Source organism: Tachypleus tridentatus, chromosome 6 (assembly GCF_004210375.1).
Source record: "Tachypleus tridentatus isolate NWPU-2018 chromosome 6, ASM421037v1, whole genome shotgun sequence".
Lineage (NCBI taxonomy): Eukaryota > Metazoa > Arthropoda > Merostomata > Xiphosura > Limulidae > Tachypleus > Tachypleus tridentatus.
In genome coordinates, this window is record NC_134830.1 from 113,120,648 (window position 1) to 113,247,681 (window position 127,034).

Here is a 127,034-nt window from a genome sequence, read left to right on the forward strand (position 1 = left end):
TAAAATTTGTTGGTCTAAAAACTTGAGACTTATCAACTAATATTAGTATATCATAAGCCTCACCAGATGTAAGACCATCAATTAATAATACCATATGATAATGCTCAGCATATATGATGATATAAGGTGATATTGTCATAAGTTTCGGAAACTTAAATTTAATCAACTTATATTGCCATATCGTAAACCTCACCATATGTGAGATTATCAACTGATATTACTTTAGTAGGTCAAAACTTATGTAAAACTTTCAATTTATATTACTTTTTAAGCCTAAATAGGAATGGTCAAAATGGCATTATTACTAAGCCTAAACGGAAGTGAGACGATTGATATTTTACTCAACAAGACGTATGAGATTTTTGTTAACTTTTCTATAATCAACCCAACAAATTGTTCCACATGTAACCGTGTAGATACTTCACGTATAATTCAAGCTCAATTTTAATCAAAAATTATAATAACATTAAACTGCTCAGTTTGAAAGAACCATACTCCATGTTCCGATTTTCTTGTGTCTGCCCAAATGACGATAGCAACAGGTACAGGTTGATATTGCTATAAGTTCTTTATAATATTTTGTGAAGAAGATTCATCGATCATCTTTATAACCACTTATATATACGTGAGATATATCACGTAAATTAATATTCATAACATTTACAATATTACAAATATTAATTGTTTAAAAACAGTTTGTTTGGACCATGAAGGAAGGTGCTATTAACCTGTACTCTACATAATATTGGATGGTGGCTGTTAATAATACACATAACCAAATGAATCCTATGCCTATTTTATATTCGTTAATACAGTTACTTGTGTTTACCTATCTAGTCTCCTACTTTATTATTTCTTTAATTTGGCCTGTGATGAAGATTCGTATTTCTTTAAATTCGTGGTGATCATAGGATATCGATTTTCGCAGATGATTTGCATGAACATTTTCCTTATTAACGACATTAAAATACAACCCATTAGAGTTCCGAGTTAGAAGAAAAACTCAATAAAATGCATGGTTAATATATAATTGTATGCCATCTCAAAATCTAGAATAACTTATAGTGTTTTTCTAGTGCAATTTAAAATTAACTTCACTCTCTTTCACATTTGCTAAATATTGTACTTGCATAATTTTGTTTTATCTACGGTAACAATAGACAGTGTGCTTCTGTAGCTGTTGAGTTGAAATATTGATTGGATAGAAATTAATGTTCTTTTGTTTTTGTTTTCGTGACATAACAGCCACAAGAGTCACTTTACTAAGAAGCCACCTAAACAACAGCCAAATAGTATTGTGTACAGTGTATACAATATCTAAAATTTACGACCTAAACCTTTATGTTGTTTGTTTCATTCAAATTTGTAAATCAAAGATATACAAGAGATTCCCACACATAGCTGGTCTGGTCTTAATTTTCAACTGAAAAACTAGAAAAAAAGCAGCTACTCAACAGCACCCACCATCAACAGTAGAGGAAAAGCAGCTACACAACAGCACCCACCATCAACAGTAGAGGAAAAGCAGCTACACAACAGCACCCACCATCAACAGTAGAGGAAAAGCAGCTACACAGCAGCACCCACCATCAACAGTAGAGGAAAAGCAGCTACACAGCAGCACCCACCATCAACAGTAGAGGAAAAGCAGTTATACAGCATGTTGAGAGTATGAGCTAAATGATGGATATCATTCCATACAAAAGTGACGTTGTTCAATAATTCTAACCTGAACGAAATATATCTGATGCAGCCGTAAACCACTCTTAGACCTCTTGTAGACCAATTCACTACTCTAGTATGGCAATTAATATAGTTTAAAGAGTTTACGATGGCAGTAAAATTGTAGGTGCGTTTATTCTTTCGATTACCTCTGCTGAAAAATTGAGGTGACAGTTGTTTCAGAGTATTCGGCGAAAGAAACGGTTTTTGATAACTATGCTCTTACCGCACAGATACATAATATCAAGCCCTTTGGTCCTTGGTATTACAGTTTGTCTCAAATCCTGTAGGCCCAGCATGACCATGTGGTTAGGGTGCTTGACTCGTAACCTGAGGGACTCAATTTGAATTCCCGTCACATCAAACATGCTCGTCCTTTCAGCTGTGGAGACGTTATGGGGTAGTGTTCAATCCTACCATTCGTTGGTAAAAGAGTAGGTCAAGAGTTGGTGGTGGGTGGTGATGACTAGCTGCATTCCCTCTACTCTCACACTGCTAAACTTGGGACGGCTAGCGTAGATAGCTCTCGTGTGGCTTTGCGCAAATTTCAAAACAAACAAACAAACGAATAGTAATCGCGATATAACCAAGTCTGTGGTTTTATATGGTTCCAATAACCATATGACCTGCTCATCACTCTTCTTCGCCAATAAATGAAGTGTTTTATGAGTGTGGTCACGTGGAAAATCGAAGAGTCCTACTGAAGAGCTCACTCAGTGTAAAGCACTTTTGATGTATCATTTTAATTTATTAGTCTGATACAAAACTGCTGGTTCTGGGTAGCACATTAGTGATATTAAAAAGGTTTTTTCAGGATAAATCGGTACAGCTTTTTCAGAAACAATAACTAACTGAAGACCTGTGTCTTCAGCAACGACATTAACACGTCGACATCTCTGAGGTCCTCATTTCTTAATACTTATTTCTTAATGTTTATAAATACATTTGGGTTGAGGACATTATTACAAGAGACTTTACGTTCACTAAGAGTGATAATCATCTTTCTAATTTAGAGGATGGATGGTTTATTTTAGTCAACAACTTCTATGTTGTTGTTGTTTAAAATAGACAGCGAGAACAACTTACCTTGTAGGGAAATGTTTAGGATTGAAATACTTAGTTTATCGTGAAAAAAAGAATGGATCAGCATTCATAAAATCTAGTTTTGATTTATTAAGACATTCTACAGCCAGCGATTCTTTCGAGCATAAACGAACGTATCATGTATATATATATATATGTGTGTGTTGTTTGTGTGTGTTTGTTTATTTTGAGTTAAGCACAAAGCTACACCATGGGTTATCTATGCTCTGCCCACCACAGGTATCTTAACTCGGTTTCTAGTGGTATAAGTCTGCAGACATACTACTATGCCACTGTAAAGCGGATATTTATGTAAATATAACTGGAAAAAATATAGTTAATTCTAAACAGAATGAAATCACGATAACGTTTATTTTTCAGGATAACAAAGTTGTTTTCAATTTATGACGACCTAAAAATCTAAATTTATAGTAAAACCAATTTTGTGGATTATAAGTTTATGAAGGAGAGAGATGTATTACCACCTTGTGATTTATTATATATTTTGGTTGTTTTTAAATAAGAATAGCAGATTTTAAACCCTAAATAAAATCTTACCCTGTCTTAACACAATAATCATATGAGGTAGAATAGGAAATTAAACAGTGAATTAGTATGTCTTAAGGCTAAGATTTACATTGGAAATCTTATAGGAACTTATAGAAATAAGTGTGCATTAATAGAAGCAAATTTTAATGAGATTTATTTGATTTATGGTAATGATATGGTTATTAGTATTCTAGTCAGATATAAAGGTTATGTTCTGTTGTTAGGTTCACTTAGTGGTTTATGAACATTTATAGTTGTATTCAGGAAAGCTTTGTCATGCTGCACAACGTGCTGTAACGGCAGAAAATACTATTCAAAGAAAAGCCAATCAAACTGAAGGATTATAGAGAATCACTATATGTTTTATACTGTAGAACAGTTATGATATCTGACTGAATTTTAACCTAAGGCAGATAGAAAGATGAATGAGAGTAGCTTTGTTCAGCTCTTTCTCTTTGTCGTTAAGTGTTAACGTCTACTATCAATGATTGTCGAGTTTTAATACAATCTGTGCCAGTAAAGAAAACATGTTGTTTAATTCTTTCTTTATCTACAAGACCAACCAATGACATCGCAAGCCTCGTCTGATAATGTCTTTACGTACTTTTCAAACTTCTGCTTCAACGAACTTTTTTATTATCCAATGAGTCTTCTAGGTATCGCAAGAATATATAAAATTGCCGTTAGAAGCATGTCTTAAGGTTTAGAATTCCAGTTTGTAATAATTAATAATTGATTATTTCTTATTTTGTGATGCTGAGGTGGGGTTATAACTCAGTTCCTAGAAAAAAATAAAAATGAAAACATCCATTGTTCAAGATATGAATTTCAAACAAACCCTAAATCAGTCAACTAAAGAAAAACTTAAAACAAAAAATCCACTTAAGGGGGCGATGTGAAAAGTGAGGTTAAGGTAATTATAACATTTCCCTTATTTCATTTTTATTTTCATTTTTCAAATCATTTCATCTCTAGATCCTTTTTTTTTGTCGTTGTTTTAATCGAAAAATATAAAAGGAATGACAACATATGTTTTGTAGGGACGGCTCTAAATAAGCTTACGTTAGATTTTTAGATAGCAAAATGTTATAATGTACATTCACTTTGCAGTAAAGTTAACATGGAAACGTTTTATGTTTCAACGATCTATTTCAAACAAAACTCCGGGAAGTCTACACGACAAATATCTACCTTTAAAAAGAGTAACAATACGTAACACAACGGTTTACAAAAATCATTACTACCCTTAAATTTGTTCGTTTCAGGTATTCGCACAGAATTACACAAAGTGTGATTTTGAGCAAAGCAAACAGAATAGAAGGAGGGCAAGCACCGAACAGCACCTACCGCCAACTCTTTGGCAACTTCAGTGAATGGTCGGATAGGCCGTTTCTCTAATATTGGATGCACTGCCCCAAAGTGCAATATATGAAGAACAGTGTTACAAATTAGTGATGTGAAGAATTAAATGTTGAGAATGGAATAATACAACATCACGCAAGAGAAGCTAAGGAAATAATGCACACAAACTTAAAAGGAACACACGACTCCTAATCAAGAGAAGCTAAGGAAATAATGCACACAAACTTAAAGAGAACACACGACTCCTAATCATTCTTTTTGCTGTTTTCTTTTCACAACTAAGAAAATAACGGTTTAGTTCTTTAGAATTAACCGTAAAGCTACACCATGGGCTATCTATGCTCTGCTCACCACAAGTATGGAAACCCGGTTTCTAGCGTTATGAGTCTACAGACATACCGCTGTCCAACTGGGGTAGGCCCGGCATGGCCAAGCGTGTTAAAGCGTGCGACTCGTAATCAGAGTGTCGAGGGTTCGAATCCCCATCAGACCAAAAATGGTCGCTTTTTCAGCCGGGAGGGCGTTATAATGCTACAATCAATCCCACTATTCGTTGGTTAAAGAGTAGCCCAAGAGTTGGCGGTGGGTGGTGATGACTAGCTGCCTTCCCTCTAGTCTTATACTGCTAAATTAGGGACGGCTAGCACAGATAGCCCTCGAGTAGCTTTGTGCGAAATTAAAAAACAAACAAACCAGCTGTGGTGGGGTAGAAGCAGCGTAAAAACACAACCGTATTTATGAAATAACAGAACCATATTGAATCAGTACGGAACAAAACTTCTACTCTTTAAGTATGACATTCTAATAACAGAACCATATTGAATCAGTACGGAACAAAACTTCTACTCTTTAAGTATGACATTCTAATAACAGAACCATATTGAATCAGTACGGAACAAAACTTCTACTCTTTAAGTATGACATTCTAATAACAGAACCATATTGAATCAGTACGGAACAAAACTTCTACTCTTTAAGTATGACATTCTAATAACAGAACCATATTGAATCAGTACGGAACAAAACTTCTACTCTTTAAGTATGACATTCTAAGCATTACTGATAATCACACAATGGATTAATTAAAAAAAGTGTGAAAGGGATTTGTGATTTAATTTAATGATTGCTGTCGAAAGGTAAAACACTTCAGAATCATCAACCAAACTGTATGTCTTTAGAACGCATTATCTACCTCGAAAGAAACACGCAGGACTCAACTATCATGTGAGGATAAGTTTTAAAAATATACTGATTTAGCGTTTTCTCTACTTACGAAGGGTACGGGTGGCAGAGCTGAGAAAAGAAAACTCAAACTGAGCTATACTTTGCTAGTCATTGTTTAATTAATCTAAGAATATAGTAACGAATCAAGAACAATAAAACTACTCGAAACATTCTAACAAATACTGTAAATTAAAGTAACATTGAAGAAAGAGTTAACTACATGTGGCTAAGTAACTTAAAGCTAGTGATTTAAGTAAGATATATGCTAGTACTTGTCTCTTTTATCATTATTTTCTTGTCACCTCCCTACTGGCTCAGCAGCATGTTTGCGGACCCCTACCGCTAGAGACGAGGCTTCGATACCCGTGGTGGGCATAGAACAGATAACGCAGTGTGGAGCTTTGCGCTTAATTCTAAACAATCAAAACATTATTTTTTTAGTTGTGTTTTGCCCATTGAATGGCGCATACTTCACTTTTATATTTTGTTAATGTTAGAATGTTCAAAACTAAGGAAGAGTTGAGGTAAAAATATTCCAGTAAATTATGTGTTAGAAATTTTCAAACCCACCCCTTCCCAAAATCATTTGAAGCGTGTGTGGGGGAAGGGGATTTATTTCCAAAAATAAGTTTCTTTAAAGAAATGTGCAAAATACGGTAATTCATTTTCATTACATGCTTTCTTAATATTATTGGTATTATAAAGTTTACGAGTTTTTCTCGCGTTTTTAACTATTTTCGTTCTTTAAATTATTTTTCAACTTTAGCGGTCCTTTTTGTTTTTCAGAATTCTGCTCAAAAATATAAAAGGACAACCTGCGGATAACTGTCCTTAGTTTTTTACTGATAATCTATAGGAAAGATAAGTAGTTAGTAGCACTCACCGCTAACTCTTAGATTACTCTTGTCTGATTGAAGAATAAGATTTGTCTCTCACTCTCATATTGCATCCGCGGTCCGAGTGTGCGCAGCGCTATGAGTCAGGAACCATAGATCCTGGAATTTACAGTTAGGATACTTTATCAGCTAGGCCACGCCCAATTATAAGTGTTTCAGAATGATCTTTGATAAGTTAACAAGACCTGGTTTACTAGAGGTGGTTAATTATATTTAGTGCATAGAATACAACAATATTATTCTTTACTATTGGTACAGATAGTCGCATGCAATAGTTTTTTTCAACTCTTTTGACTTTGTTATTAATTCTCTGAAAGAATAATACTAAACTTTGTCTGTTCTGTTGTTAGGTACAAAGCTGCACAGCTAGTTATTCGCGTCGTGCCCATCGAGGTTATCGAAACTTGATTTTTGGTGTTTTAATCTTTCGGAGGTTAAGGGATCGCCGTAAAATTTACTTAAAGTCATGTGACCAATAATAAGACCGTCATGAATTTTCTTTTGTGGATGTTACAGTAAAAGCAATGTGGTAAAAGTTTCAAGCTAAAATACCTAAATTTTATAATCTTGTTTGATTATCGTGTTCTATGACAGTATTCATTTTTGGTAATAATCAATGTTTATTAAAGACTTGTTTTTTGTTATTTCCTCTTTTACAAGTGAGTATTGAAATAAAATGTACACTTTCTTTTTCATCTGACCATAAGAACTAAGTTTTGACGAGATTTTATACAAAAGCCATCTAGTAGTTACTGTATCTTATGTTAGTAAAAGCATTTGTTAACGTCACATCCGACATATCGTTATAATGTTAAAACTAAATAGATACGGTATCTCATTGAAAACAGTAAGACGACTATGACGTCATTCCCGACATGTCGTTGTACTATTACAACTAAATCAGTAGTTCTTAACCTGGGTTCAATCGAATACCAGGGGTTTGGTAGTCAGTCTCAGGTGTTCGGCGGAGGTCAAAACACACACACTGTGTGTGTGTCCGTTCCGTTTACCCCACTCGTATGATTCGTGACGTCATGCTCCACTTGGCCATCATTGGCTGCGGTTAATTACGTCACATCACTTGGCATTGGTATCTGTGCTGCAGGGAACTTTGTGCGCTCAGCAGTCGACTTGTGACTGTAGTAATTGTGCGTCATTTGTGACTTTTTTCTTAATCTTTCAATCACTTCATACTAACTATATCGAGCAAAAACAGAAAATAGTCGAACGAATACGTACAATATGGATTCACGTGTATAACGGAACATGATGGGAGTCAGCATTTTCAATGCATGATTTGCAATGCCAAGTTGAGCAATTCTAGTCTAGCACTGGCAAAACTAAGAGAACACTCCCTAAAGCTGCATGGAGATGGGAAATACAAGAACACAACGCTTGCTGAATTCAAGGTAAAGAGAGCCAGGTTCGATGAAAAGGCTACTTTGCCTGTTCTCGGCTTTGTACCCATCGACAAACCGATCCTCACAGCATCGTACGAAATTGCGTACTTGATCGCAAAGCAGGGAAAACCACACACCATTGGTGTAGCACTCGTAAAACCAGCTGCGTTGAAGATGGCGAATATCATGCTGGGAAAAGCTGCCGAAAATAAGTTATCCCAAATTCCTCTTTCAAATGACACCATCAGCAGCAGAATAGATGACATGAGCGATGACATCTTGGCTCAAACAGTTGCAGATCTGATTTCAAGCCCAGCAAAATTCAGCCTTCAACTCGACGAACCCACCGACGTTTCCAATCTAAGCCAGCTTGTTGTATTCGTGCGCTATGTGAAGAACGACGAGATAAAAGAAGATTTTTTATTTTCTAAGCCTCTTACATCAACAGCTAAGGCAGCCGACGTGAAGAAACTTGTGGATGACTTCTTCAGAGACAACGATCTTTCGTTGGATATGGTTTCTGCAGTTTGTTCGGACGGAGGTCCAGTCATGCTTGGACGAAACTCTGGTTTTGGTGCGTTGATGAAAGCCGATGCACCACACATCATTGTAACGCACTGTGTTCTGCACAGGCATGCATTGGCAACAAAAACCTTGCCTTCAAAACTAGCAGGAGTATTAAAAATTGTAGTGTAATGTGTGAACTGTGTGCGAAATAGTGCCCTGAAGCACCGCATCTTCAAAGAGCTGTGTAATGAAATGGGCTCTGAATTCGAGGTACTTCTGTACCATTCTAACGTTTGGTGGTTATCTCGGGGAAAGGTGCTGAATCGTGTTTTTTCCACGCGTGTGGAATTCGCCCTGATTTTGCGAGAGCACCAACATTGTCATGAAGATTGCTTTGAAAAATCTGAGTTCATTCTCATTTTGGCATACATGGCCGATATCTTCAATGCTCTCAATCAACAGATGCAGGCGGTGGAGTCAACATCATCAAAGCGGAAGAAAACCTGAAGGTTTTTCAAAAAAAGCTACCGTTATGTAAACGACGAACAGAGAATGGTAACTTCGCAAACTTTCCCCTGCTGGACGTCTGTGTAAGTAAGATCGAAGATGTTTCTGAACTCGGAGACATTTCTGTACCCGGGGAACTGTAGCAAGCAATTGCCATGCACTTAGATGAGATCGCAAAGTCTCTCGACGGATAATTCCCCACCAGAGAGTCATATCCAGCATGGGTGAGACAGCTGTTCACGTTTAGTGTTGCGACAGCAGATGTCAATGATGAATACCTCGACGAAATTATTGAACTTCAGCAGAGCCAGGTTTAACAGCAACTTTTCAGAACAACAACGCTCTCAACGTTTTGATGTCACCAAATCGTAGCGTACTCTCTTATTGCTAAGAAAGCCTTTGAAATACTCATACCTTTTCGAGGATGGTAGATATAAAAAACGAAGAAAAGGAACAGACTTTGTTGTGAAAATGATATGAGAGTGGAAGGCAACAGCAAAAGTCACATTGATTTGCAGTAAATATTCATTGAGTTATGTTTTTGTTTTTGTGTCAAATTCATGTTTTGTTGGTTTTGTTCTTTGAACACAGTGATATTGTGTGCAGCTAATGTATGGTTCATTTCGTGCACAAATAAAATATATAATTATGTTTTGAATTTGAAAAAATCATATTTTATTTTTCCAATTACGAAAGGTTCAGTGAATGCAAATACGAAACTTCTGGGGTTCAGTACCTCCAACAAGGTTAAGAACCACTGAACTAAATAAAGTATCTCACTGATGGCAGTAAGATAACTTTATGACGTCACATCCGTCTTGTCTTTTTATTATTATAACTAAATACTTACAGCATTTCATTGACTACAGTAAGACGTATTTATGATGTCACATCCGGCATGGTTGTTTTACTCTTACAAACAAATAGGTGGTATCTCACTGATGACAGTAATACGACTTTACGACGTCACATCAGATATGAGATTTCTAATATTGAAAATAATTATAACAAACACGTCATTTTCTACTCTGTTGGTCAAGTTTTTGATAGGGGTACTTCTGATAGGCTATTCTACTGAATTGATAGAGTTTTTGGTGAAGGCATTTCTGGTACGCTCTTTTTTTTTTACTGTGTTGGTCCCATTTTAGGTGGTAGCACTTCAGAAAGCCCATTTCTTACTCTTTTCATCTTATGACCATTGATTTCAAATTAATGAAATACAAATAAGAAATGAAAACTTAGTTCTCAGTTAACTATTTCTTTAATCCCAGTAATTATAATTACTAAATGTAAAACGCGACAATTATTTATTCGTAATATTTGCTTTCTTTGTCTTTCTAAATTACATTAATGAATATTTAATCATCAGTAATAACTACTAGTATATTCGCTAGATTTATTAAAGGGCTGGTATCTAACCTACAAAATGTAGCATTTGTTAATATTCATAATTAGTGCACAAGCGATTGCTAACTCATTGCAGGCCCCCCAGTGGCTCAGCGATATGTCTGCGGACTTACAACGCTAAAATCCGGGTTTCGATATCCGTGGTGAACAGTGCAGATAGCCCATTGTTTAGCTTTGTGCTTAATTCAAAACAACAACTCATTCCATTTTGTTGTAATATACTAGAGATATGACAAAATCGTGTTAACGTTCTATTTATTAATGATTACAGATATCATAAAATTTTATAAATAAATACCGATATATAAAGTATTTATTACGTCATGAAATGTTTTACTGTGTGATTAAAATCTGTTCTTTACTTGTTTATCTTTGAACAATTTTACTGAGAAAGTAAGAAAACTCGATTGAAATGTGCGAAGTCATACGAAAATTAAACATGAAAAGAGTTAACGAACAAATAGTCAAGAAGGAATACGATGTAGAAGTAACGACATTTAATCAGCCATTTATACAAACATTACAAAAAGTCAGGTCGAGGAAAAACAACAAGAAAGAAATACGAGACGTCGCCACTGAGATACCAAATATGTAAATATTTTTGTATAAACAGTATTTTCTGCATGCTGTCGAATAACTGAGGACAGAGTGATATGGGCGTTCGAAGAACGTTAATCTTGTTTTCTGTAGGTTAAACATGCCGATTATAGGCCTAACCTGAATCGTGGACGACGACCACTTTATAACCAAACAATATTAGTTATCATGCAATTTCGAAAGGCCATAAGAGTTTCCATAAAACGTGCAATAAATTTATTTCACTATTATCACGTTAATGTATAGAAAACTTTCTTTGGTCTTTCAAAGTGTTTGGATTTAATACTTGGTCACTCAGTTCCCTTAAACTTCAATTACAGAAATAAATAGTTTTTGCTATTATTTTCGTTTCGAATGTGATTTATATTCGTTATTGCGTAGTGTCAGCTTCGTCGTCGAAGTGTTTAATAATTCCAATTTTCCTCCCACAATTCCGTACCTTTCGTATCACTTCTTCTTGCATTAAGTTAAAGCACATAGCGATCAATGCCATGCCGATCAACAAGTAAAGTGAACAGATGACCAGTTTCTCCTGCGATCCTCGATCACTAACCACGGAGTCTCCAGGCACCAGGTCGCCAAACCCGATGGTGCTGAGCGTAACAAAACAAAAGTAGGAGCCATCTAGAAATCCCCACCCCTCCCACAGAGAGAAGACTATTGCCCCTCCTGAAATGTAGCTCACTAGAACCAGTAGACAGAGCGTGATGGGCACGGTCACCACTGGTTTCTGGATGTTCGAGTCATCATGTATTTCGTTATTAGGGATGGCTTCAATTCTGACTTCATCTCCAGGGCTGACGTGAACTTCGTCCTGGGCACCGTGTTCTAAAGCTTTCTGCCTTCCAGAAACGTTGTGTGCCACGATGTGCTTAACTCGATAATCTTCGACGTTTCTTCCTTTCGTATAGTGCTCACTGGACTTACAGGTGCACACCCGCCCGTATACGTACCTGAAAGATTTGGCGAGGATATTACCTATGTTGGTCAGATATAGCAACATCAATGGAATGCCAACAATGGCGTATACGATGGTCACAAGCTTTCCCCAGTCTGTTCTTGGAGCTATATTTCCATAACCTGCAAAGGAGAGAAGAAATGCTAAATTAAACTTTAGTAACAACTTTAAAAACGTGAAGGTTTAGGAAATTTCTTTTTGTTACCTGGTTTTTAAGACTTTGAAGAATATTCTTCACATTAACTTGCATTATGTGTAATTTTATATATTTACTTCCTTAAAACTTCTACACGTTTAATAGACTTAGTGTCAATAGTAGTTAAAGTAACATCGAACTAAAACTAGTGCTATCACAACAAGCGGTTATTTCAAGAGGATTTGTAGTTGGGCTTGGCATGGTTAGGTGATTAGAGCGGCGGTCTTGCAAGCTACGGGTTCGAATTCCTATCCCACCAAACATGCTCGTCCTTTTAGCCGTGGAGACGTTACAATATGACGGTCAATTCTGCTGTTCATTAGTGAATATGTAGCTCACAAGTTGGCGGTGGGTAGTCATGAATAGCTGCCTTCTCTCTAGTCTTTCACTGAAAAATTAGGAACGGCTAGCGCAGATAGCCCTTGTGTAGCTTTGCGCGAAATAAAAAAAAATGGAATCGATTTGTAGCCTTAAGTGTGTTATTAGGGTGTAAATATATATATACATATCTGTAAATACACTACTAGTAAGTAAGTGATTACAGAATTGTTAGTGAGCGTGTAAGGCTATCGCACTGACCTGACACCACTATGCTTATGTGTTAACAGTACGTTATACTTGTACATGAAAAGGGTCAGACGAATACTTTGTTAAAAAAAATAACTCTTGCCTCGTGTTAATACACCATTACCATTTACAGTAAGTAAAACAAACCAAAAGGGGGGGGGGAAAGAGTTAAAATGCAAACCTGACCCTGCCCTCCTCAAAAGGTTATGATCTCTTTATTTGTTTTTTTTTAATTTCGGGCAAGGCTACACGAGGGGTATTTACACTAGCCGTCTCTAATTTTGCAGTGAAAGACTAGAAGGAAGGCAGCTAGTTATCATAACCCACCGTAAACTCTTGAGCTATTCTTTTACCAACGAATAGTAGGATTTATCGCTACTTTATAACTACCTCGCCATGCCGGGTCCAGGTTACAACCTGATTACCGACATTAATTGATCGTTGTCTTCACTAGCTATCCAATGTTTTTCATCTAATGCAACCTTGTACAGTGCCAGTAAGTACATTACATGTACTTTAAACAACAGGATATTTAACAGAGGAGAAAGGAACGACGGTATCTCATAATTTTTTTTCTGCTTAGTAAGAGCTACTTATAGCTTCACATAAGCCCTTGTGTTCTACTGTTGGACATACATCATACATCGAACATATATATATATATATATATATACATAATTTCTTTTCTTACAGGATCATCACCTTAGTTCTCTGATCGCCAGAGGAATAATACCTTCTTCCAACAATAAGATAACAAGAAGTGAGAAACATTGATAATCTTAATGTTGCTGTCTAGTTGTTCTCCAAGGAAAAACATGTGTGCAGTCAGAAAAGTATAAAACGTAATTTACTTCATTACTTGGGAACGTAACATTTGTCGTTAAACACGGAACACATTCCCTGGTGGTTCAAATGTAAGACTTACTTTACAAGAAAGACACTTGACAACTCTTGTAACGATAATTAGTGACTTCTCTCTTTGCATTTAATGAAACAACATACACACACACACATAGTCCATAGACCACTTTTGTCTGATTGAACAGTAAGTAACGTGATTTTGAAGATGACCTAAGAAGGTCGAAACGTTATTCTCTATTTTAATAAAAGTTTTAATACCCATACCAGCCGTCTTGAGATACAGTTCTTCATATTACATAGCCGCACACAGGGTTTATCAGCTTCAATGAATTTCATGGGGTTAAAAACAACATGTTCAAGTACGCCTGATGCCATAACTAAATATGTTTATCACTAAAATATATATATTTTTAATTCTATGACGGTGTCAAATGTGCATAAATCAAATTAAAGATAATTAGGTTCAGTTGGGAAATGATTTGTACCGATTGCTGTCAATTCTTACAAATACCTGTAACTCTGCTTTTATAATGACTTATATTCTTCATCAATAGGTCATAACATACAGATAAGAACATCCAGAAACCATGAAGGCAACAGGAATTTTTCCAACACACAATCTTCATTCATATCGTTAATTATATTAACGATGTTTTCCCCACTGGGACAGCGGTAAGTCTTCAGATTTACAACACTAAAATCAGAAGTTTGATTCTTCTCTGTAGACACAGCAGATACCCTGATGCTGTTTTGCTATAAAAAACATACATACACATTTTGTAGATGCAGCAAACGTAAGGCTAGTGTATGAAAATCTACTTACTAACCGTAATTAAGAAATGTCTTTTAAATCACCTTTAGTTTGTTTGTTTGTTTTTTAATTTCGCGTAAAGCTACACAAGGGCTATCTGAACTAATCGTCCCTAATTTAGCAGTGTAAGACTAGAGGGAAGGCAGCTAGTCATCACCATCCACCGCCAACTCTCGGTCTACTCTTTTACCAACGAATGGTGGGATTGACCGTCACCTCATGACGCCTTCTGGGCTGAAAGTGCAAGAATGTTTGATGTGACGGGTATTCGAACTCGTGACTCTCAGATTACGAGTCAAGCGCCCTAACCACCTGGCTATGTCGGGTCAATTCCCTTCAGTGAGTCAACGTTAAGCTTAAAGACTTAAAATTCTAAAACTTGGAGTTCGATCCTCGCGACAGGCACAGCGCAGTTAACTCATTGTGTATCTTTGCGCTCGAAAAAAAACTTCTTTAAGTACTAAGTTTATCAGGTTATATCTTATAACAGCCAGTTTGGTCAAATGAAATAGTAATAATAAAATGAAGATGATGTAGATTAAGATGTAGTAAAGATGATGAGATTAAAGGTAAGTTAAATTTTATGAATGAAGACATCTACTTAAGTTTCTAAGGCTCGGGAGTCAACTTAATTTTTGAGTTGGTAAACTATTTTCAGTCTCCCAATGTCTGAGCACTCTTCTGAGCTGATAATGAATAAAGTTTTTAGATCTTATAAGTTAAAATAAACTGATATTTTTCTTTAAAAATGTTTCTTTGCAAGGACGAATAAAGAATTGTTGTTGTTTATAAAGTAGCACAATAGACTATCTGCGTTCTGTCGAACCTCGGATTTAAGCTCCGTAACTACCTGTCCTTAAACTTACTGCTGACAGAACAAAAGGCAGTTAATTCAGTTTTGGCAATCATAAGTATGAGTTAAAACTACAGAAATATTTAACAGTAAATCCTATCATATTATTGTCACTAACTCGTCCTCGTCATATCATATTGTTTGTTTTTTGAATTTCGCACAAAGCCACTCGAGGGCTATCTGTGCTAGCCGTTCCTAATTTAGCAGTGTAAGACTAGAGGGAAGGCAGCTAATCATCACCACCCACCGCCAACTCGTGGGCTACTCTTTTACCAACGAATAGTGGGATTGACCGTTACATTATAACGCCCCCACGGCTGAAAGGGCGAGCATGTTTAGCGCGACGGGGATGCGAACCCGCGACCCTCGGATTACGAGTCGCACGCCTTAACACGCTTGACCATGCCGGGCCCATCATATTGTTATCACTAATTTTTCACCGAGCTGGAAAAAAACCCAACAAACACGTTCTGGTTTTTCACTGCAACAGCTTGCAGATTCCCAAATAGAAGTCTTGTATAAACTATAATACAATTGTTATAAAAGTATAAATGCACAAATTCTGTGTTTTCTATCAATACAAAGGGGATGTTTTTTGTTTTATTTAAAAAAAAAAGACTATATACATTTATGTGTAAAAACGGCTGGTTTGATGAGAAAATTTTTATGCAAAGGAGCGAACAACGTTTCGACCTTTTTCGGTCATCGTCACGTTCACAAAGAAAGAAAGATGTAACGGACCGATAGCTGACCACATGTTTGAAGGGGGTTGTGTAACTGAGTGTAGAAATGTAGAGGGCGTGCTTAGATGTTTGATTATATTTATTAATATAGGTGTAAAGGTGTTCCTTTGTATTGGTTTATTTTGGGTTTAAGTTGTTGTATAAGTAAGGCTTCTTTAATTTTGCGTTTATTTATGTGTGTTTCTTTATTTAGTATTTGGGTGTTTTCTGTGGTTATGTTGTGTTAATTTGATATATATATATAAGTATGAATCGCTATGTATAATTTGATTTACAACTTGCCACTAAGGTATATAGATACTGAGAAATTGTAACTCTGATGAGTAAGCGAGAGCAAATTGAAAGAATAAGATTAGACTTTATAAGTATTCAAGTATGTTATATATGTGTGGTGTTTTGGGAAGACGTTTTCTCGCCATAGTGATTATATATTTATATTGGACTTCAAGCATTAATGATACATATTCTTGAAGTCTCAAGAAATCAAGTAATATGATTACTTTATAAAAAAAGTATTAAAATACCACATATGCAACTCTAAATTCTGTTTTATTAAAGACATTGCTGTGTTGTGATTTTCTTTCCAAACGTTTCACAAAGTATTTCCCGCAATTTGTCATTTGTTAGTCCTTTATGTAAAATCTGAGGACCGTGGGACATTATAATGTGACAGTCTATCCTATTGTTCGTTGATTAAAGAGTAGCTCAAAAGTTGGCTGTTGATGGTGATGACTGGCTGCTTTCCCTCTAGCCTTTCACTGTTAAATGAGGGAGGGCTATGTGTGAAATTAAAAACAAACCAAATTTATGTCGCTTCCGTCTGGTGATTCTCATCATACAACCCTTCTCAACCCAAGCTTCCACAACTACTGGCCATTTTAGTCACTCATTGTTATTGGACTACTTTATATGGTCCTCAGTCTTCACAGATGACATGCTCTTGCCTCCAATAATCATTAATGCTCCAATTTTCTTACATATCTTGATTGAAAGAGAGGGTATAACCCTCTGATGGGCTATCAGTCTCTATAGCTTAAATAAGATAACAAAAAAAGTAATGTCACGTTTTCATGACAAGTCCCGCTTGTTGGGAACTAGCAGATGGTGAAAACGTGGCACTATTTAGCTGATATAGTTATTAAAGTACTGCTTTTATGTAATGTTTGACTTACAATTTATTACATGCTTATTTGTTTCTGACGTTCTCGCAAAGTTACACAAGGGCTCATCGATGCTAGCCATCCGTAATATCAAACTGATAGAGGAAAAAAAAGTTCGTTAACAGCATTCATCGCCAACTTTCGGGCCTCTGTAACGTTTAGTGGGATTTGAAAGAGTCTCTTATAATGCACGTTCCCAAAATTATGGAGCGCCATTTTGTGACAAAAGAACAATGGACCCTCAGATTCACAAGACTGGTACTTTAACTGCTAGGCTTTGATCGTGTCTTTATGATGTATCAGTTAAACAGAATTGAGTAACTTATTTTGTTCCTAGAGTTAGCAGTGATGATAAATAAAAACAATGCATTGTAATACACACAAACAAGTTGATTGCTTGTTAAATTGAATAGTCATCAATAAAGTGAAAAGTTATTTATGTAAAGATAAACATGAAATAATTATGTAGTTTGTAAAAAAGATGGAAAACGAGATTTATTTCTAATTTATTCACACTTGCTATTGTTTCCAAGCACTGTGCCTAGTCTCATGAGTAGCGTATGGGCTGTGGATTAAAAGTGAATGTTTTTGTATTTCAAGTAAAGCACAAAGCTACGTAATGGGCGATCTGTGCTTTATCCACTATGGATATCGAAACCTGGTTTCTAGTGTTGTTGTGTTACTGGGGTGGGGGCTAAACAAGACAGAGTTCATGAAATATTGCTATTGAACATGCTCGACACTTTCAGCTGTTGATGCATTATAGAAGTGACAGTCAATCTCATTATTCGGTACAAAGGGTCGGACTAAACCGTGATAACTGCAAGTACTACAACCTGGTTGCACTTCACCTGCTCTGTAGATGAAAAATATGGAAGGGCTGTATCAGAATGCACAGAATACTTCAGCAGGGTACTTGTTACGTAAATTGTTACGAAATTTAACACAGATATTACTTCAGTTTTGTCAGCTCACAACAAATATGTTGCTTTTAATCAGAGCATGTGGCGTGGCCATTCAAACAACAAACTTAACTTTCACAGAACACAAATCGTGTTATTTGTAAAAAAAGAGGGTTTTTATCTAATGGGAATCTATACCTCAACAGTATAAGAGCGGTAACACACCATGATCGAACTTTAAACATAAGCCATTAATTAAATATGGTCCTTTTCTTCCATATATCTTCATTAAATTAATTTTTACTTTTAATTCATTGTCCTTTGAACATTTGTTACTTTTTTCTACTTTTACTATCTAAATGTTATTTTCATCCTTTGGCTGTCGGTACTGCTTCTGGTTGGTTGTAACCTACCAAGAATAAACCTCTTTATCTGCAAAAACGTCACTCTTTATTTCTTTATATAAACTATAGACTCGGTGAGTTTTACTCCTGTTTGATGAAGTTTTCACAAACTTAGTGATAATTGTTTATTTTAATACGAATATTCAGATAAAACATATTGATCAGTTGTATGGGTGAAAAAAACCAACAATAACAGAATCTCTAGTTTAGTTACAGCTCAAATCTCAGTGGAATTCCCGAGTACAACATTTAAAGTTTAATAGTTACACGTTGGAAGTGTCCTCTCTGACGTTTAGATGTTTAACAGCAGTGCTGCGCGACTATGATAAAAATTGACTGCCAAAAGTAAAACCACCATTTTTTTCTTTTACTTTTCGCGTCGTTTTCCAGGCATCAACTAGAAGGCATATTTCTTTTACACACACACACAAACTTGTTGTTAAACACGTGATGCAATTTTCTGACGAAAATTATATCGTTAAAATTTATTCTTATTTTTATTTTGTTTGTTTCAGAGTTTTCGCACAAAGCTAGACGAGGATTTTCTGCGCATAGCCGTCCCAAATTCTGAAGTGAAAGGCCGCCATAGGAGAGGCAACTTCTTAACGGCACCAACCTAAACTCCCTGGCTACTTTTACTGACTAATCTGACAGTCTATCTTATAGCGCAGCTACAGCTCCAAAGTACGAGGTACGTTTTTGAGTCAATGAGCCGCAAACCATGAATTCTCGGATATTCAGTCTAGGCACTCTTATGTCTGCTTATTAATGGAATGAAATTAGTTATCGAACACAATACTAACCAAACAAGCTTTAGTCAAGCTAAATTTGCTAAATATTTTTCAATTACTCTCCATTTAAACCTTTTAATTATGAAGAAAGCGTTTAAAGAAATTATTTTTCTAATTGACCCGACAAGGATTTTTTCTTTAAGCTTTAAGAAAGTTAAATGAAACTATCATTTAACACATCTGTTCTCACAATAAGACCCAGCATGGCCAAGTGGTTAAGGCACTGAATTCGTACTCTGAGGGTCGCGGGTTCGATTGTTTGTTTTGAATTTCGCACAAAGCTACTCGAGGGCTATCTGTGCTAGCCGTCCCTAATTTAGCAGTGTAAGACTAGACATTATAATGTAAGACATTATAACGCCCCAACGGCTGGGAGAGCGAGCATGTTTGGCGCGAAGGGGATGCGAACCCGTGACCCTCAGATTACGAGTCGCACGCCTTAACACGCTTGGCCATGCCGGGCCACGCGGGTTTGATTCCCCATCACACCAAACATGCTATTCCTTTGAGGACGTTATAACGTAACAGTTAATCCCACTATTCATTGGTAAAAGAGTAACCCAAGAGTTGGCGATGGGTGGTGATGACTAGTTACCTTCCCTCTTGTCTTACACTGCTAAATTAGGTACGTCTAACACGGATAGCTCTTGTGTAGCTTTGAACGAAATTCAAAACAAACATTATCACAATAAGTCGTACTATTCATATGCGAATGACAGTAATATTTTTATTTCTTTAAAACAAATAACTTTGCAAGATTTTCTGAAATGCTGTAAAAATCACTTCATTAATTAATTGAAGCTTTTAATAATTTAATGTGTGATTATCTGGAGAAAAAAGACTCCAATTTTATAATTATTTGTGCAATTTTCTGTCAAAGTTCTACATGCCAAATTTCTCTAACATTTACAAGTACAAGAAATTATATAAACAGTTAGTGAGTAAATAGTTTAAAATACCGTAGACTAATTGCAAAATTTTAAATCAAGAATTTATATTATACCGTATGCTTAATACAAAGTTGTAAGTTAACATTTAACAATAATTTATAGTGTAGACTAACTACCAAGTTATGCATTAACAGTTCACATTATACTAACTGCCAAGTTATAGATCCACAATTCAGAATATAGTAGTCAAGCTGCAAAGTTGTATGTTAACAATGAACAATAATTTAGAGTTCAGGGGAACTGTAGATTTCTGAACCAGTAATTCACGATACTGTGGCATCACTACAAAATAGTAATCCAACCTTGGGTTAGCTGGAAAGTTGTAAATGTGTGCTTCTAGAATACCTTACCTGATATTTGATAAGGATCAAAAGTGACACACCATATGATAAAATATTAAAACATTTTTGAAATGTAATTTCACTGAAATATAACTCATCTTGAACACGATATCTGACATAAACTACTTGAAAACAAAGTAATGTGGCACTAATGACTTTAAAATCGACTTCTTTTTACAACACATTTCCAACGCATGTAATATTCTAAAAAGTTCGATTCTGAAGCATAGGTTATTAATTATCCCAATCCTCAAAAGAGGCATACTCCAAATCTATAATTGCTTTCAAACCAGCATATCTATGATATATCGTCATTGTTAATGATGAGAGAAGGTTATAGAAGATAATGTTGAAACTGTCCAATTCTATTTCCCGAGCACTCAATTTTTGATACTTTTTTTTTTAAACTGTAAAATGTTACTACCTCTAAGACTAAAACTTAGAAGTACAACGACCTCTCGTGGTTAATTATAAATAAATGAATGATGCACAGACCTAGATGGTTAGTAGAATATGAAAGTATATAATGTACAGCTACACGTTTCTACAAGAATCAATATTGTGTCTACTATTTTTTACAAGTATAATAATATGTACTATAAGGTTAGGTTTTGAAACGACAGCTTAAATTTAATAACAAGCCAATACATATAATGAAAACCATTCAATATCAGTTTTCATTGGCCCATCTAGGTCGATGTTACCCAATGAAGCTCGTATATTTTTGTACTGCAATCTTTCCAATAGAGAAGTGAGAGACTTTAATACAAATGTTAGCTGCACATGTAATTACCTAGCTCAAACTTTTTCAGAAAAAAAAAGAGTGAAAATGTTTGTTTATATCTATAAATATATATATATATATATAAACTTCTCGAACGTTCAGAATCACTTCCAATGTCAAACAACAGGGATTACATCAACGGATGAAGTCTTAACCTCAGACAACAGTAGCTATGTTAACAGGTTGAGTCTTAACCTCAGACAACAGTTACTATATCAACATGTTTTAACCTCAGCTAACAGTGACTACATAAACGGGTGAAGCCTTAACCTCAGACAACCTCACTTCCCTATCTCGTTTTGTTCTTTTCAGTAGCACTCAATGAATACAGTACTATTGGACTTTAGGGTGAGGAGTAATGTCCAGAAATTGAAAAAGAAGTTTCTTGTGCCAATGAAGTAGATACTGTCATATCTAAATTAATTTGCTCTCTGTCATATTATATAATCAAGCGTATAGCGTTTTATCTCACTGAATATTTGGATATTATCATCTACAGGTCAGATTATAGATCGAAGGGTGCAGAATTCAAGACGTGAGGCCGCTAGAGTTGTTTAACACTTTCAACTATTGGTGCGTTATAAAAGTGACTGTAAGTCCCATAATTATGTTGAAAGAGCAGGACAAGTCTTTTACCATTGCGGATCTGTTTGGCTGGTTGCTTTCCCTTTAGTGAATAGCTCAAAAGTACAATCGATTATAGCTCAGAGCTGGAAGAAAGAGTGATCTCTGACTTGGTCGTTTAGTCAATGTAAGTACATGCACTCCAACTTGAAAATGCCAATTGCAATTTACCCGCGCTAAGTGTTGCTCCTTCCAACAGAACGTCACACATATACACTTTTTTAATTTTAAAATGGTGAACGTTTGTTTGGAATTTGTTTTGGAATTTCACGCAAAGCTGCACGAGGGCTATCTGTGTTTGTTTGTCTGGAATTTGTTTTGGAATTTCACGCAAAGCTACACGAAAACTATTTGTGTTAGCTGTCCCTAATTTAGCAGTGTAAGTTAAGGTTAGAGGGAAAGTAGCAAGTCATCACCACTCACCGCCAGTTCTTGGACTACTTTCTTACCAAAGAATAATGAGATTTACCATCACATTGCAACGCCTTCTCGAAGGGCTAGCATGTTTGTTGTAAAGGGGGATTCGAACCTGTGACCCTCGGATTATGAGTCGAGCGCCTTAACCACCTGGCCATGCCGGGCCACAAATGGTGAAAATAAATGTTTTAAAAACAACAAATCTAAGCTATAGCGACACCTGTGATGCGTCGTAAAATAGAAAAGAATAAATGTGATTCTTGCTGTTTCTGTTAAAACTCAAAATTCCATAAGCACGTTTTGTTTCTAGAAATGTAACTTTTTTCACTTTACATTAGTTTTTGACGTCCATTTTGACATCACATTACTTTTAGACTAGATTTTTCTAAAACTGTGGAAATATACAATAATAAAAACAAGCCAACTGGTAAATATCATAAGGAATGCCTTAAAAAAGAAACACAAAGACATAGCTGTAACAAATATTGACTTGACACTAAGAGTTTCAAGTAATTCCTCATTTCTTTCGACATCTTAAAATTCAAGAAGTTAAAAATTATTTTTACATACATGTATATGTGAACTTTTTAATACCATAATAGTCTACTTTAATCACTGAAGCAAAAACTTTTCATTTTCAGAAATACTTAATTTTGTTTTATAACTGTCAGTCTCATATATATTTATCAATTTACACTAGTTATTTCACAGACAAAATTTCGATTTTCTCTACTTAGAAAAATGAAACGTTGTATCTTAGGAGAAAAGAAAATATTTCAAGATTGCAATTCAATAACAACAAAATAAATAATTCGATTTTTAGTTTTGTGACAACTGTGTTTATCTTTATTAATATTTTGCTTATTTTTAAAAGTCAAATACAATTTTATTATTGATTTTTATAGAAAATAAACAAATCTCAGAAGTTGTGTGTGTGTGTGTTTTTCAAAGCAAAGTAGGTCCGGCATAACCAAGCGTGTTAAGGCGTGCGACTCGTATTCTGAGGGTCGCGGGTTCGCATTCCCGTCGCACCAAACATGCTCGCCCTCCCAGCCGTTGGGGCGTTATAATGTGACGGTCAATCCCACTGTTCGTTGGTAAAATAGTAGCCCGAGAGTTGGCGGTGGGTGGTGACGACTAGCTGCCTTCCCTCTAGTCTTACACTGCTAAATTGGGGACGGCTAGCACAGATAGCCCTCGAGTAGCTTTGTGCGAAATTCAAAAACAAACAAACAATCATAGCAAAGCCACATCAGGCTATCTGCTGAGCCCACTGAAAAGAATTCATCCCCTGATTTTAGCATTGTAAATCCGTAGACATACCGCTGTACTATGTACTAGCGGGGGGCATCTCAGGAGTTAAAGCACTACTCGCTTCTCAAAGAATGTGATGTGTAAAACGAGCAGGTTTATAGTTAATAGTGGAAATGTATCATTTTACGACCTTTTACTTTCGAAATGAAATTCTTACATTTCATATCTAACCGATTACTAAACTCAAATACATCCCAGTTTTACGTATTTTTATTTTGTGAAAAGGCACAGACCCCAGGCCATGTATAAAATGCATCACATTCCAGTCATTATACGCAAATTAATTAAACCACGTTTTCACACATTCCACATAATGAGAAGTGATAGCAAATATATCAGTATAAATAAGTGATAAAGAATATTTCGAAATTTTACTTACTCAATTTGTACTATTAGCGAAGTGTTTCTCAATCAAGGATGTCGCGGACTTCCTCTAGTGACGCCGCGAAATATTAGTAGAATGTTAAATAGAGAAAATAAAATGATAGTCACGCATTTGAAATTTTTTATGTGTGCTGCTTTTATTTATTTGTTCTTATTCTGTTCTACATCATTTAATCAGGGACCTACTGGGGAAGGGATATTATATGACCTGCCTAGTTATCTACGCAAGCTGTCTCTTATTTAGCAGAGAAGACAGCTAGTGAGATTCATTTTTACTTCAAGTGGGCTTTTCGTCATCGCGAATTACCCTAAATAATTTGTTGTCTAGATGAAAGTAAAATAGAAGAAAAACAAAAATTTTAAACAGCAAATTTGTTTCACAAAGTTAACAATATTAATGAGTAATAAGTGAAAAAAGGAAGGTATTACAGCGTAAAGAGATAGAGTTTTCCCATGGTTAATGTATTGGGTTGCGGATTGAAGGGTCTGAGGTTCATTACGTTGTGCCACTAAATGCGTAAGAACAAATAACTGTACATACTATTCTATACCATACAACTTTACTTTGTATAATACATCATATTACAGTATATTATTGTACAAGACATCATACTATACTGTCCAACACTATACTAAAGTATAGTGCTCTATACTATTCTGTACTTCCCTATATTATACTTATTCTATATTATATTACTCTATAATACACTATACTTTATTGAATTGTACTGTATTCTACACTATAGGATACGGTTCTACATTATACTTTGTTATACTATGCTAAACAAATATATAAATACTTTGCTAATTTGATTTTCGCTTGCTGTAAGAGAGAAAGTTTGGACATATTTTGTTTTATACTTGTTGATTTAGAAGTTTATTGAGAGGCAAATATTTCAGAAATGGAGAGACATCTATATTTGTGGTATGGAATCAAGTGTTGTTGCCCGAGCTACCTAAGCGTAACTGAACCTGTAGCACGCAGCCGCTAACGCACATTTCCTATCATCTAATGCCAAGGATGACGTTCATCTAAGAACCGTTATGCATACGATCTGTTAGCAGCCTAGGCATCCTAGTGACACTTTTTGTCCTTTGCAATCATGTTAAATTGATCTTCAACTAAATATTGTGCCATTGTTTGGATTATATGGAAGCAGTCGCTCCAAAACATGTTTATACTACCTTATTTGGGGAGTTTTTATTTTAATACTTTTAAACCTTTTGTATCCTTTCAAAGGTACAACACGTGCCTATAAAAGATTCAGATCTCACGTATTAAAAATGTCTCTGTGTAACAACCTTTGCTATATTTAGATATCGATCTTAAATAGTACATTTTCGTATATTCGAAAAACTCCATCTACACATATAACTCTTGTTTTTTGGGAGTGGTTATGACCATTTTAGTCTTAAAATCTTTTATTTGCTATTGTTTATTTCTTTGCCATAGAATGTTCGAGGCTACATATTAGTAGAATTTTCGAAAGATGTGGCCTTGAAAATGACCTTTAATGACCGCTGTGATATTGTCACAGGATTGGCTCGCAGTATCTCATTTCGTAACAATAACTACGATTTTTCTCTATGTTTCTGAATAATTTTCCTATCAATAGGCTTCTGAATCACCCCGTATCTGAATAAAGTAACGTCGTAAATGCTAAGGAATTATTGATTTTTCTTCTCTTCTTAGTAAAATCCCCGGTCTTTTTCGTTGATGTGATATTTCTATAAGGTATAAAACTGTGTATACACTTTATTTCAAAGAGTTTAAGATGACAACAGTAAGACACAGTAGAGGGAAATGAGATTTTAAAGCCATTAATATAAAGAGTAATGGAGAAACTATACTATGAAGTCATATAGAAGAACCGGACTCTAGGAAGTGTCAGATGAACCCAACAAACTGCTATCAGCTAGAAAGATTTACAGTTATTTATGACTCTCGTATGTAAAAACATTAGACTATGTTAAAGAAATTTAATCATTATGAAACTCACAAAAATGTGTTTTTGACGTTGCAGAAGCTTTATCTACGTACGTGTCCTGTTGTGTGACCTCACAAGATTAAAAACAGTGTTGAAATGTACAATCTTGTCAGTTATATGTATGTGTGTTTAACGTTGCTGAAATTTGGTTTGCATATGTATCCTGTTATCTTATGCAGTCTCTCAAAATTAAATGTGGGTGAAGAGTGTAATCCTGACAGTTATGCCTATGAGAGCCTTGTCTTGCCTAGGTACGTACACTGTAACATTCTAGAACCACCAAGATTAAAACGTGGATCAAAATTTAATCCTGACAGGTATGTCTGTGAATGTCTTGTCTTGCCTAGGTACGTACACTGTAACATTCTAGAACCACCAAGATTAAAACGTGGATCAAAATCTAATCCTGACAGGTATGTCTGTGAATGTCTTGTCTTGCCTAGGTACGTACACTGTAACATTCTAGAACCACCAAGATTAAAACGTGGATCAAAATCTAATCCTGACAGGTATGTCTGTGAATGTCTTGTCTTGCCTAGGTACGTACAATGTAACATTCTAGAACCACCAAGATTAAAACGTGGATCAAAATCTAATCCTGACAGGTATGTCTGTGAATGTCTTGTCTTGCCTAGGCATGTACATTGTAATCTTGTAGAACCACCTAGAGTAAAACTGGTATGTATACCGAGCCTAAAATTGCCAACAATTTGTTTACATTAGCTTTTTGTCTTACCAAATTTCCTAAAGATTCAGAAGTTCATTCGACAGATGTGTAAGAAATGGTCTTCTGGAGATCACATGATCCCTTAGAATGCTTATAAAATCGCTTGGTGAAACAACAGAAAATAAATCCCAGGTATTATGACTGAAAAATAAATTTATTTTGTTACCAGACCTAGCAACGAGTCTGCAGCCAGACATATACTGGTAAAAACTTTTTAATTCCTATGTCGACTTTTTTGTTTGTTTGAAATGATATTTACATTACGTATTCCTTTTTTTTTTGTCTTTCTATAACCATACATTATAATCGAAACTGCATATCGTAAGAATCTTCTTTAGTCGATGAATTCTTCACGGAAATCGTAACATGCTAAAAATGGTTATTATTATATAGCAGTTGATGTGGTCAAACCTGATTGTAACGAACATTTAACTACTGGTTACTTCGTTACTGACACAGTGTTACTAAGACAATTTGTAACAGGTGTCTTCTTGTTACATTAATTTTTGTAAAGCAGTTCGTGTGACTAATATTGATCCTGTGACACGTAGTTTTGTAATATAACATTAATTTGTGACAATAATAAAAAATAGAATAAATCTTAAGTTGTACAAACATTTGATAGCACTCAAAAATTACCTAATATTATGGAATGAAGGGTGTTTAAACTTGTGGTTACGATGTGTTACAAAAGGTAGGAGTGTCATGAACAGTGTTACATAAAACATAAATTACAGTGAAAATGATTTTGGTCAACAAAAGCAACATTTATTTTAGTGTGACATACTTTGATTTAAATTCAAACGTGTTTAATAACTTGAGCATTTGCAAACATGATATATGTGTATCATGGTGGTGAATCCAGAAACAAAATTCACCAGGCACAAGAACACTTGTAACAAAACCTATTGTAACGATGTGACGGTAACTTGGACACCAAAATAAAAGTTTTTTTTTGTTAAAACAAAAACTTGTGTGACAAACTGTTCGTAAAGAAATGTTCGAGACTCAGTTGAAGACTGAAAATATACAATCTACAGTTTTCCTGATGTATGCTACACAACCATTTATACTCTGGTGCATAAAGCTACACACTGCTTTGAGTGTCATTTAACAAATTCATTAAAGTATGTGAAAAATGTAATATAATGATGTTTATGAAACTTGTTGATCAAAGGGTCTGTTTCAGCTGCCCCCCAGTGGCTCAGCGGTATGTCTGCGGACTTACAACGCTAAAAACGGGGTTTCGATACCCGTGGTCGGTAGAGCACAGATAGCTCATTGTGTAGCTTTGTGCTTAATTCAAAACAACAACAACTGTTTTAACTCTTAAAACTTACCTGGGGTTGGTAAGTGAAGTCTGAAATCAACTAGTTTAAGCTACAAAAGTGTTGTGTAGATACAGGTATGAAATATAAATTTACATTATTAAGAGAGAAATATCAACTCCACGAGGTGAGTATCATAAACGATTGTTTTTTGTTACCTAAAAGTAATTGTAACAAATCTGAGGTAATAAATATACTTAAATACACATATATAAATGCGTGTGTAAACACAGGTTAATATTATGCATTGACAAATTCTAATAACTATCTTTGCATAATAACAATGTACAATTTTAATTTTCACCTAAAAGAGAGATTTTAGGCTACATAAAGGAGATTTTGAAACGATTGCAAGTTACTGCGAGGCCCAGGAAAATAATAATAAAAAAAAGTTCATATTTCTTCCCCAGTCGTCAGTACGCACTGGAACGAAATAATTAAACAAACACTGACAAGAAGTTCACACTGATCGCTTTTGAATGACTATCTTACACTTTTGAAGGATAAACTGTATAAAAAGCAGACTGCAATTTTATCTAGAGAATCGGTTAGGTAGAAGTATATAGTGGTCTCACTTGAGCTTCCAGATGTAAGGATTTATCAATACAACAAAACAAAATAAAAAAAAAACAGAGTTGTTATTACGTGTATGTTCAGGCCTAGTCGCACTGATCTTTGGCGTATAAACAAACTATCAATGGAGTAGGCGCCCCAAACTTATCATTCAAGAATTGTTATATTGGGTTGAGGAATAATTCGTGAGCGTTTTTTCAAGTTAAAAAAATATATTCATAAATGAAACACTTTCGCAAAATATTTCATTTCATTTGGGAGATAATTTTTTGCTCTAATAGATGGTGTGTTTGATTTTTATATTCTTTAATTTTTGCTTTCATTTTCAGCTCATTAAATGGAATGTCAAGTGGACAAAATCGAGCATTTTCGACACCATCTGCTTTTCGCATTTAATTTCTTGCAATTTCGTTTAAAACAATGCATACTATATACCTAGGTATTACATGAAATAAAGTATCATAATAAATGTTTTGGGTGTAATGTGTTCATGCATTGAAGTATTGTATAGTCTTGCATGTAATGCTTGAATGAAATTATTTAAAAACGCTCACGAATTATTCCTCAACCTAATATATCAGTTTAGGCTTAGTCACGGTGGTTTGTGGTATATACACTACCGACATTGGGGGCGGAGGTGACTCAGAGCTATGCCTTAAAATGCTGTCGTTTACCAGTGCTATGCCTAAAATCATGTCGCTTACCAGTTTAAGTTTAGTCAGTCTGGATTGTAGGTTTTCTGGTGTGGTAGTGGTAAGTTTGCAGACTTACAAAGCTAAGCTTCGGAGTTCAACTTCCCGTAATGGACACAGCAAATTTCCCAATGTGGCTTGTTCTGAAACAAATAAACTGGTTTCTGGTGTATGTATCATCATGCACTTGAATTACAATATTAAATGGTTAAGGAACATTTAAAATAGACCTATTTATAGGTTTTGGAATACAGGCGTACATCATTCGTCAAAATAAAGAGTAAATATTTTCAAATACAGCAAATGTTTCTACTATTATGCCCTCCCTAGTGGCACAGTGGAATATTTGCGAACTTACAATACTTTATAGCTTTGTGCTTAACTTCAACCAAACAATTACTACTTCTCTATGTAAATCGACACGTATTAATGTAACTTTCACTGATTATCTTTTAACATGTTCAAAATATTTAGTTCCTACGTATCGGTAGGTGTTGCCAATCAATGGCTATTTATAATATAATGTTTTATGTACAAAAATATATTTTTATTCCCATTATCTTCTAGATTATCTTGTTCCGAGAATAGATAATTTCCACATGTCTTGAAAATTATTTTCATACTGTGAATATGTTATTATTTTGAATATACAAATCAGTGATTTCTTCAAATAAATGTGCAGACGTTTCAAATTCCACGCGCACAGATGTGACCCCTCATTTCTCTTTATAGCAGTATAACGACTTCACTGTATTTAAACTGTATTAGAAGATTTCAAGCGCCTTCTGGTTGATGTGTAAGGGTGCTGATTTATGTGTATAGTTATATAATGTTAAAAATGTGGGACAAAGCCCTTGTGGCGACAGCTGCTACTGTTATACTGTCTTGGTTACAGTTTCATGGAAGATGACCTAAGAAGGTCGAAACGTTGTTCTGTACTTTATTTTATTTAAAGTTTTAATACCCATACCAGCCGTCTTGAGAATACAGTTTTACTTCAAGTGGGTTTATCATCATTACGATTTACAGTTTCATATAATAAACGGTTCGGCATGGCCAGGTGGTTAGGGCGCTTTAATCGCAATATGAGGGTTGTTGGTTCGAATCCCATTCCCACCAAACATGTTTGTCCTTTTAGTCGCGGGTGCGTTATAATGTGTTGGTTAATCCAAGTATTCGTTGATTAAACTCCAGTCCTGACTAACTGGTCCGCTATTTCTCATTTACTGACAAACCTAGGTGTTCAGAGCACTTGACTCGTAATCTGAAGGTTGCGGGTTCGAATCGCCGTCACACCAAATATACTCGCCCTTTCAGCTGTATGGGAACTATAATATAACATTCGTTGGTAAAAGAGTAGCCCAAGAGTTAGCAAGGGGTGGTAATGACTAGCTGCCTCCCACTAGTCTTTCATTGTTGAGTTACGGACAGCTAGCGCAGATAGCCCTCGTGTAGCAGTAAAATTATATGTTTTCTTATATCAAAATTTTATCGTGGTAAAAATCGTGAACACATATATGCAAAAAAGAGTAACAATGTGTTTGTTTGTTTATTTTGCGCAGAGCTACACAAGGGTTATCAACGCTAGCCGTCCGTGATTATGAACAAATAGAACAGAGGAGATCCAAGACAACACCCACTCTCAACTCTTCAGCTATTCTGGTCGATTAGTAGAACATGACCATGCTCTTATAACTTACCCAAATGTCAGAGCGCAGCTTTACGGGAAAGGAGCGTGAACCTTGCATCCTCAGGTCTGTAGTCCCGCATGCTAGTCAATTAAGTTTCCCTTAACTGTTAAACCAAACCTTGATTTACCTCAGACATTAAATGGTATAGTTTCAGAGTCATTCGTATAACTCACCTAAATGGGGTATATTAAGCTTTTGTTTTAACAGTGAAAAGAAACTTAAACTGTTACCTTTGGGTTAAATCTCTCTTCACCGTTAAATCAAGACCTTGATTTACATCAAACTTTAAAGTTTTGTGTACAAAGCGTTAAAGACGTATATTCCGATACTTAAAGTAAATAATTCTGACATATTTTGTTCTAGAAATCAATAAATTATATAACGACAAATTATATAGCTGATTAGAGTAGATTTTATCATTTTTTTTTCAGAAAGTGTTATTAAATGGTTCCTTTAGATTTGCGCTTTTGTTGACAGTGCTCTCATTTCCCTTGGGGTTTTCCCTTAACGTTTGTGTTACTGGTAATACGCTTACCAATGCTGAATTGGTTTGTTGCTTTATAAACACAGACATGATTGAATAATTTTAGCCCTCGTGGGAAATATGTTTTGTCAGGCAGAACAAATATTTTGTAAGTTAATTTCATGCAGGAACATAAAATAGTACTAGAATAAATTTTTCATGTTGATTCATATCTGTAAGAAAGGTTCCTGTTGTATAACTTTTAATTAATGTTAAGAATTACGTAATTTACAACCGAGAACACGTCATCGGTGTAAACCAATACAGAACCAGAGGGCCACTCAGTTGAACGTATACCTCCAACACCGCCCGTCATGGCCAGGTGAGTTAAAGCGTGCGACTCGTAATCTGAGGGTCGCGGGTTTGCATCTCTGTCACATCAAAAATGCTCGCCTTTTCAGCCGTGAGAGCGTTATAATGTGACGGTCAATCCCTTTATTCGTTGGTAAAAGAGCAACCCAAGAGTTGGCGGTGGGTGGTAATAACTTCCCTCTAGTCTTACACTACTAAATTAGGGACGGCTAGCGCAGATAACCCTCGAGTAGCTTTGCGTGAAATTAAAAAAAAAAACCTCCAACACTCAGCACTGATCATATTCGGTCCTCAAAGAAAACAAAGAAAAATGTTAGTACGTCTGTCGTTATCGACGTACCAATTTTTGTAGGATAATGAGAAATAATATTCTACATTAGTCCGCTAAGTTTCATCAAAATCTGATCATTTTTGGCTGAGTTATAGATCAAAAATGATGTAAAAACCGATACCAATATTAACAGATAGGTATTTTGTCCATTTTCGTGACCTTGATCTTAGACTTTGATACTCGAAAACTAATCGCTTCTGAACTAAGTCACAATTTAAATGTATACTTTCTTTTAAATCCATTTAGCCATTTTCGATAAATCGTGTTGACAGGGATGAACACATAACAACCACAATTGACGGAGGTAAAAATAGCGTTATATATAATGTATATAGTGTATGTGTTTTATACACCGAATGTACTTCCCCGTTAGTGTTCTCTTTCAAAAGTAAATAACAACAAAAATTAAGAGTAATACATATTTATTATTTTTTGTTTTTGAAGTTCATACGTCGTATTGTGTTGTAGTCTACGAAGTGGACAATTCTTCTCGTGATTGATGGCATGCTCACGCTTTAGTGACGTCACAGCAGTACAGATTGTAATATCCCTTGTGTGACGTCATTGTTGTGTCTACTGACTGGCTTAACATACTACTGTAGAGATGCAAGTGGTTAAAACAGGTGACCCCCTTTCTTCAGACGGCTTTTGTTCCCCTTTCGGGGAAATTATTTATTAGCCAGAATAATAAGAAAAAGACCAATTATATCATTTGAAGTCAATAGTTTGTTTTGCTGGTAACTTCGAATTAAGAATTTATTCTGCTCATTTCATTAAGTGTCAATATTTATTTACAGAGATCACGTCACAGTTTATATATATTATTTTTTAAATATCCATAAACAAGTGAAATAATTGAAAAATAAATTAATTCCATACTTTTATATACACTCATCTTTCATCCATTGAAAATGAAAGCATAAATAATGTGTCGTTAATAACATACACAAGACTGCCAATTATCAATATCTTCTAAACCACTTCAGTATACTTAAGTAAAAATAAAGTTTATCAAATATACTTAATATTAAATAAATATGTTATTATAATAGTGGCCCAACCCTTGCCAGGCGACGAAAATACTTTGTTATCAAGTATAATCGAAAAACATTTGCCGACTGTATTATACTATTTCAGTTTTTAGAATTACATGCAAATTTAGAATAGAAACAAGTTCTTTTCTATCTACTTGCAACAGAATTTCCATTCACCCCGTGGCTTAGCTGGAAGATTGAACACTTATAACATTAAAACTCACTGTTTAATCACTGTATTGGGTGAGTCCCTTGTGCAATTAAACAAGCAGTCGAATACACTCTTTGTCTAAACTTTTCATGCTCTACATACAGAGATAACAATACATCATCGGTGAGATACAATGTAAAAAGACAGAATTAAAACTACTGGGAAATATTTATTTTTACATTTTCTAAAAAAATAAAGGCATGACTAGGTGGTAAGGGCATTCGACTCCTAAGTTGAAGGTCGTAGGTTCGAATCCCCGTCACCAAACATGTTCGCTCTTTCAACCGTGGGGGCGTTATAATAGCGGTCAATCCTACTATCTGTTAGTAAAAGAGTAGCCCAAGAGTTGGCGGTGGGTGGTAATTAACAGCCTTCCCTCTAGTCTTACACTGTTAAATTAGGGAAGGCTAGTGCAGATAGCCCACGTATAGCTTTGCGCGAAATTTTAAAAAAAGCAAACAAACAAACCCGAAATATTTGGTATGTGAATAGAGACAAATAGGTTTTAAATGACGAAAGTGAGAAATTAATCAATAAACGTGAAAATAAAAATTTGATTGAGTTTTATTGCTTGTTTTTTTCTCATTAGTTTACACACGTTATAAAACTTTAAACGAAATATCTGGGAAGATCCGAAGTCTTAGTTTTGGGATCAGCTTTAGAGAAGGAATTCAATCAAAGACTTGGCTCATATGCTGAGAACGGTTCCTTATCATCGAGTTTTCTGGTTGTGTGCACAGTTTGCATGATGTTTACAGCCATCCCAATGACAGCTGCAAGCTGATGTTTACAGCCATCCCAATGACAATTTCAAAAGTAGAACAATCATTTTCCAAATTGGAACGGATAACAAAAAATATCCACGAGCCAAGGAGAAGACTGAGGGAGGGAGGGGTCACAATAATCGAACAGAAACAAACAGACTGGAAAAAATCTACTTGAAAAGCGCTTTTAATGTCTTCGTTAATAGAAGTCAGACAAGGGAAGTTACAAGTAATGAAAACTGTAATCATTTCTTAATTGTAATTAATTAGTTCTCATATCTGTTGTTTTGCTTCATATAAAAGATATTTGATGTCATAAGTACGAAGAGATCAGGAATAGAAAGGAAAATAAATTAACTTATTGTAGGTAATGCGATTACGGAAGAAAAGTTACTTGAGAAGTTGGACGTCTTCATAAAATCTTGCTCTAGGTTTTTCAGGCATTTGTTATCGCAATGCATAACGTATGTTTTATTTGTTGTTTTATCTCAATTAAGTTAGTATAAATATATATGTATGAGCATTACGCATGATAAGTTTCTACATTTTTCGCCAGTAACATTGCACTTGAAGTGTTTCCACCAGTTAGGCTGCATTTAAAATGGTAAATTCTGTCAGGATTATGTCAATAACATTATGTTGAAGTTTAAAACCTTAACAATCCACATTTGCTATCTTCGTTATTACAATTGCAAGGCAATTTATGAAATAAACAAGTTATTTTGATTACGGTTATGAATTTATTCAGTTTTGGATTGAACAGTATATATATATATATTAAGTGATTTAACGGCTTTGCACTTTTTGGAAGAATAATTCGTAAAACGCTTAGATTGGTATGATCTAAAAGTTAGCGTGCCGGGCTGCAGATCGTAATGTCTTGGATATTTCATCTGAAAATGCGAAGATCTGTATCACTGTATTGTTCTCAATATTGAGTATTTTCTAAGACATGTTTCCCTTATCCTTACACAGCGGTATGTCTGCAGCTTTTAAAACGCTAAAAACCGGATATCGATACCTGTGGTGAGCAGAGCATGAATATATCTCTTTGCACAGCTTCATACTTAACTACAAAGAAACACGCCCTCACTCTTAACTGTTGATAATGAAATTAAATAAATTTTAAATTCGGGATGAGCACTAAATAAATAACGAAAAAAAAAGCTGTTTTCTCCATAAAACGTAGCTCTAATACGTTAGTCAATTATTTTAAACAAAATAGTTCTTAAAACGAAAGTAATCCCTCGCCTTCCCATCAACTGGTTTGACATACTTCAAACCCTAAAAACAAAATGGATATGATCCAAATATAACCACTTAAAGAACCTTTTTCATCTTTGGAATTGGTACGAAAACTTAGTGTTGTTGATGAAAGAGGAAAGAAATACACTCACACACACATATATATATAAAACCAGCGGTCAACTAAGTAGACCCGCTGAAAAGCTCTTTATTTTTTCCCCAAACATGGTCGCCCTTATCTTTTTATCTATTTATTTGGTATCTCATCTTCTTTTATGCTTTCACGGCTGAACGTTTCTGATTAAGCTCTCGAGTAAACAATTAGAACGAGAACAAACGAGATTTTATAACAAATTCGACGTTTTCAGTGACACATAAAATAGTCGTATTGAAAAGAGCTAAATCTCTTAGATCCGTTTAGCCTTAAATACGTTAATTACTCAGCTATAATGTTTGATAACTGAGGGATGTGTTTTTAGAATAATGTTAATATCAAATAAACTCATAGGTGAAATGTAATTAGCCGACTATCGATGTCGTTAGTACAGGCGACGGCAGAACTGCATGAAAATACCCGGTCTAGATTTATTACACATTCTAATTACCCAGTTTGCCTTTATTATACATTGTAAGTATCCAGTCTACCTTTATGACACGTTATAAGTACCCAATCTACCTTTATTTACATATTTACACGGGGGCGCTACAATTTAAATTTATAATCACCCTATTTAGGCCACGTAGGCGCCAGGTTATGTTGAATAGTTTCCTGTTCTCTAGTCAGAATCTCTAAATTATAAATATAGACGGACACATGAGTATGTAACTTAAATATTTTTATCTGGCTACTACTTAGCCCATTGTCTAATGTACTGTTCGAAAATACCAGTACCACTACTGAACACTAGAGCCCTACCAAGAATTTTACTATTTAAGTAATTCATTTAACATTTCATCCCATAATTATTATTATAGTCTTTCTTCTCTGTGTGGAATTATCTTGGATATTCAAACTCTTGTTGATTTTTGTCCTGATTTATCACATTTCTGTGTAATACTTCTCTACAGGAAATTAATTTTAGTGTCTAATTCCTGCAAATACACCAAGTAACACTTTTCTGTAGGAAATTGATTCTAGTGTCTAAGTTCTGGTCTTTCTCGTTCTGATTTATCACATTCCTGCCAATACACCAAGTAACACTTTTCCGTATCAAATTGGTTTGGGTATCTGATGTAACATATACTCTTCAAAACAAGAAACCAACCATCATGGTGAACGTCAACGACGTTTTTCAACATGACAACGCCTGTCCTCACACAGCCCGACTCACCACTGTCTTCTTGAGACACCACAACATCAACGTTTTTCCCTGGCCCTCCAGATCACCAGATTTAAACCCCATCGAACATCTTTGGGACGAGTTGGACCGACGTCTGCGACGGCGACAACCTCAACCGCAGACTCTACCTCAGCTTGCAGCAGCTTTGCAGACTGAGTGGACAGCCATTCTACAGGATGTGATTTGTCATCTCATCGCTTTCATGGGCAGGAGATGCCAAAACGTTATTAATGTTCACGGGGGGCATACTTGTTATTGAAGTTGAGTGACGTTAAACTTCACCTAGTGAGCGTGGACTTCGCCTTTGCAGACTTTGGATGTTCAGCAGTGAATGTGCAAAGTTTCACACATGTCAAAAACTACCCGGAATAAACTTGTTAACAATTTGTCTCAAATTTTGCCTTTTGCGTTTCTTTTTTTGAAGAGTATATTTTGAAAGGTTCAGGATTAGTTTCTTTATCCTATGAAATATTGCGTTTTCACGCATTTAAGAGAAATAATGGTGACTGTGTTATTTATTTTCTCAACTTTTAAATCAGGGATCATTCAAAAAAAAAGTTTGATAATACGATTCATTGTAGCATGCTCCTTGGTTTACCAAGTGAATAGACAGTGATCCCATCTGTTTCCTCAAAACGTAGTGCCATTTCACGTGAACTGAAATGATTTTATTCTTAGACAGAAAGTAAAATACCATATATTTAAAGCAAATTGACTTATTTATCTCTTATTAAAGAACGTCCATATTTCTCTGGTTGAAATATGAGAAGTGAGAGGTGTTTGATTGATTGTTCGGAATTAAACACAAAGCTTCATAATAGATTATCTGTGTTCTGCCCACCACGGATATCGAAACCCGGTTTCTTGCGGCGTGAATTCAAAGAAATACCGCTGTACCATTGGAGGGCAAATAGAGACGTTCCACCAAAAAAAAATCCATGTCCCTAAATATAGCTTAATCAAGTTAAATGATAACTAAAATATCCTGTAGGATATACATCTCAAACAAAATACTTTTGTCGACGGTAATTATTTGTTATTTGTTGTCATATTGAGCACACAATTGGTTATTTTGCGAAAATTACTAAGGTTATCTGCCACTGTCTCTAATTCTGAACTCACCACTAAATGAATGGCCTGGTGGTTAGAGGGACGGCTAATGCTGATAGCCTTTAAGTAGCTTTGCTCGCAATTCCACAAACAAACTAGTCAGTCACATTCTAATAGAATAACTTCCACTCTTATAACAGACCTGCAGATCAAGCAGAGAATACTTAGTGATATCGGACGGATACGAACCCGGTTAACCAGCTATGAAATCCACAAGACAACCAGCACCTCTTTTCTTTGCGTCAAGATACTTCAAAATACAGAATTTGAAAGCATCAAATACCTAATAAAACAGCCATATGCATTTGTAACATTAACTAAATGATAATTTAATTTGATTCGGGTTAATTACCCTATTTATTATAAAGTGATTAGCTCTATTGGAAAATATTTCGCTGAAGAAAAAACTATTCATGATTGTCGTTTTATTAATATGACATTTTCTGTTGTATGTGGAGTGCAGCGTTCAAAAGATACTCAGCATAATTTGGACATGTAAGATGTATTTAATCTCACTAACTACACAGAATTACACAAAAACCGATGTACAGTGGGTATCTGATTTCCACATAATCGTCAGTAACATATTTTAGCTACTTAAGAATAATTTATAAGACGTAATTACCTCCTCTTCATTACGTTATTCGTTTCTTGCTTTAGGTTTCATTGAATTCGCTATATGAACATACAATGTAAGAGTCCAAATGGACTGAAGTATAGGAGTTTTAGTCAATTTGTCGAACATTTCAAATCTGACATCTTACGATTAACTTATGTCAACAAGCTATATATCGTAATAGAAAACATATTTTGTTGTCTGATATGTTTGTTTATTAGGAAATGGGATTAACATTAATCCGTATCAATCACATGATCTTGATAATCGTATCTTCTAAAATTTGATTGGTTAAGAAAACAAGTGAACAAATCTTACAACGTACATTCATTACACCTCGAAGCCAAAACTGAAAGCTATCTGGCTTTTTAAGAACCTGGATTGGCAAACGATTGTTAAAACTGATAGGCAAACCTTTTACTTTCAAAGTAAAAAAAAACAAACAAATAAGCAAAGCTAGCAACGAAGTGTCAAATTCTAAAAATAAAAAATAAAAGCGTGTGGAAAAATGTTTTTTTTTCTTAAAACATTTCTAAATGCTAGTAAAAAACATTTACGGTGCACTAAAATCTAAAAATGGTTAAAAAGGCTTAAGTAGTGGTCTTAAACACTCTTTGGTTACCGTTTTCGTAGTAATCATTTTAGAAAAGCATTTAATATCCTAACTTTCTATAGAAGATTAAATACGCACGCGCACACATATGTATATATTTATTTACAAGTCTGTCATTATATGTATATATGTGTGTGTGTTTGTGTAGCTTCTTTCATATATTAGTTCGTACTTGTTGGAAGAGGTAATAAATCAAAGGAAGTTCCAGAGCACCGTCACATTGTAGTGGTTATTCATTGCTAGTGTTACGTTTCTGTGATCTGACAGTCGGCTACATTGAACCGCAAAACTCGCCACTTGTATAGATGCTTATTTTCTTCAAGCATAATCACTTGCAATTAGAAAAACAGAAAATAAGGAATATAAAGTTTATTTTCGATATTTTCCTAAAGTAAAATTTTACAAATGACAAAAAATATAAAAATATTCTGGATTCTCCAAATGTAGAAGAAGAAAAACTGGTGATACTCTTCATGTATACCGACCGATTTCGTTTTCAGTTCATTCACTAATTTATCTTTGTCATTTGTAAATAAGTCTGTCAGAAAATATGTGTATATATGTATATATATACTCTACTCTCTAAATTATGGTGTTTATTGTCCACACCAAATATAAAGATCAAATACAGAGCTTCTTCTCGTGATTCCTACAGTAGCACAGTGGATTGTTTGCATACTTATACAGCTAGAAATTGGGTTTCGATATATGTGGTGGGTAGAGCACTGATAGCTTTGTGTAGCTTTGTGCTTAATAATAAACAACAACTTCTTGTGATATGAGGCCAGTTGTTAAAGTGCTCGACGAGTATGGTGAGAGTCGCGGGTTCGAATCTCCGCCACATTACATATAGCTAACATTTTTGATGTAATCGTACTTTCCAAATAAATCCATATTTTCTTTTGCTCTTCACTCTGCCATTTTTTTACATCTCACTAGTGTTTATTTTAATCGTTTATCGTTTCTAGCTCTCTGTTTCTCACTTTCTCAGAATTTCTTTAATACAACCGTTTTGCTTCACGTTCGTTTATTTTTCTAATATTTTTATCTTAGCATCGTTTCACGTAGTTTGTATATATATTTTATCAAACTTTACACGTTAGTCTATCAGATACTTTAGAACACACATAGATCGGTTGGAAAGACCACATATAATTTATTATATCTTGACACATCTATACTATTACTGAAGTCATGGTCAGGGGGATTAATGCGTTCAACTCGTAAAACGAGGGGCGCGGGTTCGAATCTTCGTTGCAATAAAAAGTGCTCGCCCTTTCAGTCGTGTAGGCATTATAATTTTACTGTCAATCCCACTATTCGTTGGTAAGACGGTAGACCAAGAGTTGGCGGTGGATGGTGATGACTAGCTCCCTTCCTTATATAGTCTGTCACTTTACAATTAGGATTACTAGACCAGATAGCTTGCTACTAGCTTTGCACGGAATTAAAAATCAAACAAATAAATTCATGATATGAAACTGCAGTTCATACAGATTAGCATCAGCAGTTTTTGTTTCATTTATTAAATATAATTCAAGCAGTAGAAACCTGTTCTGACAACGTATAATCGATAGAGCAGTATCAGTAACTACCGTATACAGTTTTGTGAAGTGCAGCAAGAAATATGTTTATAGATTAGTTTCGAATTTTAATTTGCTTCGGAAAAAAACAATTACGTTTTTTTTTTGTAGTTGAGCACAAAGCTATACGACGGGCCATCAATGCTCTTTTAACTATGTGTATCGAAGCCCTATTTTTAGCGTTATAAATCCCCAGACTTACAGCTGAATTGTCACAGGCAAATTATTAGATATACAAGAAGAAATTCTTATTATTCACTTCTGTAATAAGATTTCAAATCGGTGAAGAGATGGGGCTATGAGCTAAAAATTTGTACTTGACTAAAAACTCAGAGCTATTCTATGAGCCGTTATGCCGCGGCTAGAAAGAAACTTCAAACAGTGTACCGTCAACGACATGACACAACGTGCATGATCCATTAACTGCTAGTTATGTAAGATTAAATGATAGAAATACAAAGCGTGCAGTTGAAATGCTGTTATTTTATTCGCACTGGGAAATTGACAAGCTGTTTAACTATGTTATTTCCGAACCCAAAATTTTAGCGGAGGGGTATCATAGCAGAATAGTAATTATGCATTTCTGAAATATTAGGATAATTTTATTGTAATCAGATATCACGTAAACTACCGACCTGTTTTCATTCTTAAATATTGTTAATGCCCAAAGACAAAGGTGGACTTGTAAAAAACGTAATTTCTTCCGCGTGCTCTCAGAACGAGGTAACTAAACGTTTACTTTGTTAACGTATTTTATCACCCACCACCTTGTGGTACGTTTGCTTTCCGTGATTTTCGTTTCTTCAGTAGATTGTATATCCAAGGAAGACCGTGAATCCTTTAACAATATAGAAAAATGAAGATTTTACGAGTTCGCGTGAAGTGTGGAGATTGCTGAAATAGCATAACCTGCTACTAACTTCTTTAAGTCCGCACTTCAATGAACTTAGTAGAGATATAAGCTAGAGAACCAGATTTGTAACACGGTACTTGGCTTATCTTATGAAATTCTACTTTACGTTCGTTTGTTGTTTTTTTTGCGTAGACTTACTCGAAAGTTTTATACAGTCACGGGTCGATTACTGTTACAATGAATAGCGCACGCACGGTATCGACAAAAATAACTCAAATGGCTTAACAATAAGAAACAAGTCAGCCGTAATTGATTTTTACTTTTACTGCTACGCCCACAGCAGAAAAGGATCTAATAACATAGCTGTGCTGTAAAAACAAACGATCCACCAGTCGCATTGGTCTCTCAGCTAAAATGTAATATTCAGGATTATTGACCATGGAACATTTGAAGTTATACGTCAAATGTTTATCAGTGCTTTCTTGACGGCCTCAGAAGTTCATGACTTTACACTTTGGAATTTTCGGGCCATAAGCAGTAGTATTGTTAACCGGTAAAATGTACAACAACAACAACCCCGAAACCGTTATACTGATAACATTTTCAAACAATTATGTGTTTTCTTGACGGCCTCAGAAGCCTAAGTCTTTACATTAGTTTAGTTACTTGGTAGATGTAAATATATATATATATTTATAACATTTTTACTTAACTTTTACATCAGGTTTCGAAATCTGCCTGAAAGAAGATGACAAACATATTAAAATACATTTTCCAAGTAAATTACTCATTTGTCCTATCCAAAACCGTAAAGAAATAAAATAAAGAATAAATATATTTTTCGATACGAAAGAATGGCATGTTAATTTTAGGTGTCGCTGTAACTCAGCGGAGATTGGGTTCCCGATAAACCCTGAAACTAGTGTTCTATTTCACTCAATAGTTGTCAGCATATACAACTTTCGATTAACGTTAGCAAATACAATAAACAGCGAGATCCAAAAAGTGCTTTCAACTTCAATTCTTTGAATATCAGCTTCAAAATAAAATTAGAATTAGCGAACACTAACTGCTGAAAGTTTTGAAAAGAGGTGTAAATAAGGGAAGAATGTCAAAACCGTTGGTAATTTAATTACTTAAAAAAACATATTATTTCTAAGGTGACCAACCACATGTACCGAGTAATATCTTTCTAGTACGCGGTCAATCCCACTTTTCGTTGGTAAAAGAGTAGCCCAAGAGTTGGCGGTGGGTGGTGATGACTAGCTGCCTTCCCTCTAGTCTTACACTGCTAAATTAGGGACGGCTAGCACAGATAGCCCTCGAGTAGCTTTGTGCGAAATTCCAAAACAAACAAACTTTCTAGTACGATACATTTTAGTACATGAACTTCATTATTAGAACTCTGAAACAAGTGCAAACGATTAAATCCTTAAATCAGGTTTTATTTTCTGAAGCACGTTTGTGATTTTAAAAAGTCAAGTGTAACATTCTGTATAAACAAGTTACAGATATGTAAAAAACTTCAACATAATCTTAAGATGGAACATTTCTCACCGTACTTATAATTTCGAGAAGTTGGGCACTCACTGTTTTTTGTTTTTCTTTTAATTTCAAATTTAAAGATGCGACCAATAAAACTAAGCTATCTCTACTTATATCTAGTTATGAAATTACGTCGTGAGGGTTTAAGTGTTCAGTCATTGGGTAGTTTGATATTTTTGAAAACTTATATTCTTTATTATTGACCCAATTCATGTAACCATTAGCATGAAGAGGTAAGATCATTGTATAAAGTGTCTTGACTCTACCTAACCAATAGTTTTAAGATATAATTCATTCTTCCAGTTATATACATGATTGAATGTCCATAATGCTCCGTGCACTATCTGACAAATTATATAAAATGTTCTTCGCTATGAACATTACCTACGGAGACCGTACTAAATTAATGCAGTAAAAACAACTAGAATACTGAATTCATTGTAAAAAATAAAGTGAAAGAGGAGACTCAGCTCTATTCATATTAAACTTCTCAGAAAAAAATATGTTTATTTAAACGGACAACGGGTTAGATGCGTTGTGCTCACTGCAGGTATCAAATCCCAGCTTTTAATACAATAAGCTCTTAATCATACCGCTGAACCAACGGGAGAGCTCAAAGTTTAGATTTCAGAAAGTTGTTTTAAAGACAACCTACAACGCAGTTTCATGGCTTCAACATTCAACTTTAGTGTATTGAACGTTCCAGATAGTCAAACCGCACTATATCAAAGTTAACCTTTATGAACCTTTAATATTAAAATTGTTTCGATAAATCTGAGATGATAAAGCACTTTTTATTAAAAGTCTATAATAACGGAATTTCATTAATGCGCTAGATAACTTCACAATTACCAAGGAAGAACAGAAAGGTTTAGCATATAATAAATTCATAATTTGTTTTGTTATTTCTTTGTAATAAAATTATTTGATTACAAACATTTCTAGACGTAGCTTCCACCATTATAACAAACATCGTCTTCTTATTCCTTCGACTTGCTTTGTCCATTTGTTTTGGGAGTAGAAAAGAGCACTAATAGAACTAAGTAACTACGGAGTTACATGTTTACTTCACTAATATTAAAGATGCACCAAAATGTCTACTTTTTTGCACTTTGTGGGAGGGGGGGATTGGAATGGAGTTACTGATATGGAGTGGATTTCCCCAGTACTGGTATGACACAAATGGTAAATCGAATGATACATCAGGTTTTACGTTTAGTTTTTAGTATCCTAAACATAGAGTACTTCGCTAGTTAGGACATTTTAATACCCTTGGTTCTGGAATCAATATTTCGGAAATGTAAACAAAAAGATATTTGAAGCAACTCTATGGATTTAATTTTTATTGTGTAATCAATAACTTACAATCAAGAAGGATGAGTAACTATGAAAAAACTAAAACTATTCACACGATGTTAAATCAAACATGGAATAATTATTAAATACATAATTATATATAGCTTTATACTCGACGTAGACCAGTCATCAAAGTTCGCTCTATTTAAAATCACTGCAGTTAAAAAACGAAAAAACAAGAACTTAAACGTAAAATTGAAGTGTTTATCAGACAGTAATAGATATTTATATGACGAAATGAATGTAAACTATCTCTAGAAATGTTTAGACCATTTCAGAAATAAATATTATAAGTGGAGTCTATACAGACGCACATAATGTTATTGTTAGATTATAATTAAAGAGTGAGGGTTAGCTTAGAAATTTTCATCTAACAATACCAATTTAACATTGACTTTAGTTAAAACATACAGGTAACACTAAGTTTAGTGTTTCACAAATTGTTAGACTGTAAATGTGATAACACAGTTTACTATAGTGTTTGGTTTGTTTGCTTGTTGCTTTGTTTTTAATTTCGCGCAAATCTGCACGAAAGCTATCTTTGCTAGCCATCTTCAGTTTCGCAGCTAGTCATCAGCACCTACCGCCAATTCTTGGGCTATTCTTTTACCAATGAATAGTGGGATTGACCGTCACTTTATAACACCTTCACGGCTGTAAGGACTTACATATTTGGTGTGACGGAGATTCGAACCCGCGACCCTCAGATTACGAGTCATGCCAGACCCTTAATACTTTTATACTTCAGTACCTTGTATTGGTTTAACGTGTTAAAATAAAGTCTACCACGAACAAATCCAAACCATTCGCTTCAGAGTAAAGAATAGTACGCAAAACTTCTTTTTCATCAGATTTTGTTTTACCTTTCTCCGGTGGGACAACGGTAAGTTTACGGACTTATAACATTAAAAATCCGACCTTTGAGTCCTCGCTGTGGATGCAGTAGATAGCCCAATGTGACTTTCCTTTATCACAAACCGATTTTTATTTGTTTTATTACAAAACAAAGCAAAAAAAAACATTTAATCATTGTAAGAAAAAAAATTTAGTATGTCGTAACACTTACACGCCATTTTACTTATGGATTCAAAGCGTTGTAAAAGAAGTTAAACTACTTTGCAGAGACTCAAAACGTCATGTTGCTGAAAATTCCCTACCTTTCAGTTATGGGTGCATTATAGATGTGACAGTCAATCCCGTGTTATTCAAATTATATAATTCGACACAGCGTTACTGGCGGCAAGTGGGTTACTTGGGTTGGCCGATGGGCATCCCGGAAGGTGTGTCCAGTGGGTCACAAGTTCTCTCCGCCTTGACCCTTCCGATCAACAGGAGGTCGAGTGTACTTCTGCTAATGTTGCCGGTGATTAGCTGGTTCCTATGACATCTGTCCTGGCCTTTGTTATGACTGTCACGAAAGATGCCAAAAGGGGTTCTACGGCTGAAGTGCTTAAGAGACTTTCTGATGCACTGGCGTGCTGATTGCTGGCACAAAAGTGTTATATCTTTAGGAAAGAGTGACATCTGGTCAGTTGGTTCTTCTTCTGCTGCAAGGTGATCAACCTTCTCATTGTGCTTCACACCAACGTGGCCTGGGACATACACAAAGGTGGAAGATTTATCATGGAGATAGGTTGCAGCCTCTCTCCATCCATTATGTAGCCAGCCACTCTGGATTCTCTGCAACACTGCTATGGAGTTGGTGGCAAACACAACTGTGGTGACATTAGGAGATTCTTGGACAAGGCATCCAAGAGCTTGCTTGACAGCCTCTAATTCCATTCTGGTGCTAGTTGTGTAAAGGGTGCATGTCCAGACTTCTCAGTTGTGGGTGTGTCATCCAGAAATGCAGAAACTCCCCAACCTGCTCTCATGATCTCAGGTGTGAACGAGCCGTCTATCGCAACAAGGAGATTTCCCTTCTGGCCAAGTTCTAGGAACATCTCCTGGCATGCCACTTCTGCTGCACCTTGAGGCACTCTCTACAAGCTCTGTTGAACTTGACAATTACAGCAGGCTGGCAAGGCTATTCCTCTTCTGCAGACCAAAGCCATGAAGGATGGTTGAAAAGGGAAAATAAATTGCAGATCATCTTGCAAGCCAATGCAGCTACTTCAAGCCACGACTTCCTCTTTAGATGAGACCTAGGTGCTACTTCAAGTTTTGTGTGGCGTAGAGAACGCCTTTGTTGAGTGGATTATTCAGCAGTGAAAGAGTACTTCCTTGTAAGGATGCGAAGTCCATGCCTTGGATTTTTCCAAGCCTTGGCAAACAGTGTGGCTCTTTTTGATGTTCTCCTGTCCTTGATACTCGGGAATCCAGTGAGATGATGGAGTACTGGAGTTGATTTGGTGCAACCTGTGATGATTCTGAGACATGCGTTCTGCAGCCTTTACAGCCTTCCAAGTTGGTTGTCCCTGAGTTGTGCCAGGGGCAGTGCATAATCAACCACTGACGCACAAGGCTTTTGTACAGCATGTTCAAATGACATTCCTCAGCATGCCTGCCTGCTGCAGTACGAATAGCATTAATTCCTTTTGTAGCCCTGACAATAAGATCATTCACATGGTTGGAGAAGTTCAGTTGCCTGTCAAACACAATGCCCAGATAGCACAATGAGCCCTCCTGTGTAATATATGTGCCTCCGAAAGTTGGAATGGGAATATCTGATGTGTCAGCATAGTTGTTTAGAGTAAGGAACAATGCTTTGGGCTTCTCTGGATTAAACAGCATGCCATTATCTTTACACCAGTCTCTTATGTGATCAAGCCTGGGTTGAATCCTACTTGTGATAATTTCCGTAGATGTCCCACTAGTATGAACCAAGATGTCACCAACAATGGTTTTTAATTCTGATGTCTAATCTGTCCAACCTTGCTAGATCAAGGGTGTAAACGTTAAAAAGGACAGGTGACAGAGGCGAACCCTGTCGGAGGCCAGTGCTTATGGTTCACCAGTCTGATCTCCATTCACCAAGTTTCATGATGACACGGCGCTGGCTGAGGGTACACAAAGTTGGGAGTCCAAGTGCAACATCTTGTTAGCGAGGATAGTACGTCGCACCCTATTGTAGGCATCTTCAAGAACAAAGGCAACTGCAAGAGTGTTTTCCTTCCATTGAAAATCAGACCACGTTTCTGCTGTGAAGCTGGCGGCATTGATCTAAGTTTTACGATGAGGCCTGTATCCTCCAAGACCATCGGGAAGCAGATGCTCAACTTGTTTGGTAATGTAGGGAGCAACAACTCTTTCAGGGATCTTTTCAATAATGTTCTGTACCATAATAATACGATATCCCTTGAGGCTTTTGTGGTATTTTCCTGGCTTGACACAGCACTTATGAAAGCATCTGTTCAGACTTTAGGGCTGACCCCTGATTTCCAGCTCCGTTCATAAGCCTTTGCTAAGCTCTGGATCACCTCTGTTGGCAGATCTTTAACATTCTTGATAGTGATGCCATCTGGTCTGGATGCTCCTTCCTTGCTGGTCCTGATAGCATCTATGACACTTCCCAAGTTGAAGCACTGCATGGGCTCACTCACCTTAATCATCTCTTTAATCCGATTTCTGACCACTGTCCTGTGGTCCTGGTCATTGTGACTACTTTAGTTGATAAATCTAGCAAGAAAGGCTTTTCTTTGGTCCTCATTGGTGAATAGTATTTGTACAGCAACTCTATACAAGTACTTTCAGCTTGCTATGGAACTTCCAAATATCCCTGGTGTTGAGGCTGGACTAATCACATAACCTATCCCATTGTACTCTGATGGTTCTAGGTGCAGTTCTCTTAAACCCTGAGGTAGCATTATTACGTTTAATCTTTAGCTTGGTGAGGATTTCCAAGTTATCGGTGCCTCTGCACTGTTCAAACTCTCTTTCCTTTCTGTTCTAGGCTGCATCCATGTCAGGATTTCACCATTCTTGGGTGTGCTTATGGTCCTTGGAGGTTTCTCTTTGCTGATCCTGTCCTTGGTAGTAGCTCAAACTCCGGTTTTGTCCCTCTGACTGTACAAAACCTTCTTTCTTGAAGGAGTGACACGATGTAGCTGGTAAAAGAGGCGTACCTCACACAGGAAATGATCACTCACAACTCGGGTGGCGACTGACCAATGACTGACGATCCCTGGCGGGTATCCTTACACCGATATGACACCCTTAAAAACCGATGACTGCCATCTACCGTGTTGTGTCTGCTGGTAGCAGCATCGACAACTGAAGTGTCCTCTCCAGGACTCTAATTGAGCCGTTGGTCGTCTAGAAGATTTCTGATTTGCCTGGAGGGCAGTCACTCCTCTTCCTTTCTGACAGGGTCAATCTCCTTAACCTTTAGATAAAAACCCTAATTCGCAAGGCATCATAACTATTTAGCCCATAGCTGGGTCTTGAATTGTGGATGTCAGGGCGTGTCCACATACTGATGGGCCATGTACATCGCACCTCTGGAGCTCAAGATGCTCCGAGATCCCTTGCAGCTTAGCCTGGGGTCGTGAGGTGCTCAGTTACTATGTGTTGCCACGGAGAGGCACTGCGAGAGTCCTGGTGCAGGAGAGGCTCTGTACTGGCAGAGGGACACTAACACAGTCCGCTCCCGTTTCTACCTGTAGGTTAGCCAGCGGAGACAGCTGAATGCGAGAATTTAGTTGCACTACACTAAACTACACTACGCCCACTATACCACTATTCGCATCACTACGCCCTGCGGTAGCGCCACCAACAACAACACATCACTGGCGGCAAGTGCTGCTAACGGATTCGTTTCCTTTTGTCTTTAATTTAAAGTAGAGAGAGCTATGCTTAAATCCTATAGCTGTCACCTTAAACGTTTAGCCCACGTGTCATTAAATACCATTCAAGTAAAATATTTTAATGAAACGACATGTTTTGTTTCATCTTGAAAAGCGTAGGAGGAGTTATATATATCCTTCGAACATAGAACGAAAAAAGAGCTACACGAATATTTAAAATATTGTTTTCGTACACAAACACGAGTAGATGGAACTCATCAGAAGTTCCACTTACACATGTTTTAGATGGCGTTTCATTATCTAGAAAAATTAGTTTACAGAAGTGAAACAGGACACCCATAACAGTTAACAACGACCAAGAATTCACTTATTTGACGAATTTCAAAAAATGCACAATACAAGATAGATTTAGAAATAGAACAATTTCTGATACAAAACTGCTTTTCTTCGTTTACCACATCGTACAAACAGTTGAGTTTGTTTGTGCTTCTTTTTACATTTGGATTTCTATGTTCATTTCCGTTCCAAAAAGTATCTTTCAGATACTTCTTCTGTGTTCTTTTGGTAGTCTGTCGTAATCATTTAAGTACGGCGTTGTTTTTAATGAAAAAAAAAGGCTTGGGAAATTTCCATTTCAATATTTTTAATTTCTTCCCTCAGATTTAATTTTTTCCGTTGAAGTCATGCCATCAAATGTTACATTACGATTTTTTTTTTCGAAAGTTTTACGTTGAAAGAGTGATTAATTAATAAGCTATCTGCCTACAGGTGTCGCAAAAGATGAAAGTTCCTAAAGTTATAACTTGCGTAATATACGTTTTATAATGATAATATTTTTTACTTACTTAAAAGAGTACAATGTCACAATTCGTTTAGGAGATTAAAATTTTCATTAAAGTACAGATAATATGATTTACCCAGATGTGCTTATTCAACAGTTCGTGTCGTTAAATGGATTTGTTTTTCTTTATGCATACACACACACATACATATTTATGTACGCTGTGTTACCAGAGGTATTCGGAAAGAATTGATTCTCCAGATTCGCCACTGAATACCCCACATTAGTGGATATTAGGATCCACCTTTTGTGTTAAAAATAATCTGTATTCTGTTGCTAACAATTGCAATCAGCATTGGTGTATCTGATGGAATAGAGCCCCATTCTTCTTGAAACATAGCTTCAAGTGTATTGAAGAGTTAGGGACTATCCTTTCTTCTTAAGGCAGATTGTCATCGATATTTGTTTCAAAGTACTATTTCCCCATAGAATGTCAACAAGAGCAGTGTACGTTGGTGAGGATATCACAGTATGACAAGACATATGGCTTTATATTTCACCAGTGGTACGACTCTAAACCAGATAAAACAAGTTCACACCAAGCTACTACCCCATTACTCTTCACACCGTAACATATCGCGTTCATATTCAAATCATTCTTAATTTTGCTTTTCAGTTCTGACATCTCAGTTTGAAATGCACCGTATTAGTAGGATTCATCGCCCAACGCAACAGTTTTTCCCTTTTTTCATCTTAAGGCATCATGACAGCTGATGCTTTACATTCATGGCTGTGGTGAAAGAGTTATAAGTTGCGAAATTCAGCAACGTGAAGCTCTATACACACAATAGGAAGTTTGTTAATCCATAGTCTTGAACATCCATTAAAGTAATGCACGATGTATTTAATGGAAGATGTGCATTTTTGCTTCACAACACACACGTTTTCAATTTTAGTCTTTTCAGTTTTAGATGGCTAACTCGATATTTCACATGTAAAATGGCATTTCAGCTCCATGCTAATCTTTGTAAGCCCTTTGAAGAAGTATTTGGAATTCGCATGTAAATTCAGTAGGATGGTATCATTATTGAAATAAAGATCGAACCTGATAAATGACACCCCCTCCGAAGGTCTTTATTTCCCATATAACTCTTATCACAATTTATTTGATCTCTCTAACATTGTAGATTGTATCTTAGTTTTTATTTGTCTCTCCGTTTTCAAATACTGCGAGTTTTCTTTTGTAATATGGCTGTCTTTAAGTTTAATACAGCATTCAATATAAAGAGATAATATTTAGATTTTTATTTTATGTTAAAATTAGCATAACTTTGGGTGCGCGTTACATAAAGTTTAGTATTTACAATGTTGGTATATTAGGCTAATGTACAACAAACACCAGTCTCTTAATGAAGCCTCACTACCAAACACTCTACGTCTGTAACTTGAGATACTGGTATATATAATCGGTTTTATAAAACTCAAATCCAGGAGTATATCATTATCATTGAAATATCAACCATTGTCGGACCAACACTGAATCTATCAAATAATCTCGTTAACCTGAGCGTAAAGAGAAATATTTTTAACTACAAGCTCCATTAAGTGAACAACGTTTAGCAAAGTACCTTTTGGGAGGGCAGGTCTGTCACAAAACAAACGGTAAAGCTGGTACTCATCATGAACCACATTACTTCAGCATTAGTGAACATGACAGTCTAACCTTTTCAAGTGCTTGCTCTGAAATGTTGAGACCAGTTTGTACCATCATTAAGTTTTACTTCTATGGCATATTTTATAAATTCGAAGTCATGTTTCTTAACCTTACATTTCAGACAGAAGGCGATTAATCTAAAGAATGCGCATTTTCAAACGTTAAAAGTTTTTCCAGCTACTTAATCAGTTACACGCAGAAATATAAACCCTCTTCCTCCATAATCTACCCAGAAACGTGCTTTACAATTACATGTCCAGGTAATCTTTATAAGTTAACGGTTAAGGTTAAAATAGATACGAAGTGTCCCAGTGTTTTCCGTTAAAGAAAAAGTCAACTGAAACGTGATGAGCTTTCCTTTTTCACAAAAGTAGATACCGTCTTTTATTATTATACATTTTGTGTCTAGTTATAACAAAACACATGAAATTAAGTTAGCAACGCGATCGTTTATTCATTATCTGCAATAGTTTCCGTAATATGTTTTTATTTTATTTTTAATACTTTAAAATTGCATTCCTAAAGTTTATACTTCAGTATGTAAATTCAGCTAGCGATATAGAACTAAGAAGTAAAATCCTTAGAAAAATATCGCTCTATACAATAACACGCTCTATATTGTTTTCATACATCAGTAATTATTTATTTAAACATTCAAAACTTGAACTAATCATCGGTTCGCCTATTTTGTTCTGAACATTTAATTTCCAGTTATACTACAAACGTTCTTTAACGTATATTAGTAACATAATAACGTTCTTCATCGATTATTAGTAATAAACTAACGTTCGTCATAATTTATTAGTATAGCAATAAAATTTCTTCATCGTTTATTAGTTATACCACTACAAATCTTCATCCTTTATTAGTAATATAATAGCATTCTTCATCGTTTATTAGTAATAACAATTAAAGTCTTCATGGTTTATTAGTAATAACAATGATATTCTTCATCATTTACTAGTAACAACAATAAAATTATTCAACGTTTATTAGTAATATAATAACGTACTTTATCGTTCATTAGCAATAACAATAAATTTTTTCATCGTTTATTAGTAATAAGAATAATATTTTTCATCGTTTACTTGTAATAACAATAAAATTGTTCATCGTTTATTAGTGATAAAATAACATTTTCATCACTTTTAGTAATAACAATAAAATTCTTCATTGTTTATTGGTAATATAATAACGTTTCTAATCGTTTATCAGTAATATAATCACTTTCTTCATCGTTTATTTTTAAAATAACAATAAAATTATCATCGTTTATTAGTAATAACAATAAAAATTATTCATTATTTGTTAGTAATATAATAAATACCGTTATTCATCGTTTATTACTAATATCATAATGTTGTTCATCCCTTATTACTAACAAAAATAAAATTCTTCACTGATTGTTCCTAATAGCAGTAAAATTCTTCATCGTTTATTAGTAATATAATAACGTTCTTAATCGTTTGTAAGTAATAACACCAAAATTCTTCATTTTTATAATACTATAACCTTTGTCGTTTATTTGTTGTAACAATAACATTTTTCATAGTTTATTTGTAATATAATAACGTTCTTCATCAGTTATTAATAATAACAATAATTTTTTCGTCGTTTATTGGTAATAACAATAAAAATTATTCATTGTTTGTTAGTAATATAATAAATACCGTAATATTTGTAATATAATAATGTTCTTCATCATTTTAGTAATAACAATAAATTTCTTCATACTTTATTGGTAATATAATAACGTTACTAATCGTTCATTAGTGATATAATCATTCTCCTTATCGTTTATTATTAATAACGATGAAAATTCTTAATCAGTTATTAATAATAACAATAAAATTCTCCATCGTTTATTAGTAATACAATAACGTTATTCATCGTTTATTAGTAATAACAACAAAATTCTTCATTGTTTATTAGTGATATATAATAACCTTTTTCATCTTTTTTATTAATAACAATAAAATTCTTCATCGTTTATTAGTATTAAGAATAAAATTTTTCATTCTTTAGTAGTAACAGCAGGTCTGGCATGGCCTAGCACGTAAGGCGTCGCGCCAAACATACTCGCCCTACCAGCCGTGGGGGCGTATAATGTAATGGTCAATCCCACTATTCGTTGGTAAAAGAGAAGCCCAAGAGTTGGCGGTGGGTGGTGATGACTAGCTGCCTTCCCTCTAGTCTTACACTACTAAATTAGGGACGGCTCGGTGCAGTGGGCTAACAACCCACTTAAATACCTGTTGAAGAATCCGCAAGCGATTGCGGCCCTATGTGCCTTGATGGAATCTAATGGTGATAACTAACTAATTAGTAAGAGCAATAAATTTTTTTATCATGTATTAGTAATATAATAACGTTCTTCATGATATAATAACAATAATGTTCTAGATATTTTATTAGTCATATAATAATTTCCTTAATCGTTTACTAGTAATGGGAATAAAATTCTCCATGGTTTATTAGTAATATAATAACGTTTCAAACATTTGTTATTAATAACAATAAAATTCATCATCATTTATTTGTAATATCATAACGTTCTTTCTCGTTTATTTGTGAGAACATTAACATTCTTCATCGTTTATTAGTGATATAATTACGTTCTTCATCATCTATTACTAATAACAAAAATTATTCATGAATTATTTATAAAAAAAATTCTTCACCGTTTATAACTAAAAACTAACCTCCTTTTAATAGTAAAAACAATAAAATTCTTCATTGTTCATTAGTAATATAATAACATTCTTCATCGTTTATTTCTTATAAAAATAACCTTCTTTATCGTTTGTTGTAATATAATAATGTTCTTAATTGTTTATAAGTAATAGCAATAATATTCGTTTTCATTTACTAGTGATATCATAACGCTCTTCATTTATTTGTTATAACTGTAACATTCTTCATCGTTTATTAGTAATATAATAACGTTCGTCGTGGCTTATTTGTAAAATAATAATGGTATTCATCGCTTATTGGTAATAACAATAAAATTATTCACTCTCTGTTAGAAACAACAATAATATTCTTTATCATTTACGTTCTTTGTCGTTTATTTGTAATAAGAATAACATTTTTCATCGTTTATTAGTAATATAATAACGTTCTTAATCATTTATTACCAACAAAAATAAAATTCTTTATTGTTTATAAGTAATATGAAAATGTTCTTGATCGTTTATTAGTGACATAACAATGATTCTCATCGTTTATTAGTATTATAATAACGTTCTTCATCGTTCATTTCTAATAACAACAAAATTTTTCATCCTTATTTGTAATATAATAACGTTCTTAATCATTTATTAGCGATAACAATAAAATTCTTTATCTTTTTATCGTAATACTGTTAAGTTCTTTGTCGATTACATGTCAAAAGAATACAAATTTTCATTGTTTAACAGTTATATAATAACGTTCTTCATCATTTATTAGTAATAACAATAAAAGTTTTATCGTTTATTATCATTAACAAGAAAATTCTTAATCATTTATTAATAATAATAATAAAATTCTTCATCGTTTATTAGTAATTTGAATGTAATTCTTAATAATTCTCCATTGTTTATTACTAATAACAATAAAATCTTCATTCTTTATTGGTAATATTATAAAGTTATTCATCTATTATAACTAATAACACAATAATTTTTATTGTTTATTGGTAATCTTATAATGTTATTCATCTTTTGTTAGTAATAACAACAAAATTTTTCATCATGTATCAGTAATATCATTTATTAGGAAAAACAATAAAATTTGTCATCGTTCATTAGTAATATGATAACGTACTTCACCGCTGTTTAGTAATAGCAATGAAATACATCATCGTGTATTAGTAATATAATAACGTTTCTCATCATTTATAAGTGATAAGAATAAATTTCTTATTGGTTATTAGTACTATAGTAGCGTTTTTCATCGTTTATAACTAATAACAATAAAATTTATCATCCTTTATTAGTAGTATAAGAACGTTCTTTGTAATATAATAACATTCTTCATCGTTTATTTGTAAGAACTATAAATTTCTTCATCGTTCAAGATTCTTCATGATTTATAAGTAATAATAATAAATTTTGTTCATGATTTATTTGTAATAACAAGTAAATTATTCATCATTTATAAGATAAATCATAACGTTGTCCGCTGTTTATTAGTAATAACAATAACATTCTTCATCGTGTATAAATAATATAATAACGTTTTTCATCGTTTATTAATAGTATATTAACATTCTTCTTCGTTTATTAGTGATATCATAACGTTCTTCATCATTTATTAGAAATAACAATAAAATTCTTCATAATTTAATAATTACAACAATAAAATTCTTCATCGTTTATTGGTAATAACAATGACATTCTTCATTGTTTAATGTGATAACGTTTTTCATCGTTTATTAGTAATAACATTCCATATCTTAATCCTGTATCAGTAATGCAATAACGTTTTTCATTGTTTATTACAAATATAATAACGTTCTTCATTGTTTATTAGTGATATAATAACGTTTTCCATCTTTTATTAGTAATAACAATAAAATTGTTTATCATTTATTAGTAAATTGAATATAATCCTTAATGATTATCAGTAACACAATAACATTCTCTATCGTTTATTACTATTAACAATAAAATTCTTCATCCTTTTTAGTAATATAATAAAGTTCTTTATCGTTTATTTCTAATATAATAACATTCTTCATCGTTTATTTGTGATGCAAAAACGTTCTTCATCATTTATTAGTAAGAACAATGATATTCATCATCCTTTTTAATAACATAAATAAACTTATTCTTCATTTATTACTAATGTAATAATGTTCATTATCATTTATTAGTAATATAAAGTTTTCTCTTATTATTACAAATAATAAAATCCTTGATCATTTATTAGTAAGAAGAATAAAATTCTTCACGTTCAATACTAACATAATAACGATCTTCATCATTTTTCCAAATAAAAATATTGTTGTTATTGGATATTAGTAATTTAATAATGTTCTTCATCATTTACTTGTAATAATAAGAAAACTCCTCAACATTTATTAGTAAAAATTATAAAATTATTCATTTTTAATTATTAAACTAATAACATTCTTAATCAATTAGTAGCTATATAATAACGTTATTCATCGTTTATCAGAAATAACATTATAATTCTATATCCTTAAGTAGTAATAATGTAATGCCCTTCGTTTCTTAACAACTACAACAAAATGCTTCATCATTTATCAGTAATCACAATAAAATTCCTCATCGTTTATTAATAATATAATAATGTTACGTATCGTTTATTCTTCATTGTTTATTATTAATATTATAATGTTATTCATCATTAATCAGTAATAACAAGAAATTCTTCATCATTTGTGAATTAGAAAAATAAAATTTTTAATCATTTATTATTGAAAACAATAACATTCTTGATCATTTATCATTGGAAACAATAAAATTCTTCATCATTTGTTAGTAATAGAATAACGTTTTTATCGTTTATTACTAACATAGTAACGTTTTTATCGTTTATTACTAACATAGTAACGTTTTTCACCGTTTATTCGTAATAGAATAAAATTCTTCATAACGTATTAACAATATAATAACGTTCTTCTTCGTTTATTAGTGATATAATAACGTTAATCATCATTTATTAGTAAGAACAATAAATTTCTTCATCATTTATTCGTAAAAATAAAAATGTCTTCATCATTTATTAGTAACGACAATAAAATTCTTCACCACTTAATAGTTATGACAAATAATTCTTCGTCGTTTATTAGTTACAACAACATAGTTCTTCATATGTTATTAAAAATAACAATAAAATCCTTGATCGTTTATTTGTAGTATAATAAGATCCTTAATCCTTTATTTGTAAAAAGAATAAAATTCTTCACGTTCATTAGTGATGTAATAACATTCTTCATCATTTATTACGAATTAAAATAATATTGTTTATTGGTTATTAGTAATATAATAATATCCTTCATCATGTATTGGTAATAACAAGAAAATTTATTAGTAAAGAAAATGAAATTCTTCGTTTTGTATTTATAACCTAATACTTTTTAATCAATTAGTAGCTATACAATAACATTATTCTTCGTTTATTAGAAATAACATTATAATTCTATATCCTTTATTTGTAATATTGTAATGTTCTTCATCGTTTATTAGGAATTACAACAAAATTATTCGTCAATTATCAGTAACAACAACAATGTTCTTCATCGTTTATTAGTAATAACAATAAAATTCTTTATCGTTTATCAGTAATATAATAATGTTCTTCATCGCTTATTAACAATATAATAACGTTATTTATCGTTTATTCTTCATTGTTTATTAGTAATATTATAAAGTTCTTCATTGTTTATTCGTTATAACAACAAACTTCTTCATGATTTATCAGTAGTAACAATAAAATACTTTATTATTTATTAGTATTAACGATAAAATTCTTATTTGTTATTATTAATACAGTTACATTCTTTGTCCTTTATTAGTAAAAACAATAAAATTCTTCATCATTTATTATTAATTACAATAAAATTATGTATAAGTTTATTCGTTATATAATAACGTTATTCATCTTTTTACTAATAGCATTATAATTTTTCATTGTTTATTAGTAATATTATAATGTCCTTCATCGTTTATCACTAATAACAACAAAATTCTTCATCATTTATCAGTAATAACAAAAAATTCTTCATCATTTATCAGTAATAACAAAAAATTCTTCATCATTTATTAGTGACATGATAACATTCTTAACTGTTGATTAGTAATAGCAATAAAATATATCATCGTTTATTAGTAATATAATAACGTCTTTCATCGTTGATTACTTATAACTATATAATTCTTGATAATTTATTAGTAAAAACAATACAATTCTTCATCGTTTATTAGTAATAGGATAACGTGCTTCATCGTTTATTACTATTAACAACAACATTCTTCATCCTTTGTCATCAATAAGAATAAATTTCTTCATCATTTACCAGTAATAACAAGTAAATTCTTCATTTTATTGGCTAGTTAATAACAAAGTTCACCGTTTATTAGAAATAACTGTAAAGTTATTAATCATGTATTAGTAATATAATAACGCTTTCATCGTTTATTACTAATATAGTAAGTTCTTCACCGTTTATTGGTAACATAAGGTTCTTTATCACTTATTAATAATATAATAACGTTATTCTTTGTTTATCAGTGATATAATAACGTTCATCGTTATTTATTAGTAATATAATAACGTTTTTCTTCTTTTACTAGTAAGAAAAATAAAATTGTTCCTCGTTTATTATTAATGTAACAATGTTTGTTATCGTTTGGTTGTAATAAGAATAAACTTATTCGTTTTTATAAGTAAAATAATAACGTTTTTCGTGATTTTACTCATAACAATAAAATTCTTCATCATTAATTATTTATAACAATAAAATTTTTTGTAGTTTATTAGTAATATAATAACGTTTTTTAACATTCATTACAAATATAATAACGTTCTTCATCCTTTATTGGGAATAATATAAAACTTTTCATTATTTATTAATAATATAATAATGTTCTTCGTCGTTTATTAATGATATAAATACGTTCTTTTTCGTTTACTGGTTATAATATAAAACTTTTCATCACTTATTAATAATATAATAACGTTTTCTTCCTTTATTAGTGATATAAATATGTTTTTCATCTTTTATTACCAAGAATAAGAAAATTCTTCATTTTAGCAATAGAAACAAAATTCTATATCGTTCATCATCGTTTGTTATCAATATTATGACGTTCTTCATCTCTTATTATTAAAAACAATAAAATCCTTCATCATTTATTAGCAATATAATAACGTTCTTTATGGTTTGTTAGTAACAAGAATAAAATTCTTCTTCATTTATTAGTAAAAAGAATAAAATTCTTCCTCGTTTATTAGTAAAAAGGATAAAATTCTTCATCGTTAATTTGCAATATAATAATCTTCATCTTTTATTCGTAAGAAAATAAAATTCTTCATCATTTATCAGTATTAAGAATAAAAATTTTCATCAATTATTAGTTATAACAATAAAATTCCTGATTTTTTTATTTGTAATAACAATAAAATTCTTTATCGTTTATTAGCAATAAGAACAAAATTCTTCATCGTTTATCAGTAATAACAATTAAATTCCTCATGGTTTATTGTTAATAAAATAATGTTCTTCACTGTTTTTTAGTAACAACAATAAAATCCTTCATCTTGTATTAGTAACATAATAAATGTTTTCATCGTTTATTAGTAATATACTAACGTTCTTCATCGTTTATTAGTAAAAACAATAAAATTCTTTGTCGTTTATTAGTTATTAGAATAAAAGTATCCCTCGTTTATTAGAAATCTAATAACTTTCTCCATTCTTTAGATGTAGTAACATTAAAATTCTTTATTGTCTGTTACTAATATAATAACATTCTTCTTCCTCTTATTGTAATATAATAACGTTCTGCATCGTTCATTAGTTATAATATTAAAATTCTTTGTCGTGTTTATTAGTAATATCATAACAATAAAATTATTGATCGTTTATTTGTGATATAACGAAATTATTCATCATTTATTAGCAATAACTATAAAATTCTTCCTTTTTTATTAGTAATATAATAACGTACTTCGTCATTTATTGGTGATAAAATAACGTTCTTCATCTTTTCTCAACTATAATATTAAAATTATTCCTCATTTATTATTAATAACAACAAAATTGTTCCTCACATTTTAGTAATTACAATAAAATTCTTTATTATTTATTAGAAATAACATTCTTCATTATTTACTAGTAATAACAATAAAGTTGTTCTTCGTTTATTATTAACGTTCTTGATCATTTATTAGTAATAACAATACAATTCTTTATAATTTATTAGGAATACAATAAGAATAAAATTCTTCATCGTTTATTAGCAATATAGTTACATTATCTATTGTTTCTTAGTAATAACATTACAATTCTTTATCCTTTATGAGTAATATTGTAATGTCCTTCCTCATTTATTACAAATAACAAAATTCGTCATCGTTTATCACTAATAACAATAACATTCTTTATCATTTATAAGTAATAACAATAAAATTCTTCTTAATAATAACAATGATATTTTTCATTGTTTGATAGTTATATAATAACGTTCTTCATCTTTTATTAGTAACATAATAACGTTATTCACCGTATATTAGTTGTAACAATAAACTTCTTCATTTTGTCTTAGTAAAATAATAACGTTTTTTTATTGTTTATCACTAACATTGTAACGTTTATTAGTCATATAATAACGCTCTTTATCATTTATTAGTAAGAAAAGTAACTTTTTTCATCGTTTATTGGTAATAACCATAAATTTCTTCATCGTTTGTTAGTTATCAAAATAAAATTGTTCATCGTTTATTAGTAATAATATTAATATTCTTTATCGTTTATTAGTAATAACAATAAAATTCCTGATCTTTTATTAGTGATATAGTAACGTTTTTCATCGTTTATAAATAATATTATAATGTTCTTCACCTTTTATTAATTATTTAATATCATTTTTCATCGATTATTATTAATATAATAACGATCTTCATCATTTCTGGTAAAAATAATGAATTTTTTCATAGTTTATTAGTAATATAATAACGTTCTTCATCGTTTATTAGTGACATAATAACGTTCTTCATCATTTTTAGTAAAAACAATAATATTCTTTATAGATTATATAACAATAAGATTCTTTATAGATTATATAACAATAAGATTCTTCATCGTCTATTAGTAATATTGTTACATTCTTCATTCTTTCTTAGTAAGAGCATTATAATTCTTCTTTTTAATATTTTAATGTCCTTCCACCTTCATCAAGATTCTTTGTGGTTTATTAGAATATAAAGACATTCTTCCTACTTATTAGCCCAAACGAGCCGTTTTTGCATATAAATAGATACCTTCATCGTTTATTAGTAATAACAATAAAATTATTCATCTTTTTTAGTATCAACAATAAAGTTCTTCATTGTTTATTAATTATATAATAACGTTATTCATCATTTATTAGTAGTAACAATAAAATTCTTCATCGTTTATTGCTAATATATAACAGTATTCAACGTTTATTATTATAAGAATCAAATTCTTCATCGTCTATTTGTAATATAATGACGTTTTTTATCGCCTATTAGTAATAACAATAAAATCCTTCATCGTTTAGTAGTAATATGATAACGTTCTTCATTGTTTATTGTGATAGCAATAAAATTCTTTATCGTTTGTTAGTAATATTATAACGTTCTTTATCGTTTTTAGTAATAACAGTAAAATACTTGTGGTTTATTAGTGATAACGTTCTTCACTGTTTATTAGAATTAACAATAAAATTCTTCATAATTTATTAATAATAAAAATAACCTTCTTCGTGGTTTATTAGTAATAGAAATAATTCTGAATTATAATAGTAATTTCGTGAAATGTGATAAATTACTAATAAGACTCGACTATCTTAGTCTAAAATCCTACTGTAAATGGCATTTGACAATAAATTTTTGTTGCGTTATGGTAACGCAACATTTCAAAAAAAAAGGTTAAGGAATTATCTACGTGATACGTTCCACATGGTTGTTGACACAGCATGTCTACAGAAATACAACGTTAGAATCCGAATTTCGATACCGTGTTGGGCGGAGCACAAATAGCTCACTATGTAGCTTTGTGATTAATTACAAACAACAACAACGTTTTTTCATATTTTTTTATTTTATATGAATATTTTATACCTAGATTTTGGTAATTTAAAACATAATAAGCATGCTGTAGAGCGAACAGTTCCACAATATGTGGATTGTAAGTTACAACACTAAATAAAGACGAGTATAATCATGATTTACTTGTTCAATATAACGACTCACGTCAGAAACAGTATTATTTTCTCATTTCCTGTACGACCTTCATGTGTGAAACTAACCAACAATCGGGCTCTGCTACCTACACTCTCCAGTCATATTATTATAGCTTCTCCACGCTGTCTTATCATATCTTTTATTGAGGATAGACTTTGGAATGTTCAGAGGAAACTCTCATTAGCAGTTAAGTTGGCGAATAATTCGGTGAAGTTGCGAAGTACGTAATAAATAACCACATCCTCTGGTTAGTCGTATCCCTATAGGATAAAATTAATCTTAATGAAGTGGTCGCTTTCATTAATGAAAACTTAACAAGCATTAGAGTTTCGTATTTGTACTTATCTCTCTCTGTTCAGTATAGACTAGTTGGTAAATACAGTTTGGAGCACTTCACACTGGCTAGTATTTTATGTGAAAATACGGTTTGAAGTTCTTCAGAGTGACTGTTATTTTGTGTGTAAATACGGTTTGATGCTTCTTATTTTATATGTAAATACGGTTTGCAGCTGCTTAGAATTCTTAGTATTTTTTGTATAACTACGATTTGCATCTCTTTCAACTAACTAGTATTTTCTGTAAGAATACGGCTTGCAGCTCTTTAAACTAACTGGCATTTTCTGTAGAAGTACGGTTTTTAAACTGGTATTTTCTATATAGGTACAGTTTGTATCTATTTTAGACTGACTCGTTGGAATTTTTGCCTATTCTGTCTAGATTGAATACTATTTTTTATACGGTTTGCAGCTCTAAATGCTGACTTATATTTAAATACGGTTTGCATGGTGAAGTGTAACTGGTATTCCTGCATTACGAGGACCTAACTCTCAATTGAGATTGGTGTCGTTTGCAATTCTGATATAGTTTATTGTTTTGTAGTATTTCTTGTTTCTGTGCAGACATGGTTTGATATATTTATTTTAAGCATCTGAGATCTAAGTAATACAATCGTCACGCCCAGAAATATTCACGCATTAATTAATTTAAAAGAAAGAATAAATCTTCTAGTAATGCATCCTGCTGAGGGTCGTATTCTAATCAGTAGTAATCTAACTACACTATTAAGCCTGTTTTCTCACCAAGTCGAGAAGGAAACAACAAACAATAGTTGGGAGATATATTTGGTGTTTGTTGTTGTTTTGAACTTAAGCACAAAGCTACACAATGGGTTATCCGTGTCTACCACAGGTATCGAAACCAGGATTCTAGTGCTGTAAATACTTGGGAGATAGTGTGTATGAAATACTGGTATATCATTTCCTATTTTTAAAAAAGCATCTCATTGATGTAGTGGAAAATCCGCAATTTATAACGGTAGAAAACGGGTTTCGATACCAGTGGTGGACACAGTACAGATAGCGTATTGTGTGGTTTTGTGTTTAACTACAAACAACTTAATTATTTGAAACCCTAAAAGTTTAAATAAAGAACATAATGTTAAGGAATATAACACTATGTAACACAAATTGTGTTCCGGGATTGTATGTGTTATTTCTTAATTGCTTATGTTGTAAAAGTACAGAAAATAACCATTATTCCATTTAAACTTTGCTTTTGTGACATAGATAAATTTGCACGGGCATATATGCACATTCTCATTTACATAAGGTCTAAATAAAACAACATATGAATCAAGATTTAAATGTATTTATACTTTAAATGTATTTATATTTACATGTAAAATATAATACATTTGTATTACATGTATTTATAATGTAAATCACTTTCACGTACCAGCTCCCAAATATAGTCTCCCATCATGTTTTCGTTATACCCTTCTTGGTAGCGACGTTCAAAGTCTAGTATACCCAGGTGGAAGCGCTCGCCTTGCTCCTCTGAGTATGCTCCCATGTTCTTCGTGAAGATGAGCGTCAAGGATATGGACTTTCAGGGACATCCTGCAGCCCATTTTGTCGTAATTCTTCCCCAGAGCCTCAACCCCGTTCCACATAATTTTCGGCCTTGTGAATGATTGCCCAAGAAGTCCCGAACTACTGCGAAAAAGTTGCCCCAAGCTTTTTTATTTCCAACTGAGCTTCTTGGGGAATTCTTGCACTTAAGTATCTTTTTTATTTGTGGTCCAACTAAGACAGCTTAGGGAAGAAGTCTTGATGGTACTTGAAGGATACAGACTCCTTATCAAGAGCTGTGGCAAATTGTTTTATAAGACCCAATTTTATGTGCTGTGGTGGGAAAACACCTTCTGGAGGTTCACTAGTGGCTCACACTTGACATTGTGCCTCCCCACAGAGAACTCAATGCGTTGTGACTAGTGCTTCCTGTTGTAGTACGCTGCGGTGTCGCTCCTGTCCCAAAGGCAAAAATAACAGGGAAACTTGGTATAGCCTCATTGGAGACTCATTAGAAATGCCACCATTTTGAAGTCTCCGATAACCTCCCAGCCATACTCATCATACTTCAAGGCTTCTAGAAAGGTTTTGATGCTGTTGTATTCCTCTTTGAGGTGCACGAAAATATATTTAAATTGTAAAAGAACTAAAATATGAATAATATGAAATCTTACTAATCATGTAGCAAAAATTGTCCGTCTTACCTTCTAGAATTGTTTTGCAGTGCTCGCATGTAAGATGAGGTGCCCAGGGTTTGTCTTGATCCCCGACAGGCATGCCAAAATTTGCCTTGTAGGCTTCACACATTTTAGCAGATTCTGTCACAAAGTACTTTTTCACTCTTGTCTTGATAAATTGGCCACATACATAGCAGAATGCGTCTGGAAAATGCTTGCAGCTTCTTTATGCCATCTCTAAAAAAATCAGATAGGTCTATGTGTTCACTTAGGCAGCTAGAACTAAACTGAAGTGGTGAGTGGTGAGCCCTTGTATATATAATACTACGGAAAGTCCTAGAAAATTCTAAAAGTTTCTTGAAATTCTCGAAAGTTCTACAACATTCTAGAAAGTTCTTCAAAATTTTGTAAGTTCGAGGAAATTTCTCTATCAGCTACTCAGCACTGAATCTGCCCGAAATGTTCTGGAAAATGGGTAAATTTGAAAATTTCATTACCCAGGTCACAAAAGCAAAGTTTGAAGAGAAAAATAGGTCTTTTCCATTTACTTCAAGCAAAAGCAATTGGGAAATAACACTTTCTGCCCAGGAACAAGAAAAAGTAAAAATGTTGTGACATAGTGTATTAGGTTTCATACGAATAATGTTTTATGACAGGTGTAATTGAAATGTTCAGCTGCCCAGAAATCATAAACGTTAGCGCGTTTGCTGAAAACGAGCTGGAAAAATACATACCACGAAAAAGTTATTTATTTGGCATCCGGACCTGTCAAATTACATGATATTAAAAATTAGAAATGTTTACATTCAAATCTGTTTGTTTGTTGTTGTTTTTTTTTAATTTCGCGCAAAGCTACTCGAGGGCTATCTGTACTAGCCGTCCCTAATTTAGCAGTGTAAGACTAGATGGAAGGCACGTAGTCATCACCATTCACCGCCAACTCTTAGGCTACTCTTTTACCAACGAATAATAGGATGGACCGTCACATTATAACGCCCCCACGGCCGAAAGGGCAAGCATGTTTGGTGCGACCGAAATTCGAACCCGCGACCCTCGGATTACGAGTCGAACGCCTTAACACACTTGGCCATACCGGGCCCCATTCAAGTCTGATAAAACACCAATCACGAAAAAATTTGACCCTGATCTGCATGGTAAAAACGGATCATAAATTCTGACAAACCGGCACAGATGCTAAACAGTTTGCTAAATCATGGCGTAGTTATATCATTAATCAAATTTTACGATCAACATTCGCGTAAGTGCAAAGTCTAACAATGACATACCTATCAAGGAAACAAACGTTTCTTTTCAAGACGACTTAGGCCGTACTGTTTTATTTTACAAATTTCGAACCATGCGTTTATTTGTTTATTTGTTTTGAATTTCGCAAAGTTACTCGAAGATTATCTGCGTTATCCGTCCCTAATTTAGTAATATGAAACTAGAGGGAAAGCAGTTAGTCATCACCACCCACCGCCAACTGTTAGGTTACTCTTTTATCAAGGTATAGTGGGATTGACTGTTACATTATAAAACCCCCACGGCTGAAAGGGCGAGTATGTTCGGTATTACGGGGATCCGAACTCGTGACCCTCAGATTACGAGTTGAATGCCCTAACCACCTAGCCATGTCGGGCCTCATAAATTTCTAACTGTGCTTTTAGAAGTAACAGTTGTTTAATATGGTAACGTGAAGCGCAGTTGCTTTTATTACATAATTAATGACTGTTTTTGGTTTTCATTTTCAAATATTTTGGTTCTTTAATGTTCACAAACTAACTAACACGTTTTTATCATTTTCACTCGACGTTTCTAACTGTTTTTCTCGGTGTTACTCTCTAGAATATATAATTTATAACATAAGTTAATTGCATGATGATATTTTTCCCTCATGTTTATTGGTGCTTTTCTTCACATTTCTCTTAATTTGTACTTTGTTGTTGTTGTTTTCATTACAGAAGTGTAAAAATATGATTTTTGTGTTATTCATTTTCTTCACTCTTCAAGATGCCTTTCCTTCATTAATCAAGACTTATCAGCTAAAGAAATGCGAAAAGAGGAAAATTCACAAAATATTTTGTTACTTATATTTTAAAAAGCCTTAATATATAATTAATATTTGCTATACAACAGTAGATTTATGCTTGCTGTAGTGTTTAACGCTGCAGTCTTTATTCGGCCGCTTACAGTTTTTCCTATTAAAAAAAACTTTGCAATCCCATTTTAACCACATACAAGCCAATTACTACTGTCTTGTGGCTGATATAATTCATTAGTAGAAGATAAACTATTGTTTTACGTACGATGTTCAGCAAACAGAAAAAAGAGATAGAGGGGATTGAGTTCTCTATGTTCGGCATATGAAGCGTATGTTTTTTTTTCACATATGCAGCTTTAATAAATGAAATATTATACATATGAGAAAGGTATATGTTTTAAATAGAGAAATAGTTGAGGTTGTGTTATGTAATTGGATATGAAACAAAAACCTACTAAGTAAAATATGGAATTGTTGTACTTAGATTTAAATTAGCATAAAGAAATGAAATGGTTGCATACGAAATATTAACATTTCTTGTACAGTCACCTTGTCTTTCTGGGTAATCGCCATTTTTACTAAAATTTTGAGAATTTTTTCTTGATCGAACTGTTAATAAAGCGATGTTTTAAAATAACGAACATTTAACGTATGACATCCAAGAATCAAATCCTTTCTTTCGTTTGTCGTTATTTCACTTATATTTCTTTTTCCTGCCCTAATGGCATCATTCTTTTTTTCTCTCCCCTAAAGTATTAACAAAGTTTTGGGTCCACTGTCACCAATAGCAGGAAATTTTATATTTTATACAACCAGCCAGTAAAATCGTGCTTTGCGTATCAAGCACTTTTAGAGTGTAAGCGCAACTGTCGACCAAACATGCTCGCCTTCTCAACCGTGGGGGTGTTATAACGTGACGGTCAATCCCACTATTCGTTGGTAAAAGAGTAGCCCAAGAGTTGGCGGTGAATGGTGATGACTATCTAGTCTTACACTGCTAAATTAGCTAGCGCAGATAGCCTTCGAGTAGCTTTGCGTGAAATTCAAAAACAAACAAACAAACAAGCAACTGTCGATTTTTAGGCGCCTGTATTGAGATAGTTCAAAACGTATGATAGTTATAAAATAGTGAATTTTTAAAATTACTTTAACGAAAAATGTGAAAATCAAATGTTATGTGTATGTTTTTTTAATAAATGTCTTGGGTGTACATGTGTCTAACTCAAATTTGTATATCAGCTATAATTATTTTCTTCAGCTGTAGAACATCGAAATTTAAAGAAGTTGTGGCATTGACCATTATGACTAATTGTTGTAAATTATACAGCAGGTGAACACGTTTTGTGTAAGAAGTTTAATTGTCGGTTTTTAGGCGCCTGTTATAGTTTTCATTTACTTCTATACCACAGAAAGGTAAACAATCAAATTGATGTGTTTCCTTATGCTAATGAAGTAATTATGTTCAAAATTAATATTACAAACGTTATAGTTTTTCACTTGTATAGCAAAATGCACTTTAAATGTCGTTCACTTTTGCACTCGTATAAAAATTAAGTACTACTGTACAATTAGCCAATAGAAATATTGGGTTTCCATACCATCTATCTCGCCTGCACATGTAGATTGACTGATACACATTGTTCTTTTAAATTGTTTGTTTTTTTGTTTGTTTTTGAATTTCTCGTAAAGCTACTCGTCCCTAATTTATGAGTGTAAAACCACCCATCGCCAATTCTTGGGCTACTCTTTTACCAACGAATAGTGGGATTGACCGTTACATTATAACGTCCCCACGGCTGGAAAGGCGAGCATGTGTGATGCAACAAGGATTCGAACCCACTACCTTCAGATTACGAGTCGAGCGCCTTAACCACCTGGCCATTCTTTTAAATTAAACAGATCCATAGCTTTTTATTAATTGGAATTTCAGGTTCAAGTCTTTAACTTGGATTTCAATTTCAATATTATTTATTTAACTTAGATTTCGCCTGCAGATTTATTTCTTGAAATTAGGATTCATCTTAAGATTTAATTATTCGAATTAAGTTTCATTTTCAACCTTATTTGTTGGAATTGGGCTTCGTTTTCATCTTTATTTGTTGGAATTGGTTTCGTTCTGAGTTTCATTTCTTGAAATTAAATTTTTCTTTCAGTTTTAATCCTTAGAGTTTTACCTTTTGGTTTAATTCTTACAATTTGGTTTCGCCTTCAGATTTATTTCTTAGAATCAAGTTTCACTTGCAGTTTAATTTCATTCAGTAAACAAGCTGGTAAAAGCAGAAATTTGGAAAGTATTGATTTATCAATAAATATTGTTTGGATTTTCGTTTCTAAATAAAAAATACAGGGTTGTAGAAAGTTTAGGTCTCGAACAACGCAAACCGTTATGATTGACCCCCTTTCCAAACTGAGAGAAAATTGGAAACACCCCTGATTTAATATAGAACTGGTCTTTTTTTATTTTGTTAAGTATTATAATTTATTTCAGACGAGTCTTCAATTTATTACATTGCCTATCTTTACGTTTTACTAACTCAAATAACTCGAAATTTAATTTTGAGTTTAGTAGTTAATAAAATGTTAATATGTATTAAATTTATGTTATTTGCCGACAAGACTGATACACACAACGTCCTTTTTAAATACAAATATATTTTAATATACAAACATAAATACAATACAATTTATAATAACGGTTATTATTAATAGTTATCATAAATGATAGTTTATGTACAACAGTTTTATAAATTTACAGACAATACTGACTCTCATATCCGGTCGAGAACGGAATATTTTATTAATGATTCAAGTCCACGGCGAACAGATTAATTCTGAGTGGTTATGGTTGCATCTCACTTAAGCTAGCTAGTTTGGTTAGCCTCACACCAGTTAAATATAGCTCCTTCCAGCAAAGATATTTAATGTCCTCGTAGAGATAATAACGTCCGAAGTAATTCACTAAAGTTGAGCAGTTTCTAATGTTGAAAATATATATAATGTTCCTGGTCCAATTATGTAGTTTTCCGATGTACAGACGTTAATCACAATTATAGCTTCCTAAGCCTATAGCACACTGACTATAACTGTCCAATAATATTACTCTTCCTTCGGCTAGCTGCTTTTTATAGGAATCACATGAGTTATTCGAACTTTCGTACAAGTATTGTTGATTTTTACACTTTCAAGAATTCTCTAAAAGTTTCGAGAATAGGCGGGACTTGCATAATACACAGTCAAGAATATAAATCACATTCAACAAAGAAAATTATACAGAAACAAACGTAGGCACTAAAATATATTTACAACGGTAAATCCATTACAATTTATAAATAGAAGGGTTAAAATGAACCCCTAATAACTATGTGATTAAAAAAGTAATATATATATATTTTTGTGGATTTATAACATTCTGTTTCTTCCTGAAGATAGTATTCAAATAGCCTTGAAGTGGCAAAATGGTATGTCTGCAGACTTTCAATGCCAGGAACCGGGTTTCGATAACAGAGGTGGGCAAAGCACAGATAGCCCATTGTTGCTTAATTTCAAACACACTTTTCAAGTAGAAAAGGTTTTAGAGTAAAACTGTTGCCAGGCAGTGGGTTCTGTAAATAGAACTAGGTGTTGACGAAAGCACAGTATAAAATTTGACCAACCGTTGGTGTTAGTAGCAATATATATGATGCCGATACCAAACGTTTGATGTCACACGTATCACGAGTATTCTTGCAGTGGACGAACGGTTAAGCTTGATAGTATTGGTTAGGTCAGAAAGAAATAAGTCCTCCATAAAAATGATTACAATACATAAAAAATGAGTAAATTACATTTAAAAAAATCGTATCGACATGATATTCAAATTACGCTTTAGAATAAACATAAAATCTGAAAAGAATTTTCTGTCTTAACATTAAAGAAGTATTCGATAAACAATGCTTTTTACCTGTTTTTATTAGCATCTCCTTAATGCTTTAGAAACATAGGGACTGTTTTGTTCTGTTCGTAATGTCAGGATCGCAACAAAATAATAATTATATTCTCACACTTTTTCGAACACATACATACAATTTTAGGAGACTTTCACACTATGCTATGATTGTAATAAACTGTTTTGGGTGTTTTTTTTATTAATATCGTAATAATTCTCTTGTAGATCCAATTTTTCAATGTTATTTTTATGGTAGATATAAAATTATATATTATTCATATGGCATACCTAGTGAGGTTTTTCGAATCTTTATATTCATATATGCATAAAGGACTCTATCATAATCTACGTATGTTATCAGTATATACTTCTGAGAAGAACTCAGGAGGGGTAAAAGCACAGTACATTACTTTAATGCCAGGACCGCTTGCATTTTTCTTATTACGTTCCAAAGAAAAGAATTACAGCTTATACATATGAAACATATTGGAAAAAATTGTGATTTTCTAGGAGTGGGATAATACTGAAACCATTTCTGCAAGTTCCATTCATCTTATATATATATATATATGTATACACTTGTATTTTCTTCAAAGTCGTCTCTTTTGAAAATGGCTAGGAACGAAACGAAAATTCATATCGTACAGAATATTCAAGGGTAATATACAAAGCAAAGGATACGCAAGATTATCTACTTCCTATGTTATGACACTCTTAGAAATGGGAAAGAATGATATACAAACACACAAATAACTTTATTAGATCTGACTCGAAAATCATAATCACTGAGGCGTTCTCCTGTGGGATAGAGAAAGTCTTATCTAAAAAAATGACTTAACTGATAATATAACTGTGATGCAGGATACATTATGATAAAGGCAAAAAGTAGCCTGTAACGGCAAGTATCTGCAAATACGGCTTATTCACAGAGGTGGGGAAGCACGAAATATACATATATTAGATTTAACCTCTACTAGTATGCCTTGTTTGGTTGTTTTAAAAAGCAACACTGGTCTGAAGTTAGTTTCTGTAAAGAACCAATGGTCTGAATTTAAATGATCGCGAGTGTAAACAGAAGAAATCCTATAACAATTGATACGTGTTTGTAAATAGAGGCAAATAGTTTCTGAAGCTTTACTTTGTGAAAACTTCCGAACATTGGTTCAATCGAAACTGAAACTGAAAGTTCGATGGAAAAATCCAACTTATAAATAAAAACTAATAAACGGAACAAACAAGATTTATTATTCCTGTGTGGATGGGGAAGTATAATATATGAAAAGTGTCACACAGTTTATGAAGATGAATAAAAATAGTTCTCTATAAAAGTCATTAAACACTAACTAGTAAGTACAGATAGGTGCCAACATTTGTATAGAATGTACTATTGGAAAGTATAAGGATTTATATAGCTATACAAATATTATCTACGCTAACCATCCCTAATTTTGAGCTGATAGTTCTAGGTATACAAAGCAGCTAGTTAACCGCACCCACAGCTAACTGTTCGAGTATTCAAATCGACTAGTAGTATTTCCGTATATTCTTATAACGCGCCTAATTCCTAAACTGCAAAACATGGTTTTACAGCAACGGGACGTGAGCCGTGAACCCTTGGATTTACAGTCTGTTAACGCTAACCACAGGCTACTCATTGCCCAGCATTGAGGTTTACGTCATAATAGTACACTTCGAAATCAGCTTGTTAGGATCGAGGCATTTTGTTGCGTTTTTTATTTTACATGTTTCTTATAATTTAAAAAGTTAGAATATGCTCAATACAAACTTTCTGCTTATTTTCAGAAAAAGAGAGATTAGACATATCAAGTGAGTTAAATCCATCTATGTGACTGGTCTGTGTTGTAGGTGTTAGTTCAATTAGCGTTTCTGACACTGGCACATTTTCTGTGGTCTATAGACATCTCTATTTTGAAAATAAAAAGTATTATTTAACTGGCACGTTTACTTCTATTGCAACAAATTTCTCAAAAGCAAATAAAAAGTTCGAAGTTATGTTGATCTCCAAATTTATCATATGCAAGAGCACTCAAACACTCTGAAGTACTGTTTCGTTGAAGAAACACTTTCTGTGGATTAATGTTACAAAACAACAACAGTGAAAACCTTTATCTCGGTCACAGGGGAGAAAAAATATTTCCATATTTCACAATGAATTACTTATTCCTCTTTACTAGCTTATATGCTACGCCAATAGTGCAACACCTCTGAAATCGATGAATGGTTTACTGTCATAAAATGTATTCATCAGTTTAACAGCTGACTTTCTTAAAGTGCTTATTTAAACACCGCGTGTTCGACTTCTTGTCGCTACAGAAAAGCTTTTTTTTTTCACTTACATTCTCAGGCTCTTCAGTGTACAGTATTGACATTCCTGGACAGTTGGGGAGAATGAAGCTCTGGGTATTCCGCTTTGCGTTATTACAAGGACGATTTATAAGAGTCAATTCACGGATTTTTACTAAGTGTGTATGTATTTAAGTTTTAGCCCCTTTATTTACCATTGTTACAAGAACAGAGGTGTAAATTTATATAACATTTTTATTGTTATTTATGATAATACCAGGTGTTTAAAGTTCAACGCCATTCGTAATGCCTATCGTTACTTCAAAAACAGGTGTGACTCAGTTTTACTTGTCGCCTTCTTGTGACAAGAACAACTGAGTTACTGTCTGTAAGTATTTTGTCATTACTGTATAAACGGTATATCACTTTCAGCCATCGTTTTTGTACCTATCGTCATGATAAAAACAGAGTGTAAATTTCATGACCAAGCTGGAGAAACTTAGCGTTGATCAGAAAAATCGATTTTCTTCACTTACAGAGATCCAACTGAGAGTTGTATAACAAAAAAATTCGACTTTAAAGCGATTTTCGATCATACGGCTTCACGCTACTGACGTGCAGAAAAACAGTAACATAAAACTTCATGGTAAGATACTTAATACACATTGTATGACTAGGGCTAATTGTGACTGATAAAGGAATACATTATTATGGTTAGTTATGACTGATAAGTGAACATGTGACTAGAGTTAGCAGTGATTGATAAATGAACATATGACTAAGGTCAGCTGTGACTTCGAAATTCAAATATTCTATTCCTAATACTAAAGTAGTGACTATGTTAAAACTTTGTTGATACATAAATTTTTTTAAGTCTTACTTTTAAAAGTTTTCATCCAGCGTCCCAGTGATAAGTTATAGGGCTTATAACGACCTAAAAACCTAGAATTCGATCCATGCAGTTAAATGAAATAAACAAATAAAAGTTGACGGATTATTACTATATTACACAAATTATCGCAAAGTATGTGTTTGAAGCTATTTAGATGTTTTAGTAAACAACATAGGTTTTCAGGCCAATTTCTTACACTGTAACTCCAATGCAAAAGATAGTTTTTTTAGACTAGTTTCTAACATTAGCTCCAATACACAACATAGGTCTTTAGGTCAGTTTCTAACATTAGCTCCAATACACAACATAGGTCTTTAGGTCAGTTTCTAACACTGTAGCTGAAATGCACGTTTGTTGCAGAAATATTTAGAAGTCAAGACAGCTGAAGGTTACGTTGTTTATTGAAGCTATTTAGATGTTATAATGACTTCACAACATGCGACGAAGTGAGTCATACTATTAGAAGTTTACTTACATACATAATTTTTATTTGTATAGTACTCTCGTGAGACAACATTTATTACTTGATATTTTAAAATTTTTAAGAAAAAAGATAATCATTGAATAACAGTCAGACACTACAATTTCTCGTTAATCAACACATCTGACTATCCATGATAAGTAACAATCAGACATTACAATTTTACATTAATGGACATATCTAGCTATCTATGATAAATAACTGTCAAACACTACAATTTCACTTTAATCGACATATCTGAGTATCTATGATAAATAACAGTCAGACAATACAATGTCACGTTAATTGACATATCTGACTACTTATGATAAATAATAGTCAGGTAATACAGTTTCACATTAATCGACATATCTCACTACTTATGATAAGATACACACTTCCAGGGCGTCCACGCAAGAGGTCGTGTCGTGCATATTGAAGTTAGTTTCTCTATCACGCTTAATGCGGTTCCTGATGCAGCAAACCAAAACACTTCTGATCCAGAACTGACAAAATGATCCATACTGGGATTAATTTCCGTCTTCCCTTACGACAAAAGTACATAGTTTGATTGTCAACTTTCTTGATGTGACCGGACTATGAGACTGAAGTGAAAGTAATATTATTGTTACAAGGATTTTTACCTTCGAGTTCCAATATCTTACCTGAAATATTTTTTCTAATCACGTTTTCAGGCGTAAAAATGTATTTTTCATGCATCCAAGAAGAACCGTATACATCAAAAAACAAGTTTAAGCTAATTTTTAATATATATATATTAGTGGAAATTAAATAATTATAACCAAATGAAGCCAGGTAAGTAAACAAAATCATGAGGAAAGGACTACGTTAAAAATAACATATCCCAACTCTGATTAATTATATTATAATCATAAATTTTTAAGTCATAAACAAAACACATTAAAATTAAAATTTATGCAGATGTACACCTTGAGCCGCATATAAAAGCATGACAGTCACAGTAAACTATCACTTCACTGATGTCGTGTTAATTAATGTCTCCACCATATTGGAGGCAGGAATGCTAATTTCAAGAGGTACGTTTCATCTTACTTTCCTCCAAATGGTAGTAACTTACATTCCTTATTTTTTACATTATTTTTGTTTTTCATCTTTTTATGTTTATCTTTATCTTAAGACCTTTTTTAAAAACATATGCAGCGTATTTTGTTTATGGCTTAAAAATTTATAGTTATAATATATACGTATATATATTGCCACTGTTAATGTGATCTTCAGCGATGTTATATGTATTTACTGAAGATTTTTCCTGAAGATGGAGCGACAAAATTACGCAAAGTCCGAAAAAGCATATGATTTGTCATTTCTTTAGCTTGACTGTTCCTTATTTAGTGTAACATTTGTTGTAACATAATTATCGTCAGAAGCTTATGTAAATTCAGAGAAATAAAACTGACATTAACTTTGAAATATTTAAAGTTCTTTAAACTTGTTGTTTCCCTGCTGATGGCATAGCGGCATGTCTGCGGACTTTAAAAGCTAAAAATCGAGCTTGATTGAGTGCCTTTGTGCTTAATTTCAAACATACACACTTAACACTTGTTATTAAGCAGAATGATAACAAATATAGAATAAAACTATACACTAATGAACATGATTTAGAAACACAGAGAACAATAGAGAAGCCTATTTGGAGAAATTATACATCAAGCATATCATGTTAGTCCATGACATTAAAGTACGGGAATCAATTTTTTCCTTCATTATAACTGGAAACAAATCTTAGCAAGTATAAAGGGTCAGGCCATGTTTCAATGTGTACATCTTTCTAAAATTATACTATGCACAATTGTAAGCACTTTTTTTCTTGATATAAACCTAGAAACTCAGGTTTCTCCTTCGGTTTAAACAAGTTTCTTTATTCTGGAGATTTGCGAAATCTCAGAACTAAACTATTCTGATTAGTCTAGAAAGAAAAACCTAAACTGCAATATAAATAAAACCATTTTTTTTCAACTCTGTTTGTTTGAACAATTTATCTTCTAGTATTTTTGCTTTGGTTTATTTGCAAGTCCCCTCTCCCCCAATTCTCCACCTAGGTGCATTGGAACAAATATTTTAACCAAGAACAATATATATCCTACATGTTGCATTTCAGTTCATTGGGTTCATAACTGTAACAAGTAGATGGTCACTGTGATCAGAAGAGTGGGAGAAAATGACCACAAAATAAATTAGTTAACAGCATGTAGCGACATACGTTACAGCGTAGAATCATTAATGTCACATTGTGCCAAAGCTGGGTGGTTATTGATGTCCTTTTTTCTGGGTATTAAATTGAATAACGTTGACATATTAATACCTAGTCTGTAATGAATTTCCAGGGGTATGAAACTGATAATATTGAGTTTCTATGTAATTATTTAATGCCGGACTGCACTCTCGCCACAATGTTTAATAAAATTTACTTTCGTATCGTAAATGTTCTATTTCATTAAACTAGTTGATGATTATCCCCTTTTTTTAACCAGTAAAATAAACCTCTAGGAAACTCAGAATCCTCGAATGAGCCGTACGTAATTCAAGACACATATACGTGCATATAGTAATAGAATAACTTTTAACACATAGACACTAAAATGAAATTAGAATTTTAATGGGAAGTAATGACCATTCATTATTTGTAGAACTGTTGTAAGAAGCATCTGAAATAAAGTAAACTACGTGATAAAAAGTACAGAAACAAGTAAAGTGATGGAAGTTGCTTAGATTTTAAAATAGTTTTCAGTCCTTACTTTGGTTAGCAAATTGTGATCCGTCTAGCGAAATGAAGCCGTCTATAGAGATTCCACAAACGATCCCTATATTTAATAATATTTTTCCGTATTCCTTTGTTCAGTTTTATATGCCAACGCATTGGACACAACATCTATAAACGTTCAGTATGTCCAGTATATATTTGGTATAATGATACGGGTTTGTTGTTATTGTTTTCATAGTGCGAAGCCAGACAATGAGATATGCCTGCATCTATATGAGGCGGGGAATCGAACCCTGAGTGTTTTAGCATTGTTAGTCCGTACAGTATCGCTAATTCATCGGAGGACAGATGTAGAATAAATGACATGGAATGTATATGATGACAAGTTACTTCTCAGTTCATTCATTAATGGTTCTAATTTAATTCACAATCTAGGAAGTCTAGCATATTGTTTGGTAACAGTGATGATGCAGTGGAATCCATCAGCCAATAATCTTCACTTGATCACAAACCAATATTAATCATCATGATGTCAAATAGAATATGGTTATGGTTACAATATAAAATTTAATTGATTCTAATTTACGACGAAAAGGTTGGTTATTACACTGAACTTTCAGCATAAAAGTAATTTATAGTACAAGATGTACTGGGGCGGAATTTTTTTTTAAATGTTGTTATTAGACTACTAATTGAGTATAAGAGTAATTTATAGTACAAAAGTTAATGGAATGTAAGTTCGGAAACGTTGCTTATAAGACTATAAAAAATAATTTAATCTTCCTGTATAAATTAATCAAGTGCGACTTTTGTACTAAGTTCAAGATAGTAAAAATTTACCAAGGACTTCCATTTCTCCGTAACCAGATATAATCGTCATTTTAGTTATAGCATAAGATAATAAAACAGGTACAATACGATGCTGATGACATTTTTCAGCTTTGATAGGGTTATTTTAGTATATATGTTAACTTGGTTATTTGTTTTGAATTTCGCGCAAAGCTACACAAGGGCTAACTGCACCAGCCGTTCCTAATTTAGCAGTGAAAGACTAGAGGAACCTATGAATTACTTTTTTCCCAACGAATAGTGGGATTGACAGTGACGTTATAACGCCCCTACGCCAGAAAGGGCAGGCATGTTTTGTGGGACGAGGATTCGAACCGCAACTCTCAGACTGCGAGAGAGCGCTCTAACGACCTAGCCATGCCAGGCTGTTTTAACTCGACTCAAATATTACCAGTTATATGTGGACAATGGGCAACAGATTAAATTTATCACAGTTGGCATAATAATTCCAACTTTGACAAAATAACCAGTTATTGTACTATTTCTTTGTGACCATTTTGCGTACACACTTCTGTTTGAACATTTAAATAAATTAAATAATGAAATAATTTTCTTGACACAAAAGAGAAGAAACAATAGACTGACAAATGTAATATAACAAACTTTATATTAACAATAACTTCAAAATGTTTTTTATAACAGTGGAAACATAGCTTCCCGCTGTTAGGACTCATCGGCCCTGTTTTAGGCTGTTTTAGTTTTCAAAACGTAATTGAGTAGTCTGTAGACATGTTGTTATGATATGCAATCTAAGATTGACTGCGCTGTCCTTGCAGAACTTTAGAAATTACGCTGTCGAGATCAGTACGTATTCATAATCATCAGGCTGATAACGTTTAACAATGGGAGAACCGCAATCTTGATCTTCAAACTGAGCATAGTCCACAATGTGGAAAGTGATTTCAAGGGCAGTGTAAAATCTGGAACATTCTTCGTATAAAAGTGTGATTTGATGGAATTCTCTATCGCTCGTGAGTAGTGGCAAATCAATTCAGTAAGAGTTATCTATGCAATTATTATACATTGTTATAATGAATTAAGATTTAATCGTCTGATTTTTTAGGCTTACCTTACCAAAGAACCAAAGAAATAAATCATTTAAGATCACACTTAAGCTTTTCACTAAAGGATATATATGTGTGTGTATGTTTTTTCTTATAGCAAAGCCACATCGAACTATCTGCTGTGTCCACCGAAAGGAAATCACACTAAAAGAATATATCCAGAGAAAATCATTAAGTTCTAGATTATTTCTTAAATAAAAACAGAGAAAATACGTTTGAAAATATGGAGTTTCTGGTGTTTTCTTACCATTACCTACGCTACACTTAACACGTAAAACAAAATCCACATAAAAGTATAGATTTCAATAAATAAATAAATAATTTAAAGTTTCAATTAAACGAATAGAAATGCTTTCTGTATTAGATTGATTTAGTCAGCGACGTTTCAGCTTTAGTCTCACGTCAGATCACAGTCACGTGTTCTTTAGTCTCACGTCAGATCACAGTCACGTGTTTAGTTCTATTCTGATAAACTGATAATTTCCAATATAGATATTTTGAGCTATTTGATTTGTGTCAATCACATACTTCGCCGCCCGTTACCTCCCATGAATAAAAACGTTGATACACGCTTTGGAAATATGAATTTGTTTTATGGCTGATGGTCAAATCCCACCTATTCTGTGAGACAAGAGTAGCCCAAGAGTTGGTGGTGGATACTGTTGACAAGTTACTTTTCCTGAAGAATCTATCAGTTGAAAATTAGAGATAGCTTTGTACGAATACCAAAACAAATAATTAAGAACTTTAAAAAGTAAAGTGCAATAAATGATATCTTAAAGTAAAACAAGTTTTATACTAAAAAAAAGATAAATATAGGCTACTTATAAGTACATTCTGGGTATGAATATTCGTATAATATTTTACTAATGACAAGTTTCGAATTAAAGTAGGCTAGCAATAGGAGAAAAAAAAGCTACCACAAGTACAAAATAATAAAAGAATGGATAAGTTAATATCAATGGTGTAAAATTTCTTACTGTACGAAGGCCTCAAGTCATACAGTTTTAAGCGAAATGGCGTAACGAAGAACGAAAGTCACGCTTCAGACAGAGAAATATTTGGAAATGTCGATCGGTTGGCAGAAATAATCACCCGGTTCGTCTTTAAGCATGACTGCGTTAGGCTCATGCTTTTCCTATCCACCATTCAGTATTGTTAACACTAGAAGCTCATTTTTTAGACCATGTGGTTTGGACGTGCAACTTTTGTGAATTACTCAAACATATCAAAGACACTAATATAATTACGTTCTAAAGTAATAAAATAAGGATCGGGTAGGAATTCTTATTCACATTTTGAATTGCATTTTATTTAGTTAGGTTTTAATAACCCTAAATGTTTTAGGAAACAAGCGCAATATTTTCCTTCTTTTGTATAAGCTTTCAACTTCACAAGAGTTCTTGAAGTACAAAGAGAAGTAGAACTGTGTTCAGCTTGAATTTTAAAACATTCTCTATGCCACTCGCTGGTACAACGGAATGTCTACAGATTTACAACCCTAACGAGGGGTTATATTCCCCTCGGTGGGCTTAACAGATATCCAGATGTGGCTTTTCTATAAGAAAACACACACATTCACTATTTAAATATATATATTCATAAGAGAATCAGCATAGTTGTGTAAAATATTATAGCTGACAATGCAATTAGGCTTTTGCTAGGCCTAAGAAAAGTGATTAAAATTCACGCTTGAAAGCATTTTTCTTCAGATTTCAATTAATTAGTTAGGTCTTTATGGACTTTCCATGTGATAAGTGTATGCAAAAAAAGCATTTCACGCTATTGTTGATTACTTTGCAAATTTAGGCATCTTACACGATTGTAATTTTTTTGCTTTTTTGTGCACTTAATCAGACTGAATTTCAAATATACTTTTAGTATCGTAGGTCCAGCTCAACTGAGTTATAGCACTAAATGAAAAAAATTATCTTGGCTAAACACCTACACAAGGCAAATAATTACTCACAGAACAAGCAAGAAACTGTTCTCTGTTGACTGTGACTCTCCGCGACTGTAAGATGCCTGCTCAGAGACTAGCAGCGAATAAGAAACATATTTTATAAGGCTAGCATGTGAATCAGACCTTCTGTGTGGTAATGTTTCTAAGAGCAAACACATAAACAGGTTGTTTGTGGTGGTATCAAGAACATTTCTTGTAGCTCAAGGATATGTGGAACAAAATTATATTAAAGGCGTGCCCTGCTTCTCTCTACATCTTGATAACAGTGAAGTTCAACCATATTTCCTTAAAGAAACATGAAGCGTTTGGCATTACGGAACTATGGTATCAGCAGGAAATAAGCAATAGTGTATGTATAGAATTCTACAATATGCAGACTGACATTATCAACGACACACTTTAGAGGAATATCCAGCAACTCTTTCTACTACTAGATATACTGGTGTGTAGCAAGAAAAATGTATCAGTGCATTTACCTATCGAAAATAAAACATAAACTAGGTGAACCTTCCTTCTTTCTGAAAACTGTTATTGAAGACGACCAAGTACTTTCTGGAGGTTGTATGATCCATTACTGTACTGATCATGACTCTAATGCTAAGGGAAGTCAGCATTCTGCTTACTTGACTGTACATGTTTTCCCTGTATTTAACAATGTGGTGATGAGTTGCCGATGCTTGTCTCAATTAGGTGTCTGGTATCATAGGATAGTCAAACAACAAGTCACTGAACTGCTGTCACAGCATATGGTCCACATTGATTGCACAGTCCTCAAACCATGATCTGAGATATTGGCATCCACGTATTTGCTCTTCAAGTTGGTGCAATGACACAATTCCAGGATTACCAGTATTCTTGATTTATTTTACATTACTTACGATGTTAATGATCATTCGAACAAGAAGCTAGATAAGTGGTTACCCATACTTGAAGAAAGACACTGCAACTTCATCACTTTGTGAACTTATAACCACCCAAACTCATACTGTTTACTTTCTGAACAGGAAGTGGTACCAACGCCATAGACTAGCAAATATACTTTTAGTATCGTATTAAAGCACACAAACAAAAGTTGTGTACATGTAGATACTGTGGCTTCCATACACTTACATACACTTGCACAGTTCACTGTTTCTTGGCTGTGTGTGGCTGATATCAGATAACAGTCTGATAGAACTTGCAAAACTAACTGCTAATGTCTGCTGTACATCCATCATGATGTACCAGCACCAGCACTAAGATATGAGATGACTATTTTCTTTCTGTGAGCAACATTTCCTAGACAGAGAACGAAATTTCTCACCACACTCACTTTAGTCTGTTATAATTCACCAGAATGAAAATGGTGTCTGTTGGTCGGAGTGGTTGTTTATCTCAGATTGTCAGGGAGATATACTACAGTTCTGTCCACTCCTGTATCAACAGAAACTTTATCTCTTTCACACTTGTACCTTATAGGAGCATGTAACAAACTTCAATCAGACTCAAGAGTAGTGAGCTAACCACCAAACCTTTCAATGAAAACTATGTATCTTGCTGCCTTAAATCGGTGATTAAGTACAACATTGGCTTTGTTAGTTTTCAAGAGTCATAGTTGCAACATTTACCACTTTTTCTTTGGTTCTTTAGGACTTGCTGAGCCATTGATAAAAACTAATAGCCTTGACTATCTTGATGCTAGGCAAGTATGAGCATTGTTGGTTCTACTGTACCTGTTGAGCTTTCAGCCAAAATTGATAGCTTTGTCACTTGTCAAAGCATGGGCAGTTCACTCAAAAGTGATCCGTCATTCCACACTAAAGACAGGATTTGTTCCTCTCTTCTAGAGAAACGTCGAGACAAAAGCATCATTAGCACAGGCTGTGACATAAGAACCAAGATAGTTATGTACTCACACTGTAAACCAGTATGGCTGCATCACAGTGCCAGAATTTGAAGGTAACTGATTAGCCCTAAGATGGTATGAACTAGGCATGATCTGGATACCTTGGTAATATAGCCTGTTCAAGATATTATTTCAACAACTATACTACAAGTCTCTTCTTTTACCTTGTTACAACAGAAACTGCTTCCTTATGGGCTAACATATCTCATATGCCCAAATGATACATAGTTGTTTTGACTGGATGCCTCTCAACAGACTTATTTATGAAGATATCTGTAGAAGTCATCACAGGATACACTTTACCATACAAGTGGCCAGACCCTCCATGTTACTCGTTTTGATTTTTCATTACGTCAAACTGTCAGCATAAAATAGCAATGACCAAATCTCAGTCCCACATTTTTGCCTTACTCAAGTGCTTGATGGAGCCTAGGCCTAGACTTCCCAAATCTCATGACTAGGCAAAGAGCTGGCTGATCTGGATAGAAGTCATTCTAAGTAGTTACCTTCCTGAAAAGCTTCATGAGATATTTTGTCACTAAACCTTTGAACAGTATGGTTGTAACAAAAGTCCCTCTCTATCTCTTTCTCTTTCAAAGTATCTCAGACAGTACCTGGCTCAGACAAAATCAACAATGTGGAGAGTGTGTAATAGACATACTTAGGCACTCTGACCCTCAGATAGGTAGTCAGACCACGGTCCAAGGCAACAAGCAACGATTTGATTTTAGCGGGTTAGTGACCTAACGTTTCTTTGTGGTTCATAGTCGCCTTAGCAGCACATCCCTGCCTTGGAGGAGCTTTTGATTGCCTCATAGTATTCACAAGTTAATTTTTGCTGTCTAATCTGCCAGAAAAAATGTCTCCGACTGGTCGAAATTTATCTAACAACAGCATTATCAGTCTTTCTCCACTGCTCTTAAATGGCCTCAACCAGAGCTGGGGTTGTGTTACTTTAATTGCCGATGGTCTGAGCGCCCTTTATAGACCACCTTATGACTCGCCAAATGCTATTTCACTTCTGTTAATAGCATTTATCCATGTTTCTCTTCAGCAACTAAGCATCCATCTTAGTCATGAGTACTTCTACTTGTAGAAAATGCCTTTCTTTAAACAAGAATCACTTCATGGAGTTTGACAACACAAATGTTTAAGTCAGAAAACTCACCAACGGTGTATTGTTGCTGCACCACCTAATTTGTCTTTCCTATAATCACTCTGTGGTACACTTGGGTAAAACTGATTTCTTTAAAGGAAGTAGATCTGCTATATAACAGGAGATTCAACAAGATATGAAATTATGAGTTGTCCTAAAATATAACCGAGCCTGGCTAAGAGAGAGACTGGAAAAAATGAAACCATTTCTATTCAACATAAAAGAAGGTAAAATCTACTTTAACTTCAGTTAGCAGACAACTGCCTTTGCTGGTAGGATAGATTAATTAAACTGATGCTACTTCCATGCTGACAGAAACACTCGAAATCTTGTTTGGTCTGTTCAAAATATTATATTTGTTCGTCCATGTTAGCGTGAGACTTGAATGTACACATTCGTTAACAGTGAAGTTTACAAGTGTATTTACTATAAAGTTACATTATGTTATTTGTCACCGACATCTGCTCCTCAGTTAGGGTAAATGTTGTTGTATTGTGGTGGATTAATTTTAATATACATTAGTTCTTTAATACGACCAACATCTGTTCCTCAATTAGGGTAAATATCGTTGTGTCGTGGTGGACTCATTTTGGTATATTCTAATTCTTTAATACGAAAAGTATCTTTCAGTGATACAGTCGGAGGCTTTTATATTTCTTGACTGAGAAAAGTTCCCAAATATAACGTCATATTTTCATCGATACGATAACTGCAATCCTAATCTTCACATACAAACATTATTCCAGAAACATCTGTTATCTCAACACAGAGAAATACGAGCAAAAACCTATCGATCAGTACGGTAAGTTTGTCTTTAGTTTGGATGTTTGAGTTGGAATAAAAATATATCAATAAGTAAAGAAATTCGCGTGGTAAACAGGAGGCAAGGTTTGTATCCATATTGTATCCAATATGGATATATTACATATCTTCCCGACCATACCATCTCCTGAAGTTTTCTTTACAATTGCATATTTAATTAAATACATATCTCATGTTACCACTTCACCATATCTACACAGTAATCACAAAACGTACAGTAATAGCAACAGTCAATATTTTGAACTTAAACAAGAGTAATATTTCCATAACAAATTAACGATGAATGTACAAACGTGGCAAATTTCTTCGTTCAAATCTTGAAAAATACCATAACTGGTGTTATACAATATCTGAGAGTTGGATGTGGCCTAGTGGTTAGGATGCTCGGACTATCAGCTCAAAGAGTGGTGGCTTACAGCTCGAAGCCATAAAAAAATGAGAAAAGTGTTTTCTACTTTAGATTGGTGAATGCTATAAAAATGACAGTCAAATATCAATATTCGATTATACAATAGAAGCTCAAGAGTTGCGGAAAGTGCTCTTCACTATCCGCCTTTTTGTGCTATTAGTTCATAATTAACGGTGGCTATGCACAGGTAGCCCTTTTTGTAGCTTTTCACAAAAATTTTTACACCAGAAAAAAGGAATATCTGGTTTACTCCCTCAATTCTAAAGCAGACTAAGAATGTGACTATGACAATGATGGTCTTTCAGACTGTATGTGTGAATCACTTCATAATGAGTCTTACTTCATGTAAAAAATCTGTCTGGTGTATGTTCAAATGACAGTGTCACATCAAACGATTCCAGAGAAAGGTATATAAAGATTATCTTAACAAAGAAATTTACTTGTAACTACAAACTCTGATTTTCGATTCCAATTTCATATAGTTCGTTTTTTAACAAATATTGTTTTCAACCTTTTTTCTATTGTTTGTATTTTCTTAGTTATTGATATATGCAATTTGACCTCGTGTATCACCAATGAATTCTAAGTTCGTACAGTCAGTAATCAGTTGTTTATACATGTGACCCAACTAACACTGTGTATCAATGAATTCTAAGTTCATGCAGTCAGTAATCAGTTGTTTATACATGTGACCTAATACTGTGTATCAATGAATTCTAAGTTCATGCAGTCAGTAATCAGTTGTTTATACGTGTGACCTAACACTGTGTATCAATGAATTCTAAGTTCATACAGTTAATGTCATTCTATCTGTTTGAGGTATACTACCTAAATAGTACTATACGTGAGTATTTTCGTTTTGATATGTGCCTCAAATTATGGTAAGAAAGTGAACGACATATGTTGAATAATTGTGCAATATGATACAACCCTAACCCAACCCTGGTATCTTAAAACCTTTTTCTTCGTCTTAACATAGCGACCGCTTACTTGAATAAAACAGATAGAAGGTGTAACAGAAATGTTCAGCTAAATTCCAGTATAACACTTAAGAAAGTTGCTGTCTTGCAAGGTTATAGAATGAACACACTTTATAAGAGCAGTTTGTAATTTTTTTTTAACGCAAACTACACAACGAGTTATCTGCTGTTTCCACAGCAGGGAACTTAAGTCTACATTTTAACGTTTTAGCTACGTAAACTTATCGCTGACTCACCAAAGAACTTGCAAATGCTAATGCCCGATTTTGTTCGCTGAAAAAAATTCAGGAGAAGCTACACGAGGACTGGTATCTGCGATAACATTCTCCAATTTTAAATTGATGGAACCGACGACTCTTGGGCTAATCTTTTCTAATCCAGCAGTGGAATTTGAATGCCATTAGTATAGCACGTTTACGGCCCCAAACAACGAACCACAGACTTTGTATTCACGACTTCTATATTGGAGAAACAAGTAGAAAATGGAAACCAAATTCGCAGAACACAAAATGTTACTTTCACACGTTTTCCAACACTGCAAAACAAATAAACACAACATAACCATAGAAAACACTCAAATACTAAATAAAGAAACAACCATAAATAAATGCAAAATTAAAGAAGCCTTACTTATACAACAACTCAAGCCCAAAACAAACCAACACAAAGGAACACCTTTATACCTATATTAATAAATCAATCAAACATCTAAGCACGCCCTCTACATTCCTACACTCAATTACACAACCGCCTTTAAACATGTGGTCAGCTATCGGTCAGTTACCTATTTCTTTCTTTGTGAACGTGACGATGACCGAAAAAGGTCGAAACGTTGTTCGCTCCTCTACATAGTGCTTTCTCTATCCATACCAACCATTTCTACACATATAATTATCAATCTTTGATGTCTTGTTTGTCATTTTTGTTGTTGTTGCTAAGTGCAAGGGTACACACTGGATTATCTATATTGTATCCACCCCAGGTATCGAAACCCACTTTGTAAGGACGAAACAAAACTCCTGACATTGTTGTCTAATGTCATTTAGATAAACATTTCTGTGAAGTTGATTATTTTTAAGTCCTGTCGTCAAAGTTTGTCGAAAATATACTTAGTAATGATAAAGCACCATGCAAATGGTTTGTTTGTTTCTCTGACACCAGTCAGATAGGCCAGGCATGGCTAATTGGTTAAGACATTCGGCTCGTAATCCGAGAGGTCGCGGGTAAGAATCCCCGTCACACCAAATATGTTCGCCCTTTCAGCCGTGGGGGCATTATAATGTACAGTTAATCCCACTATTTGTTGGTAAAAGAGATGGCGGTGAGTAGTAATAACAAGCTGCCTGCCTTCTAGTCTTACACTGCTAAATTAGGGACGGCTAGCGAAGATAGCCCTCGCATAGCTTTGCGCGAAATTCAAAACAAACCAAATCAGTCAGATAGCGTACACAAATAATTGATACAAAAATTCACCACTACTGTTACGGTAAAAATTACCGATCGTTAAATCAACGAACAAGACAAAGCCATTTTACAATAATAATTTTTCACAGGTTTATTAAATTACAATAAGAACAATTTTATAACGGCAATATTTATACATTTTTATTAATCTACAAATATTTACACATTTATAAAGCAATATTGACACAGTCACAAAAAGTATACAGTATACTTGAAGTTGAATTTCACCGTCAAATACAATACCAGTTTGTTTCTTTGTTTTTATCAACCGTCATACAATTTCAGTTTTACCAAAAGCTCGAGTGTGATGACGTTCGACATTGGTTAGGTCTCTGAAGAAAGTACAAAATTCCCACCATCCTTATCAACATTTATACATTATCATAGAAGTCTAGAAACTTCTAGACTGTAAAAACTTCTACACGTGAATGTCATCACTTTGGTAAAATTCGATTTTAGTAAATTCTGCATTTTAGAAAGTTTTGGCACCTTACAGATTTCTAGGCTTAAGTCATGAGCGTTCCAGAGTATTCAAAAAATTTTTCTGTCGTTTGGGAATATATCATGAGAATCAATCATATTATTTATGCTAAATATTTTGACTAGGTTTACGTGGCTTTTAAATTCTGCCTAGGTATTAAATTCAATATTAAAAACAGTAAGATTTACAGCTAACCATCACATTATTATTTACTTATTTAATATTAACACTACCTTAAATACTATCTCAAAAATAAACAGATTTGAACGGCCCGGCATGGCCAGGTGTTTAAGGCACTCGAGTCATAATCCGAGAGTCGTGAGTTCGAATCTCCGTCACACCAAACATGCTCGCCCTTTCAGTCGTGAGGGCGTTATAATGATCTGGTCAATCCCACTATTCGTTGGTAAAAGAGTAGCTCAAGAGATGGCGGTGGGTGGTGATGACTAGTTGCCTTCCCTCTAATCTTACACTGCTAAATTAGGGACGGCTAGCGCAGATAACCCTTGTGTAGCTTTGCACGAAACTCAAAACAAAGCAAACAGCTTTAAACATCATATTGTTGTAAAGATAACTACATCCACTAAACTATATAATATCTCGCACCTCTTAACGTTTTCTCCATTCCCCTTAAAAAGAAAAGTTTTGCGTTCGTGATGTATGATTTGTATAAAAAAATAGTGAGTAATTTCTGGTCTGAGATAGAACCTTTAAACCCGAGAATTTCGGGATGATCGCAGTTGAAAGACTATACGTGAAACAGAAAAAAATTCTATGATTCCACTTTTTGGTAGAATTAGTGCACTATTAAAAAACACTTAAGACTGGAAAATGAATAAAACTAAAACTTCAGTTAATGGAAAAGAAATATACTTGCAATGGGTGATTTTGTTTCGAACTCTAAAACAAATTTCCCGTATAACAAATTAAATAACGGCTTCGCAAAACGTCCCTAAATACTATTTGTCCTGTTCAAAAGGTGTATGATTGATTTGGGTTTGTTATGGAATAACTGCCACATTATAAAACCCCCACGGCTGAAAGGGCGAACATGTTTGGTGCGACCGGGATTCGAACTCGCGACCCTCGGATTACGAGTCGAACGCCTTAACTCACCTGGCCATGCCCCCTCCCTTTGGCTATACCTCTGGAAATATCATAATTAATAATTAAAGTAGATCATCGGTCTCAATTACTTCTATTGCCATTTTAGTTTCCATACAGATTAATCTGGTTGTATTTGTTACACTTATTTCTCGATGAATGTCTGGAACTGAAAAATTGAATTTCTCTTTGGTTTACTATCAGGTTTTTAGCGCAGAAAGAGTATGTAATTTAATTAAGTCTTTATTTTATTCTCTTAAAGGAAGCCAAGAAAGTAAGTGACTATTTTCAATTACCATTGGTACCTGCATCATAAGCCTCTGTAGATATTAGTCACAAACCAGTTTGTGATAAAAACGACCGTTCTCGTTCAATATCACATTCTAAATCCCGGGTCGTTCCAGGGAAACTCAACATATAATACACATGAATTTGTGTCAGATATCCTAAAAGACATCGAAAACGGAAATAAGATGGACGTATAATCTCAGACTTTTATGGCTCTAATAGCTTTAATGAAATTTGATTCATATGACGTGAGTTTCATATAACGTGAGTTACAAATAACGCAAGTAACATGTACTCGAATAAAACGGTTGTGGTAAGTTTTTCGACCTCGTGTACAAAGAATGGTTATTTTATTCAGATTTAAATGTATAAACCAGTGGTTCACAAAATATTCTAATCTGAGGCTCCCTTAGTGTGAATAAAAACGTTTGAAGCCTTTCGACCAATAAAAATCACTTAAAACGTAGTTTATCAATTTCAAAAAATAATTACTAGTGCGCTTTAATGATAAATATGACATACTTTTTTATATTAAAATGTATATTGGTAATTTATTATGCTTGGGTTAAAGCAATTAAATACACACTTAAGTAAGGTTTCTTGTTTTCGTTTTAAAATGTGATGCAATCGTCTAATTTAATCAGATAAACGTGATTTTTATTGAGTTATTGTTTATTTGGAATTCAAATTAGTTCATCATCTTCATTTCGGGCCATTTTTGGCGCTTCTCCCCAGAATAAAAAAGCATCAGGACCACCACTTTGGGAATCACTGTACGAGACGACCAACTATTTTTCCAGAACAACATCTATAGAACTTGTACGTTTCAGAATTTTGTGCAAAGCTACACAGGGGCTAACCTCAGCATAACCGTCCCTAATTTTGAAATGAAATACAAGAGGGATGATGGATGATCGTCAACACTACCGCCATCTTTTGCTGAATGGTAAGATTTGACCGTCACTCTTATAAGAGTACCCACGATACAAAGTGAATAGTGCATCCTTGCAGCAAGAGACTGCGAACCATGAGTCCTCAGATTCATGGTCAGAGCCACTAGGACACGTCAGGTCCACATTTATCGAGCATTTTACATCATTTCCATTACCAAGCTATTTTCCCATTATCACACTTATTAGCCACTGAATTATCGCAGCACAATAACATGTTGTGTTATTGTGTTATTGGTCAATAACTTGACCAATTAGGGCATGACCAACTGTTTGGTGTATCCAGCATTGGATCGGAAGATCCAAAGCCCGAGTCGTGATGTGTTATTCAACATACTTGTTAAGCTTTTGGAAGTCAACCCCGCTATTTCATTAAGAGGAGGCACATAGGCGGGAGTTGCTGCTAACTGGTTTCATTCTTCTCGTAAACAGTTTTATATTTAAAATAATCTTGAATCATAGTCGAAGATAGAGGGGACGGTAGGCGCTTGTACACACTTCCCTAAATTTCAGCGTATAGAAATTTTCTTTCCCTACGTTCTCTTGCTTTGAAAATAGTTGCCTCTTCACAGTGGCTCAATGGCTTATACTGCAAAAGACAGATTTCGATACCCGTGGAAGGCACAGTACAGATAACCAGCCCATTGTGTAGCTGTGCTCTTAGCAACAAAACAAACATGTTTTTAAAAAAAAATCTCTGAACTAACCCATGTGTCGTACAGGTTTAAAATATCAGAGATAGTTAATATAATAACTATAATTTTATTGTACACTAGAACTGTCATTCTTGAATATAATACTTCAGAAAGTAAAACATTAATAATTTTATTTACATCTTAGTAATTAATCCCCAATTTATTTTACTGTAAGCTTAGGCCTAATTATAGCTTATCAAGTTTATACGTACTGCTAAAGCTAAACCCAGGCTTATTTTGTTATAAATTCGATGAAATTAATGCATGCAGAGAATTAACTCGAGCTTAGATATGTTTGTAAACAATATGTATGTAATGAATATATTCGCTTCTACTTAAAGCCTTTTACATTTATTTATTTATTTCTATACAGCTTTAAATGCTGGTCAGAATTACGATTTCTATATATTTTCACTTGATTTATTATCGATAAGCTGTTTGTTTTACATAAATAACAGTTATTTAATCTTATTTAACTTCGTTGTTATAAAATCTTGTACAAGAGAAGCTAGCTATTCAGTTTTGAATAGTAAATGTGGAATCAGAATTGTGTGTCGGGGCGTGCACAACACCTCAAAGCTCGGTAATAAATTAGATGTTCCTATTGTGTTGTTCATGCAACATTACGTAACATGTAACGCTCATAAAACATGACAATTAAACAGTTACTATACTATGTTTTTAACTGTCTGTTTATTTACAAACTAATAGAATACGGAAATACTGACAGTATAAGTTAATATGAAACGTATTTACTGATAAAAACTCGTTTTTATTCGTTCAGCCATTAGTTTTTCCTTAAACCCTTCTTTCAGCTCGGTTAGAAGAGTTTTTATTTTCTTGTAAATCTCTTTTTCAGTTCAGTTAGCAGTTTTTTTTTGTTTGAAAACTCCTTCCAGCTCAGCCAATAGTTTTTCTCTGAACCAAGATCTTTAAATATTAAGCACCTCTATGAATATTATATAAAAAACTCCACAGTTTGTCTCTTCGATAACGTCTGTAAAAAAGAATCAGACCAGTCATAGTCATCAAACTAAGGATTAAACTGGTATTCTTGGAGGTAATTAGAGTTTTTTCAAAGATAGTTATCGGAATTATTCAATATAAGCACAATATTGAATAGTGGTTACTTTGAATAAGTGTATAGTCCATTAATCATGAAGGACAACAGAGTATAGCCATATGCTGGTAATTTACGCTGTAAGTACAGAAGTATGGGACGTTATATTATAACAATTTTAAAGCCTTACTACATCGTTACTCTCCATGCCACCACGTCCAGTCATGTTCTGTAAGACGACCAAATTTCTTGACAATGGGCCTGCACTGCAATTTCCATTGCAAAATGCTCCTTCGTAATGCTGTTATATTCAAAGCACACTAATGCTCCTGCATACTTCCATAAGCCATCAAGTACACAAAGATGAAGGCTTCCCATACTGTGTTCCAACAACCCAATCACAGACTGGCATATCTTCATATGTAATAGCATAAATATTCATTTCATTATTCATTTGCTTGAGGCATGCCACAATTAAACAAATATGTTGTTGAAGCAACTTATCTAAACTTGATTTATGAAACGTTTCTAGATAGAGATCTTTTTTTTATTATGTTGGATATTGTTGCTTGGAATAGTTGAATGGCTTTTACCATTGATCTTTGTGCCAATTTATTCTTAGTTGTTACAAAACGCAACACTGTGTTCACAAATTCTGGAATATGACATGTTGCAGGTCTCTTTATTAATGATCCTGGATGCCCCAAATTGATCCATATTCCTTCCGTTTTACAATGTCATTAAATACAAATCAAGATTTAGAAATTAGAAATTATTACTTGAAACATCTTTATTATCTGAGTAGACGCATATTTACTATCAGAAAGGGCTGTTACATATCCTTCCCAGAAGCGACCAGTTTTCTGTGGTGTTACATTATCTACGAAATTCCAAATATAGTTCTCACACACTTCCTTAAGCTGTGACTTAATACTGACTGCGGTTTTTATGTTACTTTATCACTGCATATTCAAAATCATTGTAAAATAGCAAATTATGCAGTTTTTATATGCTCTATCAGAAACTGCGGCATACTTTTGGTCTAACTGTCCAAACGACCATGAAAATCCGTCGTATTTGCAGATTACATTACTTATCTAAAACTTACGGGGAATAAAAATATGTTTTAAAAATTACATCCTAACGATGGAGCATTTTGCAAAGAAACATAAAATGTAGGGCTATTGTCAAAATGCACTTCGCCAGGTAAAATACAAGCAGTCATATTATATTCAGTAGTAACAGTGTGAATACATTGACTAAAAGAGGGTATTTATTGCGAAAAATATCAACAAAATTCTATGTTTCAGTAGAAGCTATGTGCAACTGTTAACAATTGAAATATTCAAGGTAGGAAATCGAAACTCCAAAAGTAGTATTAAGTATTTCAGAGTACAAAGGTCAAGCACATAACTTTTTAACGAGTTTGATATAAATACGAGTGTGTGAAAAACCTCTTGAAAACTACTGCTGAGAAAAAGTAACCAAACCAAAAGGTTGAAATGGGCGTTGTGACCGCAAACAATGAAATGAGCAAAACTTGAGGCGTCTGCTTTTTACATGTGAATCCAGGTTCGAATTGTTCAGCAACAATCAATAACAGTTTGTATGACAACGTTATCATAGTCAGTATAGAACATTTGTACTGAGATCTAATGAGCATGGTTGAATTAAGGCAGAGATTGTAGCCCTAAGACCAGATTAAAAAAGGGCCTATTATAAGATTTATTGTCTCTTCCTGGGCTTTATTGGCGATTATAATAGGCCGGAAAAACAAATTGGTCCCAGGTCCGTTTAACCCTTAATCCGCACCTGACATTGGAGATCAGCACCAGTTCGGAGTTGTATCTTCGTCTACAGTGTCAATAATGAACACAGAATTTATGGCAACCTGACTGCTGACAGGTATAGGTAAAGATTCTGATACATCATGCCACTTTTTCAAGAAAATAAGTCATCAGTCGAGGATTTACTTTCTGGCAAAACAATTAGCTCAAAGATATAGAAAATATGATGAAACGATTTTTCGATGGTTAAAATTATGATGTAATTCTAAAAGTCATGGCTCAGTCTAAACAAATTCCCAATATGAACTTTCTTCATTTTGTATGGAATTAGGTAGAAAATGAAAAGTTTGAAAAGATCTTAAACAACGAGACTGCTAAATAGTGGATAGTGCTAATTAATTACTTCTTGGGTAATATCTGACACGTTAATATAAATTTGCAATTCAGTTAGTTGTTATTAGTCGTTGTTTTTACTGTTGCGCGTGTGTTTCCATACTTACTTGTATTAGTGCATGTGTGTGTATACGTCAACGAAATAATGTTCTGTAACTTAAGAAATGAAACACATTAATTAATAACCATAGGTTACAGTTTTCGAAATTAGCAGATTTTGTTTTTGTTTGTTTTCAATTTCGCACAGAGCTACTTGAGGGCTATCTGTGCTAGCCGTCCCTAATTTAGCAGTGTAAGACTAGAGGGAAGGCAGCTAGTCATCACCACCCACCGCCAACTCTTGGGCTACTGTTTTACTAACGAATAGTGGGATTGACCGTCACATAATAACGCCCCCACGGCTGGAAGAGCGACAGGGAGGCGAACCCGCGACCCTCAGATTACGAGTCGCACGCCTTAACACGCTTGGCCATGCCGGGCCGTTAACAGATTTAAAAACGAAAAATGAAACTGCAGAATAACTGAATTATACCTTAATGACGAAGCGAACAAGGTGTAAAGTTTTGTTATTATGCAACGTAGATCGGACATACTATTATTACAAGATTCTCTTTCAACAAACATACTTACCCAAAAACATAAACCAGCGAAATGTGAAAACTAGAAATGAAACAAGTTATTTGTATATCACGCGAATTTTAAAAACGAGAATTTCTATTTAATGGTTTGGTTGTTTTGAATTTCGCGCAAAGCTACTCGAAGGCTATCTGCGCTAGCCGTCCCTAATTTAGTAGTGTAAGACTAGAAGAAAGGCAGCTAGTCATCACCACCCACCACCATATCTTTTACCAACGAATAGTGGGATTGACAGTCACAATATAATGCCTCCACGGCTGAAAGGGCGAGCATGTTTGGTGCGACCTGGATTCGAACCCGCGACCCTCGGATTGGGAGTCGAACGCCTTAACGCGCTTGGCCATGCCGGGCCTCCTCCTTATTGAATGTCTACAAACGTTCTCACTTTTACATGTAATGAAAAGAATATTCATCGAGTTAAAAGATTATTAGCTATTCAAATGAGCTAATGAACTAGATTATAAACTATTCAAATTGGTAGTAATTAACTGTATCTTGATGAACATCTGGATTTTAGCAAACACAACTTCAGGGAACTTTCTATTGAAATAATGACGTAGAATTATTTGGATTGAATGGACATCGTTTTATTGAACATTAAAAGCTTTCACTAGTCAGTTAATTTAGTAGATTAGGTGAAATTATTTGACTGGTTCACCAAATGAAATTACCAAAGAGCACTAAGTTGTATTTTAGTATTCAATGAAACCTCAAAGGTAGAGAGAAAATCAAAATTGGCTAAATTATTTTTTCAGTTTAACAATAGTAACAACATGTTAACTAGTTCCTTGATCCCTAGCGTGTTTTTCAGACAAACACTTTTATTAATTCCTTGATCGTTAGTGAATCTCTTATCTGGTGTTGAGCTTCTAGATTCAACTATAACCACTGCATGATGAAACTTTGTAGAATGGACGGCAGCTGCCTGTTGTGAAGACACAAGTGTAGAGGACGACGTTTCAAAAGTCTTCCGCCTTTCGTCTTCAAGTCAGTGTGTGTGCAAACGCAAACTAACGTGGCAGGGGTTTAGGTTAGAGAGAGAGAAATCAGAAGAGTTCTCTCTCCAACTGGGGTGTTCAGGAACGTCGTGGTTCCTCTTCGTCCCCTTACATGAGAAATTTTTAAAATATCCGTGGAATTTTTACTTTGTTTTTTTAATATTTCAAAAATGGAGTGGGGTATTTGTGAGTGAGAGGAAGGACTGGAGAACTGGACGAGAGCAGCGAAAGTGAAGTGAGCCAGACCTTGGCTCGAGGACGGAGTACACTGGCGGCTGGCGAATTGATTTTTAAAATTTACTATGATTAATTAGATACCCTGTGACTGGGTAAACGGCCCTTTTCAGAATGAGGCTGGGACCTAAAGGTCCGATGCCAGAGATTTTGCTGTGGGGGGAAACGGGAGTACCCCAAGAAAACCCACTTTCACGGCCTTGGCGCCAAATAATCTACCCAGACCGTGCCCGGAAGTAGCTGGGAAGAAAAAAACAACAAAAAAACTGATGAACTATGTTGGCGGTATACGTGGAAACTGTTAGCTGCAGTCTTGTAGATCTGGTGGTAACTTCGTCATGAACTTGTTTCCACACTTGAAGCCCGTGGTCTCGGTGGTGGAATTACTGGCTGTTCTTCGGTGAGTTGTTCTTCGCTGGTCTGTGATGCTTTGTTTCTTCTCGAGATTTTGGTTTGAGTTTTCTGCGTGGAGGTAGGTTGTTTTTCAGTTTGTACTGTCGCGTCGATGGTTATCTTGGTAATGGTTTGAGTCTGGCTGGTTGTTGAATTCTGTGGAACTGGGATTGAAGTCTGGCATGAACTGTCCTTTTTCTTTCTTGAACTACTGAAACTTGGCGTGTTGCTAACAATGGGAGTTGTCGTCTTCTGAGTCGGGTTGTCTGAATCTGTCTTCATGTTTCTTCTAATAAGGTCTGGACTCGGCAGTATTTTGGTAGTTTCATGTTGGAAGATTTCCGTTGGTTGTTTGCGATATCTGGGTGCTTTGTTTGAACCATTATCGAGTGGTCGTCGATGTGGGCGTTCGGCTCTAAAATGAAATATATGATAATAACAGCCGCAAACTAACGTGGCAGGGGTTTAGTTTAGAGAGAGAGAAATCAGAAGAGTTCTCTCTCCAACCCAACGTGTACGCTCTCACTCCGCCCCGCCGACGTCGCGGCATGGACGTTGGTCAGTGTATGTAACTAAACTAACGTGGCAGGGGTTCAGTTTAGAGAGAGAGAAATCAGAAGAGTTCTCTCACCAACTGGGGTGTTCAGGAACTTTATAGTTCCTCTTCGTCCCCTTACGTGAGAAATGTTTTAAAATATCCATGGAGTTTTTACTTTATTTTTAACATTTCAAAAATATTTGTGAGTGAGAGGAAGGACGGGAGAACTGGACGAAAGCAGCGAAAGTGAAGTGAGCCAGACTTTAGCTCGAGGATGGAGAACCCTGGAGGCTGGCGAATTGGTTTTTTAAAATTTACTGTAATTGATTAGATACCCTTGACTGGGTAAACGGCCCTTTTCAGAATGAGGCTGGGACCTACAGGTCCGATGCCAGAGATTTTGCTGTGGGGGGAAACGGGAGTACCCCGAGAAAACCCACTTTCACGGCCTGGGCGCCGAATAGTCTACCCAGACCGTGCCCGGAAGTAGCTGGGAAAGAAAAAAAAAACAAAAAAAACACAAAATTAATAAAAAAAAACCAAAAAAAACTGATGAACTACGTTGATGGTGTACGTGAAAACTGTTAGCTGCAGTCTTGTAGATCGGGTGGCAACTTCATCATGAACTTGTTTCCACACTTGAAGCCCATTGGTGCAACTGAGAAACGTGGCCTTGGTGGTGGAACTACTGGCTGTTCTTCGGTGAGTTGTTCTTCGCTGGTCTGTGATGCTTTGTTTCTTCTCGAGATTTTGGTTTGAGTTTTCTGCGTGGAGGTAGTCAGTGTATGTGTAGGTGTTGTCGGTCTTTTATAGTATCTTGGTGGATTACGGAGAGCGTGTTATGATTGGTTGGATTATCACTGTTACTGATTGAAGAAGAGGTTTCCTGTTGATTCAACCAATAGCAGCCACAGATTACTCATCTCTAATCCGGAATCTCTGTTTAGTGAAGGTTTGATAGTGTTAATATAAAATGATTCTTTGATTTTTCTTGTCTTCCAGAATTTGTCTGTGTCGATGATTTTAGTTTTCTCCCACTTTATTTTGTGTCCAGTTGACGTGGCATGTTGTACAATGGCTTAATTTTGTGTTTTCATGAGTCTTGTACTATCTTTATGTTCTTTTATTCTTGTCACGAGTTTTCTTCCGTTTCTTCAATGTATGTATCATTGCAGGAACAGGAATTTCATAGATGACGTTTTTGAGATTCTCTTTGGTAGGTCGCTGTTTGTTTTTACTAGAATGGACCTTAAGGTATTATAGAATTTCCACCGGACTTCTCTGTTGAATTTGTTGGCTATGCATTTGAGTTTTTCACTGAAATGTTGCAGGTATGGTAGGTAAATGGTGGTAGTGGAGGTAACTTTCTGATCTTTTATTTCTGTCATGGTCTTCTTCAAGGAGTTTTTGGTGAAGGAGGAGAGGTAACCATTCTGTTTAAAACTCTCTATGATCTTTTGGTGTTCTGCTTTGATGGATGTCTTATCGCAAATATTTTCTGCTCTCTTGTTCAAGCATTGGATTATACCACGTTTTATCGAGGTTGGATGATAGGACTGGAAGTGTAGGTATCTGTCCGTGCGGGTGGGTTTTCTGTATACAGTTATGGTTATTTGTCTTGTTTGTTTGCTGATGAGTATGTCAAGAAACGATAGACTGTTTTTTTCCTCTATTTGCCTAAACAATCTACCTGCAATTATGACTGTAACTATTTCCACAATGCTTTGTGAACTTTTAGATCAATGTAACAAACAATCTGGTCAAACATTGTAACGAACATATACCATTTCGTTGAACCCTAGTGATTTCCTTAGTTCATGCACTGCAAAAACCAACACTGTGATTAGTTTCTCTTTAGAGGTTATACGTCAAACCACCGAAACGGGCTTATAATCAGTTTTAGTGTTTCATGCGAGTTATAATGTTTTTTTCTTCTACCTCATCTATTACAAATGCTAGTATCTTCACTTCCGGCAGCCATATTCGTGCATAAATAATGCAGAGTTTTTTAAAGATTTGGGTGTTCTGAAGAAATCGAAAATAGGAAGTGAAAAATAAATTATATGCTTAATTTTAAAAGTATTTCTGTTGATGTGAATTTGAAGGTGCATTTATTTCTAAAGATACTCAAATATAATTTATTTCAATAGCTTAGAACCTCTTAAAATTTCATAAAGAATAAAATTGACACATGGAGGTGTAATAACGAGAAGTAAAACTAATATTTTGACTTGTAACAGTGAGTAATAAAATTTAAATTTTATCGTATATTAGCGAATATCAGAGGTCATATTTTGGCTTGTACTAATGAGTAATAAAGTTGACATTTTGGCTTATTATGGCAAGTAACATTTTCTTAAATATTGGTTTAAATTGACGAATAATGGATTTGAACTCAGGCTTACATTATAGGGTAACATATTTCATATTTTAGATGCCAGTTAACAGCAAGTAACGTAAATGAAATATTGTTTTATAATAACAGACAGATATTACAGTTCAGTTATGATTTTTAAAAGCTCACAATGCTGGTATGACGTATGTGATTTTTGTTTATTTCAAACGCTTTCCAATTCAGTGTTATAAAAGTTTTGTTTATTTTGCACACGAAATCGCCTATTATTTTTTCCATTTTTAATATTTGAGCCAATACCTAACAGTAATGGAAGACACGGAAATCTGGTTATTACAATTAGGCAAAAGGGATTAACAAACTATCTGGTATTCGTCCCAAAAACCTGACATGTATTTATATTTATAGCTGCCAACAAACACATCTTCGAAAAATAAATAAATAAAATTATTTTGAAATTGAAATACTTAAGCAGATTTTGATGACAAACTGTAACATGAAACTAAGCATTTAATATGCTAGTAAACCTTCGAGCAAAAAGAACGACGTTTAAAAACATGAAACAGATAATCCTCCTATTATACTTTATCTTCGCCAATCATGGTCGCGGGTTCGATTCCCCACCACTCCAAACATGCTCGTCCTTTCAGCAGTGGAGGCGTTATAAGTGACGGTCAATCCCACTATTCGTTGGCAAAAGAGTAGCCTAAGAGTTGGCGGTGGGTGATGATGACTATCTGCTTTCTCTCTAGTCTTACACTGCTAAATTAGGGACTGCTAGCCCAGATAGCCTTCGTGTAGCTTTGCGCGAAATTCAAAACAAACCAAACTTTATCTTAAATGTTTATTGAACTTTGACTTGAACAATGCATTTTTACTTTTGTGGTGCTTGAAATTGCAAATCATTTCAATACAAGTTTCCAATAAAATAATTATTACTATTGTTCTAAATATATTATTAAAAGAAACACATTTTTACTAGCCAGGTGCTCAATTTATTTATTTTTTTCATTCAAGGTTAAGTGTATTAATAATTGAGACGAAAACAAAAATGGTGCAGATGTGTCCTTAATAATTAGTGTGCCTGGATCGTAAATCCGAAGATTCAAGATTCGTGCCTGTCGCTGCAAAATCTCGCTCCGCAAATGGTCCACATAACCTCGTTGCTTTGCGCCGTAAAACGCCAAACCAACCAATCAACCAACCGCAATTTGAAGCCGCCATGAATGATTTATTATATATGTTCAAATCCTTGTCAGCCAGACAAGAATTGACTGTAGGTATTGTTGACTAGTTGCGTTTGCCTTAGTTAATAACCAGTTCAAAATTAAAGACGCCTGAGGTCAAACAGTCCTTTGATAGCTTTTCGCAAAAATAAAAAAAAAAAACAAAGAAAACTGTAGACTTTGTCTCGTTCTAAAAAACAGTGTCCACATGTGTATATGTGCGTGTGCTTGCACGACTGAAACCAGTGCCGTTAATCGTAGAAATAACATTAAACAATTACAGTCAATAAGATAATATTCATGTGGAACCCAGTGCTAACCATTAATTACCTTACAATTGTTGTTGTGCTTTTATTGGAGATGTACAGGCAACTATTTTACAAGCATAATATTGAATATTAATTAATATGGAAAACATATGATGCTGTAATACATTATAATTTTCCACATTCTTCTTTATGAAGTGGTATGTGAAAAGTTAAACACAGTTTCTACAGAGTATATGTAGTGGAAATAAATAACTACAAAGAATATCTAGTGAGTTATTTGGGAATAGATATATTGCAAAAACTACTAATATTCCTACTGTCATAAGTCTAGGAGAAATAAAACATATTAATATACGTAATAATTAAAAAAACGTGTCAATCTTTGCGTGTATGCGTACTCGCTCACATTGAAACCCAATATTAATTACCATTAGGTAAATGTACAATGATACTTATATATATATATATATATATATATTAGTGCAAAAGTGAACAATGTTCAAAGTGTTTTTTATATACAAGTCCAAAATTACGACGTTTATAATATTGAAGAGAATTACCTCCGTAATATTTAAAAACACGCAAGGGAATACCTTAAGCTAATTATTTACTGTTTCCTGGCTTATAAATAACAAATACCATTGCATCTCTTTAAAAACTCCAACAGGCGATTATAAATAGACAATTAAGCCTAAAGTTTAAATACTTTTTGTACACGAAACACGAGCTTACTCATTATATAATCTCATTTGTGTTAGAAATTAATTACTGGTTTCACGTGATATGGAAATGCGAATTAGACACATGTACACACACACACAATGGTGTTGACACTTGATTTTTACAATTCTTGATACCATACTTTTAAAAAATTAATTATTTTATAATAATTATAAGTTTTGATTATCATAATATAGGCAACGAAAAATCGAAAATTAGCCCTAAAGTTATTTGTGATAATGAGCTTGACACTTTACTAATACTTTAGGGGAGAGTAAATACAAGTTGATATCATTATGGAAGAAAAAAGAAAGGTAAGTAAAGTACACTAGTTTAAATTTAAATACAACACCATGTTCAGCTTAGTATGTATTTTCGTTTCAAACCTTGAAAATTGCACACCCTATTCGAGCTATTCATTTTTATATCGCATAGCATACTCTTACTGGTTTTCAGAAAGTAGCGAAGTATTAACAATGAACGATAAAAGATGAACTTAGGAAATCCCACAAAATAAAAAGGAGAATCTCTAGCTTGACACAGCTACGGATATTGTAAGTTAAACAGTTCGTTGTGCCATAACAGCTATGAATAATGTAAATTAACGAGTTCATTGTGTCATTATATTTATGGGTACTGAAAATTAAACAGTTTATTGTGCCATTAAAGTTCCAGTTTGCAAAGCTGCAGTCAGCAGCTTATGGTATTCGATGTGAAAACTCCATGTGTAATACTTGAAAACCCTGATGGTAAGAACTACGTTGTTAAGGATCTACACCAACGTTAAAAAACTACGTTTGGCTTATATTTGTACTAATGTTTATCTATTCTCAACAGTTAGCACATTGTTTCGTTCCAAGCAAGTTGATATAGCATCGAGTCAGTAAACATTTACTTTCCTGTATAACTTTCCTTAATGTGAACGTAAGTTATATAAGCGTAAGGGTTAAGAATATTTGAAACACGCAGCTACAGCTGTGTGCAACTAGAAGTTCGGACGTGTGGAACGCCTGTACACAACCAACACTTTCAAACGTAATTAGTTGAAATTCGAACGAGAAAGCCTGAAAATATGAGCTGCTATTGTCAAATTATAAACTTATACTTTGAAAATTTTAAGAGGACCACGTATTTTTAAAAGTTCTTTCCTTTATCATATTTAACAATTTGAACAAGTGTTACTTCGTTCGTGCAAAAGCTTTTATAGAGAAGACCTGGTGCACTTACACTGAATAGTATTGTACAGTCATTATGTTGCTGCACTTAGCGTTACATTAACTTTTCTTCTCCTTATCGCGGTATTGCAAACATGCAGTTGAATAGCCTACCTGTATTTTTCCCGATTTGAACTTTTTCTTCCATTTAAGTGCATTTAGTATTAGAAACCCCACATCTAGTGTTAGAGGAAGGTCTGTTTCTATCGATAAAATCTAAAATAAGGTTAGCTTACCTTGAAACCCTTGGAGTTTCTCTAACAACCACGTTTATACGTCTGTCCTTTTGTCCAGAAACTTCTCCCACAGTGTCCCAATCAAATATATATTGACAGACTTTATGTATATGTCTTTATTAAAACCAACGTGCATGGCCTTATTCTTACTAAGATTGAAAGTTAGTTTACATTCATTTTAAACACTTCAAAATCCTCTTCTTACCTAATTTAAACACTATTTGAAATGTTCATTAACAGAATACCTTCCATAGTTACAGGCAGGTTAGTAACTATGTCATTTGTTAAACTACAAGTAAGACAGTGGTAGACTTAGTGATTGTTACATCAATCAATGTGACTTCGTTTCACTGATAATGTATTGTTTCCTCCTTTCACCCAATTATAATTGTTTTCTGTTTGTTTGTTTTCATTTTTATACATCGCATGTTCTTTATTCTTCCATAACAATAAATTAACTTAAAGTTTAAATTAACGTAATGATATTTTTCAAATATTTATCTCCATTTTCTGTTTATGCAGCGCCACATGATATATAAAATGAGTAAGTTACCTTTGTAACAACTTAAATGTATATGTTCACGTTCAACAGTACTTAATAAACATTGTAACACGATTTGCTAAAGGAAATTGTAAGTGAATCGAAATACTCAGGCGTATTTATACGACTTTCTACTTTCAACATTCGGGTCTCAATTGAGAATCGTTCTGTCCATACTTTTGTCAGTTCATTTATTCCAAATTCATTTTGAACATTGGCTTCGTAGAAAAGTTAAATGTTTCGCTGATTATGACTGTTATTGACACGACTATCTTTATATATATATATATATATTCATTTTTAAAAGGAGGTGGGCGAGCATGGAAACAATTTCATTGATACCCAAAGAACCTTTATTATAAGGATATTTTAGATCATGGACCAGCGTTGAAATTTTCAGCCTTAAAATTGACTGACAGTATTATGTGATATTTCTTAAGCAGTAAACACATGAAATTTTAATGTTCCTTTTCGCCCAATGACATTAAAGCTCCGAAAATGTGTGAGTTGGGACAAGCGGAGTGAACCGACTTGTGACACATAAATACCGATTATAAGTAATCACGTGAGGTGATCTGACAGTGATCTCGTGTTTATCAACTCGTACGTACTACTAAATCTGACATACAAGCATGTGTTCTCTGCAGTTTGTTTTCACGTTTCTCACAGGTTTTCTTTTTTATCACAGAATAATACAAGTTTAAGACACGACCCGAAATCTTTTACGTCATCGTCGTCTGCCTCTACACAACTAAGGGATGTGGAACAGTGGAATTGTCTCTCCATATCCCACCACGTTTTTCGTAATTATAATAGAAATTCGGATGATGCGACTAAACAGATACATCGAGTCTAAGCTGGCGAGTATTTCATACATGAGGCCTAATGGGATTCTTTACAACAGTTCTAGCATGACAATAGCAAAATCATATTTACGATATTATTTTATATCTTTCTGGTAGAATGTGAGCGTATAGCCAAGATGAAAACCATAATCGTGACGACTTAGCTTATATCGCTCGAACGTATGTATCACTACAACAGCTAAAAAGACATGGTTGGGATATGGCCAGTCTGGCATCTTTAGACCTTAAAATTGAGATAAGAACACATGAGTAATATATGACCAGTCTGGCATATTAAGATCCTAATATGGAGTTAAGAAGACATGGGTGGGAAATGGCCGGTCTGTCATCTTAAGACCCTTATATGGAGCTAAGAAGATGTAGGTAGAATATGGCCAGTCTGTTGTCTTAAGACTAATAGTGTTTAGAAGACTTGAAAAAGTATTAAATGTAAGTAAATGTACGACGTCGTGCGCTTATTATAAAGTTTTTCATTATCATGTCAACCCATCTCAAAACTTTTATTTTCTTAAAAGTGGGTTCCTTATTATTAAATCTTAAGTCTCGGTTATGGAGCTAAGAAGGCATGGGTTTGATATCTTAAGACTCTTCTATGTAATGTCTTCCACATACCTACGATACATTAATGTATTTAAATAATCAGGATAATGATATATTTTCGTCAAAAATAACAATAATTTAGTTACATTATTCACGGTAACTTCATCAGCCTAGACACTTTTTTCAACACTAAGCAAAAAAAAAAGAAAAAGAAAGTATTTGATTAAAAACTGCAATAGTTTAGTAACATCTGAAGTGTATCATTATCTTGAAAACCAAATTATAGTATTAATAACTTATGGATTACATTGATATTCATTCAGTATCGAAACCGGCACAGAGTACGGACTGTCCAAGTTTCAGAACATTAATACAACTGGAAAACTGTCGCAGAAACCTCGTTCTATAAATACGTATTCAAAAATACAACAGTAAACAACAGTCAGATAAATTATGATAAAAATACTTATGGTAGAAGCTGTGTATCTTACAGATTTATAAACTAGTCATGCTATCTAATTCTACACCACAGCAACATATGAAGATGGTGAATGAAGTCAACAATTAAAGCAGTCAGTTCAAAAACCAGTTCACTATAATACACATATGTCCAAGCCACATTCTGAAAAGGGCCGTTTACTCAGTCATAGGGTATCTACCCATAGTAAATAGTAAGTTTTAAAATCAATTCGTCAGTGTACTCCGTTCTCGGGCCAAGGTCTGGCTCACTTCACTTATGCTGCTTTCGTCCAGTTCTCTCGTCCTTCCTCTTACTCACAAATACCCCACTCCACCTTAGAAATATTAAAAAGAAGTAAAGAAAAAAACACGAATATTTTAACAATTTCTCACGTAAGGGGACAAAAAGGAACCACGACGTTCCTGAACACCCCAGTTGGAGAGAGAATTCTTACGATTTCTCACTCTCTAAACTAAACCCCTGCCACGTTAGTTTCCGTTTGCGTAATTCTACACTGCCTCCAGGCCCGTAATGGTTAAATAGTTAGGGCGCTTGACTCGACATTTGAGAGTTGCGAGTTCGAATCCCCATCACACCAAACATGCTCGCTTTTTCAGCCGTTGGGTGTTATTATGTAACGATCAATCCCACTATTCGTTGATGAAAGGTGTTTACGATGGGTGGTGCTGCCTAACTGCCTTCCCTCTGGTCTTTCACTGCTAAATTAGGGACGGCTAGTGCATATAGCCCTCGTGTAGCTTTGTACGAAATTCAAAACAAAGACAAGAAAATACACAACTTCTCAGAAAAAACCTTCTCGTGTTTCTATATTTTCCTTTACTCTGTGCAGCGAAATCGGAGTTTGAATCTTTAAATTGATCTAAAAATTGAGTGTACTTTATGATCTTTGTTAAATACAATTATTCCATTTCCTTTGTTGGTTTGTGTTAAGTAAACCCTATGTTTGAGTGAACTTCAATCTGAATTACAGAATTTTAGAAAAACACAACAATTGTACATTTCATAAATTTGCCCCCCTTCCCAGTGGCACAACGTATGTCTACGAATGTACAACGTTAGAAATTGGGTTTCGATTATACCCATGTTGAGAAGAGCACAAATAGTCCGCTGTATAGTTTTGTGCTTAATTTCAAACAAACAAATGCATTCACAAATACATCGTTTATTCACGACCGTAGTTTCGCCAATAAAGGCATCATCAAGTACTGACGAAACCATGGTCGTAATAAGTGATGTTTTGATGAAACAACTGTTTTGTTTCCTCAATTCTTTAATTTTGGAGTTTCACCAAGTACCTACGGTTTTAAGTATCAATTGTGTATGTCTGAAAATTGTTTTGTTGAAACTTTACGGAATTATAGTAAAGAACACTGCACAGAAAAAGTAAGTAATAACAATATAACAAAACGCTTCTGTTGGCACAGCGATATGTTTGAGGATTTTTACATTAAAATTCAGGATTCTATTCCAGTGGTGCATAAAGATCATTGTAAAGTTTTGCACTTTCAAAAATACAATATAATCAATGGAGAAATTAGCATTAGTTGAGATTGGTGGGGGTTTTAGTTGTTGTAAGGACTTTTGTAAAATTAGCGGTAAATATATGACCCCCACCACTGTGGCTCTATGGCAAGACTGAGGACCTATAACGACATAAACGGTTTTCGATACCTGCAATGGTGAGAGCACAGATAGCTGTTTCTGTAACTTTACGCTTAATAATAGGAAAAAGAAAATATAATTGAAGTGTCATTCTTTATATGTGTATCGCAACTAAGGACAGTGAAGACCATTATATATGTAAAAACGGTTGGTATGGGTAGAGAAAGCACTATGTAGAGGAGCGAACAACGTTTCGACCTTCTTCGGTTATCGTCAGGTGAAGACCATCAACAATATACTACCATAATATTAGTTTGTAATATTAATCCGTATTGTTTCCAGATACATTAATTGAATAAAATCACAATGAAAATGAAAAAAAAAATGCATAATATCCTTACCAGTATTATCATCAAACAATTTATTATAGAAATTATATTACAGTTTTCCTTGTTTATTTTAGATTTAATTTTGACTTTCAAAAATGAGGAGCTTGGTTTGTTTGTGATTAAGCTACACATTGGGCTAACTGTGCTTTACCCACCAGGGGTATTAAAACGCGATTGTAGGGGGTTAAGTACGCAGACATAGTGCTGAGCCACTGGTAGGCGTCTACTTTCGGTTTTAAATAGTATTTGAATCTTTTAAACTAGATTAACTAATTAACTAGCTTTTGCGGTAAATTAAATTTGATTTTACAGTAGAATATTTAACTGGTAATAATATATACGTAAACATATATACTCTGAAAAATTATCGGTTTGTTTGTTTTGAAATTTCGCGCAAAGCTACAAAGGCGGCTATCTGCGCTAGCCGTCCTTAATTTAGCAGTGTAAGACTAGAGAGAAAGCAGCTAGTTATCACTACCCACCGCCAACTCTTGGGCTACTCTTTTACCAACGAATAGTTGGATTGACTGTCACATTATAACACCTCCACGGTTAAAAAGGGCGAGCATGTTTGGTGCCACGGGGATCCAAACCCGCGATCCTCAGATTACGAGTCGAGTGCCTTAACCCATCTGGCCCTGCCGGGCCAACTACTCTGAAAGAAACAGTTAAGAATATATTGTTTTTTTACATTCTTAAACTTATTTATAAACATATTTATCCAGTTTCAAATATTTAAAAAACAATAAATAAGCCTGAAAGGTTTAATGTCAAATCTTTCCCACTTTACAGTATGTACGGGATTTCCGTCAAAGACAGAAAAGTACTCTTAAAAAATAAACTTCGGAGAAGATGTAATATTATTTGTTATGTTTAACCAATTACGACGGTATCATAATAAAATTTATATCTGAAAAGTTAAGAAAATCGAGAATCGATGTAATGTTGCTGCTGGGTTTAAAACTTTAAGCTATAAACGAGGACGTGGGCCGCCCCCCTTCCAATATTTTGAGACGTAGAACGTAAACCATAGCGCAGGTACTGGTGCTATGCGTATCATCTGCGTCACCTTTCGTTCGACATCGGTTTCACTTACTTTGCTATGAAACATCTCAGTTGAGAAGCCATTCGCAGTGTTAAGGCTGATAAGTTGAAATAGTTGCCAAGTTCGAAACCCTTATCCTTGCTTTTACCATTAAATCTTACAAATTTCATTGAACATGGTTTAGCTGGTTTCTTCACGAGAGATTTGTGACAACAAACAGACTAACAACTATGCTTGATACATATTGTCCAAATGAAGGATATTAAAACCACACATATAAACAAAAACTACGCAATTACCCATAATTTTAGATAAAGTATATTAATCTACACACTGCAATTTATAAATAGTTTTATAAACGTTTGGCAAAATCCTGCACAACTAATAACAATATTAAAAGACAATAATAATTAAGATTCCTTCCAGTAAAGCCTCTCAGAAGCACAGAGGTGTGTGTTAAGGCGTGCGATTCGTAATCTGAGGGTCGCGGGTTCGCATTCCCGTCGCGCCAAACATACTCGCCCTTTCAGCCGTGGGGGCGTTATATTGTGACAGTCAATCCCACTATTCGTTGGTAAAAGAGTAGCCCAAGAGTTGGTGGTTGGTGGTGGGTGGTGATGACTAGCTGCCTTCCCTCTAGTCTTACACTGTTAAATTAGGGACGGCTAGCACAGATAGCCCTCGAGTAGCTTTGTGCGAAATTCAAAAACAAACATACTTCAAGGCTTCTAGAAATGTTTTGACGCTGTTGTATTCCTCTTTGAGGTGCACCAAAAGATATTTAAATTTTAAAAAGTCTAAAATTTGTATAATATAATATCTTACTACTCAAGTAAGCAAAAATTGTGGGTCTTAAAGTGCTCGCATATAAAATGAGGTGCCCAGGGTTTACCTTGATCTCCGATAAGCATGCCGAAATATGCCTTGTAGGCTTCACATATTTTAGCAGATGCTGTCACAGAGTACTTTTACGCTCTTTTCTTGATATATTGGCCACATACGTAACAGAATGCATCTGGAGAATGCTTGCAGCTTTTGATGCCATCTCTAATAAAATCAGATAGGTCTATATGTTCACTTAAGCAACTAGAACTAAACTGAAATGGTGAGTGGTGAGCCCCTGTATATATATATTACTATGGAAAGTGCTAGAAGATTCTAAAAGATTCTTGAAAATTCTCGTAAGTTCTACAACATTCTAGTAAGTTCTTCAAAATTCTTGTAAGTTCAAGAAAATTCTCTATCAGCACTGAATCTACCTGGAATGTTCTGAAAAATGGGTAAATTTGAAAATTTCATTACCCAGATCACAAAAGCAAGGATTGAAGAGAAAAAGATACATCGGATATTTAATGTGTCTACCTAAAGAAATCGAATCGTTGGATGAGCGTTGTAAATCCCAACACTTACCGCTGCCCCAGCGGAATAATTACTTTTCTTTTAACGTTTAAATGTTTATGTGTGTGTTCTATGATGTAGGTAGGTCTCATGACCTTACTGTAGTATTTTGTCACAATTTTTGTTATACTTTTGTGTGTTTTCTTATAGCAGAGCCACATAAGGCTATCTGCTAAGCTCATTGAGGGGAATCGAATCCCTGATTTTAGCGTTGTAAGTCAGTATACTTACCGTTGTACTAGCGGGAGCATTTTTATTCTTGTATTTCCAGTGAAATATCAAGAAAATAGATTACAAATAAATGAATTTAGAAGTTTAATGCCAAAAAATGTTTTTTTTACTGAAATGCACGAACGTGATTTATTTGTTCACCTTTTAAAAACACTAGAATAAAAGATAAATACGCTACAATTAGATAAATATTTTCCCTTTCAAAATTAAAAATAAAGAAAAAATCAGTAAATATTTTCTTATAATTTTTATAATTCTTTCATCTTTATCTCTCTCTTCTCAACAATAAAATCAAATATAATTTGCTCTGTTTAGCATTCAGAAAATATAAAACACGATGTAATACAATTTTTGTTCCCAGATAGTATGTGCTATTTCTTATTTGCTTATGTTGTAAAAGTACAGAAAATGGCCATTATTCCCTTCAAACTTTGTTTTTGTGATCTGGATAATGAATGATAAAGAAATTAATCTGTTTTCTATGTAAAAACGGGCAAATTGTGCACTTTTTCATTTACATAAGGTCTGAATAAAACAACATATGAATCAAGATTTACATGTATTTTTATTAAAGTTATACAAAAATGTTTAGAAGTGAGTAGTTTTTCGAGATTTGCGACTGTAATGCAAATCACTTTCACATGTCAGCCCCCAAATATAGTCTCCCATCATGTTTTCGTTATACGCTCCCAGGTCACAAAAGCAAAGTTTGAGGAGAAAAATAGGTCTTTTCCATTTACTTTAAGCATAAGCAATTGGAAAATAACACTTTCTGCCCAGGAACAAGAAAAGGTAAAAATGTTGTTACATGGTGTTATTTGAAGATCATTTGCAATATTCTCTCAGTAAAATATCACCTCGTCGAGATGTTCACAATAGTATACTGAATAATTCTCTCCTCGCCGAACTATGTTTACAGATATCTTCTACAAAAAATTTAGAAAGAAAATTCAACTTTGTAACCCTGATTCTAAAACAAATAAATTTCAGAATAATAGGTCATACAATAAGATAATAATTTTATTCTGAAAATGAGGAGATTATTCTTGGTAGGTTTTGTCACATTATCCTCTAATAATTTGTATGTTTGAAGTTAAGCACAATGAACAGTCTGCGCTCTGCCCACCACGAGTATCGAAATCCTGTTTCTAGTGTTGTAAGTACGCAGACATACTGTTGTGCCACAGAGCATCTCTACTAATATAGTCCAACTTAATACGAAAGTTTGCTGGTATATGGATCCAAGAGTCCATGGTTTGCACCCTGTGGCCATAAGAAAAAGCATCACGTTCCACACTTTAGAGCCTTGGTGTACTGTAAGAGTGAAAGTTAAAATAAACTGTTCGATTAGTATAGTCCAAGAGTTGGCGGTGGGCGCTGATTACTAACGGCACAAGTAGATCTAGTACGTCAAGTGCAGGTTTGGAAGTATTTTAAAATAGTAAATGCGAATGCATGCAGCTGTATCAGGTTGAGAGCGTATAATAACCATTTACACGATTAAATTTAGTCATTATAAAATGTTTGTGCGCATGTACACACAGGTTGAGACTCTAGTATTTATGCGCATATGAATAGTTACATTTTAGTTCAGGTGCGTTAATAACTAGGGTACACCCGATGCCTAGTTTACAGACTATACTGGATATGTGTTTTTTCTTATTTATACTGGGCGTGTGCAAAACGTTCTCACAAGTCCTTCAAAACTCTAATATGGTTGATGTATATCATCAGATTAAGTTCTCTATATGCAGCTATTCTGTTCTTTGAATAGTCATTACGACCGTTTATATTCACCCCTCCTTATTATTCAAGAGACTGGCTTCAGTTAGTTTTATTGCCGTTGTTAAGACGTGTCAAATACTTTTGTTTTTCACGATGAAATCGATAAATCAACAAACAGCAAAAGGAGAAGTAAAGATTTTGATATTTAAGAAGAAACCTTGAAATCACTTATTTACTAAACTGAACAACTAAGTAAACAGGGAAAACTAACAACATATGGTACTGCTTTAAACCTGGCAGTTGGGTAAACTAATTAATAACATATGATACTGCATCCATCCCGGAAACAGGAAAACTAAGTAATGATATATGTCTTTAACCCTGGAAAGAGGGAAAACAAAGTAATACCATACGGTAGTGTTTTAACCATAGAATTATGGAAAACAAATTAATAATGTATGGTACCGCTTTAATCCTGGAAACAGGGAAAACTAAGTAATAACACACGGTACTTTTAACCCTGGAAACGGAAACATTGTTATGTAATTTCAAATTTGGGGGATTCTATAGTGTACTGTATTTACCAGATAACCTATAGATCATTATGTTATCTGATAAATACCATATAGGGTAAAAATAAGAATCAGTTTAGTTTCTTGTTGTCTACCATAACACAAATATTCTTTAAAAATTGTGTGCGGTATGGCAGTAAGTTCTTAATGAAATCAAAAGAGCTGGCTGAACGCGATCTACTGGTTAACGTCCCACGTTAACTGCAGATCGCAAGATTTGCGTTTTGAGTCACAGTGTCACCAAACACCCTTCGCACTCTTAGATGTGAGTGCGCTATAGGTTTGTTTACTTGTTTTAAAGAAAACCCACATGGAACTGTTTGCTGTGTCCACCGCAGGTATCGAATCCCAGATTTTAGCGCATTAAATCTGTACACTAGTTGCTGCCTCATCAAGAGGATGGTTTGGTTTGGTTTGAATTTCGTGCAAAGCTACACGAGGCCTATCTGCGCTAGCCATCCCTAATTTAGCAGTGAAAGACCAGAGGGAATGACTGCCACATTATAAAAGCCCCACGGTTGAAATGGCGAGAATATTTGGTGTGACGAGGATTCGAACCTGCGACCCTCAGATTACGAGTCGAGTTCTTTAACCACCTGAGCATGCCGGGCCTTAAGAGGGTGGAGATCCAACAATAGTATTACAACCGCGTTATGTTTGCCATATCAATTGCCTACGATGCACTTGTTTAATCCGGAGCTTCTCAGACTGTCTGGGATACGGCGCGTTATACGTGTGACAATCAATCCCAAACCCGGACAAAATACTTGTGGCGTTGAATACTATAAATCGACTCCTTTCCTTCTGGTCAATAGTTCAAAACTAGAGTCAGCTGTACCCGAGCCTTTGAGCGTTGAGTGTCACTCACTATGGAATTTCCTCGACCAGTGAAGAATGAATTTACGTAAAACTGTTCCATCGATTGTAACTAACAAGACATATTTGGCTATTCTGGAACCATATTTGGCGCTAGGTGAAGTATAAACGCTATCATGGTTAATTGTATCACATATGCATGTTTTGATACCATACGAACAATGGTGTGAAGCATTTGAGACACATGACCAACATGTTTTCGTGGAAGAGAGACTGAGTAAACAGTGGTGTTTTTGTTGAGTCACAAATCTTGATCAACAACAAGGCAAACAGTGCATCTCAGTGGCCAATGTGCCGAACTGTAGATCTGGGGTTTCTATGTTTCCGTCCCTTTACCACATAAAAAAGAATATAAAGAAAACTGCGCTCCACATTTTGTGGCAACAGGTGTGTTACCATGGTGAAGGTGAAATCTTACTATTCTTCCTTACAAGAATTCGCCCCTGTGGCTCAGCGGTATGCCTGCGGACTTACAACGTTAGAAACGGGGTTTCAATACACGTGGTGGGCAGAGCACAGGTAGCCCATTGTGTAGCTTTGTGTTTAATTCAAAACAACAACAACCTTACAAGAATAGCCCAATGGCGTTGACTTATACCCTTCTCTCATGTAGCTTCGCGCAAAATTCAACAAGAAACAAACACAAACAAAACTGTGCTTTCAGTGTGAAATACGTTTTCCAGTCAGTCTCAATAACTTAAGAACAGCTAAACAGTGTATCTATAGCTATAATTATCTAAGCAAAAATAATCACCACTTTATATATGCTAATCCAAACAAAATGAATATTCGTACTGCACTTTGTAGCCCCTGTTCTAATGAAAACAAAAATACAAAGTTCCAATGTATAACAATATACAGGTTTCGTTCGTTTGTAATTAAGCATAAAGCTACACAATGGGCTATCTATGCTCTGCCCAAAACGGGTATCAAAAGTTGGATTCTAGCATTGTAACTTCTCAGACATACCGCTGTGCTACTAAAGGGCTTATATAACTTTCAACATCTTAAAATAGACGACGATGTGATCGTATAAATGAACAACATCAAATCAATCTATTCCAGGTATAAAGGAAGGTAAGCGTATATTTAATGAAAACTGGATTTCATAAGATAAAAGAATTTAAATGTCGTTGTTACAGCGCAAAGCTACACAACGGGTTACCTGAGCTTTACCCACCGCAGGAAACGAATCCCGGATTGTAACGTTACTAGTTCGTAAACTCACCACTGACCGTCCAGAGTGCAAAAATTAAATATTGTCTGTTACGTCATAATTTCCCAATCGTAGGTAGAGTTGATTTAACTAGCGTGACCGAAGATAAAAATACACGAAATAAACGTTTTATCACTTTCTTCTATTTAGCCAGGATATAATGGCGTTTTGATAGTAAAATAATGGCAAACATGCTATCCCTTACAGTCATGGAAACCTTACTACGTGACGGTCAATCTCACTATTCGTTGATAAAAGAAAGAGTAGTCCAAGAGTTGACGGTGGGTAGTGATGACTAGTTTCCTTTCATCTAGTCTTGCACTACTAATTTGGGGACGGCTAACACAGATAGTCCTCGTCTAGCTTAGGGCGAAATAAAAAAACGAACAAACAAATTGTAGCAAAATGTAAGTTTTTTATTTTTAAATAAAGTCAGTTTTATTACTGTACGTTTAAGTTTTATTTTCACCCACGAAACATGTGTAAGTTATTACATCCGAAATGTCAACTTGTGGGCTTATAATATAAAGACTGCAAGTTATTTCATTTTATTTCTAAGTAATGAAAACGATTTTACAATTCATGTAATTTTTTTTTAAATTTTGCCAGTAAAATCATGATGGTTGCCAATTTAAAACTTTGTTATGCTTTTAATGTAGCCATTCTAATGGTCCTGCTTGAGGACGAAATGAAGCTATGCAAAATGCGTTTAAGGTATTTAAACAAACACGGCTTAAATCGTAAAATCAAGTTAAACTAAATTCGAAAATAAAACAGTACATTATAATATGTATGTAGCGTTAATAGTTTATTTACTAAGGGCCGCAGTACTGGTACAAGATGCGCCATACAACAGTATTTACACGTACAAGTATTAAGCACGAGAATATATATGGTACGTGTACCAACAACTTGTTCCTATCCTAACGAAAAGAAACCTCATAAATGAATGTTGCGTTGTTACTTGCTTCTGTAATGGTGGGTATCCATATAAGAGTAAGGGAATATCATAGGAGAGTGTTATCGTTCCCTCGAAGGCAGAATACGAGAAATATATAAAAATCAGTAAATACGAAAAAACATATTTAAATAGAAAATTTTAAATAAACCTATTCGGAACATATTTTATTATGTTCAGTACGATTAACCATTATGAAACATAAACAACGTGTATGTAGATTTAAACTAGTCAAAAAAGGTGCATTATTTACATTAGGAAGAGAAGTAATGTAACAGATTTCATAACGAAGTTCGTAAGAAGACGATTATGTCAAGATCTTGTAGACTCGTGTATGAAGCTATTAACATGTTAAGTCAGTCATGACAAATCTCTTATCGTAATCACCTGCGTGTTTAACTGGACAGTCCTTTATTGTAACCATCTCCGTGTGTAACTGATTGGTCATTACGAATCCTTTGTAGCCACCTGTATGTCTGTCTAACTGGCTGGCCATTACGAATGTTTTGTAGCCACCTCTATGTCTAAGTGGCTGGCCATTAGGGGTCTTTTTGTTACCGGTTAATCGTTACAAATTTTTTGTTGTGATCACCCAAATGCTTAACTAAGTTAGGTCGGTAATTAGGAGCATTTTGTACAAGTATTTACATTGTCTAACCGGCGGCCATTAGAAATCCATTTTTGTGATCACCAACATGCCTAAGAAATCAGCCATTTGGAATCTTTTATTCTGGTCACTTCCATTATTATTAGGAGAAATTTAACCATCTTCGTAAGATGTAAATGGAAAAGTATATAATCATAATATTAATACAAAACAATAAACTTCTATAATTTTAGCATTAAAACCTTACTTGACAAGGAAAGTTTTTGTTTAATTACAAGGAAGCAAGCTTTCAACTTTAATCATTTATAACCACTATGATATCCACGTGTCACTGAAGCGATCTGCGGACAGCCAAACTTTAGTAAAATATTCTTTTGATTTCAACAGCACACTTGTTAATAACAAGAATATAAAATAACCCAACAAGAGGAGAAATATTTTCCTTCTCTTTTAAATTTTACTGAATTTATCTGCGAAAGATTCTGATTATTCATCTAGTGTTTCTCTAACGTTAGTAGCAGATTAATATAAAAAAGTCTACTATTGTTTTATTTTATTCTTTTCGTTTGCACCATTGTTGCTTTATTTTACTTTGTCTATTTAAAATAATCTTATTTTGTTTTATTTTGCCTGTTTACATATTGTTATTTTGTTTATTCTATTATTTTACACTATTGTTGTGTTGTTTTATTCTGTTATTTTACGCAGTTTGACAAGTGGGTTGGATTTTGTTATGGAATTCACAACCTAATGGAAGTCACAAGACTAAAACACTAGAAATATTTATTCAGATATCTTACCTTTTAATGAATAAAAGTTTATGTATGTAACACTGTATACTGTATAGTACCCATAGCATCGTATAATGCCTTGTGTTTATCTTGTTACATGAAGTTTCTATTACAGCTAAGTTCATCAGACAGTAGGTATCGAGTAATATAACTTACCTATTGTGGTAATGACGGTGAGAGAGTACAGAAACGCTCCAGGAAAAGACCACTGTTGGACTGCTCCCAATTCTTTGCCGTCGTATCCGTCTTTAATGGCTTCTATTAACTCTGCCTGAAACCGTTTAATTTCTGCCGTTACAAGACGAGTCCAGTTGTCCTTATAGAGCACGTTTAAGTCGTATGTGATGTCCCACAGACGCTTCACTGTCTTCTGCCTCATATCTATGACCTTTCCAGTATTCTCCTCCTCGTAGGGAGCCTCGAGAGCCCGGAAAGCAAAAGCGCCCATGAAGCTGTATCCGACCACAAGTCCGCACAAACCGACGTGGGAGAACGTGAAAGCCGTGAACTTGCCACAGAACGCCTTGCATTTGTTCGCAAGAGTCTTTTCGGCAAAGCGGGAACCACTGCGTCTAGAAGGACGTTTCCGCTCTAGAGCCATAGTCCTCTGCAACCGAATGGCCAATGGCCGAGCCAGGCAAACCTTCGCAGGTAGCCAGGCTCGGCTTGATAGCCACTATTTCTAGAGGCTCAGGTTAAGCTGGGCTAATGTTGACAGCATCTAGGTTAGAGATTATTTTCTGTTGCTGGAGTGATACTTCATCGAGCGTTACCAGTAGATATCAAGAAAACGTATGAGCTAGCAACTAACATCGAACCTTTTCTCCATTTTCAACATTATGCGTTAAGACTTTTATAAAAACTAAATCATTGGTATCTGAAAGGGATTCTACAGAAAAAAAATGTAATAACAATAATAAAGAAAAAAAGGACTAAAAACGAAACAGAAAATACGATGGTTGTGTTTTCTTTACTACAGGATGATTTCTCTAATTATTTGAATTGATGAAATTACCACTTTGGACAGAGTACTTATTTTGGGAAAAACAACCCTTATCTTTGAACACGAACTAAATCCATCTTTTTTACTTTCAAATACACTTACAAATTCATTTGAAGAACGAACGAGCCATTAGCTTATTAACTGTTTCTGTACTCTCAAGCTACGACCACATATGTTGGACAAAAGACATCGAACGCTAGTTGTTGTTCATTTTCCGTATAACTATCAAAAGAACTTTCACAAGAAGTCTCTAGCCTCGCGCTGCTTATCCCGTGAACTCAGTTGCCTTGCTGAGCTTTCGAAAACAAGAAATATTCTCATTTACGACAGCGCTACCTTTTGAAGAATTCTGAAACTATCAACTCTAAGAAATGGAGTTGAATTGCATGAGGAATTATTGATTAAAGAACTACTAAAATATTTAATTATTTATTTAGAAAATAGAAAATGTATCACTAAGTGAAAAAAACAACTAATAGATTATTGCCGTATAAGTTTTAAAAGAAATACATCTGTTCTCGTACCAAAGCACACTTACACCAGAATATTTATTTATTATAAAATAGGACATTATTTATAAGAAAAGAATATAATAATATTCAGTTCTACTGATTCTCTTTAAATAATATACATTGCACTACACTTCCTCCTTTGTCAGCGGTAAGTTTGTGAACTTACAACGCTAAAATCCAATTTAACATTCGATTCCCCGCGGTGAACAATGCAAATAGCCAGTCGTGTAGTTTTGCACTAAGAAAACTTTTCCTTTAACTTTTCTATACCATTTTAGATCATTTATTTATCAGATTCTGTAATTTTTAACATTTGCAGAAAATAAACTTTACATATAGGAATCTGAAAATTTTAGCCGCGGCAGAATGATTCCTAAAATTTGTAGTTTTTGTTTTGTCTTTCTTGTTTGTTTATCTTATTATAGCAAAGCCACATCAGGCTATCTGCTGAGTCCACTGAGCAGAATCGAACCCCCCTGAGTTTAGCGTTGCAAATCCGTACACTTACCGCTGTACTGGCGGGGGACTTGTTTCTCTTACTGCAAACATTTAGCTTAGAGCGCCGTCATTTCTTGACCAACTTGATACCTGATTACAGTTTTAGACTCAGGAGATCAAACCTTTTCAGTTTGTGTGTTTGATCACGCCCAAGGTCTCATAGGTTAACTTACTCAAAACCTGCCCAGAATAATTTCAGTTTGAGGGTATGCTAGTAAAAATTCCGATGAGTAGTAAAATCGAATCGGATATATGTGAGCCACACGCTTGGTGTTGCTGGCGCATAAAAATATAACCAATAAAAAGAGAGAAACATTTACTCTAATCCCGTCATAAAGAATTTCAAGTGTCGTGGCTATTAAGAATCACCCTCTTGTTACTTTTTGTTTGTTCTAATGGTCTAAAAAAATTTATTACACACTCTCGTCTTAACTTTCTTTATTCTCGCCCTCCCAGCCGTGGGGGCGTTATAATGTGACGGTCAATCCCACTTTTCGTTGGTAAAAGAGTAGCCCAAGAGTTGGCGGTGGGTGGTGATGACTAGCTGCCTTCCCTCTAGTCTTACACTGCTAAAATAGGGACGGCTAGCACAGATAGCCCTCGAGTAGCTTTGTGCGAAATTCCAAAACAAACAAACAAACAAGGCTTGTGGCGACTCAGAGGTAACCTTGAGACTTACAAAACAAAAACTTGGAGTTTTATTCCCTGAATACAACATGACGCAGATGTCTTCTCGTGTTGATTTGCGCTTTATAGCAAAATACAGTAAAACCTGTCTATGCCGGTAATTGCAACAGAACGGAAACCTGTACAAGCCGGAAATATCAAAATTTTGCAGTATTATCTTAAGATTTTTCTTACAAAAGGCCCTTTATATGGCGGAACCTGCGAAACGCGGACTGTCAACAAGTAGGATTAGAACCTGAGTAAGGCGGAAGAAATATTTTTGATTAAATATTAATTTCTTATTCAATTAATAATTTATTTAAATATCAATAAATTCTTCCTTAATTGATAATTTGTTTAAATATCAATAAATTCCCGTACTTTTGTCACAGTAAGTATTGGTTAAATATATTCTGTTCTTTTTTCTGCCGTCATTATTTTTGCAGTTAAATTAGATTCATTATTTGTAGAAATATATTTGTCTGTTAAGTGCAAAATTCTACTCTTTAAATAATTCTCACAAAAAGTAAATTCCTATCTTTCCTAATTTTAAAATTTAGGGAAAATTTACTGAATACTCTCATTTTATTTAAAAGTTGTTTGTTATGACGATTCTAGTGAAATCCAAACTCTGATTGAGAAGATCGATGCAGATGATTCTGCACACGTGGAAAATTTTGTGAACGTTGACAAGAATGTTTTAACAGAAACTGAGGAAATTGATTTAAAATCTATAATAGAATTACCAGATGGTATCAGTGTGAGAGATTCAGAAGATGAACAAAATGGAAAGGATAGTGAGGACAGAGAAATTCCTACTTCATCGCAACTGTTAAGTTATATTAACGATATCAAATTGTATGCTAAAATGAAGGGGGGAAATGAACTTCATGAAAAGGCTGTAGAATTGACGTTCTGTTTTAACCACATGAAAAAGCCCATTAAGAAAAACGAAACAGCTGACATTGGACATTTTCTTCAAATAAATTGGATTATGATTCTGTGTACTTATGTATATTTTGAATGTCTATTTTTGTTTTTATTCTACTAAATATAGCATAAACAGTATAATAACTTTATTTACAAACGTCCTACTTTCCTTGAGTCAAGCAAGTATAATGTTCTGCTCAAAAATTATATATAATTAAGGAAATGCATGTTCACTGTATAAGCCGAAAAACCTGCTTAAGTCGGAAATTTTATTCGGTCCCGTGCGATTCCGCCTTAGATAGGTTTTTACTGTGATTAGTCCATTTACTGTAGAGTTAGATTATATGTTTTGTGCGTATGTTTTTTTAACCGAGCAGTACGCAGCATTTGACATTTATAGCCACGATTTTTGTTGTTGTTATTTCATTTGTCGTTAAGATACACAATGAACTCTCTGTTTTGTTTCCACCACAGGTATCGAAACCCAGTTTTCAACTGAGCTACTGGAAGGATATAGTCATGGAAGTGAAACGTTACAACGCACTTAGCACTTTGGGGGTCTTGGATCAAATCCCACTATTTGTTAAAATAAAAGTGGCCCATAAGTCAGCGAAGAGTACTGAATTCTCTTTATTATGTAACTTTACAATTAGAAACAACAAGTTCAAGTAGCGTATGAGCAGAGTAGCACGAAAAGTTTGAAACAAATAACTGTATTTTATGGTTGTGTTACATTTACATGTACATGTTTTGGTGGTTACTGTTCAGTGTATTGGCGTGTTTTGCCGCAGTTTGTCAGAGTCTTCATAGATCCACAAATATACAACATTATACTTTGATTTCTGACTTTGTTTTACAAGCGTATGTGTTTTTTATAGCAAAGCCATATTGATAAATATGCTGAGGTCACCGATGAAGGAAGCGAGCCCCTCATTTTACCACTGTAAATCTGTATAATCGCCGCTGTATCAGGAGAGGATATTAATTTTATTCTATCAGACTAATTTGTTGCAAGAATGATTTATAATTTACTTTCAACTTCTTGTTAAACACAAAGCTACATAATGACCTATCTATATTTTGCTCGCCGTAGGTATCGAAACCCGATTTTTAGCGTTATAAACTTTCCAACTTACCTGTGAGTCAACTGGAGGAAACAGTTGTTTACGATGTGTAATAAATGTAATTACTTGAATAATAGCATGTTGACTCATTTGAAGCGCTTATGCAATTTGTTTACTAACATAACAATAAACGTAAATATAAGTCGTTTTGTATTATAATAGCTGGTCAGGCAGAATCAGATGGCTAGGGCCGCGGGTTCGAATCCCTATCTCTTCCTCCACCCCCAAACATGCTCATCTTTTAGCCGTGAGGTCGCTATAATGTGACGGTCAATTCCTCTAATAGTTGGTAAATGAGTAGCCTAAGAACTGGTTGCGATGTCGAGCTACCTTTCCTTTAGTATTTTACTGTTAAGTTAGGGACGGCTAGTGCAGATAATTATCATGTGGCTTTGTGAGAAATCAAAAGAATTATAACAGCCACGGTCCGCAAAGACAATATATACAAATTCATGGTTGTCGTATGGTTATATTTCACCTTATTATTTTATAGTCATGTGTAACAAGAAAGCGCTCGTGTTTATACGTCTTATCTATATTCACTTTATAATGGCCCATGGTACAACCTTCTTAAAATGTCTTTCTTCAGTACCAAAACGTTTCAGAGTCACACCATCAGTGTCATACCTGAGACAGCTGAGGCACGGCTGCCATGCGTTATTAACAACACTAGCACCATATGACGATATTTATATATTCATTTCTCTTTTCATATCTGAAGCAATGTGTGACGTCACTGTCATGCGCATTCCAACACTTTGTTTGAGAAACTGCTTTTCATGTTTTCTGCGCGTGACACGATGATGTTGTTTGTTTGTTTATCAACTATAACTGTTTGAAGAGCACCCTTTAAAAAAATTATATATCTGTATATAATATATTACGTTTTTCATTCCCCCTAAGATCAAGGGTGTTTTTGTTGTTGTTGTTCATGACAGGTATTGTGTTTAATTCCTAAAGAAATTCTTTTAAATTCACAGCTAGTGTGTGACTTGGAAAATGTTTAAGCCAAAACTTACATTATAAAAAAAAACAAAAAAACGGATACTTTACAAACTGTTTGTTATCGATTTTGCGTCAGCCCTAAAGATTATTGTCTTAAACAAAATAAATGCACCAGGTATACTTGAGTTACGTTAATCCAAAACTAGATATTTGGCGATTTTCACAAGAACAAACTAATTTACAAGAGTTTCGAAAAGAAAAAAACTAATAAAACCATCAATACTCGTGTGGCTTAAACTGATAACAGTAATTTAGCTTTACAAATACAACAATAACTAGAAAGTCGAAAGTAGGTTTGTTGTTCCATAAAAGATAATACAGCTTTATGCTGCACTAGTTAAGTCCATAACAAAAACGTACTTAATTACACTCAGTTCACATTGTTAGACGGATTCTTGACGAAGAAAAACTATACAAAAACAGTCATTCTAATTTTCTGCATCATCAAGACCAAGAAATAGTGTTAAGAGTTTTCCATAGTAATACATACAAACCTAATCAAGTAAACGATAAAAAATTATTTTAATAATCAAAGCCAAACAAAAAGTAAATAAAATAAAAGCTGCAGCACTAATTATGAAATGAATAATAATTAGATTTGTTTTGTGAAGTTTATTTTCTGGAAACTTCAACTGTTTAAAAAAATAATAATATATATACACATTTTGTTATTAAATATCCGCAAGTGTTTCACAGTATCGCCCTTACACGGAACCTTTGAAAAATAAGCAAATGCTACAAGTATTTGCCGTAATATAAATGTATATAACTTGTGATACAGTGAGGCCCTAACAATTGACCTAATTTCGAAATTATTTATATACGCCCCGTTTACTTATGTTATTAAATTGGATAAAATACCACTCTGTGAAGTCGTGTGTTGTTGTGACATACAACTGATTCAAGTAATCAAATGTTCAGTTGGATGCCGAATTACAATATGAGAAGATTCTGTCAAAAATATACTTGGACAACTTTCCTTAAGATACTACACGGAATGAATGCAACGTGCAGAGAAATTGGGATTAATATAGTATTCCTTCAATAACTGGCTCACAAAGGACTGTCTCATTACTGGCTTTGTAACTACAAATCTATGAATCATGAGAACGAAAGTAGTGTTTTATAAGACTTGGGTTTCAATATGCATAGCTATAAAACCATTATTCACGGCGTTTACAAAATGGATTTTTAAACCTTAACGAATCCTTAACTGCACTCAGGTTAATCAAGCAACTTATAGACTCTTATGGTTCAAGCATACTTGTCGCTAATTTTATACTATTGACCAAATCGTAAACAGCTAGTCACCATCTCCCACGCCCCCCAGTGGCTCAGCGGTATGTCTGCGAACTTACAGTGCTAAAATCCGGGTTTCGATACCCGTGATGGGCAGAGCACAGATAGTCCATTGCGTAGCTTTGTGCTTAACTCAAAACAACAAACAACCATCATCCACCACCATGAGTGTTTTGTATGACTCTTTTCAAATGAATAATTGCTGCTTTCATAACATGTCCACGGTTGAAAATGCATCCAGGGGGTATTCAGAAACAACGAACATATCTCCAACACTGGGCCCTTCAATTTTCAGCCTCCCCCTCTACGTTGCATCCGATCTTACTCTTTACTACCGTGAAAGATGAAATATTTCATGAAAATATCAGTTTCTACTAGAGCGGCTTATCGCGTTTATCTGATAAATATTCAACAAGCAGAAGAGAAATTTAAAAATTGAACGTAGCTACAAAGCAGTATTATTATGTCGGTTTGAAAGAACTATATTCTACAAAAAAAAATTCTTTCGTGCAATTAATTTTTTCCAACTTTTTGTCTTCTCGGAGAATGGTTTATTTTTCTACACTATTAACTTAATTTACTTAAGTTCTTCACTAGCATATAATCTATATTTCAATGACCGTCGCAGGAGCCAAGTAGAAGTAACATGCTGCTAAACGGATCCAGATAATTAGAAATTTCAATATTTGAGTTGAAACAAAAAGGTGCCGAAATCATTACTCTGTCCAAATGAGGGATAATAAAGCTCCATAGGTAAAATGAATAATTTACCCAACTTTAGAGATTATTACAAGTTTATGACTTTGCGACACGCGATCAAGGTATATTTGATTTACTAAATGCAGAAATAACTCGGAACTTCAGAAACATTATCTGAACACTACTAGAATAAAGTGAAAGAAAGGTCGACTTTTTTTAAAACAATTCGGTTTGTTCATAAAGGCAGGAGGAAAATGTCGTCGTTTCAACTATACCGGAGGGAGACATCAATTCAAGGTTCGACAGACTAAAAGAAATAGAAACTTCAAACGCACACTTCCTCTAATCTTCAATAAGGTTAGACTTACAGACAAGTAGGTTTGTGGGCAGCTGAGTCTCCGATTTGTTACATTATGTACGTTACGTATTACTATCTCAGATAACCGGAAATTTGAATTTGAGCTTAGTAGTTAATTAAATGTTAATATGCATTAAATTTATGTTATTTGCCAACAAGATTGATACACAAAATTTCTTTTGTTAACACAAATACATTTTAATATACAAACATTAAAACATTATAATTTGTAATAACGGTTATTACTAACAGTCATGCTTTTATACAAATTACGAGAGTCTCTAGAACCTTCATTAAAGTTCGCTTGCAACAATACTGTCAATCACTAATATTATATACACACCTAGTATATTGTTGATCCTTACGCACAAGAACGTTCCACAAATTTAGGGAACAGAAGGGACTTGCGCACATACAGTCAAAAATATACGTCGCATACAGGGGAACAAAAAGAAACCTACACAAACTTGCTTACGATGGTTTAGATTATTTATGCACATATGAAGATGAAGCTCCCTGCTCGACATTGGTATTCAACGACACATACTGAGTAAATTAATCTAATGTAACTGTTGTATTCTCAAATAAACTTGAAATTAATAATAATAGTTATATATTTTACTTTAGTATAGGAATTTAGCACTAATTTAAGTTTCCTAAGCTGGCTGAACCTCAAGAGACATTGATGGTTTGTTTATTTGTTTTAGATTTTGAAATTTCACTTGTCAACTAACCAACTTTGTTAGGAACAACTGTCATTAAAGGTTTTCTTAAGTGTTTTCCTTTTTTTTTTGTCAACTTCAAAATGTATCATCAACATCAGGCTCTTTTGATGTTTTCATTGTTTTGTTACCAACTTCATTATCAACAATTGTCACCAGGTCCTCTTCAACGTTTTCCTTTTCTTCTTACCAACATCATAAGACTGACACCAGGTTCTCTATCCATTCCCTGTTTTCTTACTAATTTAATTACGAATACATGTCACCAGGTCTCTCTCATCGTGTTATTTGTTTTCTTACTAAAGTCGTTAGTCAAAATTGACACCAGATCCTCTTCATTCCTTGTTTTCTTATCATTTTAATGAGAAAAGTTCGACACCAAATTCTCTTC

The 127,034-nt window shown here is 34.1% G+C and overlaps 1 protein-coding gene across 1 annotated transcript; it reads right to left on the reverse strand.

The window, feature by feature from the left end:
• Positions 1-11,165: 11,165 nt before the first annotated feature.
• On the reverse strand, positions 11,166-119,096 carry LOC143253334 (TWiK family of potassium channels protein 7-like). Its single transcript, XM_076507051.1, has 2 exons — positions 117,984-119,096; positions 11,166-12,334 (listed from the first exon to the last, which is right to left on the reverse strand). Exons 1-2 carry the CDS (start codon positions 118,426-118,428, stop codon positions 11,625-11,627), a joined length of 1,155 nt encoding a protein of 384 aa, XP_076363166.1. The 5' UTR covers positions 118,429-119,096; the 3' UTR covers positions 11,166-11,624.
• Positions 119,097-127,034: the final 7,938 nt, after the last annotated feature.

Bases quoted from the DNA above. Each gene is read 5' to 3' on its own strand.
- LOC143253334 (XM_076507051.1), bottom strand. From the start codon at position 118,428: ATGGCTCTAGAGCGGAAACGTCCTTCTAGACGCAGTGGTTCCCGCTTT. The intron at 12,335-117,983 runs GTAAGTTATATT...TCTCCTTTGCAG, and splicing joins CACCGTCATTACCACAATAG to GTTATGGAAATATAGCTCCA.